The sequence below is a fragment of the Bufo bufo genome, chromosome 4 (genome assembly GCF_905171765.1).
Source record: "Bufo bufo chromosome 4, aBufBuf1.1, whole genome shotgun sequence".
Taxonomy (NCBI): Eukaryota; Metazoa; Chordata; class Amphibia; order Anura; family Bufonidae; genus Bufo; species Bufo bufo.
In genome coordinates this window covers 314305311-314449489 of record NC_053392.1, presented here as the reverse complement: position 1 = coordinate 314449489, position 144179 = coordinate 314305311, and positions in this window count along the sequence as shown.

Here is a 144179-nt window from a genome sequence, read left to right as displayed (position 1 = left end):
GGATGCCGCCACACATCCTTGACACCATCTGAACCGAATAAGTTTATCTTGGTCTCAGTAATCCATGTCCTTAGTCTGCTTGTCTTCAGCAAACTGTTTGCGGGCTTTCTTGTGCATCATGTTTAGAAGAGGCTTCCTTCTGGGACGACAGATGCAGTGTGCGGTGTATGGTCTGGGCACTGACAGGCTGACCCCCACCCTTTTAACTTCTGCAGCAATGCTGGCAGCATTCATATGTCTATTTTGAAAAGAAAATCTCTGAATATAAAGCTAAGCATGTTCACTCAACTTCTTTGGTCGACCATGGCGAGGCCTGTTCTGAGTGGAACCTGTCTTGTTAAACCGCTGTATGGTCTTGGCCACCATACTGTAGCTTAGTTTCAGGGTGTTGGCAATCTTCCTATACCCTAGGCCATCTCTATGTAGAGCAACAAGTAACTTAAAGGGCTTCTGTCACTCCACTAAACTCATTATTTTTTTTTGTCTCCTTAAAATCCTTATGCTGCGATTTCTCAATATATAGGGCTATTACTCAGTTTGGTTCAGTAGTTATATAAAAAAACGGACTTTTATAATATGCTAATTACCTCTCTAGCAGCAGGTAGGTCGGCTACCTGCTGCTAGCAGCCGCATCCTCCATTCATAATGACGCCCCCTCCTCATGTTGATTGACAGGACCAGCCAATGCGCTCGTCCTCTGACTGGCCCTGTCTGCGTTTTAAATCTCGCGCCGGTCTTCAGTTGGCGCAGGCGCACTGAGTGGAGGACGCTCGCTCGGCCGCTCCATCCTTAGTGCGCCTGCGCCGGGTGTACATGTGACGTCATCGGTGCAGGCGCACTGAGGAGGGAGCGGCCGAACTGAAGACCGCCGCGAGATTTAAAACGCAGACAGGGCCAGTCAGAGGACGAGCGCATTGGCTGGTCCTGTCAATCAACATGAGGAGGGGGCGTCATTATGAATGGAGGATGCGGCTGCTAGCAGCAGGTAGCCGCCCTACCTGCTGCTAGAGAGGTAATTTGCATATTATAAAAGTCTGTTTTTTTTATATAACTACTGAACCAAACTGAGTAATAGCGCTAAATATTGAGAAATCGCAGCATAAGGATTTTAAGGAGACAAAAAAAGAAAAATTAGTTTAGTGGAGTGACAGAAGCCCTTTAAGCAGGAAGGAATCATGACTTCAGATGGAAAAAAAGACGAATATTCTAATAATCGAATATATTTCATATAGTGCTATATATTTGTTTTTCGAATATTTGTAATATTCTAAAACAAGAATATATAGCAATATAGCGAATATTCGAAAAAATACGAATGTAGAAAAATTTAGCTAATATAGTGCTATAATATTTTTTTTATTAATAGTTGTAATTTTTTTCTAATCTGAACTTCAGATGAGAAAAAAATGACAACTATCAGACAAAGAAGATTATAGAACTATATTAGCTAAATTGCTCTATATTCGTTTTTTTTTTTAATATTCACTATATTGCTATATATTCTTGTTTTTGAAATATTACGAATATTCTAAAAAACTAATATATTCATTTTCTAATATATTTGTCTTTTTTTTAAAAATCTGTACAGTTGTTCCACTTTGGTATACTCCTCCCCGACAAGCGTCCCCGTCACCATGGGAACGCCTGGGGGTTAGAATATACCATTGGATCTGAGTTTTCACAATCTCATTGATTCCCATTATGAAAATTCCCATCACAAAAATTCTCATTACGACAATTTGTATCAAGAAAATTTGCAATCAACACTACTCCTAATGAATATTCGAATTCGCGAATATTCAACGCATATTCTATGAAATATTCATGAAATATCGCAAATTCGAATATCACCCCTGCCACTCATCACTAGTATTGAGTTCAGATTAATGGAGGGAAAACTTGATTTTCTATTATTTTAGCCCAAGGGTGAAACATAAAATGTTGGGGAAAGAGAGGGGGACAACACCAAAAAAGGAAGAAGGACATAAGTAAAAATAGAAATGGAAAAGATGCCGCTACCAACACCAAGGGCATGTCTACAGTGAAAATATTTAACCTGTCTTCACACATATTGTCAGCCCAAGAGAACAGCCTCCTCCAAAAAGGGTTATCCTTCTGTCCTGAGAATGGAGCGAACCATATTGTGCATGCAATGAGGGAAGCCATGATGTCATGGCACCTAACATTAATGATTGACAGGTATATATATATTACTTACCTGCTCTAGGAATTGGCTAACCCTGATGCTGTGGGTGCTCGTGTTGAATTGAAGGAATTTGATTGGAGATCGCTTCAACAGTCATTCTAAACCTATAAAAGAACAGAAATAACGTTACTGGCGCATTCATGTAAGTATCACTTCAAGATTCCGACCTGCTATCTTCATCGCTATGGTGGATCTTTTAAAACAACTTATTCTCAAGGCGGGGAATCATGGGGGTGAAGCCTGGCTCAGAAAATGCCTGCAAGCTGACCTGGACCAGGAAGAAGTGCATCTCCCATCAATTGATCCTGAATGCTGCGTAGGATCCGGCGCGAGCCCAGAGCAAATCGATCCAGTCTCCGTTACTGGTGCGCGCATGCGCAGTAACTCTGGGACAGTCTCTCCGGTCCGGAAGCGGCAGAGGAAGGATAAGAGGGCATATTCTTCATCTCAATATGCGCCTCCTTCTAGCAACAGGAAGATTATTCACTCCGCATCTGCTTCTATTAGAGGGAGCAGGAATTACCAACGTCGCAACGTCCAGCCAACGGTCGTCCAGGAGCCATCTCCTGCACCAACTGTCGATCGTCCTCCTGCACAATCTTCTTCTGGTGAGTCACCCATAGTGAGAAATTTAAGTGACTGCAACTTGCAGGGCACTTCTAAACAAGACATGTTTTCATTTAACAGTGATTCTTCTCATCCGAAGATTCAACTGTATAATGAATTTTTGCAATATTTATCTAAACATGATGAAACACCTGCTAATGTTTGGTCTGATTCTTCTAATGTCAGTCAAGTTATTTCACATAATATAATGACTGACGCTATTTCAACCAATCCGTTATCTTCTCATATGTTCAATATATATAATATTAACCCAGAGCCGATAGTTATTCCTGAACTTGAACATAGCTCAGGAATAAAAGAAACATCTGGAAGTTCTTGCTTGTCAAGTTTCACCATTAGGGTTTCATTTACCCTTAAGTGTAAAGGAAAAAATTTGGAGAAAGGAATATATTGAATTTTTTTCTTTATTGCCTTCTTCAAGTGAAAACTTAAAAAATGACGCAGCAAAAGACAAAAAATCTGATTTGAATGATAAAAGAAAGTCATATCAAAAGTCTTTTTTAAACTGGCTGCAGGCCTTCTGCATATATGCAGCAGTTTTAGGGGAAAAATATCCTAGCCTTTGTACCGGTCTTTTTTACCACGTTGACTCTATTTTAGAAGCGTACAAGAATTTTGGTGGAATAGACTGGTGTTCATATGACGAATCATTTCAGTTGGGGCAGCAAAGACTTAGGGCTCTGGTTAAAGCTCATGCTTCCTAACAAAAATCATCTTTTTCGTCAATCCAGTAACCAAAATATCAAAAAAGGTATGTGTTTCGCGTTCAACGAGACAATATGTAAATGGCAACACAACTGCAAATACCGACATGAATGTTCTTTCTGTGCCGGTTCACATTCGGCTAATAAATGTTTTAAGAAACAGGGAATTCACTTCCCAAGTACCAGTAAAAAATTTCAACCATTTAAGGCTACTTTCACACTAGCGTTCGGGGCTCCGCTTGTGAGCTCCGTTTGAAGAGTCTCACAAGCGGCCCCGAACGGATCCGTCCAGCCCTAATGCATTCTGAGTGCATGCGGATCCGCTCAGAATGCATCAGTTTGGCACCGTTTGTCCTCCGCTCCGCTCAGCAGGCGGACCCCTGAACGCAGCTTGCAGCGTTCGGGTGTCCACCTGGCCGTGCGGAGGCAAACGGATCCGTCCAGACTTACAATGTAAGTCAATGGGGACGGATCCGTTTGAATTTGACACTATATGGCTCAATCTTCAAACGGATCCGTCCCCCATTGACTTTCAATGTAAAGTCAAAACGGATCCGTTTGCATTATCATGAACAAAAAAAAAAAAAAAATATTTTTTTTTTTTGTTCATGGTAATGCAAACAGATCCGTTCTGAACGTATCTAAACGTTTGCATTATAGGTGCGGATCCGTCTGTGCAGATACCAGACGGATCCGCACCTAACGCAGGTGTGAAAGTAGCCTAAGCAAGGTGACTCCTCTGAATTTGCCAAGACTAATTCAGTGGCTAGGTCACTATCCAAACACTCCGATGGCTAATCTTTTGATTGATAGTTTTTCCAAAGGTTTTTTCATACCTGAGTTTGTTGGTCCTGGTTGTATCATTGTTGAAAATGCTTTATCTGTAAAACAAAACATTGATATTGTTAAGGAACAATTTTTGTCTGAAATATCTGCTGGTAGATTAGCTGGTCCCTTTATTTCCCCTCCTTTTCTGAATTTCCGTACATCTCCTTTGGCACTAGTACCAAAAAAAGAACCAAATTCTTTTCGTTTGATTCACAGTTTATCATACCCTAAATGCAGTTCTTTAAACGACAAAATAGATAAAAATAAAGCGAGTGTGAAATATTCGTCTTTTGACCAAGCCTTGTCATTTCTTCAAAAAGCACATTCTCTTCTTGCCAAAGCTGACATTAAATCCGCATTCAGATTATTACCTATAAACCCCATAGGTTATAATTCCTTAGGTTTTAAATTCCTTGACAGATTCTTTTATGATATGGCCCTTCCCATGGGATTCACTTTATCATTCTTTTATTTTGAGGCATTTTCGACCTTTTTGCACTGGGTAGTTGATATTCATTCAGGTAACGGATTTATTTTGCACTACCTGGATGACTTTTTATTTATAGGTCGTAAAGACTCTGATGATTGTTTGAATCTCTTGAATAAATTCATTTGTATTGCTAATTATTTCAACATTCCTTTAGCCTTAGATAAGACTGTATATCCCACTACTAGTTTGAAGTTTTTGGGCATTTTTATCAACACAGTTACTATGGAATTTAGCATAGCAATGAAAAAATTTCAACAAACAATTCAGCAGTTAAATTTTACATCCAAAAAGGAAAAAATTACCCTTAAGCAACTCAGTCGCTTCTTGGTTCTTTGAATTTCATTTCTCACGTGAAACCCATGGGAAGGGTTTTTTCTAAAAGATTATATGCTGCCACATCAGGTAAGTCTGCGCCTAGCTCTCACATTCGTATCATAAAACAATTAAAGGATGAGATCGCTGTTTGGTTGCAATTTTTTAGCGATTTTAATGGTCATACCATTTGGCAGAAAGAGTTTGTCGGTTCCGACACATTGTCACTGTATACAGATGCTTCTGGTGCCATTGGGTATGTAGCTTATTTCAACAACTTTTGGTCTGCTGAACGATGGCCCTTAATCTGGATCAATAATACAAATTATTCAAAAAATTTAGTCTTTCTGGAAATATTCCCTGTTCTGGTTTCATTGAAGATCTGGTCTAATACATTTCAGAATAAGAGAATACTTTTAAGATCAGACAACATGGGAGTAGTTTTTGCGATAAATTGTTTATCTTCCAAATCCCCATTGGTTTCTTCATTACTTCGCAAGTTAGTATTACAATGCCTAAAATTTAATATTTGGATAAAAGCTAAATTTATCTCAGGGAAAGTTAATTATCTTGCTGATTATCTGTCCAGACAGCGCTTCACAGAGTTTTTCTCGATGGCACCTCGAGCCTCCCGAACGGTAATTCCATGTCCTATTCAACTATGGGAAATAACGGATGACTAATTAACGAACATCTCAAGTTCGGGAGCTAAAAATACATGGGCAACTTATTCTGCCGCATGGCTTGAATGGAAGCTCTATTGTGAATCTCAAAAACTTTCCCCATTCGAATTTAATTCTGAGCATTTCATTTCATTTATAGAGATGTCCCGAATAGTTCGCCGGCGAATAGTTCCCGGCGAACATAGCTTGTTCGCGTTCGGCGCGGGACAGGGTAGCTGCTGTTGATTTAGTAGGGAAATCGATAGCTAGGCTAGTGTACTCAGTGTCCACTGCAGTCCTGAAGGACTCATCTGATCTCTGCTGTAAGGACAGCACCCCAAAAAGCCCTTTTTTAGGGCTAGAACATCAGTCTGCTTTTTTTTTTTCCCCCTGTGTAATCAAATTGCAGTTTCCTGCCAGCGTGTGTGTCAGGCTCACAGCTCTGCAAGTGCATAGTGTCACCAGCGCAACTCATATCTGGTGTCCCATTCGATTACATTTAAAGAAAAACAACAATTTTGACTGAATAAATAACAGTCAGTTACACACACGTGTTTGTGTGTTTAAGGCCCAGTGCAGTGCATAGTGTCACTTCAGCGCCATTCATATCTGGTGTCACATTCGATTCCATTTAAAGAAAAAAACTATTTTGGCTGAATAAATAGCAGTCAGCTACACACGTGTTTGTGTGTTTAAGGCCCAGTGAAGTGCATAGTGTCACCAGCGCAACTCATATCTGGTGTCACATTCGATTACATTTAAAGAAAAACAACAATTTTGACTGAATAAATAACAGTCAGTTACACACGTGTTTGTGTGTTTAAGGCCCAGTGCAGTGCATAGTGGCACTTCAGCGCCATTCATATCTGGTGTCACATTCGATTCCATTTAAAGGACCTTTCACCTTGAAAAACATTGTGAACTAAGTATGCTGCCATGGAGAGCGGCGCCCGGGGATCTCACTGCACTTACTATAATCCCTGGGCGCCGCTCCGTTCTCCCGTTATGCCCTCCGGTATCTTCTCTCAGGACACCCAATCTTCTACAGCTCTTCTACAGCTTCCACTCGGAACCTTGATGCACCATCCTCCTCCAGCTCAGCTTTGGGCACCTCTCAAGTTACCACTCGCCCGCCTGCCGCCACCACCAACACTAGCACCACAGCCGCTTCACTTGTTCTGTCAGAGGAGTTATTTACACATCAGTTGGAAGAAATGAGTGATGCGCAACCATTATTGCCAGAGGATGTAGATAACAGGGATATGTCTCAGTCAGGCAGTATTACACACATGGACGTACGGTGTGATGATGATGATGTTGTTGTACCCGCTGCTGCTTCCTTTGCTGAGTTGTCAGATACAAGGGAAGCGGTTGATGATGACGATGTGTCCGTGGATGTCACGTGGGTGCCCGCTTGAAGAGAAGAAGAACAGGGGGAAAGTTATGATGGGGAGACAGAGAGGAGGAGGAGACGAGTTGGAAGCAGGGGGAGGTCGTCGCAAGGAGCTAGTGGCACAGTCAGACAGCATGCATCGGCACCTGGGGTCAGCCAGACAGCACGCCTATCAACGCATGCTGTTGCCACCACCAGAATGCCGTCATTGCAGAGCTCAGCAGTGTGGCATTTTTTTTGTGTGTCTGCCTCTGACAACAGCGATGCTATTTGCAACCTGTGCCAAAAGAAACTGAGTCGTGGGAAGTCCAACACCCACCTAGGTACAACTGGTTTGTGAAGGCACATGATCGCACATCACAAACGCCTATGGGATCAACACATGAGTACAAGCAGCACACAAACTCAAAGCCGCCATCCTCCTCCTGGTCCAGCATCTTCAGCCACATCAACCACTGCTGAGGCGTTCCAGGGGGACTTAACAGGGATTAAACTTATAAGAATAGAACAACATAACACACCACAACTATCTGGCGGCACATTAGATTGCACGCCAGTGCCCCAAATTTGAAGTAGGAGGACCGACCAAGCATCTTTTTCCATCTCCCCGTTCCTAAAATCGATGCCATATACACGTCCCCTGATAGGGGACGTAACAGGGATTAAACTGATAAGAATAGAACAACATAACACACCACAACTATCTGGCGGCACATTAGATTGCACACACCGTGCCCCAAATTTGAAGTAGGAGGACCGACCAAGCATCTTTTTCCATCTCCCCGTTCCTAAAATCGATGCCATATACACGTCCCCTGATAGGGGACGTAACAGGGATTAAACTGATAGGAATAGTACTACTTAACACACCTTATAATAACGCAGAGAGAGTGTAATGACCGGCGTCACGCAAAGGGAGGGAAATGGGAAGGCCCTGTCCAAGGGAGAGGGAAAGGTGGTGACCCCTGACTCACCTTGCGGCTGGCACCTGACTGCCCTGACGTCCCTAGACGGGTTCCTCACCCATACGCCGATCACGTGCCTAAACCCTGGCATTCCCTAAGATGAGCCCTGTGTAGTGAACAGGGCGGTGGGATCACTAGTCCGCACCACTGACACTAAGAGGAAAACACCAAGGAGAGGACAGACAATACAGACAAAGATATAATCCCAGGTGGGCGACAACAGCAGACCACCAAGGCCCAACAGGGATCCGGAGGGTAACACTCTGGAACAACAACCAGGGATCTCAGCTACTCAGCTCCAGTAGGGCAGTATAGAAGTCCAGGCAGGAAGCTCTATATCTGGCAACCAGAGAAGTGGGAGATGGGAATATAAGGAGGTTGGGATTGCTGGACAAGAAACAGCTGAGGAGGAGAAGCTACGGATCCCTGAGTGAGCCAAAAAGGATTGCAAGGCAAACCCAGAAAGCTACCATTACGAAACAGCACTGTCTTTGTACATCGAACGCGCAGCCAACCGCTGCGACTTCCTGACCCCGGGTATAACGGAGTCAGACGTGGCTCTTGACACCCTCGTGACAGAGAGGCAACGCAGAGAGAGGAGTCTGAAGAAGAGGAGTCAGAGGAGAAAGGTGGCTTTGAGGAGGTGGAAGACCAAACACAGCAGGCGTCCCAGGGGGCTTGTTGTCACCTTTCGGGGACCCTTGGTGTTGTACGTGGCTGGGTGGAGGAAGAGACCTTCAATGACATCAGTGAGGACAAGGAACGGGACATGGCTAGCTTGGTATCCAACCTTGTGCAAATGTTTGCGGTTGTGCAAATGGACTGTTTGCGGTGCGTTAAACGGGGAGTTTGGTCTGTCACTGTGAAGCGGGCGTAACCCTTACACTACCTGATCGATACAACATCATACCTGATGTTTTAAAGCACGTTATTCCAAACAATTTAGGAATGTTAGGTGATTTATGCCCTTTATGGATTAAAACCCGACTCTGCGCCAACTACGTAATTTTCCATGGGAGTTTTGCCATGGATCCCCCTCCGGCATGCCACAGTCCAGGTGTTAGTCCCCTTGAAACAACTTTTCCATCACTATTGTGGCCAGAAAGAGTCCCTGTGGGTTTTAAAATTCGCCTGCCTATCGAAGTCAATGGCGGTTCGCCCGGTTCGCCCGTTCGCGAACATTTGCGAAAATTCGCGTTCGCCGTTAGCGAACGGAAAATTTTATGTTCGCGACATCTCTATTCATTTACTTTACATCTGTGGAAGAAAGGATTACAGGCCGAATCAATATCCCAAAAATTATCTGGTATTTATTTTTTCTTTAAAGTGAGAGGTTTCAACTCCATTTTAGATAATTTTAGACTAAAACAAATTATTAAAGGTATTAAAAGAAAGTCGGTTCCCAACGTAAAAACTAGACCTCTATCTATTGATTTATTGCAAAATGTTGTTGGTCAGTTAGTGGTGGTCTGTTCTTCCAATTATGAAGTACAATTATTTTCAACCGCATGCTCATTAGCATTTTTCGCTGCTTTAAAGATAAGTGAGATTGCTGCCGATAATAGACACTCAAATCCTCCAATTTTGAAGTCTGACATAATAATAGGGAGTGGTTACTTGAATTTACATGTTAAAAAATCCAAGACAGATCAACTTAGTAAGGGTACTTGGCTTTGCATGAATAGTTTTCCTGTATGGTCGATTTGTCCTGTTGTTAATATGATTAAATGGTTGCAGGTAAGAAAACCTGATTCATGTGCTTTATTTAACCACCTCGATGGCTCCCATCTGTCTAAATACCAGTTTAATTATATTCTTCATAAATGTTTGAATGATTTAGGTTATTCAAACTTCAAACTCTCCGCACATTCATTCAGAATAGGTGCAGCGACTTTCGCAGCTCAAATTGGTTTAGACAATACAAATACAGTTGCAAGAAAAAGTATGTGAATCCTTTGGAATGATATGGATTTCTGCACAAATTGGTCATAAAATGTTATCTGATCTTTATCTAAGTCACAACAATAGACAATCACAGTCTGCTTAAACTAATAACACACAAAGAATTAAATGTTACCATGTTTTTATTAAACGCACCATGTAAATATTTACAGTGCAGGTGGAAAAAGTATGTGAACCCCTAGACTAATGACTTCTCCAAGAGCTAAATGGAGTGAGGTGTCAGCCAACTGGAGTCCAATCAATGAGATGAGATTCGAGGTGTTGGTTACAGCTGCTCTGCCCTATAAAAAATACACACCAGTTCTGGGTTTGCTTTTCTCAAGAAGCATTGCCTCATGTGAATGTTGCCTCACACAAAAGAGCTCTCAGAAGACCGATTAAGAATTGTTGACTTGCATAAAGCTGGAAAGGGTTATAAAAGTATCTCCAAAAGCCTTTCTGTTCATCAGTCCACGGTAAGATAAATTGTCTATAAATGGAGAAAGTTTAGCACTGCTACTACTCTCCCTAGGAGTGGCCGTCTTGTAAAGATGACTGCAAGAGCACAACGCAGACTGCTCAATGAGGTGAAGAAGAATCCTAGAGTGTCAGCTAAAGACTTACAAAAGTCTCTGGCATATGCTAACATCCCTGTTAGCGAATCTACGATACGTAAAATACTAAACAAGAATGGATGTCATGGGAGGATACCACAGAGGAAGCCACTGCTGTCCAAAAAAACATTGCTGCACGTTTACAGTTTACACAAGAGCACCTCGATGTTCCACAGCAGTACTGGCAAAATATTCTGTGGACAGATGAAACCAAAGTTGAGTTCTTTGGAAGAAACACACAACACTATGTGTGGATAAAAAGAGGCACAGCACACCAACATCAAAACCTCATCCCAACTGTGAAGTATGGTGGTGGGGCATCATGGTTTGGGGCTGCTTTGCTGCGTTAGGTCCTGGACGGATTGCTTTTATCGAAGGAAAAAAGAATTTACCAAATTTATCAAGACATTTTGCAGGAGAACTTAAGACCATCTGTCCACCAGCTGAAGCTCAACAGAAGATGGATGTTGCAACAGGACAATGACCCAAAGCATAGAAGTAAATCAACAACAGAATGGCTTAAAAAGAAGAAAATACGCCTTCTGGAGTGGCCCAGTCAGAGTCCTGACCTCAACCTGATTGAGATGCTGTGGCATGACCTCGAGAAAGCGATTCACACCAGACATCCTAAGAATATTGCTGAACTGAAACAGTTCTGTAAAGAGGAATGGTCAAGAATTACTCCTGACCGTTGTGCACGTCTGATCTGCAACTACAGGAAATGTTTGGTTGAAGTTATTGCTGCCAAAGGAGGTTCAACTAGTTATTAAATCCAAGGGTTCACATACTTTTTCCACCTGCACTGTGAATGTTTACATGGTGTGTTCAATAAAAACATGGTAACATTTAATTCTTTGTGTGTTATTAGTTTAAGCAGAATGTGATTGTCTATTGTTGTGACTTAGATGAAGATCAGATCACATTTTATGAATAATTTGTGCAGAAATCCCTATCATTCCAAAGGGTTCACATATTTTTTCTTGCAACTGTATCAAACGTATAGGTAGATGGAGGTCCAATTGTTATAACTATTACATTCGGCCTAACCTTCTTATTCATTAATTTCAGGAGCTGCGAAAGTTGTATGGATTATTGGGGACAGCGAATGAATGCTATTTATGATACACCCAATAAATCCATCCAGGAGAACTTACAACTTACCATGTCAATGTCTTCACTTGAAAATCTTATGTCTAGAGAGCTCCGCACATGGTGGGATCTTACTTCCTTGAAAAAATATACGGATAAAGGAATGATCCCAAGAGGGCTCAGACTAAAGAAAAAACCTACCACCATATATTCGGATACCTTTCTGAAAGAGTGGGAAGTCATTTTATCAGAGTGTTCTTTAAAGTTGATGGACTTGATCATCACTCATGAAAGCCAAGCTCTTGTGGAATTCAGGGAAAATATTCAAAAAACGCAAGAAACTTTGTGCGTACATATCAACAATCCTGAATTCACTAACTTGGATAATAAATTAAAAGATGATCTCCTAAAAATGGAAGACGACCTCATAAAATTCAAGCAAAGGAAATACAATCGTGATCTGCTTGATTATGAGTCTAACCAGGTGTATACATGGACAGATTCAAAACAGAATACACCTCGCTCCATTTAAAAAAAGTTGATATAAAAATAAAATAAAAAATTCTCAAAGGGTTTCATTCAGCTCAACGGATCTGGATTCTATTGATTCGGAACAGGATCTTACCTCTTCACTGATGCAGACCTCACAAAGTCAAGAGACTGTTTCACACAAAGCGGTTTCAAAAAACGGAGGCCGGGTCGAAAACATGGAAAACCACCGGTATCCAGTGAGATACAAAAAGGACAGGATGAACTTGAAGTAATCAATTTATCCGCCTCCATATTGTCAGCTAATGATATTAGTATACTCAAGCGAGGCTTAACCTATTCTCCCACTTGTCAATTTAATTTGTATAGGACGCTTCTGGATGTTAACAGGCTGGCCCGCGCCCTCACTCTCCGCCGGCACTTTCAGGTGGATTGTGATGTTGTTTCCACGGCGGGGACAGAGGACGCTGATCACCCTGTTGCATCCACAGGTGACCCTCCTTTTTGTGATGGCGCAAGTCTTAATAGTATAAGATGTATGACCTTTCATGAAATGATGCATGTATGTGAACTTCAGGAATCGAATACAGTCCTGGGTGATCTGGAATTGAATAATAGGTCAATGCATTTTTATACCAAAAACCAGGATTTTTATCCAACTCAATCCAGATCCCCAGCAGTGGATCGATACCAAGAATTGGTGGAACGAGATTTGGTTTTGCTGCATGATCGGATCATTCAGAACTCGGGCGTTTGTAGTAATGTAACTAAAAAAGAAAAAAAGGCACTCCAAGATATGAAATCGAGGGTGGACATTGTTATAAAACAATCTGACAAAGGGGGTGGGGTTGTTGTGTTGGATAGTGGTCTTTATAGGACCCTCATTGAATCCATGCTCAGTGACACCACTGTATATGTCACTCTCCGCGACAACCCCTTCCCTTCTTTTCAGAAAGAATTGAGGGATATCCTGGATCTGGGGACCAGATTAGGTTTCCTAACCGAGAAGGAATCGGAGTATATATACATTATGTCTCCTGTTATTCCAGTATTCCACGCACTCCCTAAAACACACAAAAATGTTTTTCCACCTTCCCTTAGGCCAATTGTAGCGGGCATTGGATCATTTTCCGAACGTATGTCACAATGGGTTGACTCTATACTCCAGCCACTCATACCATTAATACCTGGCTTCCTCAAGGACACTACGTCTGTTTTGCAAACAATTGAAAATATGGAATGGTCCTCGAATTATGTATGGATCACAGCCGACGTACTGTCCTTGTACACAAACATTCCTCATGAACTGACCATAAAATCCCTAACCTGGTTTCTTAAAATATATGGAAACATTACTGCAGGTTTGCAGGAATATGTCTTGATGGTGGTGGACTTCCTCCTCAGGCGCAATTTCTTTATGTTTAACAACAAATTTTATCTCCAGGTATCGGGGGTGTCGATGGGGGCCAAATTCTGTCCCTCCATTGCCAATATTTTCATGGCGTGGTGGGAGAGGTGTTTTCTCCTCATCGACACCCACCCTTTCTGGCACCACATCAGGTGGTATGGCCGTTACATCGATGACCTGATCCTAATCTGGACGGGCGATGTGGTGGCCATACCATCCTTTTGTGGTTACATTAACTCCAACTCAATTTAGTGTCCACCATGACACACGGGAGATTTCTTTTCTGGACTTGCGCCTGGGGGGGTGGATCCCTCCACCAATCGAGTCTCCATCTGCACCTATAGGAAACCCATGGCAGGTAACACCACACTATATGCGACATCTTGTCATCCAAAACATGTTATTGCCAATATACCCAGGGGGGAAATAATACGTGCGAGAAGGAATTGCACGGAATAAAAAAGCTTCTTGGATGAAGCTAGAAATATCTCCCATAGACTGGGTAAAAGAGCATATGGCATAAAACATGTGGAGGATGCTATACAACAGGTCTCAACCATTGAAAGGGGATCCCTCCTTTATTCTAAACAAGAAAAATTACTGCAAAAAAAGGGTTTACCATGTAACACAGGCAAAAGAAACAATAAAAATAAAAATGACAATACCAATGGCAGGAGAAATAATTTTTTTGTGACCCAATACAGTACAGAGTACCCACAAATATGTCACATAATAAAAAAACATTTCCCTGTCCTGGCATATGACAAAGTATGGACTGACATAGTTGCAGATGGGTTTAAATGCGCAGCTAGAAGAGCGCCCACATTTGCAAACTATGTCAGCCCTAGCCTGTACCAGGAAGAGAAAAAATCGCAACCAGTCTGGCTTAGGATCAAGGGAAGTTTCAGGTGTGGACATCACAGGTGTATTTGCTGCACACACATGTTAATATCCAAGACTTTCGTTTCAGCTTCAAACAATAAAGTCTTCCCAGTGAAAACATACCTTAATTGCAATACAACTCATGCGGTTTATCTAATCACATGTAAAAAATGTAACATCAATGCAATTAAATCAAGAATACGAAAACACATCTCTGATGTGCCCCACCATGGCAATCGCAATGTATCTGCAGCTAGTCTGCACTTTGCTGTTTGCCATGGTGGGGACACATCAGACATGGTGGTACAAGGCATAGAAAAAGTTTTTCTGCCTAAACGTGGAGGAGATTATAGAAGAAAATTATTAAATAGAGAGTCTTTCTAGATTTTTTCTTTGAATACACGTCAACCAGACGGTCTTAACAAGCGTCTAGATCTGATCCTGCAGCAATAACCTACATGTCATAACTCTAGTGTAATAATAACTATTTAATGCAATAATGAATACCGATTTTCTCTTTTTTTCGAACACTCCTAGGAGATTTTTCTCCTTATATATAATATGACTTTTATTATACTCCAATATTCTCAGCAAAAAACAATTTGTGTATAGCTAGCATATATACTATGCGTATCCCCTCATCTTTCTTTTTCATATTTGCATAGGTATTTTTTATTATTGTATATATATGGTTTAAATGCTTCTTTTGTGTTTTTTCTTAGATTTTCATGAGAAGAGCTATTTAAAGGTGTGGAACCTTTTCTTGGGGGCGGTTGCAGGCCTGTGAAACAATTAGTGAAGACAGGTGCACCTTCCCCTTTAAAAGATCTAATTTTTTAATGTCTTACTGTGTCATGAGGAAGGGCTGAAATTTGTCTTTGGTAGCCCGAAACGCGTAGACAAGACTACTATTTTTGTAACTGATGGATGGGATTTTACTGCAAGCAAAATAAATATTTTCCTTTATCAAAGTGGAGCTGGATTTCTTCAAACCTTTTTTTCGCATATTCACCCGTTGCCTGGCTCGGGTGATCCGTGCTCGCAGCTGGGGGAGGGGCAGGTGAGAGCTGCTGAACTTTCTTTCTCTTCATTGGGGACGAATTGATTGATTTGGCAAGGAGAAAATCTGCCTGTAGACAATCTACGTTAAACTTAGGTTTCTCCAAAGACTATTCCATAAATTGGAATTCATTTTCAGGCCTTAAAATTTCTAAGTCATTTCCATGTATTCTAAAATGTCTAAACCGGATTTATTTATTTTACACATTGGTACTCATGAATTGGGTAGAATTAAAACACACTTGTTAATTTATGAACTAAAAGAGTTGTTGTCTAAAATACGCTACTTACTGGATAATTCTGTCCTGTATTTTCGGACATCACCCCCAAGTTTTCTTGGTCCAAATCCAAATTATCCTTTTTGGAAACAATCAGGAACAGGATTAATAAAAAGATGGAGCTTTTCATGAAGGAGATGGGACATCATTCTTACAGACATAATGAACTTGAGGGATTTGTTAGAGGACTTTACCATGCAAAGCATGACCAGCTATCGGATATAGGATGTGATATATTCATTTCTGATCTTCAGAACATGATAGATAATGGTAATAAATCAAAGGCTTGCAATGTTTATTGGGCCACTTGGCTTGCGATTTGGCGATGTGGGGGTTAAGTCACTCTTCTGAGTGGACTTCGAGGTTTATTAGTTATTGGTAGAAATGATTTCTATAATTATATTTATTATTAAAATATTGGTGAATTAATCATTAAATAATTCAATTGCTGGTTAAATAATAAGCATCGCGGCCTTTAAATACCCAACCAATACAATTCTACAATGTGTAATGATTTTATTTATCTATCGGGTTGTTTATTGGGGCATATGACATCATGGAGCGAACCATATTGTGCATGCAATGAGGGGAGCCATGATGTCATGGCACCTAACATTAATGATTGACAGGTTTATAAATATATTACTTACCTGCTCTAGGAATGAGTTAACCCTGAGGCTGTGGGTGCTCGTGTTGAATTGAAGGAATTTGATTGGAGATCGCTTCAACAGTCATTCTGAACCTATAAAAGAACAGAAATAACGTTACTGGCGCATTCACGTAAGTATCACTTCAAGATCCCTCCCTCCCTTCCCTCTATATTTTCTTTAGTCGCTTTGCTTATTGACGGGGGTTAAGTCACTCTTCTGAGTGGACTTCGAGGTTTATTAGTTATTGGTAGATTATTTCTATAATTATATTTATTAAAAGATTGGTGGATTAATAATTAAATAATTCAATTGCTGGTTAAGTAATAAGCATCGCGGCCTTTAAATACCCAACCAATAAATAAAGTTATTTTGTTAATTCTACAATGTGTAATGATTTTATTTATCTATCGGGTTGTTTATTGGGGCATATGACATCATAAAGTTGATGCCCTTGAACTATTCTTAGATGTCCAGAAATTCAGACGCAATTTAACAATTAAAGCGACATTTCGAGATAAATAAATAAAAAACTATCCAGATAGGTAGTGACCAAAAAAGTCTAACCATTAAAACCCATGAAAAGGACACTCACACCTTACAAAATAATGCAGCTCAAACAAAAAACTATGAAGAATTCAAACATATAGACGTTCGACTGAAATCAAATTTCTTTCCCGTACAGAGCCAAGGACACCATATCTCCACCTTCTTTGACCTTGTATCCACCGATCTGAAAAAGATCACTGAGAAACCCCAAATTCACTCACAAAAAGGAACCTTACAAAATGGGAAAGAAAAGCGTTAAATACTTTCAAAAATAACAATGAGATTATCATCCGCCCTGAAGACAAGGAGGGGGGGGGGTGGTCATTCAAAACTATGAGGACTATAAAAGGGAAGCCCAGAATATTCTTAGTGATAAGACCTACTATGAACACATCACAGATGACCCATTTCCGGAAATTAAAAAAAAAAACTTTATGAATTGGTAAAAAATGCGTACGAGAAACAGCTAATCATGTACCCCATATTTTTATCATATCCAAAATATATAAAAATACAAAAAATCACCCTGGAAGGCCTATAGTATCCAACACAAAATGCGGTACCAGTAACTTGTCCCAATTTTTAGACATGTTTTTGCAACCTTATGTCAAAAGCCTCTCCAGCTATCTGCATGACTCTAGCCAGCTGATTAGGGAATTAACCACCTCCGTACCGCCTAACGCACGGATGCGTCCGGAAGGTGGTTGATTCATTCCTCCTGGACGCATCCGTGCGTCATCTCGCGAGACGCGAGATTTCGGTCAGAGCCGGCCCGTGCATTTGCATCGCGGGCCGGCAAAAGTTAAAGGAGTATTTCGTCAGCAACCTGCCAGCCAATGATCGTGGCTGGCAGGTTGCTGATTTTTAAAAAATCGAATCACAAGCCATATAACAGATCATATTAGTAAATATGATCTGTTATATGGCTTGTCTGCTCCTCTGCTGGTCCTTTTCGTCGGTTGGATCCAGCAGAGGAGCAGACATCACAGTGAGTAGCACCAACACTACACTTTAGCCCCAGATCACCCCCTGCACCACAATTAACCCTTTGATCACCCCTTTGATCGCCCCTGTCAATCACTAGTGAAAGGAAAAAAGTGATCAGTGTAAACTGTCACTTTTTTTTTTCACTGGTATTGACTGTTAGGTTTTAGGGATAGTTTAGGCCCCTTGGTTAGGTAGTTTAGGGATCAGTTAGCGCCCAGCCCACCGCACCGCAGTCACTTATTCGCTGATTAGCGATCACTGCACATTCACTTTACACGCGCTGCGGCGATAAAAAAATCAGTTTTGATATTTTTTATCAATCGCAGAGGCCTCCGGTATTTTGCTAGCCTCCCATTTGTAAGACAGGCTTGCTTTTTTTCTTGGGTAGTCTCAGGGAATACCCCTAAATTTAGTTGCCCAAATGTCAAACAGGGGGTATTCTTCTGAAGAGGCCTACAGGATTCTGACCCAGTCGGATGAGGAATGGGAACCCTTATCTGATGAATCTAGCGGGTCAGAATATGAACCTGTAGAAAGCAGTGGCTCTCTGACCCAAAGTTCGGACGAGGAGGTGGAGGTCCCTGATAGCACCAGGCGTACCCAGCCCCGTGGCGCTAGACCACAGGTTGCGCAGGATCCGCTTCAAGAGCAGCAGAGGATCACGTGGTGAGGCATACACCAGCAGCGCAGCCCTTCCTGGACCTAGTACCAGCACTGCCGTACAACATGGTGAAGTAGCGAGCACCAGAAGGGCAGTTGAAGCTGGTACGGTGGCACGTGCAGTAGTTACCCCGTCGCAGCCACCGCACAGACAGGCCCGTAGAGCCCCTAGAATCCCTGAGGTGCTGGCAAACCCTAATTGGCAGTCCCCAACTTCAGCCGCACCATTAGTTCCCCCTTTCACCGCCCAGTCTGGAGTTCGGGTTGAGACAGCTCAGATCGGTTCGGCCCTGGGATTTTTTGAGCTGTTCTTGACTGCGGAGCTCTTGGACTTAGTTGTGGCAGAAACAAATCGGTATGCCACACAATTTATAACCGCCAACCCGGGAAGCTTTTATGCCCAGCCTTTCCGGTGGAAACCAGTCCAAGTTTCCGAATTTAAAAATTTTCTGGGCCTTCTCCTCAACATGGGTCTAACTAAAAAGCATGAATTGCGGTCATATTGGTCCACAAACCCAATTCATCACAAGCCCATGTTCTCTGCTGCTATGTCCAGGACACGATTTGAGACCATCCTCCGTTTCCTGCACTTTAGCGACAACACCACCTTCCGTCCCAGAGGCCACCCAGCTTTTGACCGGCTCCACAAAATTAGGCCCCTCATAGACCATTTTAACCAGAAATTTGCAGATTTGTATACCCCAGAGCAAAACATCTGCATAGACGAGTCCCTAATACATTTTACCGGGCGCCTTGGCTTCAAACAATACATCCCAAGCAAGCGTGCCCGGTATGGGGTCAAATTGTATAAGCTCTGTGAAAGGGCCACAGGCTATACCCACAAATTTCGTGTCTATGAGGGAAAAGATCAGACCCTGGAGCCGGTCGGTTGCCCTGACTACCTGGGGAGCAGTGGGAAGACAGTCTGGGATTTGGTGTCACCCTTATTCGGCAAGGGGTACCATCTTTATGTGGACAATTTCTACACAAGTGTGGCCCTCTTTAGGCATTTGTTTCTAGAACAGATTTTCACCTGTGGCACCGCGCGACCTAGTCGCCGCGGCTTCCCCCAACGGCTCGTTACCACCCGTCTTGCAAGGGGGGAGAGGGCTGCCTTGTGTAACGAAGAACTGCTCGCGGTGAAATGGAGAGACAAGCGTGACGTTTACATGCTCTCCTCCATTCACGCAGACACGACAATCCAAATTGAGCGAGCAACCCGTGTTATTGAAAAGCCCCTCTCAGTCCACGACTATAATGCGCTCATGGGAGGGGTGGACTTCAATGACCAGATGTTGTCTCCGTATTTAGTGTCCCGCAGAACCAGACGCTGGTATAAGAAGGTGTCTGTATATTTGATTCAATCGGCTCTGTATAATAGTTTTGTTCTCTACAGTAAGGCTGGGAGAACACGATCCTTCCTCAAATTTCAGGAAGAGATCATCGAGAACCTCCTGTATCCAGAAGGTTCCGTGGCCCCATCCACCAGTGTAGTTAGCCGTCTACACGAGCGACATTTCCCCAATGTCGTTGCCGGTACCTCAACCCAACCGTCACCCCGAAAAAGATGTCGTGTCTGTAGCAGGAGTGGAATAAGGCGTGACACCCGCTATTTCTGTCCTGACTGTCCTGACCACCCTGCTTAGGGGAGTGTTTCCGGAAGTACCACACACAGGTACACCTAGCATAGGGATCACATCTCACCAGGACAGGCACTATTAGGGCCCATTCACTCACAGCTGCTGCAAACGTCTCCTTTCACCTGGGACAAAGTGCATAAAGCACTTCGCCACATCTTTGGGCGATTTGCGCTTTGCACATTGACCCATGGGGAAGGAGAGGTTTGTTCTATAAAGGTAAAAAAAAAAAAAAAAACACCAGTAACCAAAAAGGTTAATGTTCAGTTCAAAAAGTTAAAGTTTATATGTTCTGTTCCAAAGTTAATAAAATTATTGCGTTGCGGCCTGTTTTTTTTTTTTTTACCTTCCAGGTGGACCAACCGATCGACTAGCTGCAGCACTGATGTGCATTCTGACAGAAGCAATGGGCTGCTGTCAGATTACACAAAGTCGGTGTATGCGGCGCTGCAAGACGAGATTTCTCCTCTGCAGTAAAAGATACGTTTGCCAAGGCATATGAGCTGAGGAGGAGGCGGTGTTCCTATGCTTTGGCAAACACTTTGTATATAAAAAATAAAATAAAAATCCCGGCAATAATTTATTCATCCACATCGATTGATGTGAATGGAGAAATCTGGTTTGCCAGGGCATACGAGCTAAGTGGGTATGGATGTTGGGCGGAGCTCCTATGTCCTGGCAGACGCCTTTCCCCTCCTTTTTTTTTTTGGCAGAGATTTTTTATCCACATTGATCGATGCGAATGAAGAAATCTGTGCCGTTCATTTTTTTCTTTCAGCCCAGAGGCTGAACGAAAAAAAAAAATCTCATTACCTGTATGCTCAATATAAGGAGAATAGCAGAAACTCCTAATGCTGGCCATACATGTAATGATTGCGGAGACCCTCAAATGCCAGGGCAGTACAAACACCCCACAACTGACCCCATTTTGGAAAGAAGACACCCCAAGGTATTCGCTGAGGGGCATATTGAGTCCATGAAAGATTTAAATTTTTGTCCCAAGTTAGCGGAAATTGAGACTTTGTGAGAAAAAAAAAAAAAAACAATTTCCGCTAACTTATGCAAAAAAATAAAAAATTCTATGAACTCGCCAGGCCCCTCATTGAATACCTTGGGGTGTCTTCTTTCCAAAATGGGGTCACATGTGGGGTATTTATACTGCCCTGGCTTTTTAGGGGCCGTAAAGCGTGAGAAGAAGTCTGGGATCCAAATGTCTAAAAATGCCCTCCTAAAAGGAATTTGGGCACCTTTGCGCATCTAGGCTGCAAAAAAGTGTCACACATGTGGTATCGCCGTACTCAGGAGAAGTTGGGGAATGTGTTTTGGGGTGTCATTTTACATATACCCATGCTGGGTGAGAGAAATATCTTGGTCAAATGCCAACTTTGTATAAAAAAAATGGGAAAAGTTGTCTTTTGCCGAGATATTTCTTTCACCCAGCATGGGTATATGTAAAATGACACCCCAAAACACATTGCCCAACTTCTCCTGAGTACGGAGATACCACATGTGTGACATTTTTTTGCAGCCTAGGTGGGCAAAGGGGGCCACATTCCAAAGAGCACCTTTCGGATTTCACCGGTCATTTTTTACAGATTTTGATTTCAAACTACTTACCACACATTTGGGCCCCTAGAATGCCAGGGCAGTATAACTACCCCACAAGTGACCCCATTTTGGAAAGAAGACACCCCAAGGTATTCGCTGATGGGCATAGTGAGTTCATGGAAGTTTTTATTTTTTGTCACAAGTTAGTGGAATATGAGACTTTGTAAGAAAAAAATATTAAAAATAGAAATCATCATTTTCCACTAACTTGTGACAAAAAATAAAAAGTTCTATGAACTCACTATGCCCATCAGCGAATACCTTAGGGTGTCTACTTTCCGAAATGGGGTCATTTGTGGGGTGTTTGCACTGTATGGGCATTGTAGAACCTCAGGAATCATGACAGGTGCTCATAAAGTCAGAGCTGCTTCAAAAAGCGGAAATTCACATTTTTGTACCATAGTTTGTAAACGCTATAACTTTTACCCAAAACATTTTTTTTTTACCCAAACATTTTTTTTCTATCAAAGACATGTAGAACAATAAATTTAGAGAAAAATTTATATATGGATATTGTTTTTTTTGCAAAATTTTACTACTGAAAGTGAAAAATGTCATTTTTTTGCAAAGAAATCGTTAAATTTCGATTAATAACAAAAAAAGTAAAAATGTCAGCAGCAATGAAATACCACCAAATGAAAGCTCTATTAGTGAGAAGAAAAGGAAGTAAAATTCATTTGGGTGGTAAGTTGCATGGCCGAGCAATAAACTGTGAAAGTAGTGTAGGTCAGAAGTGTAAAAAGTGGCCTGGTCATTAAGGGTGTTTAAGCTATAGGGGCTGAGGTGGTTAAAAACAATTGACTGGAAAAAGACATACGCCCTTCTAACGATGGATGTCACATCACTCTATTCTAATATCCAACACAGTTTAGGGATAAAGTGTGTAAAAAAAATCCTAGAGAGGGACAACAGCCTAAAACCACCCCAAACAAAATTCCTCCTTGAGGGTCTGCGTCTCGTTCTAGAAAATAACTACTTTACATATAATAACACCACTTACCATCAGCATAGAGGGACCGCTATGGGGACTCGGGTAGCGCTGGCCTTTGCTAATATATTTATGGGGCAATTTGAAGAAAAATTTATCATAAATCACCCCATCTTCTAAGGACGAATCAAATATTACAGAAGATACATTGATGACCTGTTTATGATCTGGGATAGGAGTAAAGAAACTGCAAAAACGTTCTGTGAACTATTAAATGGGACTGATTGTGGTATATCTTTCACCCCAAAATTCAGTAACACTGAAATAGAGTTCCTTGACCTCATCATTTCAGTCTCAGAGAAGCAGCTAACCTCAAAAACATATTTCAAGGCAGTGGACTCGAACAGTTATATCCACTATACCAGCTTTTATCATAGAAAGTGGCTAAAAAACATACCTTACAGTCAATGTAAGAGAATAAGACGCAATTGCACCAAGGATGAAGACTACAAACTACAAACTAAAATCCTGGAAAATAGATTCAAGGAGAAAGGCTATCCTAAACTACTCATTAAAAATGTCATGAAAACAAACAGCCTACAGCCGCAAGAGGAATGCTTGGTCACCATTGCAAACATCCAGAAAACAACAGAAGACTCAGTATAACACATCCAACCCAGATATTCAGAAAAGCCTTGAAAAACATTGGCATAGTCTCCGACTGGACTCATTCCTGACCAAATACCTCCCAGGCATCCCCAAAATTACTTATAGGAGAGCACCAACCATTAAAAACATACTGGCTCCAAGTAGACCAAAACACACATGGAACCTAAAATAAAAAACACACCTAACAACGACACCAAGAAGGGGAGCTACAGTTGTGGGGCAAAGAACTGTCTGTGTTGCAGCATCATCACACACAACAAAACAACTTTTACTTCCAACCACAACAGTACTACATTCCCAATAAAATACCATCTTACATGTCATTCATCCTACGTCATATATCTGATTAAATGTGAATGCGGCCTACAATATGTAGGCCGCACCACACAAGCTCTCCATTGCTGGGTCAATTAACACAGATACAACATCCGTAAACAATATTTAAAGCACGGTGTCTCCAGGCATTGCGCAAACACCCCCGAAAAAGAGAAACACAAGCTCATAATCAGTCCAATCGACTTCATACCCAAAAATCCATGTAATAGGTTTGAGAGCCTAAAGAAAAGAGAAGTCTATTGGATATACCAGCTAGACACGCTCACTCCACATAGTCTTAATGAGGTAACCGAGACCATTCTATAACAACTTCAACAGTACCAGTCCACCAAAGTGACGATCTTGCTTTCCTAATAATTCCCGCCAACAGCGGCAATCTATGAAAATCGGTTATCTACCATTACACTGTTCCCAGATACACTCCCATAACAAATAATTCATTATGATGCTTCGACCCAAACCCAATGCCCTTCTCTAGCAACACCGCATAGGGTGTAACAACCAATAAGACTTCAAGCCAGCGATTGGTAGCAGCACCCCCATAATGTGCACCATAAGTGCTGCTAGTTTAGTGTACATGTTACACATACTTGTTCTATTTTAAACACATAGGCATCCACTAATGTAATTCTACTATTTTATCGGTCTGATTAACATACTAAAATACACTTTCCATAAACCCCCTTCCTCCCCCCACTACATCTCTGTAAGGTTTCTGCCTGCCTAACTAAGCAGGTGTGAACCTCTATATAGATTTTATTCTTGTTGTCATTTTAACTTTTTTATTATTAATTTTTTACTCCTATTTGTCCTCAATCCTATTGCTATTTCTAAACCTATGGTATGTATGCATATATTTATTTACTTTTTTATCTATATATTTTATGTACAAGTCTAAAACTTAGGTGTGTATTTCTCCTTACTGGAGCGAGTGCCCATTGTTGATAAAGCTGTTTTATAAAAAATAAAAAAAACACGCCCCCTTTTTCTCCTGCAGGGCGCCAAAATTGTTTTAAATACAATGCATGTTCTTATCAACACTCTGTAAAGCATACTGTCCTAAGGAAGAGGGCTGTACGCCCTTGAAACGCGTAGACAGCTTTATTATCATTAAATAAAAAGAAAAACATCCAAGCCATCGTGCGGAACGATTTATATGCCTACAGCGCCGGAAAGTGGTCCTATTGTTCTTCAACCTTCAAATATACTACCCCTGAAGCTCGTGGCGACTAGACAGGACGGGACCAGGCAGCAGCAAGGCATCCCCTTTAGCCGGTGAGGGCAAACACCAGCAAGGCTTTTATAGCTGTTGTGACTCCTCACAACAGGATCCGATAAGCGCAATATGCACCATTTCCTATAATTTTTAGTCTAGACGTACTGCACATGAGGCGCTGTTTTTTGTCTTTTTTGGTTTCTGTATATAAAATGACAAATATAGTGAGACAAGTGTAAACCTCGATTTACGGTATATTCACCCTGTGTAACGGTCACGTCCACACACACACAGGGGGAAGGGTAGTGACCACTGCGCTCCACCCTCACCCCTGGCCCTGCCTACTTGCCTCACGAGTCCTGATGACAGGGGACAACTGGACGGCAGTCCCTAACTTAGGATATGTGCAGGGAAGACAGACAAGACAAAATACGGAACATGAACGGACCGGGTCAGAACCAAGAAAGCTACGCAGTACAACGGATTAAGCAAAGAATGGTCAGGAGAAGCCGGGGTCAAATACCAGGAGAGTAGCGAAGTACAAGAGGAGTCCTAAGAGAGTAGTCAGGTGGGAGCCGAGGTCACAATACCAGGATGTATGCGCAGTACAGGAGGAGCAGGCAGAGGATCGTCAGGGAACAGGATCAGGTAAATATTCAGTAGTCCAACAAATAGCCAGGAACCTAGAAATTAACAGGCAACCTGTAGACAGCAGGCTGCCTGTATTTATAGTAGGGAGTGAGGGTCATGTGACGTGGCCAGCGTCACATGACCGACAGACCAACCAGTCGAGCACCGAGTGATCAGCTCGGTGCTCAAGGCAGACTAGGAGCAGGGAGCCACCCAGCTAGTAAAGCCGCCCTGGGAATGAGGTCAAACACAGAACTTCATTCCAAAAGCTAAGCAACAGTTCTGCGGGCAATGGGGGACCGAGTGCACCTTCGGAACCCCGTGACACCCTGCAACTGTACCTTACAGTTGCAAGAAAAAGTATGTGAACCCTTTGGAATGATAGGGATTTCTGCACAAATTGGTCATAAAATGTGATCTGATCTTCATCTAAGTCACAACAATAGACAATCACATTCTGCTTAAACTAATAACACACAAAGAATTAAATGTTACCATGTTTTTATTGAACACACCATGTAAACATTCACAGTGCAGGTGGAAAAAGTATGTGAACCCTTGGATTTAATAACTAGTTGAACCTCCTTTGGCAGCAATAACTTCAACCAAACATTTCCTGTGGTTGCAGATCAGACGTGCACAACGGTCAGGAGTAATTCTTGACCATTCCTCTTTACAGAACTGTTTCAGTTCAGCAATATTCTTAGGATGTCTGGTGTGAATCGCTTTCTTGAGGTCATGCCACAGCATCTCAATCAGGTTGAGGTCAGGACTCTGACTGGGCCACTCCAGAAGACGTATTTTCTTCTTTTTAAGCCATTCTGTTGTTGATTTACTTCTATGCTTTGGGTCATTGTCCTGTTGCAACATCCATCTTCTGTTGAGCTTCAGCTGGTGGACAGATGGTCTTAAGTTCTCCTGCAAAATGTCTTGATAAATTTGGTAAATTCTTTTTTCCTTCGATAAAAGCAATCCGTCCAGGACCTAACGCAGCAAAGCAGCCCCAAACCATGATGCCCCACCACCATACTTCACAGTTGGGATGAGGTTTTGATGTTGGTGTGCTGTGCCTCTTTTTCTCCACACATAGTGTTGTGTGTTTCTTCCAAAGAACTCAACTTTGGTTTCATCTGTCCACAGAATATTTTGCCAGTACTGCTGTGGAACATCCAGGTGCTCTTGTGCAAACTGTAAACGTGCAGCAATGTTTTTTTGGACAGCAGTGGCTTCCTCTGTGGTATCCTCCCATGACATCCATTCTTGTTTAGTATTTTACGTATCGTAGATTCGCTAACAGGGATGTTAGCATATGCCAGAGACTTTTGTAAGTCTTTAGCTGACACTCTAGGATTCTTCTTCACCTCATTGAGCAGTCTGTGCTGTGCTCTTGCAGTCATCTTTACAAGACGGCCACTCCTAGGGAGAGTAGTAGCAGTGCTAAACTTTCTCCATTTATAGACAATTTATCTTACCGTGGACTGATGAACAGAAAGGCTTTTGGAGATACTTTTATAACCCTTTCCAGCTTTATGCAAGTCAACAATTCTTAATCGGTCTTCTGAGAACTCTTTTGTGTGAGGCATCATTCACATGAGGCAATGCTTCTTGTGAAAAGCAAACCCAGAACTGTTTATAGGGCAGGGCAGCTGTAACCAACACCTCGAATATCATCTCATTGATTGGACTCCAGTTGGCTGACACCTCACTCCAATTAGCTCTTGGAGAAGTCATTAGTCTAGGGGTTCACATACTTTTTCCACCTGCACTGTAAATGTCTACATGGTGCGTTTAATAAAAACATGGTAACATTTAATTCTTTGTGTGTTATTAGTTTAAGCAGACTGTGATTGTCTATTGTTGTGACTTCCATATCATTCCAAAGGGTTCACATACTTTTTCTTGCAACTGTATATTGGTCCTTCACTTCCAATGAAAAATAAATAAAAATCAACAAAACTGAGAGAAAGTGTGTATTATAGAAATGTTCGTCACCTAGTGAATAATACTGTCTCATGAAAAGCTTAACTGGGCTGCAGAGGGAGAGTTAAAAGTTCATTATTCCTATATAGAAAAGACAGAGCTATGAGAATAAAGCAACATATTTCCTTCTGGGATTTTCTTATACTGCATAATTTGCATGAAGGGCGCTACATCAAAAGTACTGGGTGCCCTTTTTCAAATATTAATATGAAGTTTGTTTCAACTTCTTCCTTGACTTTGTGCCACCTTGTATCAAAGCGAGTTAAAAGTGGGGCTTGTTAGAAAAAAAATCAGTTTTGCCACTGTTTGAGCACTTAGTTAAAAATGTCAGTGCATTTGATCAATTTAAACTTTTCTCTCCAATCCTGAGAAACATTCACAATCTTTAAAATGAGCACTTTTGACTATACTACCATGACTCATTCCTATTGAGCAATCAAATATTTTATGTACACTAAATTGTCTGAAAAACACAGTCATTTGGAACATTGAACTGAATGTACTACAGGTTATACAATAGTTTAAAATATTGCTTTATATTGTATTTAGATATCATTTAGGTTCCACTGACAGTAGACAACAAATATTACATAGACGTAAAACTTACAGATAGCTCAAAAATAAATGTGAATGGGTTAAGACTTGTACTGGATTCATGAGTTATTCATTGCTAAAATGATAGCGTATAGAATCAGAAAAATCAAACTAGTTGTTCTTTTTATGGGCACAATTACAGTCTTTTTACTCGTCTGTCAATGATATGTGTGCTGATTAAAGTCCCATCGTTTTTTTCTTTGGACTGATTTTGTGAAATGTTTATTCGGTGCAAAGATAAATGTTAAACAAGCTGTTCAAAAACTGGTGTTTTTACTGATGACCTTTACTCTGGATAATAGAAAGAAGAGAGGTTACGGCAGCATCTCCGGTATATCCTTTATTGAAGCCAAGAGTGCGTACAGGTGACAAAAAATACGACGTTTCGGCTACATAGTAGCCTTTATCAAGCATGTGAACAATAATTATAGCAATAAATTTGAAATCACAGCAGATGATCTTCAATTGGAATGCGTTTATTTGCTAAGTACATTAGGTAGACATGTGGCAATTCGTGTTAACGTTTTTGGTGCGTTAGCTTTCGCCAGAAACTATGCCGCATTCGGTAGCCAGGATACAAAGGGTGTTCACACCTAGTAAAGTGGTGCATATAGCACCTTGAAGGAAGAGGTCACACCTCTTCCTTCAAGGTGCTATATGCACCACTTTACTAGGTGTGAACACCCTCTCTATCCTGGCTACTGACTGCGGCATAATGTCTGACGAAGGCCTACGGGCTGAAAACGTTAACACGAATTGCCACATGTCTACCTAATGTACTCAGCAAATAAACGCATTCCAATTGAAGATCATCTGCTGTGATTTCTAATTTACTGTAAACTGGTGTGGGAACCCTCTGCAAAGCAATACCTGCACAGAGTGCGACAAAGCTCTTACAATAATTATAGCAGCCATAAATAGTAAAAATTGACTCCTCCCACCATTTGGTGGGACCAAACAGCGTGAATCCACAACCCACTACTATCATCTGTGTAATTAAGAAGTGTACACAATCTAGTATCTAATAAAACACATCAGTGCATAATTAATCACTGTCTTTCCCTTATATGAGATGGTCGCAATCAGCCAAGCTAAAGTATACCTGGACTCCATGTCAGCGTCTAGTAGGGTGCATTGCGCATGTCGATGACGTCATCGCGCTGCAGACGCAACGCCATGATGAAAGCGCACCCAGCGCCTACTATGTGCCCTCATAGTCAGCGTATCCATGCCGTATCCAGATCCACGGAGGGCACGCAGCATGCGCGTCATCAGATTGAGTCCCCTAAAGGATCGCATGGGGGTCACATGATCGCAATGCAATTATCTATGCCACGATCCATATCATAGATGAATACAAGTGCCCATCTGTATAGAATAATGCAAAAACAGATAAAAAAGGTTATATAGGGATAAATCTAAATATGTATGTATTATTTGGCCATAAACATGCCTGTCTGCCATTATTGTAATAATAAGATCCCATATTGCAAATACTTGCTTAGCATGTTGGTTGCCTATCTTATATAACATACATGTAAAATAAGGGGCAATATGATCCCTGCCGTATAAGTATATAACTATATGGAGCACAGATATATGGCTAGACTTCAGATCATCCAAAAATTGCAATAAAACAGTGTGTGTGACAATAAAAAAATAATATACATATAAAACATGTAAAAATAGCCTATACTGAATTGGAAAAATAAGTTATAGAGTACACTACCTATCAACACTATTCACATTGAATTCAATGTTGAGCCCATGAGGTTGCAATGTTTGTAAAGTGAAAATCCATATTAACTCTTTCTTTCTAAGGGTACCTTCTCTATCATCACACCTTCTCAGAACGTCCAGTGACCACATTCAGCAAAGTGTTTGGCCACTGGTTTATCCATAAATTTTTTACTTATAGTTCTCTTGTGTTTATTGATGCGTTCCCTAATCTCCATGGTGGTTTCACCCACATAGACTAAACTGCAGGGGCATTGGATCATGTAAATGACATATTTAGACCGACACATATAGAATTCCGTGATGTTATACTTTTTTCCACTATATGGGTGGACAAAAGTATTCCCTTTGATCATATTCCCGCAATTGCAGCAGCCTAGGCTGGTCAGAGTTATTTGAGGCCTAGAAAAATGGGAAATTTTCCTTGCCTAGGCTTTACTCTGGATAGGTCTTCAGTATCTGATTGGTGGGGGTCTGACATCCAAGACCCCTGCCGATCTGCTGTTTGAGAAGTAGTGCCTCACAGTTTATCAAGCACATGATGATACATTGTATAGCGGTTGTGCTTAATATCACAGTCCAGCCCCATTCACTTCAATGGGGTTGAGCTGCGCCTAGGCCATGTAACTGATGAATGTAACGTCATATAGCCCAGTAAAAAGGAGAAGGGGGGTCCCAGGTGTCAGACACCCACTGATCACACACTGGTGACCTATCCAGTGGATAGGTCATCAGTAATAAACACTTGGAAAACCCCTTTAAGGTAGAGTATGGCAAACAATATCAATAATCATAATTCAATGCTGGGATCCATCATACAACAGATGCTGTTGCTTACTAACAGACTTATAATAGGGTCCATCCAGGGGCATACATAGCTATTAGAGGTGAGTGAAGTTTTCAAAAATTTGAATCAGAAGCTTCACAGAATTTTCCCCAAAAAATGTATTCGATCAGAATTAATTTATGACGAGGCGCGTAAAAAAATTAGCTATTTCCTGGCTGCAGGGAGCGTGTATATCGGTGTACAACACTGTGCATTACAGAAACACACATAGGTAGTCCGCTGTGTTACTGATACAGTTACTGTGCGTCAGTATGACAGGCCGGTAATAGGTGTCACTCCTAGAATCAGTTCACACTTCACTTATTTGGTCAGTTACTGGTCAAAAACTGACCAAATAACTGAAGTGTGAACTCAGCCTTGCAGGTCAATGTTAGCATCAGGTATAAAGGACTTAACTGTGCAGGGGCCCAAGATTGTACTATAGAGTGAAAGAGGGCACTCCTTTTGCACCGTCAGCTGATTCCATGTAGAACGTGAACACCCCAAAATTAGTAGTATAAGGCCGCACCTTCACCCCAATCACAGAATCAAGGATGAATTGATACACCCCAAAATCTGTAGTATCAGGTCCCAATTTCACCCAATTACAAAATCATGGATTAATGGATTTACTTATGTATAAAAACATGAACACCCCAAAATCTGTAGTATCAGGCCATAATTTCAGCCCAATTACAGAATCAAGGATTAATGGAATTACTTATGCAAAATAACAATGTGAACCCTCCAAAATCTCTTGATTAGACTGCCATTTCATCTCAATTACAGAGTCAAGGATGAACAGAATTACCTAAAACAGTAGTATTAGAACGCTTTTTAACCCCAATTAGTAGAGCAAGGTGTAATAGAATAGCTCCTATTATCCAAGCTTTACACTGTTCAATTGGCCCCTGCACTCTCCCTATACCAGTGGTCAGCAACCCGCGGCTCTGGAGCCGCATGCGGCTCTTTTGAACCTTTGCCGCGGCTCTGGCATGGGCATGAGCAGTGTGTGTGCAGCGGCGGGGCAGGCACTGTGCGGCAGCGGCTGGGCAGGCACTGAGATGAGCGCTTCCATTGTGGAAGCGAAGCGCTCATCTCCATAGTGATCTGTTTGCATCGCCGTCCTCAGGACAGCGATACAAACAGAAGGCTGTGCGGATGAGCAGGGCAGGGAGGTGTGTCCCTTTCCTGTTCCTCTGATAGGCTGCCGGCACTACTAGGCCGGCAGCCTATCAGAGGCCGGCGTAGGCGGCGCGATGACTTCATCGCGCCACCTGAGCCGTACAGCGCTGGAGTCGGGACACAGGCCGGAAGAGGCCTGCATCGCATCACTCCAAAGAGGTAAGTATAAGTGTTAATTATTTATTTTTTTAACTGGCAGTCTGGCACATAATGGTATTATACTGGCACATGATTGGGGGGGGGGGGTCTGGTAGTACTACTGGCACATGATTGGGGGGGGTCTGGTATTACTACTGGCACATGATTGGGGGGGGTCTGGTATTACTACTGGCACATGATTGGGGGGGGGTCTGGTATTACTACTGGCACATGATTGGGGAGGTCTGGTATTACTGGCACATGATTGGAGGGGGGTCTGGTATTACTGGCACATGATTGGAGGGGGGTCTGGTATTACTGGCACATGATTGGGGGTGGTCTGGTAAAGGTAAATTAAATATTTTAATTAGCTATTAATTTGCAAAAATATATTTTACATTGTTAAGTGAAAAAGTCCTTTTTTTCTTCAGATTGACAGCTGACTGCACGATCCTGTATATAGCATTAAGGTAAGAAACAATATATGCAGTGTTATATTTGTTTTAAATGTCGCAATGGTTTTGCGGCTCCCAGTTTTTTTTTCCCTTCGGAAACGGGTCCAAGTGGCTCTTTATGTCTTAAAGGTTGCAGACCCCTGCCCTATACCGTGGATAAAGTCTCCCAATTATATCCCTATAATATCTCGGTGCTGTCCCTGAACTGTTGAAAACTAATATTTTTCAAATAAAGTTAATGCTAATTACATTCCCTAGCACATGTCACATCTGTCCTTATGCTCAGTTCACTGGAAAATGGCAGAAACCTAGAAAGACGAGGCTTTTTATAGGGCTGTGACATCGCAGGGGCTGGCTATCTGCTGATTGGCTGGCTTCACGGCATTATGGGTGGTTTCTCATTCCTGGCTTCTTACTTTCACTTTGAAACATGTGCAGCAGCAAGTTTAGAAAAAAAATCTGATTCGTTAGTACGAATTGGCAGATTCACTTTCAGATTCATGACGAATCAAAATTTTCCTGAAATTCAAACCGAATTCCACTTTGTCAACTTCAATTCGCTCAACACCAAGAGCAATCACGGGACCCCATAACAAAACTCCAAATCCCCCCCCCCCTCCAAATTAAAAGTACAATTATTGCACTAACCTAATCAGAAAGTTATGGGTAAATATTATGTGTATTACGTTTGTTATATCTGCATGCAGCATCTAAATGGTTAAAATGACAGAATTAGCTCCAATCCTGCCAACACTATTAGTGTGTCAGCTGGATGTTATAGCAACTCCTAAGCCTGTGTCATGGTTTGCGCTGTACATGTATGTAGCAGGAATAGGTATTTTTTTTAAATAAAATTTATATATGCGATACTGTGCAAAAAAATGTAGGCAGATATTCATAAAATGTAGGCAGATATTCATAAATACAAGTGTTAATAGTTTATTTTTATCAATTAAGAAAATGCAAAGTGAATGAACAGCCATCCCCCCCTTTCCTTCCCTTTGTCTTCAAATCAGCTTAAATTCTTCTAGGCACACTTGAACAAAGTTCTTTAAAGAAACTCGGCAGGAAGTTTTTTCCAAACACCTTGCAGAACTAACCACAAATCTTCTGTGGATGTAAAGCTTGCATAAATCCTTCTGTCTCTTCATTTAATCCCAGACATACTGGATAATGTTATCAGGACTCTGTGGGGACTATAGCATCACTTCCAGAACTTCTTATTCTTTACAGTGAAGATAGTTCTGAATGACATTAACAGTAGAATATTGGTGGTACGCATTTAGGTCCATCAGTTGCCGTCTTTGTTTGCATCTTTATGACTGGAAGATTAACACTGTAAACAACTTTATTCTTCCCATCAAAAGTGACATAATTTATTTTTTTACAAAAGATGTATACAGGACCTTAAAGAGGACCTTTCATCGGTCCAAACATTGCAAGATAATTATCAGGCTACATAGAGCGGCGCCCAGGGATCTCACTACACTTACACTTATCCCTGGGCGCCGCTCTATGTAGCCTGATAATTATCTTGCAATGTTTGGACCGATGAAAGGTCCTCTTTAAGTGTCCAGTTTGCAGAGGAACTGCTTGTACTTTTGACCCAAGTCCTTCTGTCTTTCGTTTCTGACATTTCCCCCATTGGGACAAAAAAATGGACATCTAGTCTGCCTACCTCTGCCCTATAAGTGGCATCTCTATTCCCAACTGGGTTTTATGCATTGCTCTCAACTAGATTGTTTTGCTCTCTACCATCACCTCCTTGTGATCAGATGATCTAACCTATAATCATTGCCACTTGTATCTAAATATTATAGATCAGGGTACTGCCAGTGCAGTTAGGTTCTAAATATTCCTACATGCTTCTATTTGGCTATTGATATAACTTTTTTCCTCACCTTGCCATTGATCGCTGCTTGCCTGGATCTGCCGACCTAGCCATCTAGGAATATATTTCATCTGCCTCAACCTGTTACAGTGGCTGTGGTCCTGTCTATCTTGAACTTTATGCTCTCGAGCTGTTATTATTATTATTATTATTATTTATTTGAAAGCGCCATTAATTCCATGACCCTTTACATCAGGAGGGGTTACACAAACATAATACAAAATACAATACAATAAACAAGGAACTATTAACAGACTTGTAAAGAGGTGAGAGGACCCTGCTGCAATAGTTTACAATCTACAAGGTAAGGGGTGAGGGTAAATGCTGCTTATCTGGCTGTGTGGTGGCAGCATGTGCAATGGCCAGGTATGGGTTGTTTAAAGTTCTGTATTTGTCGTGACGCCAATTGCAGCATGCACAGGGTACTACCCCAGTGCCCTTCCAAGGTGTTATAATGCACGTCCCAGATTAGGAATACCAGAGTGGTGTAATGGCCTATAATGTCTCTATAGGGTGGTGATAATTGTGTCAACGGTGTCTCCTACCTGTGTACGGCTGGACTCCTGGCTCCTGGCTCACTTGCAAAAAATTTGAGTGTAGTGATAGTAGGAGTAATAGAGGAACTTTGCAGCAGAAATGATGTCCAGACCTTTAGATGAAGTTCAAACGTTTCTTTACTGAAGATAATTTGTATGCAAGCAGTATACAGATTTGGTCTCTGGTCCCAGCAGGTTTTAGCAATGATTGGCAGGAAATGAATGCTTCTGCTTTAAACTTGGAGCTTGCAGGATAAACGTCTGCTTGGTAGCTCTGTAATTGTGACATAAATTAATCTTATGCACTTTTCTATAACTTCTGCATTGTGGGGACAGACTAGCTGAGGAGAAATGGCTTCTCTTAGGTCTCTGGACTTATCTCTCAGATGGTTTCCTAGAACTCTGGAGGTTGTCTGTAATTTTCTGCTTCTTTCATCAAGCTGAAGGCTGAAGGTGCTCAGACTGGGAATATGATCTCAGACCGAGACTTGGTCCTTGCTGTCTTCCCTATACAGGGGGTAACTCAACTCTGGATCTAACAGTTTTTTTTCCCTCCCTTGCTGCCGGAAGATGCAATAGTCCACCTCTCTTCAGCCGGGGGGGCAGAATAGAACAGGATTGTTCCACTCTGAACTGCCATAAAATTAAAACTATCTCTACCAGTGATGCTGCCACCTGCTGGTATACCAGGAAAATTACAGGAACAATAGTATTTAACATGGTTTTAGATGCACATTTGTGAAGACATAATATACAGTCAGGTCCATAAATATTTGGACATCGACACAATTGTAACACGTTTGGCTCTATACACCACCACAATGGATTTGAAATGAAATGAACAAGATGTGCTTTAACTGCAGACTGTCAGCTTTAATTTGAAGGGTATTTACATTCACATCAGGTGAACGGTGTCGGAATTACAACAGCTTGTATATGTGCCTCCCCCTTGTTAAGGAACCAAAAGTAATGGGACAATTGGCTTCTCATCTGTTCCATGGCCAGGTGTGTGTTATTCCCTCATTATCCCAATTACAATGAGCAGATAAAAGGTCCAGAGTTCATTTCAAGTGTGGTATTTGCATTTGGAATCTGTTGCTGTCAACTCGCAAGATGAGATCCAAAGAGCTGTCACTATCAGTGAAGCAAGCCATCATTAGGCTGAAAAAACAAAACAAACCCATCAGAGAGATAGCAAAAACATTAAGAGTGGCCAAAACAACTGTTTGGAACATTCTTAAAAAGAAGGAATGCACCGGTGAGCTCAGCAACACCAAAAGACCCGGAAGACCACGGAAAACAACTGTGGTGGAAAGAATTCTTTCCTTGGTGAAGAAAACACCCTTCACAACAGTTTGCCAGATCAAGAACACTCTCCAGGAGGTAGGTGTATGTGTGTCAAAGTCAACAATCAAGAGAAGACTTCACCAGAGTGAATACACAGGGTTCACCACAAGATGTAAACCATTGGTGAGCCTCAAAAACAGGAAGGCCAGGTTAGAGTTTGCCAAACGACATCTAAAAAAGCCTTCATAGTTCTGGAACAACATCCTATGGACAGATGAGACCAAGATCAACTTGTACCAGAGTGATGGGAACAGAAGAATATGGAGAAAGAAAGGAACTGCTCATGATCCTAAGCATACCACCTCATCAGTGAAGCATGGTGGTGGTAGTGTCATGGCGTGGGCATGTATGGCTGCCAATGGAATTGATTCTCTTGTATTTATTGATGATGTGACTGCTGACAAAAGCAGCAGGATGAATTCTGAAGTGTTTCGGGCAATATTATCTTCTCATAATCAGCCAAATGCTTCAGAACTCAAAGAGCTTCACAGTGCAGATGGACAATGCAGATGGACAATGACCCAAAGCATACTGCAGAAGCAACCAAAGAGTTTTTTTTAAGGGAAAGAAGTGGAATGTTATGCAATGGCCAAGTCAATCTCCTGACCTGAATCCGATTGAGCATGCATTTCACTTGCTGAAGACAAAACTGAAGGGAAAATGCCCCAAGAACAAGCAGGAACTGAAGACATTTGCAGTAGAGGCCTGGCAAAGCATCACCAGGGATGAAACCCAGCGTCTGGTGATGTCTATGCGTTCCAGACTTCAGGCTGTAATTGACTGCAAAGGATTTGCAACCAAGTATTAAAAAGTGAAAGTTTGATTTATGATTATTATTCTGTCCCATTACATTTAGTTCCTTAACAAATGGGAGGCACATATGCAAGCTGTTGTAATTCCTACACCGTTCACCTGATTTGGATGTAAATACCCTCAAATTAATTCTGACAGTCTGCAGTTAAAGCACATCTTGTTCTTTTTATTTCAAATCCATTGTGGTGGTGTATAGAGCCAAAAATGTAAGAATTGTGTCGATGTCCCAATATTTATGGACCTGACTGTAAATTATATCAGATGACAATATAAAAACTCTTAGAAGATAGTAGCGGGGTAGAGGCGTGTAGTAACACAACTCTGGTGTGTTACACATGCTCATTGTAGATGGTAGTCTTTCCTGAAGATGAGGGTTTTCAGGTTACTTTTGAAGGTTTGGATGTTGGGGAGAGTCTGATGTGCTGGGGTGGCGAGTTCCAGAGTATGGGGGTTGCACATGAGTAAGCTTGTATGGGTTCATTGTATATCCAGCTGATTGTATATTGATGTAATAAAGTGCAAACAAAAGGAATTTACTTCATAAACTGAAATAATTTTGGGGGTCCTTTACTAAAGAATAGAGTTTTACATGCCAGTCTTAGAAAAAAAAAAAAAAAACACTGGCAGAAGATCAGAAGAGATGCAATCCTCTTTATAAACTTGTCACATCTTTCTGTTGACTGTGTGCCAGAACTGATATCTACCCCTTCCAGGGGCTGGAGTAGGTTTCTGCTATAATGTGCACCAATTTTCTGGTCCCAGCCATGCCTGCTTCTTCCCACCCATACACCTCCCACATTTTGGACAAGTAGCAAGAGTGTCAGAAAAGCTAAAAAGTTGCAAATTTTGTCACAAACTGTCACTTGCGATGGCAGAAAACTGCCATAGAGCCAGGGGCGTTGCTAGGGTCTCAAAAGATCCGGGGCCCAAGCCCCAATGAATATGGCCCAGTTCTCTAAGTCGCCCCCCCCCTGCCCCCACACACTGCATTTTGCTGTTCTTGCTATACAGCAGCACATACCTCTCACATTTAGGGCCTCCCAGGTGACATCTCCTCGGATATAGATCTTCTCTGTCATCATCTTCTCCATTTGGTCCGTACAACTTCTCTCAGCCGCCTCGTCTCTGCAGAGTGTGACACACAGACATCTTAGCTTTCTCTCTTTTCTATCATCATCCCCCAACCTGGATAGTGATGAGCATCATAGGCAATATTCGAATTCGCGACATTTCGCGAATTTTTGGACGAATATTTGCCATAAATTAGCAAATTCGAGAATTTGTGATCTGCAGTCATTGTTTACTTGATTGCAAAACTCGGCAATGTAATATATTTGCGATAAATTTGCAATAAATTCACGATTAGAATATTCAACACTATTCCGGAATACGAATATATTGCACTATATTCGAAATATTCGTGAATTCTCAAAGTGGCAATATTCGCGATTAAAATTCGCGATTTAATTATTCACGCTCAACTCTAAACCTGGAGTCCCAACAGTGTAATCCTGCTGCTCGCTCTGCTCCCCAATACCCCTCAGATACTATCCTCAAGAAAAATTAGTGCCCCCATAGTAATACTGCCTCCTACAGTGCCCCCAACCGTAATAATGCTCCACAAAGGTGCCCCCATTAGTAGAAGAGCCCTCCAGTATTAATAATACCCTCACAGAGCCCACGGTACAAATAAGGCCTCCTATTGTTCCACCAGTAGTAATAAAGCTCTCTACAGACCCCTCAGTAGTAATAAGGCCCCCATAGTGCTCTTAGTAGAAATAAGGCGGATCTATAAGTCCCTCCTATAGAGCCCCCAGTAGTAATAAGAACGCCTATAATGTCCCCTGGATTTGCAGTGCCCCATGTTGTTATATTCCCACCTCCACCATACTGTTCCATGTAAATAACATCACACCATCTCTCCTGCCCCTCCAAAATACAGTCCTATGTAAATAACATCACTCCCCTCCCTTCACCCCCTCCAACATACAGTCCCATGTAAATAACACTATTTCCCTCCCTCCGTCATATAGTCCCATGTAAATAACATCACACCATCTCTCCAGCCCCCTCCAATATACAGTCCCATGTAAATAACATCCTTCTCTATCTACAGCCCCCTCAAAAATACAGTCCTATGTAAATAATATCACCTCCTCCCCCCAAGTAAATAATATCACCCCCCCAGACGCCACCTTCAACATACAGTCCCACGTAAATAACATCATCCCCTGAACATTCAGTCCCATGTAAATAACATCACTTCCTCCCCAGCCACCTCCAACACACAGTTCCAAGTAAATAACATCCCTCCCTTCAGCCCTAACATACAGTCCCAGTTAAATAACCACAACTCCCGACATTGCTCTGCCTCTCCTTTCACTTACCTCTCCTGATGTAGCAGTCATCATCTCAGCTTCTTCCCCTCTTCACTGCCGCCCTCTGCAGCACTGGTCACATCATGGTGACATCATCGCAGGTCCTTCTCAACCACTGACTGTTTTACTGGTAACATGACCTGTGATGTCACCACAGGTCCTTCAGCTCTTCCACCGCATTAGATTCAATTGTGATGCTGTCCTAGCAGGCAGGCAGGACATTCGGGGCCTGGGACAAAACATCAGGGGCCCTGCCCCCAAATGTTTCAACCTAGCAATGCTCCTGCATAGAAATAAAATATATATGACCCCTTCTGTGTGCCGTAACATGTGAATATCCATATTTGACCATCTAAAATGCTACCTGGTATGAAATAACCTTTACAATGTGAAATCTTTTACTGTATGATCACATGAAAAGACAGAAGGTCATATTTTATATCAACTGGAGAAAATATATAAAAACATATGTAATAAGATTTCTTATGAAAACATAAAAGTTTGTGTTAGTTAAATGCTAGGTTATTTTTAGTTCAATTTGAACCTGAATGTAAATATAAATCTACTCACTATCCTAGACCACTGAGGATGTATATTTAACCACCTGGGGTTTGCGGCAGCTTGTACATCCATATCGGGTCCCTGTGCTGCAGTGACGGGGACCCAATGGTTGCTATGGCAGCCCCGATGTCTTGCACAGGGATTGGGACTGCCAGCTATGGAAGCCCAAGAGATCCAGCCCCAGAGCTGGGTCTTCTAGGCAACTGTAAGCAGGACCGCCATCAGGGGGGTAAAGCCGATACCCCAGTAAGGGGCCTGGACCCCGAGGGGGGGCCCGACCGATCCCGAGCCTTTTTTTTTTTTGTGAGCCAGTCAGTGAGTGATAGGCTGCCTCGCTACAGGTAATCCATATCCTGCAGTAACTTTAAATCAGCGCTCATCTCTTTACTATCTTACACTTAGCTCCGGTAACAGGCAGTGCTGGTGGCGCTCACTCACTGACGTCACGCGCCTGCTCCTTTCACTCGGCGGCGCAGGCGCGTGACGTCAGTGAGTGAGCGCTGCCGCCCGCACTGCCTGTTACTGGAGCTGAATGTAAGGTAGTAAAGAGATGAGCGCTGATTTAAAGTTAAAGTTACTGCAGGATACGGATTACAGTTTATAAATATATACTCCTGTGAGGGGTTCTATGGATGGCGGCACTGTTATAGGGAGGGGTATCTGTGGATTACACTGTTATGGGGTATCTGTGGATGACACTATTATGGGGGATCTGTGGATGGCACTGTTATGGGGGGTATCTGTGGATGACACTTATTGGGGGGATCTGTGGATGACACTGTTATGAAGGGGGATCTGTGGATGACACTGTCATAGGGTGGATCTGTGGATGATACATATAGCATAAGATGCTATATACGGTATGTGTCATCCACAGATCCCCCATAAGTGTCATCCACAGATCCCCCTCCATAACAGTGTCATACACATATCCCCCCATAAGTGTCATCCACAGATCCCCCTCCATGACAGTGTCATCGACAGATCCCCCTCCATAACAGTGTCATCCACTGATCCCCCATAAGTGTCATCCACAGATCCCCCCATAACAGTGCCATCCACAGATCCCCCATAATAGTGTCATCCACAGATCCTCCATAATAGTGTCATCCACAGATCCCCCATAACAGTGTCATCCACAGATCCCCCCATAATTGTCATCCACAGATTCCCCTCCATAACAGTGTCATCCACAGATGCCCCCATAACAGTGCCATCCACAGATCCCCCATAATAGTGTCATCCACAGATCATCCATTACAGTGCCATCCACAAATCCCCCATAACAGTGTCATCCACAGATCCCCCATAATAGTGTCATCCACAGATCCCCCATAACAGTGCCATCCACAGATCCCCCATAATAGTGCCATCCACAGATCCTCCATAACAGTGCCTTCCACAGATCCCCCATGACAGTGTCATCCACAGATCCCCCATAACAGTGTCATCCACAGATCCTGGAGCAGACCTGCTGATAAACACACCTAGGCCACCACCAGTCAAGGAAAAAACTTACAGTTGTCAATAATGTAATGTAGTGTAGGGTGTCATGTAATGTTTTGAGGTCAAAATGGCACAGATGACCACCAAGAATATCTAAAATATCTAAAATTAGCTGGTCAAGTAAAATGTTGCATGAAACAATCATTAAATAAGTGGCCGACAAAAAAGGGTGGGTCAAAGGGCGTGGTCAATGGACTGAGTCAAGGGGAACGGCAAAATTAGCTTTCACCTATGGTGGCAAAAATCCTTGCACCAGTCCTGTTTGCGCTCCGCTGCCTGCCAGTCAATTCTGGTTTGCAGGCGTGCCGGCGGGAAGTGGAAGCCTTAGCCAGGACGAGGAGGAACCAGACCGAGGTGAGACCAAAGACCAGAGTCCACAGACTGGAGCGCAGACTGGGGTGGGTCCTTGGGGGTGGAGGGGGTGCTGGGAGGCGGAGTCAGGACGGATTCTAAAGGGGCAGAGTAGGAGTGGGCCATGGAGGGGGGGGGCTGGCCTTGAGCTGTGTAAGGGGCCCCAAAATTTCTGATGGCAGCCCTGACTGTCAGCATCTTACAGTAAAAGCCACTGACAGTTCAATATAGCACAATACAGATGTATTGTGCTGTATTGAAACAGGGATCAGACCCTGAAATGTTGAAGTCCCATAGTGGGTGAAAAATAAAAAATAATAAAAGTGAAATAAAAGTGTTTTTAACAATAAAACAAATTCAAGTTTCAATAAAAAAAAAAGCCCCTTCCCCATAAAAAGAGACTTTTTAAAAAATTTTAAAACTTGAAAAAATAAAATAAAAAACACACATATTAGGTAGCACCGCCTCCGTAACAACCTGCTCTATAAAAATATCCCATGATTCATCCCGTCCGGTCAACACTGTAAAAAATAAAAACTGTGCTAAAAAAAAGCCATTTTTGTCACCTTTTATCACAAAAAGTGTAATACCAAGCGATTAAAAAGTCATATGTACCCAAAAATAATACCAATCAAATCGTCATCTCATCCCACAAAAAATGAGTCCCTACATAAGACAATCGGCCAAAAAATAAAAAAAGATATGGCTTTCAGAAAATGGAGACATAAAAAGATATATTTTTTTGTTTAAAAAATGCTTTTATTGTTTAACCACTTAAGGACCACAGGTTTATACCCCCCTAAAGACCAGGCCCTTTTTTACAAATCGGCACTCCACAACTTTAGCGGTTTATTGCTCGGTCATGCAACTTACCACCCAAATGAATTTTACCTCCTGTTCTTCTCACTAATAGAGCTTTCATTTGGTGGTATTTCATTGCTGCTGACATTTTTACTTTTTTTGTTATTAATCGAAATTTAACAATTTTTTTGCAAAAAAATGACATTTTTCAATTTCAGTTGCAAAATTTTGCAAAAAAAACAACATCCATATATAAATTTTTCTCTAAATTTATTGTTCTACATGTCTTTGATAAAAAAAAAATGTTTGGGTAGAAAAAAAATGGTTTGGGTAAAAGTTATAGCGTTTACAAACTATGGTACAAAAATGTGAATTTCCGCTTTTTGAAGCAGCTCTGACTTTCTGAGCACCTGTCATGTTTCCTGAGGTTCTACAATGGCCAGACAATACAAACACCCCACAAATGACCCAATTTCGGAAAGTAGACACCCTAAGGTATTCGCTGATGGGCATAGTGAGTTCATAGAACTTTTTATTTTTTGTCACAAGTTAGTGGAAAATGATGATTTTTTTTTTTTTTCTTACAAAGTTTGATATTTCACTAACTTGTGACAAAAAATAAAAACTTCTATGAACTCACTATGCCCATCAGCGAATACCTTGGGGTGTCTTCTTTCCAAAATGGGGTCACTTGTGGGGTAGTTATACTGCCCTGGCATTCTAGGGGCCCAAATGTGTGGTAAGAAGTTTGAAATCAAAATGTGTAAAAAATGACCGGTGAAATCCGAAAGGTGCTCTTTGGAATGTGGGCCCCTTTGCCCACCTAGGCTGCAAAAAAGTGCCACACATGTGGTATCGCCGTACTCAGGAGAAGTTGGGGAATGTGTTTTGGGGTGTCATTTTACATATACCCATGCTGGGTGAGAGAAATATCTTGGTCAAATGCCAACTTTGTATAAAAAAATGGGAAAAGTTGTCTTTTGCCAAGATATTTCTCTCACCCAGCATGGGTATATGTAAAATGACACCCCAAAACACATTTCCCAACTTCTCCTGAGTACGGAGATACCACATGTGTGACACTTTTTTGCAGCCTAGGTGGGCAAAGGGGCCCATATTCCAAAGAGCACCTTTCGGATTTCACCGGTCATTTTTTACACATTTTGATTTCAAACTTCTTACCACACATTTGGGCCCCTAGAATGCCAGGGCAGTATAACTACCCCACAAGTGACCCCATTTTGCAAAGAAGACACCCGCAGGTATTTCGTGATGGGCATAGTGAGTTCATGGAAGTTTTTATTTTTTGTCACAAGTTAGTGGAATATGAGACTTTGTAAGGAAAAAAATAAATAAAAACAAATCATCATTTTCTGCTAACTTGTGACAAAAAATATAAAATTCTAGGAACTCGCCATGCCCCTCACGGAATACCTTGGGGTGTCTTCTTTCCAAAATGGGGTCACTTGTGGGGTAGTTATACTGCCCTGGCATTTTCCAGGGGCCCTAATGTGTGGTAAGTAGGTAAATGACCTGTGAAATCCTAAAGGTGCTCTTTGAAATGTGGGCCCCTTTGCCCACCTAGGCTGCAAAAAAGTGTCACACATGTGGTATCGCCGTATTCAGGAGAAGTTGGGCAATGTGTTTTGGGGTGTCTTTTTACATATACTCATGCTGGGTGAGAGAAATATCTCGGCAAAAGACAACTTTTCCCATTTTTTTATACAAAGTTGGCATTTGACCAAGAAATTTTCTCACCCAGCATGGGTATATGTAAAATGACACCCCAAAACACATTGCCCAACTTCTCCTGAGTACGGCGATACCAGATGTGTGACACTTTTTTGCAGCCTAGATGCGCAAAGGGGCCCACATTCCTTTTATGAGGGCATTTTTAGACATTTGGATCCCAGACTTCTTCTCACGCTTTAGGGCCCCTAAAATGCCAGGGCAGTATAAATACCCCACATGTGACCCCATTTTGGAAAGAAGACACCCCAAGGTATTCAATGAGGGGCATGGCGAGTTCATAGAAATTTTTTTTTTTTGGCACAAGTTAGCGGAAATTGATTTTTTTTTTTTTTTTTTCACAAAGTCTCCCTTTCCGCTAACTTGGGACAAAAATTTCAATCTTTCATGGACTCAATATGCCCCTCACGGGGGGTGTCTTCTTTCCGAAATGGGGTCACATGTGGGGTATTTATACTGCCCTGGCATTCTAGGGGCCCTAAAGCGTGAGAAGAAGTCTGGAATATAAATGTCTAAAAATTTTTACGCATTTGGATTCCGTGAGGGGTATGGTGACTTCATGTGAGATTTTATTTTTTGACACAAGTTAGTGGAATATGAGACTTTGTAAGAAAAAAATAATAATTTCCGCTAACTTGGGCCAAAAAAATGTCTGAATGGAGCCTTACAGAGGGGTGATCAATGACAGGGAGGTGATCAATGACAGGGGGGGTGATCAATGACAGGGGGGTGATCAGGGAGTCTATATGGGGTGATCACCCCCCTGTCATTGATCACCCCCCTATAAGGCTCCATTCAGATGTCCGTATGTGTTTTGCGGATCCGATCCATGTATCCGTGGATCCGTAAAAACCATACGGACATCTGAATGCAGCCTGACAGGGGGGTGATCAATGACAGGGGGGTGATCAGGGAGTCTATATGGGGTGATCACCCCCCTGGAAGGCTCCAGGGAGTCGCCTGTATGTGTTTTGCGGATCCGATCCATCTATCAGTGGATCCGTAAAAATCATGCGGACGTCTGAATGGAGCTTTACAGGGGGGTAATCAATGACAGGGGATAATCAATGACAGGGGGGTGATCAGGGAGTCTATATGGGGTGATCACCACAGTCATTGATCATGCCCCTGTAAGGCTCCATTCAGACGTCCGTATGCGTTTTGCGGATCCGATCCATCTATCAGTGGATCCGTAAAAATCATGTGGACGTCTGAATGGAGCTTTACAGGGGGTTATCAATGACAGGGGGGTAATCAATGACAGGGGGGTAATCAATGACAGGGGGGTGATCAGGGAGTCTATATGGGGTGATCACCACAGTCATTGATCACGCCCCTGTAAGGCTCCATTCAGACGTCCGTATGCATTTTGCGGATCCGATCCATCTATCAGTGGATCCGTAAAAATCATGCGGACGTCTGAATGGAGCTTTACAGGGGGTTATCAATGACAGGGGGGTAATCAATGACAGGGGGGTGATCAGGGAGTCTATATGGGGTGATCACCACAGTCATTAATCACGCCCCTGTAAGGCTCCATTCAGACGTCCGTATGCGTTTTGCGGATCCGATCCATCTATCAGTGGATCCGTAAAAATCATGCCGACGTCTGAATGGAGCTTTACAGGGGGGTGATCAAAGACAGGGGGGTAATCAATGACAGGGGGGTGATCAGGGAGTCTATATGGGGTGATCACCACAGTCATTGATCACGCCCCTGTAAGGCTCCATTCAGACGTCCGTATGCGTTTTGTGTATCCGATCCATCTATCAGTGGATCCGTAAAAATCATGCGGACATCTGAATGGAGCTTTACAGGGGGGTGATCAATGACAGGGGGGTAATCAATGACAGGGGGGTGATCAGGGAGTCTATATGGGGTGATCAGGGGTGATCACGGGCTAATAAGGGGTTAATAAGTGACGGGGGGTGTAGTGTGGTGTAGTGGTGCTTAGTGCTACTTTACTGAGCTACCTGTGTCCTCTGGTGGTCGATCCAAACAAAGGGGACCACGAGAGGACCAGGTAGCAGGTATATTAGACGCGGTTATCAAAACAGCGTCTAATATACCTGTTAGGGGTTAAAAAAATCACATCTCCAGCCTGCCAGCGAACGATCGCCGCTGGCAGGCTGGAGATCCACTCTCTTACCTTCCGTTCCTGTGTGCGCGCGTTCACAGGAAATCTCGGCTCACGCGAGATGACGCCAATCGGCGTTAGCGTAGCCTAAGGGAGCCGCCGCGATGACACCTTTCGGCGTTACAGTTGCGGCAACTGGTTAAAGCCAAAGTATATAAAAAAAATAGACATACTAGTTATCGCCGCATCCATAACAACCTGCTCTATAAAAATATCACATGAGCTGGTGAACACCGTAAAAAATAAATAAATAAAAACCGTGCCAAAAACTAAATTATTTTGTCACCATACATCACAAAAAGTGTAATACCATACGATCAAAAAGTAGTATGTACCCCAAAATAGAACCAATCACACCGTCATCTCATCCCGCAAAAAATGAGATCCTAAGACAACCGCCCAAAAAATAAAAAAGATTTGGCTTTGTGAAAATGGAGACAAATAAGGCTACTTTCACACTAGCGTTCGGGGCTCCGCTTGTGAGTTCCGTTTGAAGGCTCTCACAAGCAGCCCTGAACGGATCCGTCCAGCCCTAATGCATTCTGAGTGGATGCGGATCCGCTCAGAATGCATCAGTTTGGCACAGTTTGTCCTCCGCTCAGCAGGCAGACCCCTGAACGCAGCTTGCAGCGTTCGGGTGTCCGCCTGGCCGTGCGGAGGCAAACGGATTCGTCCAGACTTAAGTCAAAACGGATCCGTTTGCATTATCATGAACAAAAAAAAATATATAATTATTATTATTATTATTTTTTTTTGTTCATGGTAATGCAAACGGATCCGTTCTGAACGGATCTAAGCGTTTGCATTATAGGTGCGGATCCGTCTGTGCAGATACCAGACGGATCCGCACCTAACGCAGGTGTGAAAGTAGCCTAAACATGATTGTTTTTCTTTCAAAAATTGTGCGCTCTGCCGTGTTCCCGTACAGCAGTTTACGACTACATATGGGGTGTTTCTGTAAACTGCAGAATCAGGGTAGTAAATATTGAGTTTTATTTGGCTGTTAACCCTTGATGTTGTTACAGGAAAAAATTTATTGCAATGGAGAATCTGCCAAAAAAGTTAAATTTTAAAATGTCATCTCCTTTTCCTTTAATACTTGTGGAACAACTAAAGGGTTAAAAAAAGTTTGTAAAATCAGTTTTAAATAACTTGAGGGGTGTAGCTTCTACAATGGGGTCATTTATGGGTGTTTTCCACTATGTGAGCCCCACAAAGTGACTTCAGATTTGAAGTGGTCCTTAAAAAAGTGGTTCTTGGAAATTTTCTTAAAAATGTAAAAATTTGCTTCTAAAATTCTAAGCCTTATAAGATCCTAAAAAAATGTAATTACATTTACAAAATGATGCAAACATTTAAGTGGACATATGGGGAATGTAAGGTAATAACTCTCTTATGATGTATCACTATTAGAGTTGAGCGAACACCTGGATGTTCGGGTTCGAGAAGTTCGGCCGAACTTCCCGGAAACGTTCGGGTTCGGGATCCGAACCCGATCCGAACTTCGTCCCGAACCCGAACCCCATTGAAGTCAATGGGGACCCGAACTTTTCGGCACTAAAAAGGCTGTAAAACAGCCCAGGAAAGAGCTAGAGGGCTGCAAAAGGCAGCAACATGTAGGTAAATCCCCTGCAAACAAATGTGGACAGGGAAATGAATTTAAAAAAAATAAATAAAAATAAAAAATGACCTAATATCAATCACGTCAGTAGAGAATCAGTCTCTTCATGCCATAGCAAAGAATCTGGCTTCATGTCAGCACAGAATCAGTCTCTTCATGCCATAGCAGAGAATCTGGCTTCATGTCAGCACAGAATCTGTCTTCATGTCATAGCAGAGAATCAGGCTTCACGTCACCCACCACTGGAACAGGCCACTGTCACACATTTAGGCCCCGGCACCCAGACAGAGGAGAGAGGTCCCGTAACAGAGAATCTGGCCTTATGTCAGCGCAGAATCTGTCTTCATGTCATAGCAGAGAATCAAGCTTCACGTCACCCACCACTGGAACAGGCCACTGTCACACATTTAGGCCCAGGCACCCAGTCAGAGGAGAGAGGTCCCGTAACAGAGAATCTGGCTTGATGTCAGCACAGAATCTGTCTTCATGTCATAGCAGAGAATCAGGCTTCATGTCACCCACCACTGGAACAGGCCACTGTCACACATTTAGGCCCAGGCACCCAGGCAGAGGAGAGAGGTCCCGTAACAGAGAATCTGGCCTTATGTCAGCGCAGAATCTGTCTTCATGTCATAGCAGAGAATCAGGCTTCACTTCACCCACCACTGGAACAGGCCATTGTCACATATTTAGGCCCAGCCACCCAGGCAGAGGAGAGAGGTCGCGTAACAGAGAATCTGGCTTCATGTCAGCACAGAATAAGTCTTCATGTCATAGCAGAGAATCAGGCTTCACGTCACCCACCACTGGAACAGGCCACTGTCACACATTTAGGCCCAGGTACCCAGACAGAGGAGAGAGGTCCCGTAACAGAGAATCTGGCCTGATGTCAGCGCAGAATCTGTCTTCATGTCATAGCAGAGAATCAGGCTTCACGTCAGCCACCACTGGAACAGGCCACTGTCACACATTTAGGCCCAGGCACCCAGGCAGAGGAGAGAGGTCCCGTAACAGAGAATCTGGCCTTATGTCAGCGCAGAATCTGTATTCATGTCATAGCAGAGAATCAGGCTTCACGTCACCCACCACTGGAACAGGCCACTGTCACACATTTAGGCCCCGGCACCCAGACAGAGGAGAGGTTCATTCAACTTTGGGTTGCCCCACAATATAATGGTAAAATGAAATTAAAAATAGTATTGAATGAGGAAGTGCCCTGGAGTAGAATAATATATTGTTAAGGGGAGGTAGTTAATATCTAATCTGCACAAGGGATGGACAGGTCCTGTGGGATCCATGCCTGGTTCATTTTTATGAACGTCAGCTTGTCCACATTGGCTGTAGACAGGCGGCTGCGTTTGTCTGTAATGACGCCCCCTGCCGTGCTGAATACACGTTCAGACAAAACGCTGGCCGCCGGGCAGGCCAGCACCTCCAAGGCATAAAAGGCTAGCTCTGGCCACGTGGACAATTTGGAGACCCAGAAGTTGAATGGGGCCGAACCATCAGTCAGTACGTGGAGGGGTGTGCACAGGTACTGTTCCACCATGTTAGTGAAATGTTGCCTCCTGCTAACACGTTCCGTATCAGGAGGTGGTGACTTCAATGTAAGATTTTCTTTTTGGGATAGATTTCAAGTAGGCCTGAAATACCACAAGCTAGTTATTTTCAGAATGGCAAATTTGGGAATGCTTTTTCAACCCAGAACAAAAAGTCTGCTTTGACGGTCACTACAAATAACTTGACCAGCTAAAACTGTGCAGATTTGGTTGAATAGAGATGTGAGACCTGTTTTTTTTTGCGCTGTGTGACAGTTATAGGTTTAATCACAGAATGACACTTCTATCAGCACGCTAGCGTGTGTCTTAGGTTTTTCTGAATGATACTATCAATAACTTCAATGTAAGATTTTCTTTTTGGGATAGATTTCAAGTAGGCCTGAAATACCACAAACTAGTTATTTTCAGAATGGCAAATTTGGGAATGCTTTTTCAACCCAGAACAAAAAGTCTGCTTTGACGGTCACTACAAATAACTTGACCAGCTAAAACTGTGCAGATTTGGTTGAATAGAGATGTGAGACCTGTTTTTTTTTGCGCTGTGTGACAGTTATAGGTTTAATCACAGAATGACACTTCTATCAGCACGCTAGCGTGTGTCTTAGGTTTTTCTGAATGATACTATCAATAACTTCAATGTAAGATTTTCTTTTTGGGATAGATTTCAAGTAGGCCTGAAATACCACAAACTAGTTATTTTCAGAATGGCAAATTTGGGAATGCTTTTTCAACCCAGAACAAAAAGTCTGCTTTGACAGTCACTACAAATAACTTGACCAGCTAAAACTGTGCAGATTTGGTTGAATAGAGATGTGAGACCTGTTTTTTTTTGCGCTGTGTGACAGTTATAGGTTTAATCACAGAATGACACTTCTATCAGCACGCTAGCGTGTGTCTTAGGTTTTTCTGAATGATACTATCAATAACTTCAATGTAAGATTTTCTTTTTGGGATAGATTTCAAGTAGGCCTGAAATACCACAAACTAGTTATTTTCAGAATGGCAAATTTGGGAATGCTTTTTCAACCCAGAACAAAAAGTCTGCTTTGACGGTCACTACAAATAACTTGACCAGCTAAAACTGTGCAGATTTGGTTGAATAGAAATGTCAGGTCTATTTTTTAGGCGCTGGGTGACAGGCTCAACTTGCCCCTGATGTAATATATGGCCAAAAAATAACCAGACTGTTGATGGTTAAATGCACTTCGGTGACACAGGCTCAGCCTGCAGCTGATGTAGTATATGGCCAAAAAATAATCAGACTGTTGATGGTTAAATGCACTTGGGTGAAACAGGCTCAGCCTGCAGCTGATGTAGTATATGGCCAAAAAATAACCAGACTGTTGATGGTTAAATGCACTTCGGTGACACAGGCTCAGCCTGCAGCTGATGTAGGATATAGCACAAAATAACCACACTATCGATGGTTAAATACACTTGGTGATAGCTCGTGCTGGCGCACCACAAGTCACAAAATGGCCGCCGATCACCCCAGAAAAAAAGTGATCTAAAAACGCTCTGGGCAGCCTCAAAAAAGTGAGCAAGTCAATAATAGCACTTCAATGATCCACAGCTGCAGATCGATCACAGAATGAAGTCTTTTGGAGGAGTTAATCTGCCTAATCTCGCCCTAACGTCGCAGCTGCAACCTCTCCCTATACTGATCATAGCAGAGGGACGTGCGGCGCTACGTGACTCCAGCTTAAATAGAGGCTGGGTCACATGGTGCACTGGCCAATCACAGCCATGCCAATAGTAGGCAAGGCTGTGATGGCCTCTTGGGGCAAGTAGTATGATGCTTGTTGATTGGCTGCTTTGCAGCCTTTCAAAAAGCGCCAAGAAAGCGCCGAACACCGAACCCGAACCCGGACTTTTACGAAAATGTTCGGGTTCGGGTCCGTGTCACGGACACCCCAAAATTCGGTACGAACCCGAACTATACAGTTCGGGTTCGCTCATCCCTAATCACTATCTATTAAAAAAGCATAGAAATTCTCATTTTGAAAATTGCTAATTTTTCCCCATTTTCTATTTAGTTTTGGATTTTTTAATAAATAAAGGTGAATTATATTGACTAAAGTTTTTCACTATCATGAAGTACAATGTGTTGCAAGAAAACAATCTCAGAATGGCCTGGATAAGTAAAAGCATTCCGAAGTTATCACCACATAAAGTGACACATGTCAAGTTTCCAAAAATAGGCAAGGTCCTTAAGGTGTTAATTAATACCTCCACAACTGTACACTACTAGAGATAAAGTATATTCATTCATATATCTAAGCAACAATGTCACCTCTACCCTGCTGGCTATGCTATAAGTCCTAAATCTATTCTATTATTTGACAATTGGTTAGCAATACCATATGACCAATGGATGGCATTACATCAGCACTGTTTGAAAGTATTTTTTAGAATACTATATATTATTGGGTAATAGATGGTGTATCATGTAGGCACTCTATGTATGGAGGAATTGTGCATGCAATATTATATACGTAGACCCTGTATGCTGGTATTATTTAGGCGTTGTATAACAATGTAACTTTGGAACTGAATGATAGCTTTATATGGGCACTATACTGCATGTTTGTAGTATTTTGGTATTGTAAGGTATTGTTATGTGAGAACGATATGGTAACATTTTTAGACGATGTAAGAAGGTGTTATTTAGGAGTTGAATGGCATTTGGTAACTCAATGGGAGTACCATTTATGTGTTGGTAGGAATTATTATATTGGAACGGTGGATAGGGCTGTATTCTATGCTATTTACTATCGTAAGCTCTAAGGGTAGATTTATCATCTCCCTGTGACAATTTTCTAGTGAAAAAAAGTTGCAAACCTTGTGTTTGTGACTTTTCAAAGGCCACTTGAGACAAATTTTTATGAAAGTGGCGTCTTTACACCCTCCTCGCCAATTTCTGAAAACCCTAGTTTTCTTACATAAATGAAGACAGAAATCTGCGGCAGCTTTCTGTTTAAGCACATGGACTGCCAGAGGATGCGTCTAATTAATGACAAGGCCTGCAGGGGATAAACATCGGTCTATGATAACCCCCCCTCCCTAAGTGTCACTATAATATGCATATGGTAAGCTTCATGACTGTTTCAATATCGCTTTACTGATCTTTATGGAAATAAATGAGCACGTTAATTTCTGGCAAATTGCTATAAATGCTATACATAGAGATGGCCTTGAGGTTCGTCAGGCGGTCATTTTGCTGCGAACTTTGCTCATTCACGATTCGCCGAACATGCGAACATATGGCGATGATCTCCAAACTGGAAGTGGTGTCAATTTTGTCCTGGCAGCAAAACAACATCATATCGCGAGACTGTAAATAAACTCTAAAAAGCTACAATACCTATCACAACCACTGGGCGGTGAGTGCTCGACATTTAGCTTATTGCTTAAAGGGGTTCTGCAGTTTGTTTGGCGCGGCTAAGCTCTGCTCACTTGAATGGAGCTTAGCCGCGCCCAGGCAAGTTGATACTAAACAGTGAGAATATAACGAAGATTGAGAATATAGTGCTATATTCGTTATATTCGTCAATTCTAGCAATACAACCATTAGGAACTCAGATCTAAGTTGTAATCGCAATGCGATTAATACAGGTTATATTAATCGCATTGCGAATTCAACTTAGAGCTGGGTTCCTAATGGTTGTATTGCTAGAATATAACGAAGATTGAGAATATAGTGCTATATTCGTTATATTCGTCAATTCTAGCAATACAACCATTAGGAACTCACATCTAAGTTGTAATCGCAATGCGATTAATACAGGTTATATTAATCGCATTGCGAATTCAACTTAGAGCTGGGTTCCTAATGGTTGTATTGCTAGAATATAACGAAGATTGAGAATATAGTGCTATATTCGTTATATTCGTCAATTCTAGCAATACAACCATTAGGAACTCAGATCTAAGTTGTAATCGCAATGCGATTAATACAGGTTATATTAATCGCATTGCGAATTCAACTTAGAGCTGGGTTCCTAATGGTTGTATTGCTAGAATATAACGAAGATTGAGAATTTAGTGCTATATTCGTTATATTCGTCAATTCTAGCAATACAACCATTAGGAACTCAGATCTAGGTTGTAATCGCAATGCGATTAATACAGGTTATATTAATCGCATTGTGAATTCAACTTAGAGCTGGGTTCCTAATGGTTGTATTGCTAGAATATAACGAAGATTGAGAATTTAGTGCTATATTCGTTATATTCGTCAATTCTAGCAATACAACCATTAGGAACTCAGATCTAGGTTGTAATCGCAATGCGATTAATACAGGTTATATTAATCACATTGCGAATTCAACTTAGAGCTGGGTTCCTAATGGTTGTTTTGCTAGAATATAACGAAGATTGAGAATATAGTGCTGTATTCGTTATATTCGTCAATTCTAGCAATACAACCATTAGGAACTCATATCTAAGTTGTAATCGCAATGCGATTAATACAGGTTATATTAATCGCATTGCGAATTCAACTTAGAGCTGGGTTCCTAATGGTTGTATTGCTAGAATATAACGAAGATTGATAATATAGTGCTATATTCATTATATTCGTCAATTCTAGCAATACAACCATTAGGAACTTAGCTCTAAGTTGAATTTGCAATGCGATTAAAGCAGGTTATATTAATCGCATTGCGAATTCAACTTACCACACTCTGCGTCAACTACGTAATTTTTTGCCATGGATCCTCCTCCAGCATGCCACAGGCCAGGTGTTAGTCCCCTTGAAACAACTTTTCCATCACTATTGTGGCCAGAAAGAGTCCCTGTGGGTTTTAAAATTCGCCTATCTATTGAAGTCTATGGCGGTTCGCCCGGTTTGCCCATTCGCGAACATCTGCGGAAATTTGCGTTCGCCGTCTGCGAACGGAAAATTTTATGTTCGCGACATCTCTACTGCCTGCTGAGCTGCGTATCTAATTCTATTCTGTGCGATACTGTCTGCTAAGATGCGTATCTAATCCCATTATGTGTGATACTGTCTGCTGAGCTGTGTATCTAATCCCGTTGTGTGTGATACTTTCTGCTGACCTGTGTATGTAATCCTATCATGTGTGATACTGCCTGCTGAACTGCGTATCTAATCCTATTATATGTGATATAGTGGCTTATTTTACATTCCCAGGTTTGACACTTCTATGTGTGAAGAATAGAGGAGGGGCTGGATTTCACTTAATAAGAGACTAATCACAGAACAGCTGGATACAATGGTGAATAGTCAGAGCAAACAGACAGATAATAAAGAGACAGGGCCTGGAGACTGGAACCTGGACATATGCAGTAAATATGAGGCCTGGACACTTAGCTGATGGGACATTTGTGAGAAGCTATAATGCTAAATGCTAACATACCAGGGCTAAACACCGCCAATTTTCAGCCAAAGTCAGAATTATAAATCCTTCCTTTACTGTATATTTCAAATTCCTTTCCAATCCATTTCTGTAGGCAGGTCTGCTTCAAATCCTCATCCAAAAAACTTTGTGTATTTAGCCTACTGCTTTCACATGACCATATTTTTGGTCTGCATCCGATCCACATTTTTTAAGACCTATTCATTTCAATGGGGGCAAAAAAGATGTGGACAACACTATGTGCTTCCTCCATCTGAATGTCTGTGCTGTGGTTCCCCCAAGAATATACCTGCTTCCACAAAATACTTATTGAGGGGTGCGATATACCTGCTTTTACCAAATATTTATTGAGGCCTGCGATACATCGGCTTCCACAAAATACTGATTGAGTGCTGCAATATACCTACTTCCAATAAATATTGATTGAGGGGTTCTATATACCTATCTTCACAAAATACTGATTGAGGGGTGTGATATACCTGCTTCCACAAAATACTGATTAAGGGGTTTGATATACCTGCTTCCACAAAATACAGATTGAGGGGTTTGATATACCTACTTCCACAAAACACTGATTGAGGGGTACGATATACCTGCTTCCACCAAATATTGATTGAAGCTTGCGATACACCGGCTTCCACAAAATACTGATTGATGGGTGCGATATACCTGCTTCCACCAAATATTAATTATGGGGTTCTATATATCTATCTCCACAAAATACTGATTGAGGGGTGCAATATACCTGCTTCCACAAAATGCTGATTGAGGTGTGCGATATACCTGCTTCCACAAAATACTGATTAAGGGGTTTGATATACCTGCTTCCACAAAATACAGATTAAGGGGTGAGATATACCTGATTCCACAAAATGATAATTAAGGGGTTTGATATACCTACTTCCGCTAAATACTGTTTGAGGGGTGCAATATATCTGCTTCCACCAAATATTGATTCAGGTGTTCTATATACCTTTTTCCATAAAATACTGATTGAGGGGTGGGATATACCTGCTTCTACAAAATACTGATTAAGGGGTTCTATATACCTGCTTCCACAAAATATTGATTGAAGGGTGCGATATACCTGCTTTTACCAAATATTTATTGAGGCCTGCGATACACCAGCTTCCACAAAATACTGATTGAGTGGTGTGATATACCTGCTTCCACCGAATATTGATTCAGGGGTTTGATATACGTGCTTCCACAAAACACTGATTAAGGGGTACGATATACCTGCTTCCACCAAATATTGATTGAGGCTTGCGATACACCGGCTTCCACAAAATACTGATTGATGGGTGCGATATACCTGCTTCCACCAAATATTGATTTAGGGGTTCTATATACTTGTCTCCACAAAATACTGATTGAGGGGTGCGATATACCTGCTTCTACAAAATAATGATTAAGGGGTTATATATACCTGCTTCCACAAAATACGATTGAGGGGTGCGATATACCTGCTTCCATAAAAAACTGATTAAGGGGTTTGATATACCTGCTTCCACAAAATACAGATTGAGGGGTGAGATATACCTGCTACCACCAAATATTGATTCAGATGTTCTATATACCTTTTTCCACAAAATACTGATTGAGGAGTACGATATACCTGCTTCCACAAAATACTGATTAAGGGGTTTGATATACCTGCTTCCACAAAATACAGATTGAGGTGCGATATACCTGCTTCCACAAATACTGCTCTTTTCCAGGGACTTTGGCACAGGGTCATTTTGAAAATGACAGGCAGAGGAAGAGGCAGGCCGTTCCGCATGGTTGGTAGGGGTTGGGCAGGTGCACCATTCTGGAGCCTAAGTGGGAAGTTGCAGAAGGTGCGTGCGATTATCTCAAAGGACGCACCAGATTTGGTTGAGTGGCTCACTTAGCCTTCCGCTTGTGCACCCTCCTCATCCTCTGTATCTGCACCCTCCTCACTCTCTGCTGTGTGCACCCCCAAAGACACCACCACCATAGCCCCTCCACTTGAGTCAGAGGAATTATTTTCCCATCGATTCCCAGACCTTACCGATGCGCAGCCATTCTTGGCATCAGATGAGGAAGAGGAGGTAGCAACGGCCGCCACCCAGCGGTCTGACGATAGTACCCAAATCAGCCCGAGGAGCTGGTCCCCGCTGTTGCTGCCTACCCCGAGATCTCTAATGTCAGTGGTGGGGAAGGTGACAATGATGATGTGTCGATGGATGTCATGTGGGTGCCCACAAGAGAGGAAGAGGAGGGGAGTTGTGACGTTGCCATGCTGAGTGCGGCTGTTGTGCCTGGAAGCCAAGAGCCACACCGGTCCTGTACTGCTTTCAGCTAACCCCGTTGAATTTGACAGTTGCTAAAGTGGAGTGTAACAATGGTGCCAATCTGCTGAGCGTGCTGAAACAGGGCAAAATGACACACGTGCCGTGCATGGCACAAGTCCTGTACTTTGTCGTGAAGCGATTCGTTGCCAAATACCCCGGGGTCCAGGATGTCTTGCGGCAGGCCAGGAAAATCTCTGGCCATTTTAGAAGATCGTACACGGTCATGGCTCAACTTGCTGACGTTCAGAGGCGACACCACCTGCCTGTAAGACGTCTGATTTGTGACAGCCCGACGCGCTGGAACTCCACCATGTATATACTTGATAGGCTGCTATAGCAGCAACGTGCCGTTAACGACTACCTGTATGAACTCTGCAGCAGGACAGGTTCTGGGGAGCTAGGTTTCTTTTCACCGCGCCAGTGGCTGCTCATGCACGAAGCATGCAGACTTCTGCGGCCATTTGATGAGATCACCAAACTGGTCAGTCGCAGCCAGGGTACCATCAGTGACATCGTACCTTACACCTTCTTTCTGGATCGTGTATTGCGTTGTGTCATTGATCAAGCTTTCAAGGAGCAGTAGCTGGAAGATGAGGAAGTTGCAATGCTGACTAAATTCCCATGAGACAAGTCAGCAGGAGTCTGAAGAGGAGTCAGAGGAAGATGGTGGCTGGGGGGAGGAGGAAGAGCAATAAGAGCAGGCTTTGAGGGGGACTTTAAACTTTGCGGGGATCCCTGGTGTTGTCGGTGGCTGGGGGGAGGAGACCGAGGATGACATTCTCCTGGGCGATGAGTAGGAGCCAGGGCGCTCCACTGCTTCCAATTTAGTGCAAATGGGGGCCTTCATGCTTCAGTGTTTGTAGAGGGACCCCCGTATAAAAAAGCATAAAGGGCAAGGACCAGTACTGGGTGGCAAAAACAAAATGGCAGACATGTTACCAGCATCACAGAGGGCTGTTAGAATGCAGCATTTCCAGGCCTTGCTGCGAGAAATGCTGCATTCTGCTGTTGCTGGCGCTTGCAGAGGAATTTCCACCCACAGCAAAATAGGTGCAGGTTCCAATCCTACCGTGCCTGCAAGAAGAGGGCGGTTCGAAGATATGTTGGTCACTTTGGATATGAGATCATTCTTGCAGCCAACCCATCGAGAGCCGCCCTCTGGATCCAGCCTCAGGGAATGCCTAGACTATCAGGTGTCCGACTAGATCGGGTTAACGGCCGATGTGGACGCTCTGAGAAGCAAGGAACCCCTGGACTACTGGGTGTGCAGGCCTACAGTAAAATTTTTAGCCGGTGACCGCCTATTGCACCTCCAGCCACATAATCACTTGTTCTTTTCTGTCCGGTGAATGCCTAATGTTTGGAGCCTGTACTCCACTGGCCTGCAGTAAAATTGTTATCCACTGACCACCTAATATAACTCCAGCCACATAATCACTTGTTCTTTTCTGTCAGGTGAATGCATAATTTTTGGGGCCTGTACTCCACTGGCCTACAGTAAAATTGTTATGCATTGACCGTCTAATATACTTCCAGCCACATAATCACTTTTTCTTTTCTGTCAGGTGAACACATCATTTTTTGGGCCTGTACTCCACTGGCCTACAGTAAAATTGTTATGCACTGACCGCCTAATATAACTCCAGCCACATAATGACTTGTTCTTTTATGTTTAATTTTTTGGGCCCGTACACCTGTGGCATAAAATAACATTTTTTTAGGCTCCAGCAGGGCACATTTTTGAGAGTTTCCCTTTAAGACACATAAAAATGGCCCCTGATTAAAATACATATTTTTTGCGGGTATTTTTGCCATTGATCCCTCTCTGGCATGTCACTGTCCATGTTGTGGGACTATTTGTGCACTTCTAGTATTTGGTGGCTGCAAATATGACCTGAAGGTTTTTCAGGTTCGCCTGCCAATAAAGTGAATGGGGCCCGCCGCGAACTTGCGGTTTGCGAACATTTGATAACAAACGCGCGTCCCGGCCAATGTTCGTCCATCACTGGCTATACATTAAAGTGCTTATTTAACATTGCTCTACAGTATTTAATCTACTTTTGGTTAGGTATCTACTGTTATCGCTGACTCCTTTGCCAGCTCACAAAGTATAGACTTGAAAAGATAGTAAATTTATCTACTAATATATTTAATTAACGTGTAGTTAGCATGAACTTTTTTTATTGCAGCAAAACAGATTTTATTATTTTCATGTCATGTTTTATAACATTAGAAAAGTACTGAGAAATATATTTACAGAAGAGATATATTCCTAACAGCAGGAATTAGATAAAGTGGAGCCTGCATTCTTTGCCATTAAGTTAATTATTACTTTGAAAACTCTTTTCAGTTTTTTTCATAGATTTCATGATTGTTATTTTACGGACCTATAGTGTTTCAGCAATGATATTTTAACTTATATTACTAAACTGAAAGCTGTGAATCCTATGCTGTAAATATGGAAATACAGTATGTTGTCAATATACTGCTTCTTAGAATGACCCACAGAGACAATACTCTGGCGCAATCAGTTATAGAAATGAATTAATTTGGCAGCATTGAAAGGGATTTTTCTTTATGTTTTCAAACAGATGTTGGAGATAAAATACTTGAACTGAGGCCTTTAATCAGTGGTGAAAGGTTTACCAATTAATTTGATTGTTTGTCGGCATTTATCTATAGTACTTTATTTTCATTCTGTATTGTGAATTGCTTAGTCAGTATATACTGTGATATTCTCTGTTAAATGATTGACTGTGTATAATGCTAGGTTATTTTGCATACTTGCAATAAAATGTATCATTAATGTCTTCTGTAACATACTGTATTACTCTACTACATTTACACTATTATTTCTTTTTAAAAAAAAGAAAGTAAACTCCTGATTCATTATTTATGTTTGTCGATAGTGAATGTTATTGGAGTATTCCAGTTTCCAAAAATAAATCTTATTCATTATATATGGTAATAGATATACAATAATAATGGATAATCTAGTTCTCAGAAATATAATGAAGCATCCTTATCAATATATTTACGCATTTTAGATGCCTTTTCTTAATAAAGGCCCATAGCTGGCAGTGGATCCGCAGCAGTTATGAAGAGGCGTAGGCCTATCTATAACTTTGGCTCATCCAGCGTAATTTCTAAATGTAAGACTATTTCTGAGCTGTCTTACATTTAGACCTTTTTCTATGCCCAAACCAGGTGTAGGAAATGATGAATGAGATGGGGCTGCCGGTCCGTCTCCCTCTTCACCCACGCCACGCCCACAATTTCAGACCGTTGTGCCACCACCTGCATCTGAAACATGCCTAATTTAGATGTATTTCAGAATAGTAAATGACCCCCTATACAGTCTTGTGAAAAAATTAGGACACCCTTTGAAAGCATGTGGTTTTTTGTAACATTTTTAATAAATGGTTATTTCATCTCCGTTTCAACAATACAGAGAGATTAAAGTAATCCGACTAAACAAAGAAAACTGAAGAAAAGTCTTTTCAAGATCTTCTGTAAATGTCATTCTACAAAAATGCCTATTCTAACTGAGGAAAAAGATAGGACACCCTTGCCCCTAATAGCGAGTGTTACCTCCTTTGGCTGAAATAACTGCAGTGAGACGGTTCTTGTAGCCATCTACCAGTCTTCGACATCGGTCTGAGGAAATTTTACCCCACTCCTCAATGCAGAACTTTTTCAGCTGTGAGATGTTTGAGGGGTTTCTTGCACGTACAGCCCTTTTCAAGTCACCCCACAGCATCTCAATGGGATTCAAATCTGGACTTTGACTTGGCCATTCCAGGACTCTCCATTTCTTCTTTTTCAGCCAATCTTTGGTTGATTTACTAGTATGTTTTGGGTCATTGTCATGTTGCATGGTCCAGTTCCGCTTCAGCTTTAATTTTCTAACTGATGGTCTCACATGTTCTTCAAGCACCTTCTGATACACAGTAGAATTCATCGTGGATTCTATGATGGTGAGCTGACCAGGTCCTGCTGCAGCAAAGCAGCCCCAAACCATGACACTTCCACCTCCATGCTTCACAGTTGGTATGAGGTTCTTTTCTTGGAATGCTGTGTTTGGTTTACGCCAAACATGTCCTCTGCTGTTGTGTCCAAATAATTCAATTTTGGACTCATCTGTCCAAAGAACATTATTCCAGAAGTCCTGGTCTTTGTCAACTTTATCGCTGGCAAATGTCAGTCTGGCCTCAATGTTTCTCTTGGAAAGCAAAGGTTTCCTCCTTGCACACCTCCCATGCAAGTTAAACTTGTACAGTCTCTTTCTGATTGTAGAGGCATGTACTTCTACATCAACAGTAGCCAGAGCCTGCTGTAGTTCTCGAGATGACACTTTAGGGTTTTTGGATACCTCTTTTAGCATCTTGCGGTCTGCTCTTGGGGTGAACTTGCTGGGGCGACCAGTCCTGGGCATGTTGGCAGTTGTTTGGAAAGCCCTCCACTTGTAGACTATCTTCCGGACAGTGGAATGGCTGATTTCAAAATCTTTTGAGATCTTTTTAAATCCCTTCCCAGACTCATAGGCTGCTACAATCTTTTTTCTGAAGTCCTCTGACAGCTCTTTTGCTCTCACCATGGTGCTCACTCTCACTTCAACAGTCAGGAGCACACCAAACTAAATGTCTGAGGTTTAAATAGGGCAAGCCTCATTCAACATGCAGAGTAACGATCTACTAATTATGTGCACCTGGTGTGATATACCTGTGTGAGATCTGAGCCAATTTAAGAGTGAATACATGTGAGGGTGTCCTATCTTTTTCCTCAGTTAGAATAGGCATTTTTGTAGAATGACATTTACAGAAGATCTTGAAAAGACTTTTCTTCAGTTTTCTTTGTTTAGTTGGATTACTTTAATCTCTCTGTATTGTTGAAACGGAGATGAAATAACCATTTATTAAAAATGTTACAAAAAACCACATGCTTTCAAAGGGTGTCCTAATTTTTTCACATGACTGTATATTTAAAACCCCTGCACTAGTTTTTTGATATATGCGCTATATGTGTTAATGAATACCGAGTGCAGCTCGTTTACTAAGGATTTGACTTAATTTTCTTATGACAGATTCAACAACAGGGTGAAGAATTGATACCCAAGATATATTTAAACACTTCATACCATTTTTATTTAACCACTTCACGACCGCCAATTGAAACGTCCTGGGTGGCCGGGTTTATCTCTGATTGGAGGTTTTGGAACGTCCTTTGAGATGGCAGCTGCATGCTAATCGTGCAGCTGCTGTGTCGGGGGGCCTGTAGTCAGTGACAGAAGGGCAACCCAGAGAGAAGACAGGGACTGTTCCTGTGTATCCCTGCCTTCTATACCACTGTATACTCAGTGCTGAATGATCTGTGTATACAGATCAGGAAGCAATGTGCTTCCCGGGCAGTTGGTCATGCAATCTCTGTGGCTGGGGGAGTGCAGGAGCTTCCGTGTCTTTCACAGACCTCGATCAGCCCTGCACTAAGGATGTACAGCTGTACAGCCTCTTTAGGGGATGTTTTTTTTCCCCTGTAACTGGGGCTACTGTGTCAGCCCCAGTTACAGATGAAATCAATAGTGAAAAAAAAAAAAAAAGTTATATTTTCCCCAGAGGTCTTGTATGACCTTATAGGGGACACAAAGTATAAAATAAAAAATAATAAAAAAATTTATAGAAAAGTTTCACATTTAAAAAAAAAATTTGTTCTATGTTAAAAATAGAACAAAAATAGACATATTTGGTATTGCCGCATCCGTGATGGCCGTCTCTATCACATGGTCTACACCATCAGGTGAACACTGTAAAAAATAAATAAATAAACATTAGCCAAAACAGCTTTTTTTTGTTACCTCACCTCCAAAATTGTAGCAATAAAAACGTCACCTCAAGCTGCAGAAAATTAGCCCCCACACAAGACCATAGCCAGAAAAAAAAAAAAATATGGCTCTAAGAAAATCGCAACACAGAAATATTATATTTTTTCTAAAAATGCTCTTATTGTGTAAAACGTAAAAAATTAATAAATAGACATATTTGGTACTGCCGCATTCGTAACAACTGACTCTGCCAAAATATTACATGATCTACCCTATCAAGTGAATGGCGCAAAAAAACGAATAAAAATAACGGCAAAAGAGCTTTTTATAGTCACCTCACCTCCCAAAAAACATAATATCAATCAAACAAAAAGTCTCATGTAGCCTAAAATGGTAGCAATAAAAACGTCACCTTATCCCTCAAATGTGGGATAATTATGGGATAACTCCTTTAAGCCTCATTCACACAGTCAGTGATTTCCATCAGTGATTGTGAATCAAAACCAGATGCGGCTCTAAACACAGAACAGGTGCAGATCTTTCCCTTATGCATTATGTCTGTGGAGGCTCCAATCCTGGTTTTGGCTCACAATAGCTGATGGAAATCACTTATCAAAACAGTGACGTGAGTATAAAGCTTCATGTAAACGTCCGTGGAACATGGTCAATGAGATACCGGACTGGCATTCTCCTGAGTGCAGGAGCGCACAGCATTATTGGTTGCTATGACGCCGTGCGCTTCGTGCCACCGCTGCTGTACAGTAATACACTCATTTGATCTATATCAGCGGCTGCACGAAGCACATGGCGTCATAGCAACCAAAAAGGATGCCAGTCCGGTATCTCACGGACCGTGTTCCACGGACATCTGCATGAGGCTTAAGGCTTTAATCTGTGACATGACATATTATATTCAGCTTTAATATTGGCAAAGAGAATGTTATAGGAATGTGCTGGTTTTATGGATCTACAGGACATTTCCATATATTTTTGTACTATTTTTTCAGAACAAATGATTGACTGTATAATATATTCACTTCCCTAAATTTACTAATGTGTCTCTCCAGTCAGGCCAACTATCCTACCATAGATTTGATGGTCTCTTTTGTCCTCTAATGAGTCCAACTTTATTTCTGGAGAGCTAGGGGGGTATGGTAGGATGCCTGATACTGTCTGTTCTAGGCTATAAAATTGTGGGAATGCCATTATCATTGCACTAGGGGTGAGTATTTTAATAAAATAATGTACTGGACCTGTACAGTACCTTAAATCCCAGGCTGATATTTGAAAATCTGACATGTGTCACTTTTTGTGGTAATAACTTTGGAAAGCTTTTTCTTATCCAACCCATTCTTAGATTGTTTTCTTATGAGACACTTTGTATTTCATGTTAGTGATAAATTTGAGTCAAAATGTGTTACCTTTATTTATAAAAAAAAATCCCCAAAATCCCCGAAAATTTTGAAAGATTGACTATTTTCTAATTATGAATTTCTCTGCTTTTATGGCAGATAGTGATACCTCACGAAATAGTTATTACTTTGCATTTCCCATATGTCTACTTTATGTTGGCCTCATTTTGTAAAGTATTTTTTTTAGTACGTTAGAAGGCTTAGAATTTTAAAAGCGATTTTTCAAATTTAAACACCAATTCTGTTATAAAGTGATTTTGAGGGGCTCACATATTAGAAACCACCCATAAATGAACCCATTTTAGAAACTACACCCCTCAAGTTATTCAAAACCGATGTTACAAACTTTGTTAACCTTTGAGGTGTTCCACAAGAATTACAGACATATGGAGGTGAAATGTCATAATTTCATTTTTTTGTAGTTGTTAATCAATTTTTTCTTGCAAAACAGCAAGGGTTAACAGCAAAATAAACCTTAATATACATTACTCTGATTGTGCAGTTTACAGAAAATACCCCATATGTGGTGGTAAACTGCTGCCGGGGCACGTGGCAGTCGTCAAAAGGAAAGGAGTGCCATATGGTTTTTGGAGGCAGAATTTGCTAGAATGGTTTTTCTGCACCATTTTGTATTTGAAGAGACCCTGATGTGCCCCTACAGGGGAAACTCTCAAAAAGTGACCGCATTTTGGAAACTACACAATTTTTCATTTTCACAAGGAGTAACAGGAGAAAAAGCACCCATAATTTGTTACAAATTTTCTCCTTAATATGGCAACACCCCATATGTGGTGGTAAACTACTGTGGGTGCACATGGCAGGACTCATTGGTACCATTTTGGGGTATATATGACTTTTTGATCACTCAATATACATTTTGTAAGGTGACTGTTCTGGCATATTTATTTATTTATTTATTTTATTTTATAGTGTTCACCTGACAGAGTATATCATGTGATATTTTTATGGAGCAGGTTGTTATGGACGCGGCGATACCTAATGTGTCTATTATTTTAATTTTGTTACGTTTTACATGGTAAATGCATTTTTGAACAGAATAAAATTTTGTGTTGCCATGTTCTGAGAGCCGTTGCAACTTTTTGATCACTTGATATTACACTTTTTGCAAGGCACAGTGACCAAAAAATGGCTGTTTTGGCACATTTTTTGTTGTTTTTTATGGAATTAACCTGAGGGGGATCATGTGATACCGTCAATACGGACATGGCAATACCTAATATGTCTACTATTCTTTTCCTTAATTATGGGAAAATGGCACTGTTTTTTTTTATTTTACTTAAAATTATTATTTTTTTTTTACATAAACTTTTATTTTTACTTTAATTTCCCAGCCATCGGGTCCCCAATGGTGACAGGGGCCTTTCACAGACATCGCACATGCCTCGGTCAGCACTGATCGCGGCACAGCTAGGACTAATGCGCCGGCATCTGTGTTTTCACTGATGCCGGCGCACACAGCAGGGGCATACCATAGCTGTACAGGACTTGGAATTAAGTTACAGTCCGCAGCGCAATACAGTTACGGCGGCAGTATCCTACGGGTTACAGCTTACCTCCTATTTATGAATATTTGTTTTTGAAAATGCTAAAGTTTGTAGAGTCGTCAAGATAACATCTTCATTTGAGCCTTATACAGTAGACAGCTGTTATAGTAGGTGGCCATACATTTCTCCTACAGTGGCCACTGCTGGACAAATGCGGTATTACAGTAAATGTTGACAATCTAAATAAATGGTTCCCCATGTAGCACATAGATGGCTGGCTCTGTCAAATTGCGATACAATATTTGTTAGGAGCTCTAATAGAATATATGGAAAGGGATATAGTCACAACACATTTTATCCACAACTGTATCACAATAAAGAATATGTAAGTTTGTACTTTGCAACACTAAAGGAAAAAAGCAAGCATGCTTTTATTTTCTCCACTTCTTTATATAGTTCAGGTAATCTGTAGGGTTCTAACCTGCTGCCCCTTACACTTACAGTCAGTGTAATTTAAGTGCAACTTTATTGAAGCTATCGGTTATCTTGAGTTTCCTATGACCTCATGAACTGATCCTTCAGGCAATGCCGGTACCTGTCAATTAGTACATACCTGGTAGTCTTAAGGAATTTTACAACTGTATAGTATTTGACAATATTTAGGAAATATGATGTCTTGTTTTCTAATAACAGATCTGATAAATTTTGCTTGCTGAACTATCCTGCTGTAGACTCCACTACTGAGGTCTACTTTTGTCGACTTTTATTTTTTACAGTTGTAAAATAACCACCAGTAATTCAAACAAAGCCGCAATATGAGTTATTGCTATATTAATGCTACAACAAAGATGATTTTTGGGAATGGAAAAAGAACTTTCTGTGATATGAAGTTCCATTAGTACATCTTACAAAATTACATTGAACTGGGATAAACGTATCATATTTCAACAGTTTATGTGACTGCACAACAGCTTGTACCCTCCAGCAAATCAGTTCAGGTATTTAGGGATTTGTTACTGCCATTGAGGTGAGATCTGCAGGTGTTGATGGACTGTAGGAATTTCAAAATAACAAGTATTGTCACAGCTAGCACTGGAGAAAATAAAGAAATCTTGGTACTTTGCTGTAATATTTTTCTATTATGTTATTTTAAATGTGTTATGCTCCATCCTTCATTGGCTATAAACAGAGTTGTACATTTTTTGTGCCCAATAAATATGCTGCCAGTTATCAGAGAGCACTGAACGCAGTCGTATTATCTTTCTGTAACCTATTTCAATGAACTGAGCTAAAGATTACTAAGAATAATTAGCAGTGTTTCTAATTGAAATAGTGGTAGAAACAGCTATAAAATATAAAAATATGATACTTTGTACCTTAAAGTGGTTTTCCACATCTGGGAGCTTCACCTATTTTTTTTTTAAAAAGGCTCATTTTCTAAACATACCGTAGGTGAATGTCCCAGAAGTCAGCTCCACATTTATCAGATGTTTTCAGCATTTCCTGTGAATAATATTTGAGTTGGGAGTACCCCGTTAATTACTTCCTTGTCACTGTGTCACGGGTTACCGTACGTACTCGCTTTAGTAGCGTTGGCGTACTGACTATGATGATTCCGTGGATGCTGGTTGCCTTGAGCTATGTGTAGTTGCAGCTTCCTGTGTGTGAACTGTGGCTTGTATCTGTCTCCCTGTGTCCATCACTAGGTAGTTCCTTTAACATAGCTGTGCAGGCTGACTGCATAAACTTTTTGTTCTGGCTATGGCGTTTCCCTCTGGCTGGTTGTGTGATGCATGCTGGTTGCAGTTCTGTGTGTGAACGTGGGCCTGTGTTACTAGTACATGACAGTTAGCTAGTGGTTAACTAACAGTCTCCTCGGTAGTCAGGTTCAATACAAGCTACTGTATCCTTAGGCCCGGCATCCTCAAACTGCAGCCCTCCAGCTGTTGCAAAACTACAACTCCAAGTATGCCCGAACAGCCTACAGGTATCAGCCTACAGCAGGGCATTGTGGGAGTTGTAGTTTTACAGCAGCTGGAGGGCCACAGTTTGAGGATGCCTGCCTTAGGCTCTCTAGCATCCTTGACTTAAATAATATAATTACATACAGTACATGCAATTAATGAAATACAATAATTAAATATAAGGCAAAAGATGCATGCCTTGGTGAAACTCAGCCTATCTCAGACGCTGAGGTTAGCTTCACATCAGTGTTTCGTTTTCCATTCTTCTGATCTGTCAGAAGAACAGAAAACTTGGAGGACTTTTGCTACCATCAGAAATAAGGGATCTCAGACGGAAATGGCTAAACCAGATACAAAATGAGAACTATGAATTCTGAAAATAAAGATTCAATTATTTTTTCTGTTCCTCTGACATCGATACGGTGATGTGAACCTAGCCTTATTTAAGCACAAGTTCTCTTCAGGAGATATTATGGAGCCTTTTCATTTAAAAAACTAGGTGCACCAAAACTGCAGTTTAGGCCTCATGCACACGGCCGTTGTTTGGGTCTGCATCCGAGCCGCCATTTTTGCGGCTCGGATGCGGACCCATTCACTTCAATGGGGCCGCAAAAGATGCGGACAGCACTCTGTGTGCTGTCCGCATCCGTTGCTCCGTTCCATGGCCCCGCCAAAAAAATAGAACATGTCCTATTCTTGTCCGTTTTGCGGACAAGAATAGGCATTTCTACAATGGGCACACGGGCGGCTTCCGTTTTTTTGCGGAACCGCAGTTTGCGGACCGCAAATAACAGAACGATCGTGTGAATGAGGCCTAAGGCAACATGCACACGACCGTATGTGTTTTGCGGTCCGCAAATTGCGGATCCGCAAAAAAAAAAAAACTGATGACATCCGTATGCCATTCGTTTTTTTTTTTGCGGATACATTGTAACAATGCCTAAAACGGACAAGAATAGGACATGTTCTATATTTTTTTTCGGGGCTACAGAACGGACATACGGATGCGGATAGCACAGGGTGTGCTGTCCGCATTTTTTGCAGACCCATTGAAATGAATGGGTCCGCATCCTATCCGCAAATAAAACGGAACGGAAACAAACAACGTTCGTGTGCATGTAGCCTAACTCTGGTGGCTCTGACTACTTGCCATCCAAGTGTGAGCATCTGCAAAAAATCCACATTTGTCTACCACTAAGGGTTAAAAAATTTAAATTAAAACTTTCAAAACTTTATTTTAACAATGCATAAAAATATACACAGGCAAAACTGGGTTATAGAAAAAAAAATGCTTGCTTGTTTTGTGCATCCTTAGTTACCGGTATATCATGAGGCTGAAATACAGAATTTGCATTTTATAACCCAGTTTTACTGGTGGATATATGCATCCTAAAAATAAAGCTTTGTGAGTTTAACCCCTGGTGCTGGACAAGACATGATTTTCTGCACTTTAAGGCCTCTTGCATAACACGGATCTGCAAAAAATACGGATGACATCCTTGTGCATTCCGTATTTTGTGGAACGGAACAGCTGGCCCCTAATAGAACAGTACTATCCTTGTCCATAATGTGGAAAATAATAGGACATGTTCTATTTTTTTGCAGAATGGAAATACGGAAATACAGAAACAGAATGCACATGGAGTACCTTTCGTTTATTTTGCGGACACATTGAAATTAATGGTTCCGTATACGAGCCGCAAAAAAAAACGGAACAGAAACGGAATGAAAATATGTTCCTGTGCAAGAGGCCTAAGGGCTCATGCACATGACCGTATGTGTTTTGCAATCCGCAAAACACGGATCTGCAAAAACTATGGATGATGTCCATGTGCATTCCTTATTTTTCTGAATGGTACAGCTGGCCCCTAATAGAACAGTCCTATCCTTATCCGTTTTGCGGACAATATTAGAACATGTTGAATTTTTTGGCGGAATGGACATGTGAACATACGGAAACGAAATGACCATGGGGCTACCTCAGTTTTTTTTCAGACCCATTAAAATGAATGGTTCCACATATGGTCCACAAAAGAACGGAACAGACATGGAAAGAAAACACGTGCATGAGACCTATAGAGCATTTGCTCATGGATGGTGCAGAGCTGTGATCAGATAGGAACTGACTATTTCATACATCACTATGCTACAGTCAGTTTGCGTCAGAGGAGCCGTGGTCGGTCAGGGACATGCGGCCGACACGCGATCTGTGTTTCCCCGACTGAGTGCGGTTGTGTGAATAAATAGATTGCATTCTTCTGTAGTCAGGCTACATTTTATTATTAATCAATGCTGAAATCCAGGTAATTCCTAATGGTCCCTTAATCTTTATTGTATAACTGTCATTCTGCAGTGTATTCCACCGTGACTATAGGGATAAATTCTAATAGCAAAATGGTATTAGTTTAAAAGCAATTCTACACAAATTCTTTACTATAGCGCTAAACTTTTTTCTCTGCAATATTAGCTGTTTGTGCAAATAGTGACAACATTATTTGCACAAAAGGTATCATTTGTCTTTTTTTTCTGTCAATGGTCAACATCTATTTATTTTAGATTTTTATTAACGGAGACTCAAACTGAGCACACATTTCTGGTGCATTCTGTAGTCATATATGACCTACTTTTTGACACAATGTTTATGTTATTTATTAATGCATGCCATATTTGCATTGCCTATTAATGCACAGCTCTAGGCAATGTCCATATCTTAAATGTTCTCTCACATTTCATAGCAGGCAGTTATTCATCCCCAAGCATTTCTCACAGAGAAACAAATACATTATTATTAGTGTTCAGCGAATCAAAGCCAAACAAATTGACTTCAATGCGAATTTCAGGAAAAATTTGATTAGTTGTGAAGCCGAATGTCCTTGCGCTTCGTGCTAACGAAACTATTTTTCCTGTAATGACGGCAAAACCCCCCCCCCAAAACTTACCTCATCCATTTGCTCACGGAGAGGCTGTCACTGCGATCTTGATTGAGATTTAGCGTGGGGTGATGTGTGACATCACCACTAGGGTTGAACGAACCCTTGGAAGTTCAGGTTCGCCGGGTTTGTCCGAACTTCAGGTCAAAGTTTGGGTTCGGGACACGAACTTGACCCGAACTTCACCCCGAATCCAGATCCCATTTAAGTCAATGGGGACCCGAACTTCTATCTTCATTCAGCAGGACCTGCGGTGACGTCACCGCAGGTCCTTTTGCAGGTCCTGAAGAATAGGAAGATACCGGCTGCGTGATCCAGTGGATGAGGTGAGTTTTTTTTTTTTAACCCCTCAATAGACATTTTATTTAGCATTCTGTTTTAAGAATGCTATTATTTTCCATTATAACCATGTTATAACGGAAAATAATAAAATCACCCGAACACCGAACCCGAACTTCAGTGAAAAAGTGCAGTTCGTGTTCGCTCAACTCTAGTCACCACACCAGTGCACGGCCAGTGTGATGACGTGATGATATCATCATGTCACCGCGCAACATTTTTCACAATGTCTTCAATTAAGATGGCCACGGTGGCCTCTCCGCAAGCAAATCGATAAGGTGAGTATGTAGTTTTTTTTTAACCGGATAACTTCCTAAATACATTAATTTTAATCTCAGATACTACAGATGGAAAATCTGCAGCAGGCTTGATGCGATTGCCTCCTCTCCTCAGTTGGAGTACCTGCTCTATAATTTGAAAGTGTAGTTGCGTTATATTGTGTCTGCATTTTTCTAAATTATGAGGAATGGGGAGGAGTATGTTTTTATTGCGAATTGTGAACTTACAGTATGTTTGCAAAATCTGTCCTTCATACGAGTAGATGTTTCTCCTACATATAATAGCTCACATGGGCCTTTCAAAATATAAATCACAAAATTACTGTCACACATGATAAAGCCATGTATGTGGATCTGTGAAGTGTTTCCCCCTTAATTACACTGGAAAAGTGTATGCACCGTAGACAAGGAAAAGATCCCTTTTTAGCTGTTGAAAATACTATTTGTTTCATTTTTTCTGAGCTGTCTTACATTTAGACCTTTTTCTACGCCTAAAACTGGTGTAGAAAATAGTGAATGAGACGGGCTTGTCGGTCTGTCCCCTTCCCCACCTACGCCATGCCCAAAATTTTAGACCTGGCGCGAGTGGGGAAAAGTTATCTTTGCGTCCCAATCTGCACCTGACATATGCCTAATTTAATAAGTGACTCCCAGAGATCATAGGCACATCCTAAAACGTCATCGTAAATGGCGAATTCACAGTTTTTTTTGTCGCTTCTCCTCTCCTCAAACTATTGAATAAAAAGTGATCATTCATACCCAGTCAAAAAATGATATTAATAAAATCTACAGATCGCCTTGCAAAACTTCACACAGCTCTGTAGACATAAAGATAAAAAAGTTATTGGGGTCAGAAAATGCTGATGCACATTTTTTTATTAAAAGATTTTTTTTTTAGGTAATAAAACACAGGAGAAACTAACTAAATGACTATAAGATGACCTAGAGAATGAAAGTAACCAGTCAGTCTTACCATTTAGAAATGCCATAAAAATAAAACTGATTAGTGTTTATTGAGCACCATAGTGCTTGGGTGCTCGGTGGCTCGGGCCGAACACATCGGGATGCTCAGGTGCTCTACCAAGCACCCGAGCACAATCGAAGTCAATGGGAGAACCCGAGCATTAATCCAGGCACCCCCTGCTCTGAAGAGGGGTGGGTACCTGGTTCATAGGAAAAGGTCAGAAATTGATGGAAACACCACTGAAATGGTTTGGGAACAGCATGGGATGTCTGGATGCATCTTGGACTCCCAGGTCGCTGCTGGGAACGATGTTGTCCGAGTAGTACGCCACTTTTACAGACTGAAAATAATACGCACAAAACCTAAGAAAAAAATAGATTTTAGAGGAAAAATTGTTAGGAAACATTCTTTCCTGTATATTTACTTGTATATAAAGTGCAAGTGCTGCCAAAAATTACAATGAAGAGGCACTCCAATACAACCTGTATATCACATAAAGGAGGGCCTCATTCACATTGTGGTACAATTGTTCAGGTAGTGGGACTCCTACACTCATAAAGCCTATGCACTAAGTGAAAGGGCTGCCAAAAATTTGAAGAAACTCCAATACACCCTTTGTTACACATAAAGGAGGGCATCATACACATCCTTGAAAAATTATGATTGATGGCCTGCTGGTGGCCCTCGTAAACATTTGGAGCAAGGGCCTGCTGATCTGACCATCTAAAGCATTATAGGCGAGGGCCTTCTGCAGCTTTGATGACTCTAGATAACTTGGGCCCGATCACAAGTTCCTGTGACAGCGACGATCCATTTAGATGTCTGCCCTATCAACTTTCGATGTTATTTTCAGCACTAACCACGGTGCACATGGGTAATGGGGAATCAGGGTTTGATTCCGGAGAGAGAGTCTGAGAAACAGCTACGGCTACTACTTCCAAGCAAGGCAGCATGCGAGCAAATTACCTATTAGGTATAATTAGGTGAGGGCCTGCTGGTAAGATGACCCTGTAAAAGATTGTAGGTGAGGGCCTGCAGGTGAGCTGACCCTCTAAAACATTATATGCGAGGGCCTGCAGGTGATCTGACCCTCTAAAAAATTACATGCGAGGGCCTGCTGCTGAGCTGACCCTCTAAAACATTATGGTTGAGGGCCTGCTGCTGAGCTGACCATTTAAAAATATATGGGAGAGTGCCTGCTGCTTAGCTGACCATTGAAAACATTTACAGTGTTCAAAGCAGGCAGGGTCGCCTGTATACTTCAGCTAGGAATAATGGAATAGGACTCCGGTTCTATTTTGTTGGTTTTCAGAACTGGGGCCTTGATTAAGAGGGACGGCTGGAGGCATCCGTATTGCACCGCTAGAGCTGAAATTCTTGGACCGGCACAAGACGAACCAAAGCAAAAGCATTTGCCAAGAATGTTTTCATTAATCAAAATTGAAAGTCGGAGGTTCGAAGACGATCAGATACCGTCGTAGTTCCAACCATAAATGATGACGACCGGCGATGTTATTCCCATGACCCGCCGAGCAACTTCCGGGAAATCAAAGTCTTTGGGTTCCGGGGGAGTATGGTTGCAAAGCTGAAACTTAAAGGAATTGACGGAAGGGCACCACCAGGAGTGGAGCCTACACACACCCTATAATCAGAACAAACCCTGATATATGTGAGCACATTATCAATTAACCCCAAATAAAATCTGAGCAGCAAATATATAGTACAAAAGATAACAGATTTTAGTAGACTAATAATTTACAAAATAAAATTGCATATATACTGTATCTTAGCAGCATTACATTCACAGGAAAAATGCCCACAGGACCTCTATGCATAATTCATCAAAGTAGGATGCTCCTGCAGATATAAGGGAATTACATAAATCCCCAAAAACATATAAAGTGCAAAGTGCCACAGTATAGATCAATTAATGCAGGAGACAACTGTATAATCTAGGACTACATTGGTCTGTATACTTTATACAATTGTCTCCTGCATGCATTGATCTATACTGTGGCACTTTGCACTTTATTTATATGTTTTTTGTGATTTATGTCATCCCCTTATATCTGCAGGAGCATCCTACTTTGATGTATTATGTATAGTGGTCCTGTGGGATTTTTCCTGTGAATGTAATGCTGCTAATATATATATATATATATATATATATATATATATAAAAATATATATACAGTCAGGTCCATAAATATTGGGACATCAACACAATTCTAAAATTTTTGGCTCTATACACCACCACAATGGATTTGAAATTAAATGAATGAGATGTGCTTTAACTGCAGACTGTCAGCTTTAATTTGAAGGTATCTACATCCAAATCTGGTGAACGGTGTAGGAATTACAACAGTTTGCATATGTGCCTCACACTTGTTAAGGGACCAAAAGTAATAGGACAGAATAATAATCATAAATCAAACTTTCACTTTTTAATACTTGGTTGCAAATCCTTTGCAGTCAATTACAGCCTGATATCTGGAATGCATAGACATCACCAGATGCTGGGTTTCATCCCTGGTGATGCTCTGCCAGGCCTCTACTGCAACTGTCTTCAGTTCCTGCTTGTTCTTGGGGCATTTTCCCTTCAGTTTTGTCTTCAGCAAGTGAAATGCATGCTCAATCAGTTTCAGGTCATGTGATTGACTTGGCTATTGCATAACATTCCACTTCTTTCCCTTAAAAAAACTCTTTGGTTGCTCTTGCAGTATGCTTTGGGTCATTGTCCATCTGCACTGTGAAGCGCCGTCCAATGAGTTCTGAAGCATTTGGCTGAATATGAGCAGATAATATTGCCTGAAACACTTCAGAATTCATCCTGCTGCTTTTGTCAGCAGTCACATCATCAATAAATACAAGAGAACGAGGGGCGGAGCCTGAACACAGAGTGAGATGGCAGCTCCTCACAGACACAGTGCTACCCTTATCAGAAGCAGCTGAAACAGACCCAAAATGGTAAAAATCTGGAGAGACAAGACCAGAGACCCCCCAGTGCCGCAAGGAGCCGTGAAACAACAAGCAGACATGGATAAATTCCTTCACAAAGCGGCAACACAGAGCCTGAAGCGAGCTTCCAAGATGGCGCAGCTTCCCGCCTCGGACGCAGAGGCTGGCTCAGACGCTGATACGGATGGTCTATCATCCCAGGCGAGTGCCAAGAACCTATTACCAAAGCGTTCTTAAAGAAAACAATCCTGCATGCTTTAAACCCGATGCTGCAAGAACTATCGGAGATTAAGAGAGATTAGGTCACAGGGTTGACCAAGTTGAAAAAGTGGTCTCTGAATCACTCAGTTTTTGTGACACAGCTGGGCACCTGATTAAAGCTCAAGAAACACAACTAAATCGAGCTTTTACAATGATAGAAGATATGGAAAACAGAAGTAGGCGGAAAAACATCCGAATCAAAGGACTTCCAGAGAAAGACAATAGCGACATGCTAGAAAAAGTTGCGCGGCAGATTTTCACAGCGTTGCTGGGACAAGAAAGAGCAGCAAAGATTATAGTGGAACGCATACACAGGGCACTGCGTCCTGCACCCAAAGAAGGAGAGCAAGCAAGAGATGTCATTTGCGGCCTCCTGAGCTTTGTAGACACTGCTGCAATATTGCAGGCAAGTAGGAGCAAGCCTGCGTTGAAGTATGAGGATAATATCTTCCATCTTTATCAGGATGTCTCGCCGAACAAACACTCACCAAGCGGCGCATACTTCGTCCTCTCCTAGAGATTACGAGAGCTCCAAATACCTTACACATGGCTATATCCTTTTGGACTGGCTATCCACAAAGATGGCCGCCGAATCGCTATTCATACACCAGATGACCTGGAGGCAGCATGGGGAAAAATAGGGATCTCACCCATAAATATCCCTTCTTGGATGCCGATCTCAGGTGAGGTTCCTCTTCCTGATCTCCCCCACATGGATCCATGGAAGGAAGTAACGCACCCTAGATCCTCAAAGAATAAAGCGTTCACCTTCAAGAGTCCTGGGAAGACTTCTACATGAACATGCAGATGGATCAAGCTTCCTCACTGGGACTTGGTATTTCCAGTTCTATATCGCAGGACTGTGGTAAACAACGGCATTATAGTTAACAGTTCACAATGATAGCAGATATATGGGGACCGGGATTATACTGCATATATTTTGTATATGTTTACAACAGCTTCAAGCATCACTGTTTTATATGTGTTAGATGACTTGATAGAATATCGATTACGATATCAAACTGGGATATACTCTCTGATTCTCTGAATCATAATGTCTCCCCCCCCCCTCCCTACCTTATTTCTTTCCCACCTAATTTTTCCACTACCCTTTTCCCTCTCACCTCCCCCCCTCCCCCAACCCGCTCCTTTCCCAGTCACCTCCTCCTTCCTTTTTCACTTATTATAGAGAGTCAGGGTAGATTGTGTTTATATGCATAATGGTCCAGCAAACCATGCCACTTACATTGGGCATTCACTGGTATTCACAGGGTTAGGAGAAAGCAATATTAGCAGGGTAAGCAACTGTGTCTCGGCTCAGGATGTACATCTACCCGCAACCCCTGCATTTCCAGGGGGACCAGGAGCACACGTAGCACCAACATGTGTGTACCTGACTGCCTGGGCAACCAGGGATTGTTGGGCCTATAGGCCCCTGGGTTATTGTTTTTATGTGTATGTATATGTTTACTTATTGTATACCTTGTCAGTGACCTTCATGATTAGAGGGGATACCACACTATGTTCTATTGGATGGCGGACATCATAATCTGCACATATAATGTTAAGGGTTTGAATGCCCCTGCAAAACGTAGCCACCTACTGTCTCTACTAAAAAAGGACAAAGTGTCGATATTGATGTTGCAGGAGACGCACTTCAAAACGCACAAAATCCCTAAATTACCTACCACAATATTTAAATCGTGGTTTCACCACACAAATGACACCTCTGCATCTAAAGGGGTCTCTATAGCCTTTCACAAATATATCCCGTTTACACTTACTTCTAGATTTCAAGACCCTGATGGGAGAGCACTTTTCCTAAAAGGCAAGATTGGTACCTCTACCTATACATTTGCAAATCTATATACACCAAACTCCAGACAGATTCAGTGGTTAACAGGAAGACTAGAGGAGTTACAAGTTTTTGCAGAAGGTCCTATTATAATAGGAGGGGATTTCAATCTAGCTCTGAACCCTAGCATGGACTCCTCCTCAAAACGCACAATACAGTCAAAAAACACTCTGAATAGACTGAACAACCGTTTGCGTTTAATGGGTCTTACTGACGCATGGAGGACACTGCACACAAGAGATCTAGACTACACATTCTTCTCCAAACCACACAAAACTCACCAACGCATAGACTACCTTTTTATACATGACAGTATTCTGCCAGTCTTGAAGACAGTTACAATAGGCCCAACCACTATTTCAGATCATGCGCCTGTGCTATTGCGACTAACGGTCAAAGATCTTCCCAAAAGGGACTCATCATGGCGTTTAAATGAAACATTGCTAGATGATAAGGAGGAATTTGAGCACTTGATGAAGCAACTTCAGTTCTTCTTTGATACAAACACGACACCAGGCATGCCAGAACCTATAATATGGGAAATGCATAAGACATATATAAGAGGGTTACTGATAGCTCTTGGTTCACGAGTGAAAAGAAAAAATGAACAATTAATAACAAATCTCCTATGGCAAATAAGAGATATAGAGAAGAAACATGGAAAGACGCCCACATCTAGTTTGTTGGAGGAGTTAACTAAAAGACAGGAACAGCTCAAATTATTACTGAACACAAAAATGGCAAAAAACATGCTATATTATCAACAAAAAATTTATGCCCATGGGGAAAAAGGAGGCAAACTGATGTCAGCATTAATAAAAAAGCGTAAAGAGAAAACTTTCATATCATCAATTAACACCCAATCAGGGAACACGGTTACTCGTACTTCTGATATAGCAGCAGCTTTTAAAGAATACTACTCTTCCTTGTATATCCTAGAGAACCAAAAATCCGCCTCAACACACTCCATTAAGCAAATAAACATATTGGCCTTTCTTGAAGGATTGAATCTCTCTACGGTTTCAGAATCTGACAGGTTAACCCTTACCCATCCGATAACGATTCAGGAAGTAAAAGATATAGTGTCATCATTCCCAATGGGGAAAAGCCCAGGCCCAGATGGGCTTACAGTAAAATATTATAAAAAAATTCCAGGGCATTCTATTGCCGCGCCTCACATTATTATGCAACAGTCATCTCAATGGGGGTCATCTCCCGAAGCAAGAACTGGAAGCGCACATAACAATATTACCTAAAGAGGGGAAGGACCAGAATCTATGCTCTAGCTACAGGCCCATATCATTGTTAAACCTTGATATTAAAATCTGGGCTAAACTATTGCTAGGAGGCTCACGAGTATTTTACCTAAGATAATCAAATCAGATCAAATGGGATTTGTCAAAAATAGAGAAGGGAGACATAATGTCATACGTTTACTCAACTCCATTTTTATGGCAAAAATAAAAAATTATCCCCTTGTGCTGGTAGGCACTGACGCGGAGAAGGCGTTTGACAGGGTCGCCTGGGACTTTATGCGTATCACGCTGATGCAATTTAACATCCCACCTCAATTCGTAGAAGCTATTTTTACATTATATTCCACCCCATCAGCGCGTATTAAAGTAAATGGAACCCTCTCCCAATCATTTACAATAACTAATGGAACGAGGCAAGGATGCCCCCTTTCTCCCTCATTATTTATATTGTCAATAGAAATACTACTCCAAAAACTCAGGCAGCATGATGTTATAAAGGGCTTTTCACACAACTCAGTCCAGCATCTGATATCGGCATTTGCAGATGATCTTTTGCTATTAATCACGAACCCGCTTATTGCTATGCCCAGACTTTTAGACATTTTCCAACAGTATGGCGACATATCGAACTTTAAAGTAAACTATTCTAAATCAGACCTTTTAAATATAACACTATCCCAGTCCCAGGCGGCCCTGTTGAACAAAATCTCCCCATTTTATTGGGCGGAAAATTCCATAAAATATCTGGGGGTACATATACCTACCAGGTTGGAAGATCTCTACTCAGTGAACTATCAACCCCTAATATTAAAGATCTCCAAACAACTTAAGGAATACAACCTTCCATTCATGTCCTGGATGGGACGGAAAAACCTTTTGCAAACATACGTACTCCCTCAAATACTCTACTTCTTGATGATGTTACCTATGCATCTACCTGAGAATTTCTTCACTACCATAAGAAAACACTTTTCTGATTTTGTATGGAAGGGAAGAAAACCTAGGCTAGCATATAAGACACTTACTCGAAAAAAAAACTAGGGGTGGTCTGGGTCTCCCCGATATCAAACAATACTATATAGCACTCCATCTACAAAGGTGGCTGGAAATAATAAGTAATGCTTCACCAGATACAGACCTCAGACAAAAGTCGGATTTGGCTATACTAGGCCCGACTTACTTAAAAATATTATGGCTTCCAGACTGCAAAGATGTTCAAGAACTCTCACAATCACTAGTACAGGGCACAATCCGTGTCTGGAAATCCCTACAACAAACACACGCATTATGGAAGGACACAACACCACTAATGCCAGCGTGCTTAATTCCATATGTAGTGAAAAAAGATGAAACTATTCAGAGGTCCTTATGGTCCCAACTAAAAGACATGAGTGTAGCTACTTGTCTTGCTGATAATAAAGTTCCAGATATTACCTTCCTACGGACGTCACTCCAACCATCAGAAATTAACTTTCTGCACATTGAACACTTTAGGAATATATGCACATTATTTCTGACTCACAACCCAGCTATTAGGCCTTTGGCGTGGTTTGAACAGCTAATTCTCCTTCACAAAAGTAAAAAGAAAAGGCTGTCTACGATATACTTGCACTTATCCTTTGCCAAATCAGTAGACCAACCTCAGTTTTTGCAAGCTTGGGAGAGGGAGTTGGGCATTAATCTATCCGAGGACGACAGCAAGTTTATATTAAAATATTCGCATGCGCTTTTCAACATGTGTGAAGATCCAAGAAAACCATTACAAACTTTTATCCAGATGGTACAAAACTCCTGAATTGCTATATAAAATAGGTCTGTCGTCCTCGGATAGATGTTGGAGATGTCATGTACAGGTTGGGACTTTGAGCCATATTTGGTGGTCGTGCCCGGTGGTGAGCTCCTACTGGACAGAAATTCAAAAACACATAAATGCACTTATGCCATCAATGACTAATTTGATGGCAGGGTTGGTATTACTAGCTCTACCCACACCCACACATTTTAGACCATCAAGAAATTCATTACTAACACACCTAGTGGCAGCAGCTAAGTGTCTTATCCCGCTGCTTTGGCTGCAACCGCAACCACCATAAATACAGCAGTGGTTCCAAAAAGTACATCAGATATGTCGGATGGAGGAGCTGACCAGCTGGCAAGTGAACAACCATGAGTCCTATAGGAAAATTTGGGATCCATGGCTGAAATACACTGGCATACTGCATGTTTGATTGTCTTGGAAAGGTCTCTCTGTTCGATTCAATGTAACCATATCTCTCATTCGGTGTAAACTAGATGCATTAGGCCTCTGTTATATGTCAACTCCTTTTACTTTCGAGGTCACCTTTCATTGATGTCCACATTTGTCAATGGCATAATGTAATAGGCATAGTTTGTAGCTTAAAGAGGGTACAGACAAGGTAGAAGTTTGAATGTTTGTGTATTCTGTTTATTTGTTATACAACATCTTGTAATATAACGGATATGTCAAGATTCACAAAATTTCTTGTACGTCATACATTTGTACTACATGACATATGATACGCTGATATGTTGTATTGTCTGAAATCAATAAAAACATATTTGATAAAAAAAAAAAAATACAAGAGAATCAGTTCCATTGGCAGCCATACATGCCCACGCCATGACACTACCACCACCATGCTTCACTGACGAGGTGGTATGCTTAGGATCATGAGCAGTTCCTTTCCTTCTACATACTCTTCTCTTCCCATCACTCTGGTACAAGTTGATCTTGGTCTCATCTGTCCATAGGATGTTGTTCCAGAACTGTGAAGGCTTTTTTAGATGTTGTTTGGCAAACTCTAATCTGGCCTTCCTGTTTTTGAGGCTCACCAATGGTTTACATCTTGTGGTGAACCCTCTGTATTCACTCTGGTGAAGTCTTCTCTTGATTGTTGACTTTGACACACATACACCTACCTCCTGGAGAGTGTTCTTGATCTGGCCAACTGTTGTGAAGGGTGTTTTCTTCACCAGGAAAATAATTCTTCGGTCAAACACCACAGTTGTTTTCCGTGGTCTTCCGGGTCTTTTGGTGTTGCTGAGATTTTTAAGAATGTTCCAAACAGTTGTTTTGGCCACGCCTAATGATTTTGCTATCTCTCTGATGGGTTTATTTCGTTTTTTCAACCTAATGATGGCTTGCTTCACTGATAGTGACTCTTTGGATCTCATCTTGAGAGTTGACAGCAACAAATTCCAAATGCAAATAGCACACTTGAAATTAACTCTGGACCTTTTATCTGCTCATTGTAATTGGGAATCGGATAATGAGGGAATAACACAGACCTGGCCATGGAACAGCTGAGAAGCCAATTGTCCCATTACTTTTGGTCCCTTAACAAGTGGGAGGCACATATGCAAACTGTTGCAATTCCTTCACCATTCACCTGATTTGGATGTAAATACCCTCAAATTAAAGCTGAAAGTCTGCAGTTAAAGCACATCTTGTTTGTTTAATTTCAAATCCATTGTGGTGGTGTATAGAACCAAAAATGTTAGAATTGTGTCGATGTCCCAATATTTATGGACCTGACTGTATATATATATATATATATATATATATATATATGCAATTTTATTTTTGTAAATTATTAGTCTAATAAAATCTGTTATCTTTTGTACTATAAATTTGCTGCTCTGTTTTTCTTTGGGGTTGATTTAGGAGTGGAGCCTGTGGCCTAATTTGACTCAACACGGGAAACCTCACCCGGCCCTGACACGGAAAGGATTGACAGATTGATTGCTCTTTCTCGATTCTGTGGGTGGTGGTGCATCGAAGTTCTAAGTTGGTGGAGCGATTTGTCTGGTTAATTCCGATAATTAATGAGACTCCTCTGTAATAACTAGTTATGCGACCCCCGGCGGTGAGGATTGTGTTGACCAGACTCTTGGATAGTGAGAATGGACTTGTAGGTGCCGGCCTGCTGGTAAGCTGACCCTCTAAAAAATTATATGCAAGGGCCTGCTGGAGAGCTGACCCTATAAAACATTATATGCGTGGGCCTGCAGGTGAACTGACCCTGTAAAAGATTGTAGGTGAGGGCCTGCTGGTAAGCTGACCCTCTAAAAAATTATATGCAAGGGCCTTTTGCTGAGCTGACCCTCTAAAAGATTGTAGGTGAAGCCCTGCTGGTGAGCTGACCCTGTAAAAAATTATTGTCACGGATGGTGTACAGGAAACAAGACAATGCAATACAATAATGACTCACTGGATCCACAACTAAGGAACAAAAGGGAGACCCCTACATGAGACCTGCCACTCTCCCTAATTGCTCAGCCTATGCGAACACCCCAAAGGTGGATGGGCGCATATCCACGTACCTCGACTATCTAATACCTGAAGACCCTACAATAGTGAGGGGACACGACCACCGGCTCCCTACACTAGACACGGAGGGAGTCAGGGTCACCTGAAAATCCAGCAGACAGAAAATCACAAATAAAGGAACAGCACTTATCTTGCAGAGGACTGGGAAATAGAAACAGCAAGCACACACACTCCAGGAAGTTGTATAAGCCGCAACCTAATGCATCATGGGGAGGAACTTAAAGGGAAGCAATCAGTCCAACTGCATGACAGCTGAGATAGACTAACGAGATGAGGAACTTAACCAAAACAAAGAAACTCAAGGAGGAGGATCTGGAAAGCTCCTGTCAGAGCTTCTCAACTGTCTGGTTGTGACAATTATATGTGAGGGCCTGCTGGTGATCTGACCCTGTAAAAAATTATATGCGAGGGCCTGCTGGTGAGCTGACCCTGTAAAGCATTGTAGGTGAGGGCCTGCTGGTCAGCTGATCCTCTAAAAAATTATATGCAAGGGCCTGCTGGTGACCCTCAAAAACATTTGGAGCAAGGGACTGCTGATCTGACCATATAAAACATTATGGGCGAGGGCCTGCTGCTGCTATGGTGATTCTTGTCGGGGGGTAATAATTCAATTAGGAATTATTAATTATGGTCATAAAAATAATTAACCATAAAAAAATAAAATTTATTAAATTTGTCAGAAATTCTTAAAATCATGACCTGGTGAATTGTAGACAACCTAATTGATACAAATCACATCTGAGTCCGACTATTTCCTCAGATAAATAAGTTCTTTTTGACGTGAGATGACGATAATGATAAAATGTAGTTTTGCATTATACAATAATACACAGGTATTATAAAAATATGAAGATTTATTGGTTACAAGGTTATATACATATATAGGTAAATAAACATAATGATACATGCAAATGAATATATATAGCGTTAATATAAAGCATTACAAGTTTAACAATACATGTGAGTGGAAATAACTTGTCACATATAACCAAGCTATTATTAGGTTAGGATATCGAAGTAGGAACATAAGTTATATACATTACTTCTGTTCAGAGAAAACCTCGTGATATCAAGATGGGCATGTCTAATCCTAGACATCAATATGGAATGCTAAATACATTCCACCCCCCTCTAACCAACTACACATCACATGACTTCAAGATGGGCAAATCCATACAAGGATTTAACTTAGAAGAGACAACTGTATCCTTCCGCCCCATCCTGGACAATTTTCACATATATAACTTTGGTAAGACTATTAAGACAAATAACAGGGATCTAGGATCTTGCTAGACCATATCTTAAATGGGAAGGACTTGAAATTAGTCTTTCCTGTGGGAATCCATCATTTAGCTTTGCGAAGAATGTTCTATCAATATATATATATATATATATATATATATACAGTACAGACCAAAAGTTTGGACACACCTTCTCATTCAAAGAGTTTTCTTTATTTTCATGACTAAGAAAATTGTAGATTCACACTGAAGGCATCAAAACAATGAATTAACACATGTGGAATTATATACATAACAAACAAGTGTGAAACAACTGAAAATATGTCATATTCTAGGTTCTTCAAAGTAGCCACCTTTTGCTTTGATTACTGCTTTGCAGACTCTTGGCATTCTCTTGATGATCTTCAAGAAGTAGTCCCCTGAAAATGGTTTTCACTTCACAGGTGTGCCCTGTCAGGCTTAATAAGTGGGATTTCTTGCCTTATAAATGGGGTTGGGACCATCAGTTGCGTTGAGGAGAAGTCAGGTGGATACACAGCTGATAGTCCTACTGAATAGACTGTTAGAATTTGTATTATGGCAAGAAAAAAGCAGCTAAGTAAAGAAAAACGAGTGGCCATCATTACTTTAAGAAATAAAGGTCAGTCAGTCAGCCGAAAAATTGGGAAAACTTTGAAAGTAAGGGCTATTTGACCATGAAGGAGAGTGATGGGGTGCTGCGCCAGATGAGCTGGCCTCCACAGTCACCGGACCTGAACCCAATCGAGATGGTTTGGGGTGAGCTGGACCGCAGAGTGAAGGCAAAAGGGCCAACAAGTGCTAAGCATCTCTGGGAACTCCTTCAAGACTGTTGGAAGACCATTTCAGGGGACTACCTCTTGAAGCTCATCAAGAGAATGCCAAGAGTGTGCAAAGCAGTAATCAAAGCAAAAGGTGGCTACTTTGAAGAACCTAGAATATGACATATTTTCAGTTGTTTCACACTTGTTTGTTAAGTATATAATTTCACATGTGTTAATTCATAGTTTTGATGCCTTCATAGTCATGAAAATAAAGAAAACTCTTTGAATGAGAAGGTGAGTCCAAACTTTTGGTCTGTACTGTATATAAAAGCAATCATTTAATGCTTTGCTAGATTATGAGTCTTGATTCTTCTGCAGGTAGAATAAAGCCTCACAATATCCTAAGACTACATCTCAATATGGAGATGATCAATTAATTTAATTATTTATTTATTCGCCAATCTAAACAGACCCCTCTAGAGAGCTCAACTTCTCTTCTCTTTCTCCTTTTTCTCCTTTTGTGTATGGTTTATGATCACAAACTTATCAGTTAGAACCACCTTCCTAGTTAGGAACTTTCCAATCATTGTCGGATGGGCGTGACCATTGATAAAAAATGTGACATCATAACCTTACCCAGAATGCACTTTTTCTACTGTTGTAATGTCACCTACTGATACCTAGGTGGCACTGCTGTATAAGCTATTTGCATCATAGTATAAAGGGTTAACTTATGTAAGTCTGAATGACCTTAGAAGCTTTAATTCAAAGCTATAGGTATTAATTCTGACACTTGAAGCAATTAGAGACAGACCTCTAGGCGTCTCTCTGAATGTTTCTCACACTGTTGATTTATGGATCATAAATAACTTGAATGGCCTTGTTTTCTCACAGAGATATCAGTACCTCCTGTCATACCAAAGATGTGAATAATTGTTACAAAACACACATCTTCACAGACACTCTTTTAGAGACAGATATTCTCCTAATGATAAATATATACAATATACTGGATACATGTTGTCTTCGTAACATATAACAATATAATATAAACAAATATATATATATATGTCCTACTGATTGTCTTATGCTAAGGACTAACTAAGGCTCATTAAACGAATACATACATATTATATATTTTGCTTCATTAATAAATGCCTATTTGTATAGGTAATTATCACCAGCTGCATAGAGCTTATCTTTATCTCCCGTCATAAATTTAAAAGTAGACAAGGAGGATTCTTCTCAGACTGGTACATTCATGAGAAGAATAACACTAAAAAGCAGAAACCTTTGTATGACCTTACTTTTGCCTACTCAAGACATACAAAATTGTACATATAGTCGAGCATGGTTCTTAAAGGCAATGCACATCCATCTTGACTAGAATGAATTGGATATCAATGCATTTACCTATGAAAAGGCACAACACTCTAGATAACCTGGGCACGATCGCAAGTCCGCGTGATGGCGACGATCCATTTGGATGTCTGCCCTATCAACTTTTGACCATGGGTAATGGGGAATCAGGGTTTGATTCCGGAGAGGGTGCATGAGAAACAGCTACGGCTACCACTTCCAAGCAAGGCAGCATGCGCACAAATTACCTATTAGGTATAATTAGGTGAGGGCCTACAGATGAGCTGACCCTGTAAAAGATTGTAGGTGAGGGCCTGCTGGTGAGCTGACCCTCTAAAAAATTATATGCGAGGGTCTGCTGGTGAGCTGAACTTGTAAAACATCGTAGGTGAGGGCCTGCTGGTGAGCTGACCCTGTAAAACATTATATGCGAGGGCCTGCTGGATAGCTGACCCTCTAAAAAATTATATGCAAGGGCCTGCTGGTGAGCTGACCCTGTAAAAGATTTTAGGTGAAGGTCTGCTGTGAGATGACCCTGTAAAACATTATATGCGAGGGCCTGCTGGTGATCTGACCCTCTAAAAAATTATATGCGAGGGCCTGCTGGTAAGCTGACCCTGTAAAACATTGTAGGTGAGGGCCTGCTGGTGAGCTGACCCTTTAAAAAATTATATGTGAGGACCTGTTGGTGAGCTAACCCTGTAAAACATTGTAGGTGAGGGCCTGCTGGTGAGCTGACCCTCTAAAAAATTATATACAGTACGAGGGCCTGCAGCTGAGCTGACCCTGTAAAACATTATATGAGAAGGGCATATATGTGAGGGCATAATATGCGAAGAATAAGCATGTTGATATGATGGAAGAGGAGAAGGAGAATTATTCAACCATATACCCTTGTTTCTGGTGGAAGGGGTGCATGGGAATACCGTGTATTCAGTATATTATAAACAACACATTTAAAGTTCCTTTATGTTCATCAGCTTTTCTCTGGTGGAGTCGAGAAGTCATGGTCAATCCAGGCCTTGTTCATTTTTATAAGAGTCTACCTGTCAGCATTTTAAGTTGACAGGCGGATACGCTTATCTGTTATAATGCCACCAGCAGCACTAAATACCCGCTCAGACAAAACACTGGCAGCAGGGCAGGCCAGCACCTCCAAGGTGTAGAGCGCAAGTTCGTGCCATGTGTCTAGCTTGGACACCTAGTAGTTGTAAGGCACTGAGGCATCATTGAGGATTCTGACACGGTCTTCTATGTACTCCTTTACCATTTTCCAAAATGTTTCCCTCCTCGTGACACTAGGCCGCGTATCAGGGTGAGGGTGCTGGCGGGGTGTCATGAAACTGTCCTAGGCTTTAGAGAGTGTTGCCCTGCCTCTGTTGGAACTGCTGTGTGTTCCCCTTATCTCCCCTCCTCGGTTGGCCAAGGAACTACGGACTCTGCCGCCTCGTTGTCAGATGGAAAATTTTCAACAAGGATCTCGGGTATTGCACCGTTTTGCTCGTCCTCTCCACCAGAGGAATGAGGAGGATCACTCTCAATCTCCTCATCCTCTTCCTCCTCTTTTGCCGACCCATGCAGAACAGGTGGAATTAAACTTCCATGGGTACTACCCTCTGTAGCGGAGGCAACCGTCTCCTGCTCCTTCTCCTCCTCCGCTTCATCGTCCAATTTGCGCTGAGAAGACGAACTGAGGGTGGCCTGGCTATCAATCTGTGTAATGTCTTCCCCCATTTCCACCTCTTCCACATGCAAAGTGTTGTCCTTAATTGTGAGCAGCGAGCGTTTGAGTAGACACAGAAGTGGGATGGTTATGCCGATAATAGCCTTATCGCCGCTCATCATCTGTGTTGATTCCTCAAAGTTTATTAAAACCTCACAGAGGTCAGACATCCATGCCCACCGCTCGCTTGTGAATAGCGGAAGCTGACTGGAAAGATGACGACCATGTTGCTCACAAAGCCTGGCCAACATGTGCAACGTCGAATTCCAGGGCGTGCTCACGTCGCACAACAGCCGGTGAGCTGGCAATTTCCAATGCTGCTGCAGCGTTGACAGACCGGCTAAAGCTGTCGATGAATTTCGGAAATGTGCACACACGCGGCGCACCTTCACCAGTAGCTCAGGCAAATTGGAGTAGGTTTTGAGAAACCGCTGAACTACTAAGTTTAAGACGTGGGCTAGCCATGGGATGTTTAAAACCAAGAAAAAGCCTTAATTTACAAAGCTATGAGTCTGGGCAAAGAATTGGAAACCAATATAAACCTACAGTGTTGTTAATCGACAAACAACAACAAAAAATGCCCAAAGTAATAAAAAATATAATTCATTTTATTGTAATAAATATATAACATATCGTGATGTACATATAAAAATAAAGATAACAGGGAAAAGAGCCAGCAGAAAGGCTCCACCAAAAGATGTAAAACATGTCAGGTATACAGATTGTATATACACTCACCTAAAGAATTATTAGGAACACCATACTAATACGGTGTTGGACCCCCTTTTGCCTTCAGAACTGCCTTAATTCTACGTGGCATTGATTCAACAAGGTGCTGATAGCATTCTTTAGAAATGTTGGCCCATATTGATAGGATAGCATCTTGCAGTTGATGGAGATTTGAGGGATGCACATCCAGGGCACGAAGCTCCCATTCCACCACATCCCAAAGATGCTCTATTGGGTTGAGATCTGGTGACTGTAGGGGCCATTTTAGTACAGTGAACTCATTGTCATGTTCAAGAAACCAATTTGAAATGATTCGAGCTTTGTGACATGGTGCATTATCCTGCTGGAAGTAGCCATCAGAGGATGGATACATGTTCTCATTCTGTTTACGCCAAATTCGGACTTATTGTAGTCTCTTTTTCCTATTTGTAGTGGAGATGAGTGGTACCCGGTGGGGTCTTCTGCTGTTGTAGCCCATCCGCCTCAAGGTTGTGCGTGTTGTGGCTTCACAAATGCTTTGCTGCATACCTCGGTTGTAACGAGTGGTTATTTCAGTCAAAGTTGCTCTTCTATCAGCTTGAATCAGTTGGCCCATTCTCCTCTGACCTCTAGCATCCACAAGGCATTTTTGCCCACAGGACTGCATCATACTGGATGTTTTTCCCTTTTCACACCATTCTTTGTAAACCCTAGAAATGGTTGTGCGTGAAAATCCCAGTAACTGAGCAGATTGTGAAATACTCAGACCGGCCCGTCTGGCACCAACAACCATGCCACGCTCAAAATTGCTTAAATCACCTTTCTTTCCCATTCTGACATTCAGTTTGGAGTTCAGGAGATTGTCTTGACCAGGACCACACGCCTAAATGCATTGAAGCAACTGCCATGTGATTGGTTGACTACAGGGAGTGCAGAATTATTAGGCAAGTTGTATTTTTGAGGATTAATTTTATTATTGAACAACAACCATGTTCTCAATGAACCCAAAAAACTCATTAATATCAAAGCTGAATATTTTTGGAAGTAGTTTTTAGTTTGTTTTTAGTTTTAGCTATTTTAGGGGGATATCTGTGTGTGCAGGTGACTATTACTGTGCATAATTATTAGGCAACTTAACAAAAAACAAATATATACCCATTTCAATTATTTTTTTTTACCAGTGAAACCAATATAACATCTCAACATTCACAAATATACATTTCTGACATTCAAAAACAAAACAAAAACAAATCAGTGACCAATATAGCCACCTTTCTTTGCAAGGACACTCAAAAGCCTGCCATCCATGGATTCTGTCAGTGTTTTGATCTGTTCACCATAAACATTGCGTGCAGCAGCAACCACAGCCTCCCAGACACTGTTGAGAGAGGTGTACTGTTTTCCCTCCTTGTAAATCTCACATTTGATGATGGACCACAGGTTCTCAATGGGGTTCAGATCAAGTGAACAAGGAGGCCATGTCATTAGATTTTCTTCTTTTATACCCTTTCTTGCCAGCCACGCTGTGGAGTACTTGGACGCGTGTGATGGAGCATTGTCCTGCATGAAAATCATGTTTTTCTTGAAGGATGCAGACTTCTTCCTGTACCACTGCTTGAAGAAGGTGTCTTCCAGAAACTGGCAGTAGGACTGGGAGTTGAGCTTGACTCCATCCTCAACCCGAAAAGGCCCCACAAGCTCATCTTTGATGATACCAGCCCAAACCAGTACTCCACCTCCACCTTGCTGGCGTCTGAGTCGGACTGGAGCTCTCTGCCCTTTACCAATCCAGCCACGGGCCCATCCATCTGGCCCATCAAGACTCACTCTCATTTCATCAGTCCATAAAACCTTAGAAAAATCAGTCTTGAGATATTTCTTGGCCCAGTATTGACGTTTCAGCTTGTGTGTCTTGTTCAGTGGTGGTCGTCTTTCAGCCTTTCTTACCTTGGCCATGTCTCTGAGTATTGCACACCTTGTGCTTTTGGGCACTCCAGTGATGTTGCAGCTCTGAAATATGGCCAAACTGGTGGCAAGTGGCATCTTGGCAGCTGCACGCTTGACTTTTCTCAGTTCATGGGCAGTTATTTTGCGCTTTGGTTTTTCCACACGCTTCTTGCGACCCTGTTGACTATTTTGAATGAAACGCTTGATTGTTCGATGATCACGCTTCAGAAGCTTTGCAATTTTAAGAGTGCTGCATCCCTCTGCAAGATATCTCACTATTTTAGACTTTTCTGAGCCTGTCAAGTCCTTCTTTTGACCCATTTTGCCAAAGGAAAGGAAGTTGCCTAATAATTATGCACACCTGATATAGGGTGTTGATGTCATTAGACCACACCCCTTCTCATTACAGAGATGCACATCACCTAATATGCTTAATTGGTAGTAGGCTTTCGAGCCTATACAGCTTGGAGTAAGACAACATGCATAAAGAGGATGATGTGGTCAAAATACTCATTTGCCTAATAATTCTGCACGCAGTGTAGATAATTGCATTAATGAGAAATAGAACAGGTGTTCCTAATAATTCTTTAGGTGAGTGTATATATACACTGCTCAAAAAAATAAAGGGAACACTTAAACAACACAATGTAACTCCAAGTTGATCACACTTCTGTGAAATCAAACTCTCCACTTAGGAAGCAACACTGAGTGACAATCAATTTCACATGCTGTTGTGCAAATGGGATAGACAACAGGTGGAAATTATAGGCAATTAGCAAGACACCCCCAATAAAGGAGTGGTTCTGCAGGTGGTGACCACAGACCTCTTCTCAGTTCCTATGCTTCCTGGCTGATGTTTTGGTCACCTTTGAATGCTGGCGGTGCTTTCACTCTAGTGGTTGCATGAGACGGAGTCTACAACCCACACAAGTGGCTCAGGTAGTGCAGCTTATCCAGGATGGCACATCAATGCGAGCTGTGGCAAGAAGGTTTGCTGTGTCTGTCAGCGTAGTGTCCAGAGCATGGAGGCGCTACCAGGAGAGAGGCCAGTACATCAGGAGACGGGGAGGAGGCCATAGGAGGGCAACAACCCAGCAGCAGGACCGCTACCTTCGCCTTTGTGCAAGGAGGAACAGGAGGAGCACTGCCAGAGCCCTGCAAAATGACCTCCAGCAGGCAACAAATGTGCATGTGTCTGCTCAAACGGTCAGAAACAGACTTCATGAGGGTGATATGAGGGCCCGACGTCCACAGGTGGTGGTTGTGCTTACAGCCCAACACCGTGCAGGACGTTTGGCATTTGCCAGAGGCGCCCTGTGCTCTTCACAGATGAAAGCAGGTTCACACTGAGCACATGTGACAGACGTGACAGAGTCTGGAGACGCCGTGGAGAACGTTCTGCTGCCTGCAACATACTCCAGCATGACCGGTTTGGCATTGGGTCAGTAATGGTGTGGGGTGGCATTTCTTTGGAGGGCCGCACAGCCCTCCATGTGCTTGCCAGAGGTAGCCTGACTGCCATTAGGTATCGAGATGAGATCCTCAGACCCCTTGTGAGACCATATGCTGGTGCGGTTGGCCCTGGGTTCCTCCTAATGCAAGACAATGCTAGACCTCATGTGGCTGGAGTGTGTCAGCAGTTCCTGCAAGACGAAGGCATTGATGCTATGGACTGGCCCGCCCATTCCCCAGACCTGAATCCAATTGAGCACATCTGGGACATCATGTCTCGCTCTATCCACCAACGTCACGTTGCACCACAGACTGTCCAGGAGTTGGCAGATGCTTTAGTCCAGGTCTGGGAGGAGATCCCTCAGGAGACCGTCCGCCACCTCATCAGGAGCATGCACAGGCATTGTAGGGAGGTCATACAGGCACGTGGAGGCCACACACACTACTGAGCCTCATTTTGACTTGTTTTAAGGACATTACATCAAAGTTGGATCAGCCTGTAGTGTGTTTTTCCACTTTAATTTTGAGTGTGACTCCAAATCCAGACCTCCATGGGTTAAAAAATTATTTTTGTGTGATTTTGTTGTCAGCACATTCAACTATGTAAAGAACAAAGTATTTCAGGAGAATATTTAATTCATTCAGATCTAGGATGTGTTATTTTTGTGTTCACTTTATTTTTTTGAGCAGTGTATATAAATAATCCAGTCGCTGAAAAACAATGATAATAATACTATAGCTCAGTATAGGACATTAAATCATCACCTAAATACATAACCGTCAGAGTGGACACAGCTCTAGAGTGAGATCTCAATAAGGATAATATAGATGATGGAAACAATAGCCAGAGATAGGGATTCAGCAGAGGATAAATCTAGAGACAAGAGGGAGGATTAGTCCCTCAGAAAGTAACAATGTAAGACCCTACAGGGAGTGCAGAATTATTAGGCAAGTTATATTTTTGAGGATTAATTTTATTATTGAACAACAACCATGTTCTCAATGAACCCAAAAAACTCATTAATATCAAAGCTGAATATTTTTGGAAGTAGTTTTTAGTTTGTTTTTAGTTTTAGCTATTTTAGGGGGATATCTGTGTGTGCAGGTGACTATTACTGTGCATAATTATTAGGCAACTTAACAAAAAACAAATATATACCCATTTCAATTATTTATTTTTACCAGTGAAACCAATATAACATCTCAACATCACAAATATACATTTCTGACATTCAAAAACAAAACAAAAACAAATCAGTGACCAATATAGTCACCTTTCTTTGCAAGGACACTCAAAAGCCTGCCATCCATGGATTCTGTCTGTGTTTTGATCTGTTCACCATCAACATTGCGTGCAGCAGCAACCACAGCCTCCCAGACACTGTTCAGAGAGGTGTACTGTTTTCCCTCCTTGTAAATCTCACATTTGATGATGGACCACAGGTTCTCAATGGGGTTCAGATCAGGTGAACAAGGAGGCCATGTCATTAGATTTTCTTCTTTTATACCCTTTCTTGCCAGCCACGCTGTGGAGTACTTGGACGCGTGTGATGGAACATTGTCCTGCATGAAAATCATGTTTTTCTTGAAGGATGCAGACTTCTTCCTGTACCACTGCTTGAAGAAGGTGTCTTCCAGAAACTGGCAGTAGGACTGGGAGTTGAGATTGACTCCATCCTCAACCCGAAAAGGCCCCACAAGCTCATCTTTGATGATACCAGCCCAAACCAGTACTCCACCTCCACCTTGCTGGCGTCTGAGTCGGACTGGAGCTCTCTGCCCTTTACCAGCTGTGTGAGGGCTTATTTTATGTGGGATGAGTTGCCATTATCACTGGTACTATTTTGTGTTACATTTACACTTTTTGATCACTTTTTATTTAGCTTTTTGGGAAGCAGGATAAAGACAAGGTAGCAATTCTGACATTGATTTTTAGGTTTTGTTATTGCGGCGTACACCGTGCCGGAAAAATTACATAATAACTTTATTTTGCTGGTCAGTATGGATACAGAGATACCAATTTTATATAAGTTTTTTATTCTTGCATTTCTACTTTTACACAAAGCAGTTTTGAAAAAAAATAATGTTTTTGTGTCTTCATTTTCTGAGAAGCATATATTTTAAATTTTTCTAACATTGGTTTTGTGTGGGAACTTGTTTCTGCTTGTTTCTTACAGGATGAGGTGATGCTTTCTTTGGTATCATTTTGGCATACATACAACTTTTAAATTTTTAGATATCATGGTTTTCAAAACAAGGTGACAAATGTGCATTTTGGCATCATTTTTATTTATTTATATTTTTACAGTGTTCACCTGATGGGGTAGGTCATGTCAAATTTTTATAAAGGCATTTGTTGTTTATACCTAATATATCCATTTTTTTTTTTCAAAAAATTATTATTTTTTTGTCCATTAGGAGACTTCAACTTTTCAGAGTATGATCCATTTTACAGTGTAGTACAATAAGTGCTGTATTGTACTGCATTGGAGCTGTCAGTTTTTGGCCTCATGCGCAAACGGCGGGTGGGCAATCCACGGCCGCCAGCCGTGTGCACCCCGGCATCATGGATGCGGACCCATTCACATGAATGGGTCCGCAATTCCGGAGATGCGGAACAGAGTTATGGAACGGAACAATGGAAGCACTACGGAATGCTTCCGTGATGTTTTTTTCCATTGTTCCGCACCGCAGAAAAATTATGACATGTCATATGGTCTCTGAAGCTGGCAGACCCCAAAGCCTTTGTAATTGGGGAGCCGATGGGTTGAGAGAGAGAGCCCCCTACTACTGTTGACCACCTAGATGCAGTGGTCAGCATTAATTGTAGCATCTAAGGGGTTAATCTGCTGGCATCTGAGTTTTCTGCAATGCTGGCCCCTGTCACTAATCAAGCGAGTATACATGTATGGCTCATGTCCGGAACTCCCTTCTGGCTATGCTGTATATGTATGGTAAACGTTTAGAAGGGTTTAACAACACGATAACGCAATCTAGACACAGGCAGTCCTGTAGAAACAGGTGGTAGTAGATGCCTTTAGCTAATATAGTAGACGTAGATATTGTAATAACCACAATAGCAGCTTTTCCATGGATTTGTGTGTTGACCAAGCACATTCATGTCATGTAGCCTGGTTGCTTACTGAATGCCAGTGATCACATGATATGTAGGGTGTCAAATGACTGACAACATGTGTAGACAAGATGCATTATGCAGGACCAATCTGTGGGCTGTACCATTCTACTGTGCAGACAAGGTTCAACTGCACTCGTGTATGGTAAGAAAGCTGGAATACAATGTACTTAAATGTTAACTTTCAGTACAAAATATTTTACTTGATTAGTCTCGGAAGATTCATATAAAAGTCTTCTATTAATTAGTTTGTCAGGTAAGTCTTTGTGTACACTGTAGTGATAACACTACTTTATTAATTTGTTCCCTCCTTGATCATTAAATAGATAGAATCTCTTATAATTGTGGAACTGACATTTCTTATCATTTAATTCCTGTGTTTACATTAATTTATGACAAAAATGCTTCTTACTGTCCTTTCAATAACACAAATGTTTGAACAAGCTCATGAGTTAAGGCGAGGACAGATTAAACTATAAAATAATGGTATCTTATCAGCGAAAGAAAACTGAAGACCTCATTTACAAAAACTGTAAAGCCAAGAAACATCTACTGTATTTGGATCCATGTGCAAATACACCTACCTTTTCTCCATAGCATTTGGATTTACAGAGTAGTAGTATATTATTTCTGGCAATATAAAAGTCTGGTAATACACAGAATAAAGAGAACCCATTAGCAATGTTCAAAATGCTCCTCCTATATTATGGTGCTGAGTAAGGATGTGCGAAGTCGCTTTGGTCCAACTTTGTTTTAATGTTGTACGGAGACCTGTCTCCATACAGCATTAAAATGTATGCTCTCCGGCGAGGCGAAGTCAGGATTTGGGATTTGATTTTTAAACTTGAAAACCATTTTAAAACTTGGTTCCGTAGTCAGTTTCAGTACCGAGGTACCAATCGGTACTTAAGCCAACTTCGAATACCTGTTTTAAAATGTTTTTCAAGTTTAATAAATACTGAACTTATTCACTGAAGTCTTCGGTGATAACTCACTTTGTCTTGTCGGAGAGCATACATTTTAATGCTGTAAGGAGACAGATGTCCGTACAGCATTAAAATGAAGTTTGGAGCAAAGCGACTTTTGATTATGGATCCTAAGCTCATTTTTCTCATTCCTAGTGCTGAGTTTAGCCACCAAGAACAGAATGGCCCGATATAACTTTCCCCTACATATCTTTTCCATGACCCTTTGGATGGTTTCCTACCCCTTGCTTACTAACTATAGATGAGCAAATTGAAGCTGACGAAGTGGAATTCAATCCGAATTTCATGAAAAATTTCATTCGCAATGAATGCGAATTTCCTTGCGCTTTGTGATAACGAATCAAAATTTTCCTAAAATGGTGGCTACACATGTGAGGACTGAGAACATGGGGCAAGGAACTCTGGGAAGGCAGGATCACCCAGATTGACATGCCTGCATGCATCCAATCAGTAGCCAGCCCTGTGATGTCACAGCCCTATAGATACGGCAGCCATTTTAGATTCTGCCATTTTTAAGAGTTCAGAGTGCAGGGACAGATTTGTGAAGGGGCTAGGGACAGCAATTGGAAAAACCTAATTGTGGGAAAAAAAAGTGCAGGGAAAGGATAGAGGGGAATCATTTCACAGCATCTTAGTGCAGGGAGAGATGTCAGAAGGCGCTAGGGACATTGATAGGAAAGCGATTTACTAATGCAGGGAAAGATAATTTGGGGATCCAAATAGCCATTAGACAGCTCTGTCATTCCAGCTATTTGTTATTGGGCTGCAAGTGCTATTTTGAAAAGCCTTTAGTGGCTTATATCTTAGTATCATTAGTATCTTAGATTATTACTACAAGAAAAATATATACGCATTTCGCTTCTGCAGTTATATCTGGTGAAAGTGTATAGGGGCGTATTTCAGTACTTCAAGAAAAATATATTCCCAGTGCATTTCTACAGTTAATTCTGGTAAAAGTGTATAGTGGCCTATTTCAGTCCAACAAGAAAAATATATTCTCAGTTTACTTCTGCAGTTATTTCTGTTGAAAGCACATAGGGGCATATTACAGTAAAAAAAGAAAAATACATACGCACTGCACTGTTGCAGTTATTTCTGGTGAAAGCGTATAGGGGCATATTTCAGTCCAACAAGAAAAATATAGGGGTTTACAGAAGTAGCGGCGGTAGCAGTCCGTCGGTGCGGCGGTTATATGCAATAAAATCTTTATTGAAGTATTTTGGTCGAAAAACAAAATGTATTCAGCGGTCAGTGCTGCGTTTATATGCGGTACAATCTCTATGATGTCTCCATGATAAATCTGCAGCATGGGGGCCCCGTGTGGCTTCTACACACTTTCAAAATCATCCTTCAGCGGAGCGAATAGATGCCGGATGATCGGGACGCTGCATGACCTTTCCAGGAGCTGCTGTCGGGAGCAGCGGTTCATTTCTGAGACGTTCGGGGGAATCCGAACACCCTCTCCATCTCCGTGCTCCGTTATATGTGGTAAAATCTTAATTGATGTATTTCGGTTGCGTTATATGTGGTAAAACCTTTTGGGACCTTTTTCGGTGCAAAACAAATTGTATTCAGCATTCAGTGCTGCAGTTATATGGGGTAAAATCTTTTGTGACATATTTTGGTGAAAAAACAAATCTTATTCAACGTTCAGCACTGTACTTATATGCAGTAAAATCGTTATTGATGTGTTTCGGTGGAAATTTTTTTTATTCAGGGTTCAGCTCTGCAGTTTTATGTGGTTATGTGATGGGGGTCCCGTGTGGCTTCTACACACTTTCAAAATCATCCTTCAGCAGAGCGAAAAATCTTTTTCAGCGTTCAGCGCTGTAGTAATATGTGGTAAAATCTTTATAGAAGTATGGCGGTCGAAAAACAAAATGTATTAAAATCTTTAGTGACGTATCTTGATGAACTTCGTGACTTTTCCGGGCTCAAAGCTATCTTGACGCTTTGTCTTGTCATTGTCTGTAGCTACTAGAGGCCTGTTCATGCCAGGCAGGTTCCCCCAGAAGTATCTTGGTTGATCGACACTGTCATTGTGCCATTCTGTGGCTTTCTCATGCTGCTGCCACCTCCAGACTCTGTCGTTGTGCCACTCGGTGGCCTCCTCATACTGCTGCCAACTCCCTACTCGGTCATTGTGCCACTTGGTGGCCTTCTCCTAATGCTGCTGCCGCCACCTAAAGACTCTGTCATTGTGCCACTCTGTGGCCTCCTCATACTGCTTCGACCTCCAGACCCTGTCATTGGGCCACTCTGTGGTCTCCTCATGCTGCTTTCACCTCACCACTATTTCATAGGTCCAGTCTGTGGACTTCTAATGCTGTTCCCACCCTTCCCCACTTCGTGACTGGTCCACTATTTTGGCTTTCAGCCTCGCTGACATCATCATTTATTTTACACTTCTGATCTGTCAGAAGGAAGGAAAAATGAGACGCACAACGGACCCTGTCTGTGTAGCAGCTTTAAGGCCAGTATGGTGGTCCCATCAGAATTGGCTTATGAATTGGTAGCCAAAAGCAGGAGTGGATAGAAAACACAGAAGACTTGCAAATCTTTGGTTCACATCTTATCCCTGTTTAAGATCCACTCCTGTTTTTTTTGGCATTAGCAATACTGATGGATTACTGACCAAATGCTGACCGAGTGAAGGCAAATGCTCAACAGACAGGATCCATTTTTTGAGGGGTTATTGTAACGGATTAGAGGAAGGGCAAAATAATCAGTTACGTCAAAACAAACTTACAGCTTACACCCTCTCCACTCGGGGGGCTCTACTTGTATAAGCGTTTAATAGAACAGGTTCTGTAGAAATCTATGTGGAATCAGCTGACAACTGTGTAAAAAGAGTGCGCTTCTTCTTGATGCTATCATGTACCTGTAAAGCTGAGTTGATACTTGAGTTATTTGGTCAGTTTTTGGCCCTGTGACTGCCAAAATAAGTGAAGTATGCAGTGATTCTAACCCCTTCCCGACCTATGACGTGCATACTCGTCATGGAGCACTGCTAATTAGCGCTCCATGACGAGTATACACGTCATGGCATTAAACTGTCACCGTGTCTGCAGACATGGTGACAGCGCTGAGACCCCGGCTGTTACACACAGCCAGGCACCTTGGGTCAATGCCGAGGGGGGTCCTGTGACCCCCCTGTATCGGCGATCACTGCAAACTGCAGGTCAATTCAGACCTGCGGTTTGCAGCGCTTTCTGCAGTTTCTGATCGCTGGGATCAGAAACTTTAAAATGCCTAAAATAAAGATTTTTCACCCCCCCTGCACCCCTGAATGATTTTATGCCGGCGGGTGGTGCGTTGCAGGCGGTGTGGGCAGTGCGGGAGGCGGGCGGTGAGGCAGGCGGGATCGCGATTCCCCCGGCGCCTCCTCTTGAATATTCATTGGCGTTCAGTGGGTATACCAGAGTGTCAGCACATTGCTGACACTCTGGTATAAACGGCTGACATCTGTGCTGTGATGTCAGCCGTTTAACCCTTTCCATACCGCGGTCCGTACGGACCGCTCTATGGAAGAGGTTACCAGTCAGGGAGCTCCCTCCCTCTCCCATCGGGGGGCTGCTGTGCCCTTGCAGCCACCCGACAGGAAGGGATCACAGAGGGAGGGGCCCCCCCTCCCTCCCCATCACATGCTGCTCTGTTCTGGCAGACGGGGAAGGTTCCCATGGCAACAGGACGCCTTCTCAGCCATCCTGCTGTCCATGGTGCTGAACAGATCTGTGCTAAAGTCAGAGATCTGTTCAGACAAAGTGTAAGTAAAATACAGTACAGTACACTATATAGTGTACTGTACTGTATTATACAGACAACAGACCCACTGGATCTTCAAGAACCAAGTGGGTCTGGGTAAAAAAAAAGTTAAAAAAAATGTGAAAAAAAGTAAAGATAAAAAAACACATTTATCACTGAATAAAAATTAAAAAAATAAAATTCACTACACATATTAGGTATCGCTGCGGCCGTAACAACCTGATCTATAAAACGGTCATGTTACTTTCCCCGCACAGTGAACACCATAAAAATAAAAAAATAAAAACTATGAGGAAATGATATTATTGTGTAAAACTTAAAAAAATTTAAGAAAGTATACATATTAGGTATCGCCACATCTGTAATGACCTGCTCTATAAAAATATCATATGACATAACCCCTCAGATGAACACTGTCAAAAAAATAAAATAAAAACTGTGCTAAAAAACCATTTGTTTTGCCACCTTACGTCACTAAAAGTGCAACACCAAGCGATCAAAAAAGCCTATGCCCCCACAATGGTTCCAATCTAACCGTCATCTCATCCCGCAAAACATGAGCCCCTACATAAGACAATCGCCCAAAAAATAAAAAAAATATGGCTCTCGGACTATGGAGTTTTTTTTGTTGTTTCAAAAAAGATATTATTGTGTAAAACCTAGATAAATAAAAAAAAGTAGACATATTAGGTATTGTCACGTCCATAAGAACCTGCTCTATAAAAATACCACATGACCTAACCCCTCAGGTGAACACTGTAAAAAAAAAAAAAAAAAAACGCCTCAAAAAAGCAATTTTTTTGTTACCTTACATCACAAAAAGTGTAATAGCAAGCGATCAAAAAGTCATATGCACCCCAAAATAGTACCAATCTAACCGTCATCTCATCCCGCAAAAATGATACCCAACCTGAGACAATCGCCTAAAAACTGAAAAAACTATGGCTCTCAGACTATGGAGACACTAAAACATGATTTTTTTTTGTTTCAAAAATGATATTATTGTGTAAAACCTAAATAAATAAAAAAAAGTATATATTAGGTATCACCGCGTCCGTAAGAAAATGCTCTATAAAAATATCACATGATCTAACCTGTCAGATGAATTTTGTAAATAATAAAAAATAAAAACAGTGCCAAAACAGCTATTTTTGGGCTAATTTTCCATTTTAATCCATTTTTTCCCCGTAACAAAGCAAGGGTTAACAGCCAAACAAAACTCAATATTTATTGCCCTGATTCTGTAGTTTATATAAATGCCCCATATGTGGTCGTAAACTGCTGTATGGCCACACGGCAGGGCGCAGAAGGAAAGGAGCGCCATATGGTTTTTGGTAGACAGTTTTTGCTGGACTGGTTTTTTGACACCATATCCCATTTGAAGCCGCCTCTGATGCACCCCTAGAGTATAAACTCCAAAAAGTGACCCCAATTTGGAAACTACACCCCTTAAGGTATTCAAAACTGATTTTACAAACTTTTTATAACCCTTTAAGTGTTCCACAAGAGTTAATGGCAAATGGAGATGAAATTTCAGAATTTCTATTTTTTGTTACTTTGCCTCACAAAAAGTGTAATATAGAGCAACCAAAAATCATATGTACCCTAAAATAGTACCAGCAAAACTGTCACCTTATCCCGTAGTTTCCAAAATAGGGCCACTTTTTTGGAGTTTCTACTCTAGGGGTGCATCAGGGGGCTTCAAATGGGACATGGTGTCTAAAAACCAATCCAGCAAAATCTGCCTTCCAGAAACCATATGGCGCACCTTTCCTTCTGCGCCCCTGCCGTGTGCCCGTACAGTAGTTTACAACCACATACAGTCAGGTCCATAAATATTGGGACATCAACGCAATTTTAACATTTTTGGCTCTATACACCACCACAATGGATTTGAAATGAAACGAACAAGATGTGCTTTAACTGCAGACTGTCAGCTTTAATTTGAGGGTATTTACATCCAAATCAGGTGAACGGTGTAGGAATTACAACAGTTTGCATATGTGCCTCCCACTTGTTAAGGGACCAAAAGTAATGGGACAGAATAATACTCATAAATCAAACTTTCACTTTTTAATACTTGGTTGCAAATCCTTTGCAGTCAATTACAGCCTGAAATCTGGAACGCATAGACAACACCAGACGCTGGGTTTCATCCCTGGTGATGTTCTGCCAGGCCTCTACTGCAACTGTCTTCAGTTCCTGCTTGTTCTTGGGGCATTTTCCCTTTAGTTTTGTGTTCAGCAAGTGAAATGTATGCTCAATCGGATTCAGGTCAGGTGATTGACTTGGCCATTGCATAAAATTCCACTTATTTCACTTAAAAAACTCTTTGGTTGCTTTTGCAGTCTGCTTTGGGTCATTGTCCATCTGCACTGTGAAGCACCGTCCAATGAGTTCTGAAGCATTTGGCGGAATATGAGCAGATAATATTGCCCGAAACACTTCAGAATTTATCCTGCTGCTTTTGTCAGCAGTCACATCATCAATAAATACAAGAGAACCAGTTCCATTGGCAGCCATACATGCCCACTCCATGACACCACCACCACCATGCTTCACTGATGAGGTGGTATGCTTAGGATCATGAGCAGTTCCTTTCCTTCTCCATACTCTTCTCTTCCCATCACTCTGGTACAAGTTGATCTTGGTCTCATCTGTCAATAAGATGTTCCAGAACTGTGAAGGCTTTTTTAGATGTTGTTTGGCAAACTCTAATCTGGCCTTCCTGTTTTTGAGGCTCACCAATGGTTTACATCTTGTGGTGAACCGTCTGTATTCAGTCTGGTGAAGTCTTCTCTTGATTGTTGACTTTGACACACATACACCTACCTCCTGGAGAGTGTTCTTGATCTGGCCTACTGTTTTCTTCACCAGGGAAAGGATTCTTCGGTCATCCACCACAGTTGTTTTCTGTGGTCTTCCGGGTCTTTTGGTGTTGCTGAGCTCACCGGTACGTTCCTTCCTTTTATGAATGTTCCAAACAGTTGTTTTCGCCACGCCGAATGTTTTTTCTATCTCTCTGATGGGTTTGTTTTGTTTTTTCAGCTTAATGATCGCTTGCTTAACTGATAGTGACAGCTCTTGGGATCTCATCTTGAGAGTTGATAGCAACAGATTCCAAATGCAAGTAGCACACTTGAAATGAACTCTGGACCTTGTATCTGCTCATTGTAATTGGGATAATGAGTTAATAACACACACCTAGCCATGGAACAGCTGAGAAGCCAATTGTCCCATTACTTTTGGTTCCTTAACAAGTGGGAGGCACATATGCAAACTGTTGTAATTCCTACACCGTTCACCTGATTTGGATGTAAATACCCTCAAATTAAAGCTGACAGTCTGCAGTTAAAACACATCTTGTTAGTTTCATTTTACATCCATTGTGGTGGTGTATAGAGCCAAAAATGTTAGAATTGTGTTGATGTCCCAATATTTATGGACCTGACTGTATGGGGTGTTTCTATAAACTACAGAATCAGGGAAATAAATATTGAGTTTTGTAGTAATAGAGTAATGAGCGAGCACTCATACACTTGGCAACCAAATTGACATGTGCAGAAAATATTTATTAAATCCCCATAAAATACAAGTAATAAAATTTATAAGAACAATGTAGCAATAATATACAACATTACAGTCACATATATTGTGGTAGATATGATCAACACTATATTCATATGACTCAATAGTGTCGATAAATTCAATAATATATATCACACCAAGAAACTTCAAGTATATGCCGTTATTTGGGAAAGAGGGGGTATTATCTTCTAGCGCTCTATCCCAATTTGGGAAACTGAATGTCACTGAAAATGCTGTAGGTGTATTCACTGGGAGTGCAATATGTTCATAAAGTGTCCACAGGAATCCTGATAATGTGAAAAGTCTCTTATAGCATATCCTTTTATGGTCGATATGAGCTTTGGATTGAAGAAAACTTTAAATCGATATTTGGCTTACCGTCTAGCGTCTGCTTTCTCCCTATTGCTTCAATGGAGCTTTAAATATTTGCCGGCTTATTCAGTCGCTCCATACAGCAAGCTGGTTTAAATTTCGCGGGAGTTCCAAAGATCGCGGGAGTTGCCACTCTGTTCCGCAATTTCCTTTGGTGCAGCTTTCGACGATAAGAATAGTTAATCCTTTACTGTAGAGATTTTCTTCTGTATGGCCATACAGTATTATCGGAGGCTTTTCAATGCAGGTACATCACTTGTTTCACCATACGCGTTACGGGTAGATTCACTCTCCCTTCCTCAGTGGTCAAGTGTCTGCCTGCTCTGCCTCCATTTTTATCCATTCCTTTGATTGCTTCCCAAATCTCGGACACCTGTTGTTCATGCTACTCCCAGTTTGCAAGGGAATCCTCCCACATAATCAAGGGATAATTCTATACAGCCTTGATTTAAAAAAAAAAAAAATATTTTTTTTTTTTTTTTTTTTATTTTCCTCTTGCAGTTTCCATGCGTTTTTTATGCGTTTTTTTGGGGACACATGCGTTTTTTGGCCCAGATGTCCCAATTGGTGTGATATATCATTATGTGAAATATAAACTTGATATCTGATTGCCAACACTTATAAAATTACTTTTTATAATAAAATATTATTAAACAAATTTTCAAGATTAAAATATCAATATAAGAATATAAAACAATAAATAATAAATGTGAGGAATCTTGAAAGTTTCATAGGAATCCTAGAGTTTGATACAATTATTCGGATTTGATAGAGAAAGAAGGGTGGGTATCTCGGAGCCAAGGACACGTCGCAGCGCCGATAGACGGCCTAGCATGCGACGTGCCGTCGGCCTCGAGACATCCAACCTACATAAATCCAAAAATTTCCAACTCCGAATTAAGGCCTTTCGGTTGTAGAGATCCAAATTCATAAATGCGTCTGGATTCTATCCTAGACATTTGTCTAACAAAATCACCGCCTCTCCAGTGTTTCTCCACCTTCTCCAGTGCCGTAAACACCAGACTTGATGGATCCTGATTATGCATCTCTTTATAATGTTTAGATAGGGAATGTTTATCGTACCCCTTCCTGATGTTGGCAATATGTTCGGCCACTCTTTTTTTGAATGGCCTCTTGGTACGTCCTATATATTGTCTGTTACAGGGGCACTGGAGAAGGTAGATAACTCCACTGGAGTCACATGTAAGACAATCTTCTATCTCCCAATTATAGTTGTTCTGAGTCGAGGGGACATTAGTCGTCAGGCGGGGTTTTTTATTCATTCTACAACCCATACACCTTCCACATTTATAAAAACCCTTCAAACTCAGCCAAGTTCCTGAAAAACTCAACTTATTCTGTTTCCACGGTTTTACGGTAGGGGCCACCTTGATACCTAGATTGGGTGCCCTAGTGAAGGTAATCGTCGGAACAGTCGGGAGTAAGTGTCCTACAATTTTGTCATTCAACACATGGTGCCAATGGGTTTTAATAATTTTCTGAATCTTCCTATAATTCTCATTAAATGGAAGAACAACTCTAATGGCTTCTTTATTTAGTGTTTTATCTTCCTCATTATCCATCTCATTTTTATCTTTATTGTCCTCCTTATTAAAGAACTCTCTTCTATCTAATTTCCTAATTTGGTTGAGTGACTCCTCCACTAAGTTTTCAGGATATTCCTTCTCAATAAATTGTCTTTTCATCTCAATGGCTTCCATCTCAAAAGTATGTCCCTCTGTGCAGTTCCGCTTAATCCTACGGAACTGACCAGAGGGAACATTTGTCAGCCATTTCGGCAGGTGACAGCTAGAAAAATCGATATAACTATTTCTAGCTGTGGATTTACAAAATGTCTCACATATATATTTATTATCAGATTGTGTGATTAATAAATCCAAGAATTCGGTGCTCTCCTTTATGTTTGAGGTAAAGACCAGATTTAAATTATTAATATTGATTGTTTCTAGGAATTTTTCCAATTCTTCTTTACTCTTTTTCCAGATGAAGATCACATCATCTATATAACGGCGCCACAGGGCCAGATCCGTCCCCAGCCTTGGCTTGATGTGGTTATATTCCCACTCGGCCAAGAATAAATTAGCATAGCTGGGGGCGAATCTGGTCTTCATGGCGGTACCCCGCTTCTGCAGGAAGAATTCCCCCTCAAAAAAGAAGTAGTTGTGGCTCAGGATATACTCTATTCCTTTCGTTATAAACTCTTTTTTTATTGCTCCATACGAGCCATCTCTTATTAATTGCATTTTTACAGCATCAATTCCTTGCTGATGTTCAATCACAGTATAAAGTGACTGAACATCAAGTGTACCCATAATCCATCCAGTCTGGACATCTAAGTTTTCCAGAATCTGTATGATTTGGGTCGTATCTTTAATATAGGAATTGGTTTTCTTGACTATTGGCTGTAACTGTACGTCTATATATTTGGACAGGTTGGATGTGATAGATCCAATCCCTGAGACGATAGGGCGTCCTGGGGGATCATTCGGATTTTTGTGCACTTTGGGCAGACAGTAGAAGCATGGTAGCCTCCTCTGTGTGCCCAAAATGAAATCCAGTTCCTGCTGTGATATCGTACCATTATCCAATCCGTCCATACTGTATCTCCTGAGCTCCAACTCAAATCTCTCAAGGGGGTCTCCCCCCAATCTTTGATAGGTCTCCCCATCTGAGAGTTGTCGGAGACATTCCCTATTATAATTAATTGTGTCCATCACCACTACCGCACCTCCCTTATCCGCGGGGCGTATAGTGATGGAGTGTTTTTTTTGTAGTAGTTTCAATGCCTCAAACTCTCCTCTGGTCAGATTGTTTGTGGCTCTTGGTCTAGCCTTTAGTTTGCAAATATCTTCCTCTACACACTTCTGAAAGGCTCCTATTTCTTTGCTAATTTCACTCCTTGGGAACATATTTGATTTATTTTTTAGGAGGTTTTTGTTAGGGTTTTTTGTCTTTTTTACGTTTTTTTCAACTATCACTTTCTCATTCCTCACAATTGGATTTTTGATAAAATATTTTTTGAGGCAGATATTCCTTATTAGTTTTTGTACTCCTATATACGTAGAGAATTTATCCATCTTATTGGTGGGGGCAAACTTCAGACCTTTCTCTAACAGATTATTTTGGGTTTTAGTCAGGGTGGTTGAACTTAAGTTAATTATTGCGCTGAGATCCGTTGCTAGTGATGTCTTTTGTGATATGTGTCTCTTCCTCTTACTTCGTCTTGTCTTTCTGACCCTCCTCTGTGTCTTGAGTGTTGGTATCTTACTTGTTCTATGTGGTTCATCTTTTGGGGTGCATGGTGATCCTGTCTCTGTGATATGTGATGTTGTCCCTTCCCTGTGTTCTGGTATTGATAAGTGCTCTTGGGTCTTAAATTGTAGTGATGTGTCGGTGATTCTAAACTGTGATTGGGAGGTGTCCTTTCTCTGTGCCGTATTCGTGCTCTGTGATGTGCTGGGGTATGATCTAAAAAATGCCGATCAGACAGCTCCTCATATCTGTTAGTCACAGAGATTGAGTAGCTGTCTGATAAGCCCTGCCGATCCCTATCCCCTTCCCTTTTCTTCCCTTTTGGGATCTCATTCTGTGATAAGGGAATTTGTTCCCCAGATCTTTCACCCTGGTGATTTCTCTGTGTATTCTGGTGTTTTTTAGTTTTTTTATTAATGATCTCACTCTCAATTTTATCTAATCCACTACAGAGTCTTTGTTGCCACATTTCAAATTCACTATTTCTAGAGAATTTTTCAAGGTGGTCTTTTAATTTTCCAATTTTTTGATTCAGCACTTCCAATAGTGCTGTTCTCCTTTTTATTATGAGTTGCATGAGTGAAATGGAACAGGAGAATTGTAATCTGTTCCATTCCACCTCAAACTCCTCATCCAGGAGATCTTGTGCTGGGGTTTTATTCAAAATTAACCCCTTAGGAATTTTACCATGCTCTATATACTGCTGTAGGGACCTTATCTCCCAATACTGTCTGAGTTGTTTCTGTAGCAGTCCCTCTAATTCTCTAAAGACATCTGCCATAGCTTTATCGCTACTAAAAACATCATCCTGCATATCATCAAATTTAAAATTTTCTGCTTTCGCCTTTTTGCTTTCAATGTGGTGCCAAATGTCCATAATCTACTGTAAAGGAGCTCACACACAGGGGTGAATAGTGCGTACAAAAAATAGTGGTAGGTTGTGGTGGCTCACTAGCAAGTAGTTAAGGTATGGTGCTGCAAGCTCATATAGAGGGAATCACCCCACCCTCTCTTAAAGGCAAATGTAGTAATAGAGTAATGAGCGAGCACTCATACACTTGGCAACCAAATTGACATGTGCAGAAAATATTTATTAAATCCCCATAAAATACAAGTAATAAAATTTATAAGAACAATGTAGCAATAATATACAACATTACAGTCACATATATTGTGGTAGATATGATCAACACTATATTCATATGACTCAATAGTGTCGATAAATTCAATAATATATATCACACCAAGAAACTTCAAGTATATGCCGTTATTTGGGAAAGAGGGGGTATTATCTTCTAGCGCTCTATCCCAATTTGGGAAACTGAATGTCACTGAAAATGTTGTAGGTGTATTCACTGGGAGTGCAATATGTTCATAAAGTGTCCACAGGAATCCTGATAATGTGAGAAGTCTCTTATAGCATATCCTTTTAAGCTCGATATGAGCTTTGGATTGGAGAAAACTTTAAATCGATGTTTGGCTTACCGTCTAGCGTCTGCTGTCTCCCTATTACTTCAATGGAGCTTTAAATATTTGCCGGCTTATTCAGTCGCTCCATACAGCAAGCTGGTTTAAATTTCGCAGGAGTTCCAAAGATCGCAGGAGTTGCCACTCTGTTCCGCAATTTCCTTTGGTGCAGCTTTCGACGATAAGAATAGTTAATCCTTTACTGTAGAGATTTTCTTCTGTATGGCCATACAGTATTATCGGAGGCTTTTCAATGCAGGTACATCACTTGTTTCACCATACGCGTTACGGGTAGATTCACTCTCCCTTCCTCAGTGGTCAAGTGTCTGCCTGCTCTGCCTCCATTTTTATCCATTCCTTTGATTTGTTTAATAATATTTTATTATAAAAAGTAATTTTATAAGTGTTGGCAATCAGATATCAAGTTTATATTTCACATAATTATATATCACACCAATTGGGACATCTGGGCCAAAAAACGCATGTGTCCCCAAAAAAACGCATAAAAAACGCATGGAAACTGCAAGAGGAAAAGAAAAAAATAAAATAAAATAATATTTTTTTTTTTTTTAAATCAAGGCTGTATAGAATTATCCCTTGATTATGTGGGAGGATTCCCTTGCAAACTGGGAGTAGCATGAACAACAGGTGTCCGAGATTTGGGAAGCAATCAAAGGAATGGATAAAAATGGAGGCAGAGCAGGCAGACACTTGACCACTGAGGAAGGGAGAGTGAATCTACCCGTAACGCGTATGGTGAAACAAGTGATGTACCTGCATTGAAAAGCCTCCGATAATACTGTATGGCCATACAGAAGAAAATCTCTACAGTAAAGGATTAACTATTCTTATCGTCGAAAGCTGCACCAAAGGAAATTGCGGAACAGAGTGGCAACTCCCGTGATCTTTGGAACTCCCGCGAAATTTAAACCAGCTTGCTGTATGGAGCGACTGAATAAGCCGGCAAATATTTAAAGCTCCATTGAAGCAATAGGGAGAAAGCAGACGCTAGACGGTAAGCCAAATATCGATTTAAAGTTTTCTTCAATCCAAAGCTCATATCGACCATAAAAGGATATGCTATAAGAGACTTTTCACATTATCAGGATTCCTGTGGACACTTTATGAACATATTGCACTCCCAGTGAATACACCTACAGCATTTTCAGTGACATTCAGTTTCCCAAATTGGGATAGAGCGCTAGAAGATAATACCCCCTCTTTCCCAAATAACGGCATATACTTGAAGTTTCTTGGTGTGATATATATTATTGAATTTATCGACACTATTGAGTCATATGAATATAGTGTTGATCATATCTACCACAATATATGTGACTGTAATGTTGTATATTATTGCTACATTGTTCTTATAAATTTTATTACTTGTATTTTATGGGGATTTAATAAATATTTTCTGCACATGTCAATTTGGTTGCCAAGTGTATGAGTGCTCGCTCATTACTCTATTACTACATTTGCCTTTAAGAGAGGGTGGGGTGATTCCCTCTATATGAGCTTGCAGCACCATACCTTAACTACTTGCTAGTGAGCCACCACAACCTACCACTAAATATTGAGTTTTGTTTGGCTGTTAACCCTTGTTTTGTTTCCGGAAAAAAATTGATTAAAATGGAAAATTTGCCAAAAAATTGAAATTCTGAAATGTCATCTCTATTTGCCAATAACTCTTGTGGAACACTTAAAGGGATAACAACGTTTGTAAAATCAGTTTTGAATACCTTGAGGGGTGTAGTTTCTTAGATGGGGTCACTTTTATGGAGTTTCTACTCTAGGGGTGCATCAGGGGGGCTTCAAATGGGACATGATGTCCAAAAAAACAGTCTAGCAAAATCTGCCTTCCAAAAACCGTATGGCATTCCTTTCTTTCTGCGCCCTGCCGTGTGCCCGTACAGCAGTTTACGACCACATATGGGTTGTTTCTGTAAACGACAGAATCAGGGCCATAAATAATGAGTTTTGTTTGGCTGTTAACCCTTGCTTTGTAACTGGAAAAAAAAAATTAAATTGGAAAATCTGCCAAAAAAGTGAAATTTTGAAATTGTATCTCTATTTTCCATTAATTCTTGTGGAACACCTAAAGGGTTAACAATGTTTGTAAAATAAGTTTTGAATACCTTGAGGGGTGTAGTTTCTAGAATGGGGTCATTTTTGGGTGGTTTCTATCATGTAAGCTTTACAAAGTTACTTCAGACCTGAACTGGTCCTTAAAAAGTTGGTTTTTGAAAATTTCTGAGAAATTTCAAGATTTACTTCTAAATTTCTAAGCCTTGTAAGGTCCCCCAAAAATAAAATGTCATTCTCAAAATGATCCTAACATGAAGAAGACATATGGGAAATGTAAAGTAATAACTATTTTTGTAGGTATTAATATGTATTATAGAAGTAGAGAAATTGAAACTTGGAAATTTGCAAATTTTTCCAAATTTTGGGCAAATTTGGTATTTTTTTATAAATAAAAATGAATTTATTTGACTCCATTTTACCAGTGTCATGAAGTACAATATGTAACGAAAAAACAAACTCAGAATGGCCTGGATAAGTCAAAGCGTTTTAAAGTTATCACCACATAAAGTGACACTGGTCAGATTTGCAAAAAATGGTGAAGGTGAAAAGGAGCCCGGTCCTTAAGGGGCTAAGAATGACGCCTGTCATGTCCTTGTCATACTGACTCACAGTATTGTTTCACTACCACAGCAGACTCCCTATGTGTGTTACTGCAAGTCACAGTGTTCTACATCACTATAAAGGCTCTCTGCAGCCAGGAAATAGCCGTTTTTTAACACGATTCGCTATGAATAAATTCTGTTCTGTTTTTTTTGTGGACCGTATGCGGAACCATTCACATCAATGGGACTCTAGAAAATACAGAAGTCACTCCATGTACATTCCGTTTCTTTTTCTAGATATTGCCATTGGTATGCATGATGCTAATAACAATACTATTCTACTAATGACTGTATAAATGACAGGCACAATGCTAGTTGTCCTGGGGGGATGTAGGCAAAGTTATAAACTGGTTCATTGTGTTACAGCAGATTCTCTGTTCTTACCACATATGATCACTATTTTTCACTGTGTATCAGTTTGCCGATACCTGGCACCCATACTGATCAGGTGTTTGGGGCAGCTGTTGGTGCTAGAAACATAATGGTGGATAGACCCAGTAGTACAAGCCTATGTCCGCTGTATAGTGGTCACAGTAGTGGTATGGCATACTGTGGCTCAGCTCCCATTCCCTTGAATCAATGAGCTACAGTATTAATCATTGGGACAAGATCAGGTAGACAAGAATAACAATAGGAAACAGATATATTTTCTCTATACATTTAATGTACAAATGGTATAGAATTTACAGAGGTCACCACCACTCCTGACATCTTTTTTTCTTCTGACTATGTGTTGTGTCTTTCTATTATTACTATTAGAATTTTATAGATAAATTGACAACTGGTGTTACTAGTTAGTTGTGTGTCCCTGTACAGTCTGATACTGTCCAACCAGAGCTAGCATTGTTAGATGCAGGTACACACCTTTTTGGCAAGGAGAAGGGAAATGGTTGCAGTCACACATTCAGGTTTTCTGATGCAGTTTTGGAAGCCAAAACCAGGGTTCTATTTTGCAGAGACATGAAGTGGCTGGTACGGGAATTGTTGCCCATACGTACCTATGTGAGCTCCCATGATTCCGACCACCAGAGAGACCAACACTTTTTCCTATAATGTGCAAGCACAGCAACTGCTGCTGGATTACAGGGTGGTCATAACCATGGAAACGAGCAGTGTATAATGTGATTGAAAGAAGCCAGTAAAGGAAGCAATATGGACATTCACAATACATTAGTAAGTGCCTTATATTAACTTTCTCTACATTATAAATTCCATTTGCTGAAGTGACAAAACCCCTTTAATACTTCCTTTTCCTTTATGCGCCACTTCTGAATATTGGCTCCTCAAACTGCATTATACAATTAGGAAAAGGCAAAACATACAGTTTTAAGAAAATTTGTTCCAGAAATGTTATGGCATGGGGAATGCACATAGTTACTTAAAAGACATGTTAGGAGAGGTGACAAATCTTCCTTAATGAGCCTCTGTCAGTATGGTCAACCCTATTAAACCAGGCATAATTCCTGGTAAGGTTGATCATACCTTTCTTTTGTCTTTATGTTAAACAGCTGCAAAGATATATGTGTTTTTATTCATATACAAATGAGCAGGTTGGAGAAGCAGGGAGCAAGGCTGAATCCTAGGAGCACTGCTGTTATAACACCCCTGTGCACTCTCCCCCTCCACTTAATTGACAGGCTAGATGTTAGCATGCTGAGGGCAGAGCTGTGTCCTACCGTATCATATACACTACTTACTAACCCTTACCATTTTGAGAATAGAGTTTTTTTATGATTAGAAAGCTAATACATATTACTGGTTTATTCACAGGCACCATATACGATTATAAAGAAACCAGTAATATGTATTAGCTTTCCATAGAAAACCACTCTCATCAACATGGTAAGGATATAGCATAGAGGTAAGTGGTCAGTCTTGCAAGTAGATGTCCCAGGTTAAAATCCCAGGAGAGGCTTCTAGATTTTCTTTTCCTTCAGTTATTCCCCCCCCCCCCTCATTTAACCCATACTTACTATACCAAGAATCAAGGTTTTCTATACTTAGAAAGCTAATACATATTACTGGTGTGTTTATAATCATACATTGTGCCTGTGAATGAACCAGCAATACAGGTGAAACTCAAAAAATTTAAATATAGTGCAAAAGTTCATTTATTTCAGTAATGCAACTTAAAAGAGTTGCATTAATGCAACTTAAAGTTAAAATATTGTGAAAAGGTTCAATATTCTAGGCTTAAAGTGTCACACTCTAGTCAGCTAATTAATCCATATCCCCTGATCAAAGGGTACCTCAAAATTGAGACTTTGGATTGGTCCAGACCCTACCTCATTATTCCATTTGAACTATTCCCCCCTCATGAAACCGATAAGTGACCAACTGTTGGTATTAAAGAATCCCCCGCTTTCATGGTTTGGTAGGAAAAATATAGTCACTTCACTAGTATTACCTAGACTGACCTACCTACAACAGGTCTTGCCTATTCCAGTCCCCAAAACATACTATGTTAGACTTAAAAGGGAAATTAGCAAGTTTGTTTGGGTTAGGAAGAGGGCTCGACTAGCTTGCTCTGTTCTCTGTAGACCTAAGGCTAAAGGAGGGATTGGACTCCCGGACCCCGAGCTTTATGGGAAAGCTGTGTCACTATCACGGGTAGTAGACTGGCTAACAGGCCCTATAGAAAAGTCCTGGGTCTTCATGGAACAGTGTGACTTTGGCTCGAGTCTTTCTGGCCTTTTGGTGGGAATGGAAAAATTCCCAGCCCAAAATAAATCACTTAACCCAATTGTAAGGTCGACACTGTCGACATGGAATTGGCTCCAAAACTCACAGTACATGATACCCCTCCCGTCACCTTTACTTCAGATAAGAGACGTCATGGCTCATGCTTCTTCTGACTTAAGAGACTGTCTACCTATATCAATTAGGAATTCCACTATTAAAGTTCTTTCCCTATATGGGGAAGAGGGCAAGGTATTAAGCAACAAAGAGATATTACACATTTTCCCAGAATGCAAACCCTTCCCACAACTGCTTTCCTTTCTTCGGTCATTCATTACTAAATGTGGTTTGAAAGCTTACTGGTCGACCATTCTAGACATAGTAAACTAATATCCCAACTATATAAAAAGCTTAACTCACCCACAAATATGGCTAAACCGGCTTTTATAGGGCAATGGGAAAAGGACCTAGATGTTGGTTTCTCTCAGGCAGAGATCTTTCAACTGTTATTAATACCACACAGGTCATCCAGATGTGTCCGTACCCAGGAAAACAGCTATAAAGTCTTAACTCGTTGGTATAGGACTTCAGACATCACTTGTAGATATAGTTTGACTGGGTCGGACACATGTTGGCGATGTGTAGAAAATAGAGGGTCATTCTACCATATCTGGTGGTCTTGCCCACTTATACAGAAATGGTGGACCGAAATCTTTAGATTGGCCAACAAAATTTGTAACCTAGTGGTTCCAATGTCCTCCCAATTGGCACTTCTGGGTTCTTGTCCTTCCTCCCATAGAGGGAAGCCCACTAAACTCTTTTATTGTATGTTAAGTGCAGCACGTATACTTATTCCGAAATTCTGGTTGGCAACTGAGGTCCCTTCCATATCTCAATGGAAAGAGAAAGTAGATCAGATCTACAGATTTGAGGTGATAGCAGCTTGGGAAGACCGAAGGTTCTCATCCTTTAGATCTAGCTGGAGTGCCTGGACCAAATACAGGAACTTCCCCTAGAAACCCTTTAAAAATAGTCCTTTCCTTGACAACCTTTATGTACTAAAACATAGAGCAATTCTATTTCCTCGCTGGGATGCACTGTATGCTTTCTGTGAACGAATGTAATCGACAGTAACGAAAGTAATTAATGTAGGGTTCACTGCCTTCTATTACCACCCACTGTTATGCAATACTATTGTACTTAATCTGTCATTTAACCTGTCATCATTATAACCTGTTATCATTATAACATGTACTTCATTTGTATGTCCTACTTTTTTCAATAAAAAAAAAAAAAAAAAAATGGAGACTTTGGGGTTTCATAAGCTGTAAGCCAGTGTCGTACCCACAATCCATGGGGCTCCGATGCAAAATGTATCCATGGGGCCCCCTGCCCGTCCCCCCAACCTGCTGCTGGCCCCCCCAACCTGCCGCCACCCCACCCAACCTGCCTCCACCCCCCCACTACCTCCCCTACCATTCACCCAACATGCTTCCCAACAGTACCGCTTTGTGCGGGACAGGCCGATTTTGGATGGCAATCTTGCTGTACTGCCATCTGTGGAGGACACTGGTATGGGATATCTGTGGATGACACTGTTATGGGGGATCTGTGGATGACACTGTTATGGGGGATATGTGGATGACACTGTTATGGGGATCTGTGGATGACACTGTTATGGGGGGGATCTGTGGATGACACTGTTATGGGGATCTGTGGATGACACACTGTTATAGGGGATCTGTGGATGTCACTGTTATGGGGGATCTGTGGATGACACTGTTATGGGGGATCTGTGGATGACACTGTTATGGGGGATCTGTGGATGACACTGTTATGGGGGATCTGTGGATGACACTGTTATGGGGGGATCTGTGGATGACACTGTTATGGGGATCTGTGGATGACACACTGTTATAGGGGATCTGTGGATGTCACTGTTATGGGGGATCTGTGGATGACACTGTTATGGGGGATCTGTGGAGGGCACTGTTATGGGGGATCTGTGGAGGGCACTGTTATGGGGGATCTGTGGCGGGCACTTATGGGGTATCTGTGGATGACACTGTTATGGGGATATCTGTGGATGACACATATATAGCATCTTATGCTATATATGTGTCATTCACAGATATCTCCATAACAGTGCCCTCCACAGATCCCCCATAAGTATCCTCCACAGATATCCCCATAAGTGTCCTCCACAGATATCCCCTAGGTGCCCTCCACAGATATCCCATAAGTGCCTTCTAGTAATGTATCAGTAGGGCGGGAGGAGGCGGGGATACTGGCGACGTGGCTGGTGCAGTGCCCGGCGCTGTGCACACACCGGGGGCAGCTCCTACCTTCTGGGAGTTCTGCTGCAGGACATTTTTCTCCACAGTCATGGCCCAGCTCCTCCCCGCGCTTCTTCTGCTGCTGTGATCCAGAGCACGGGGAAGTGGCTGCGGACTGAGCGGCTGTCAGGGCAGCGGGGCGGGCACATTGGCCATGCACTGCGGGGGGTCCACGAGCCGGCAGCTTGAGCTTAACATCTCTCCCTGAGCTCCCTCCATCATGCGCCTCTTGCCCCGCCTGCCTGCATCATTCATAAAGTGGGAGGAGCAGGCAGACGGGGCAGGAGGCACATGACGGAGATGTTTCTGACACTCACTGCACTGACTGCTGGGCGCTGGCATTTTGCCAGCAGCTTGAGCGGCGCAATATGGCTGAGCGGGGCCACAATAATTGCTGCGCGGCCGCCCACCCGCGCAGCTTAGTTAGAGGGAACACTGACTGCAGGGGCCAGGGGGGTCCACAGGCGGCCGGGCCCCCTGGAGTGCCGGGCCCAGTCGCAACAGCGACCCCTGTGACCTCTGTATGTACGTCACTGCTGTAAGGGCCCTTTCACACTTGCGTTCTTTTCTTCCGGCATAGAGTTCCGTCGTCGGGGCTCTATGCCGGAAGAATCCTGATCAGGATTATCCCCATGCATTCTGAATGGAGAGAAATCCGTTCAGGATGCATCAGGATGCCTTCAGTTACGGAACGGAACGTTTTTTGGCCGGAGAAAATACTGCAGCATGCTGCGCTTTTTGCTCCGGCCAAAAATCCTGAACACTTGCCGCAAGGCCGGATCCGGAATTAATGCCCATTGAAAGACATTAATCCGGATCCGGCCTTAAGCTAAACGTCGTTTCGGCGCATTCCCGGATCCGACGTTTAGCTTTTTCTGAATGGTTACCATGGCTGCCAAGACGCTAAAGTCCTGGCAGCCATGGTAAAGTGTAGTGGGGAGCGGGGGAGCAGTATACTTACCATCCGTGCGGCTCCCCGGGCGCTCCAGAGTGACGTCAGGGCGCCCCACGCTCATGGATGACGTGATCGCATGGACACGTCATCCATGCGCATGGGGCGCTCTGACCTCATTCTGGAGCGCCCCGGGAGCCGCACGGACTGTAAGTATACTGCTCCCCCGCTCCCCACTACTACTATGGCAACCAGGACTTTAATAGCGTCCTGGGTACCATAGTAACACTGAACGCATTTTGAAGACGGATCCGTCTTCAAATGCTTTCAGTTCACTTGCGTTTTTCCGGATCCGGAGTGTAATTCCGGCAAATGGAGTACACGCCGGATCCGGACAACGCAAGTGTGAAAGAGCCCTAAGCCATAATTGTCCAAATTATAACGAATAAAGGCTTGAAATATCTCGCTTTGCATGTAATGAGTTTATCTCATATATTAGTTTCACCTTTTAAGTTGCATTACTGAAATAAATGAACTTTGATCAATATTCGAATTTTTCGAGTTTCACATGTTCAGTATGTACTCCTTTGCACATGAATAAAAACACATATCTCTAGAGATGTTTAACATGCGGACAAAAGAAAGACATCATTTTAATCAGCATGATTACCTTACCAGTAGTGATGAGCAGAAGGGGCTATATTCGAATTTGCTATATTTTGCAAAGATTTGAGCAAATATTCATCATATATTTGCAAATCTGCGAAAATCAGCAATGTAATATTTGCGTATTGCGCATGCGCCTTACGGGCGTGGCCTAGTTTAGCAACTGTTCTCAAACTACCTGAAATTTTCGCGACAGTGAATGTATTTGATTACATTTCACAGGCATGTCAGAACAATCGCTTTATATGCATATAAAGTGTTTTAAAATATTTCCAATTGCAAAAATCACCGCTAATGATGCAAATGTATTTTTGCAATACATACAACTTCACATTTTATCAGGTCTTAGTAGATATTACTGATTGGTGCACTAAGTATTGTTGTGACATCACAGCACAATGTCTGTAGCATGTATGTATGGACGGCAGAGAAATTTCTCTCACATGCACATCCATTTTCCTGCCGCACACATATACCTTCCTTAACCACCTCAGCCCCCAGTGCTTAAACACCCTGAAAGACCAGGCCACTTTTTACACTTCTGACCTACACTACTTTCACCGTTTATTGCTCGGTCATGCAACTTACCACCCAAATGAATTTTACCTCCTTTTCTTCTCACTAATAGAGCTTTCATTTGGTGGTATTTCATTGCTGCTGACATTTTTACTTTTTTTGTTATTAATCGAAATTTAACGATTTTTTTGCAAAAAAATGACATTTTTCACTTTCAGTTGTAAAATTTTGCAAAAAAAACGACATCCATATAGAAATTTTGCTCTAAATTTATAGTTCTACATGTCTTTGATAAAAAAAAAATGTTTGGGTAGAAAAAAAATGGTTTGGGTAAAAGTTATAGCGTTTACAAACTATGGTACAAAAATGTGAATTTCCGCTTTTTGAAGCAGCTCTGACTTTCTGAGCACCTGTCATGTTTCCTGAGGTTCTACAATGCCCAGACAGTACAAACACCCCACAAATGACCCCATTTCTGAAAGTACACACCCTAAGGTATTCGCTGATGGGCACAGTGAGTTCATAGAACTTTTTATTTTTTGTCACAAGTTAGCGGAAAATGATGATTTTTTTTTTTTTTTTTTTTTTTTCTTACAAAGTCTCATATTCCACTAACTTGTGACAAAAAATAAAAACTTCCATGAACTCACTATGCCCATCAGCGAATACCTTGGGGTCTCTTCTTTCCAAAATGGGGTCACTTGTGGGGTAGTTATACTGCCCTGGCATTCTAGGGGCCCAAATGTGTGGTAAGGAGTTTGAAATCAAATTCAGTAAAAAATGACGAGTGAAATCCGAAAGGTGCTCTTTGGAATATGGGCCCCTTTGCCCACCTAGGCTGCAAAAAAGTGTCACACATCTGGTATCGCCGTACTCAGGAGAAGTTGAGGAATGTGTTTTGGGGTGTCTTTTTACATATACCCATGCTGGGTGAGATAAATATCTTGGTCAAATGACAACTTTGTATAAAAAAATGGGAAAAGTTGTCTTTTGCCAAGATATTTCTCTCACCCAGCATGGGTATATATAAAATGACACCCCAAAACACATTCCCCACCTTCTCCTGAGTACGGAGATACCAGATGTGTGACACTTTTTTGCAGCCTAGGTGGGCAAAGGGGCCCATATTCCAAAGAGCACCTTTCGGATTTCACTCGTCATTTTTTACTGAATTTGATTTCAAACTCCTTACCACACATTTGGGCCCCTAGAATGCCAGGGCAGTATAACTACCCCACAAGTGACCCTATTTTGGAAAGAAGACACCCCAAGGTATTCCGTGAGGGGCATGGCGAGTTCCTAGAATTTTTTATTTTTTGTCACAAGTTAGTGGAAAATGATGATTTTTTTTTTTATTTTTTTTTTCATACAAAGTCTCATATTCCACTAACTTGTGACAAAAAATAAAAACTTCCATGAACTCACTATGCCCATCAGCGAATACCTTGGGGTCTCTTCTTTCCAAAATGGGGTCACTTGTGGGGTAGTTATACTGCCCTGGCATTCTAGGGGCCCAAATGTGTGGTAAGGAGTTTGAAATCAAATTCTGTAAAAATTGACCTGTGAAATCCGAAAGGTGCTCTTTGGAATATGGGCCCCTTTGCCCACCTAGGCTGCAAAAAAGTGTCACACATCTGGTATCTCTGTATTCAGGAGAAGTTGAGGAATGTGTTTTGGGGTGTCTTTTTACATATACCCATGCTGGGTGAGATAAATATCTTGGTCAAATGCCAACTTTGTATAAAAAAATGGGAAAAGTTGTCGTTTGCCAAGATATTTCTCTCACCCAGCATGGGTATATGTAAAATGACACCCCAAAACACATTCCCCACCTTCTCCTGAGTACGGCAATACCAGATGTGTGACACTTTTTTGCAGCCTAGGTGGGCAAAGGGGCCCATATTCCAAAGAGCACCTTTCGGATTTCACAGGTCAATTTTTACAGAATTTGATTTCAAACTCCTTACCACACATTTGGGCCCCTAGAATGCCAGGGCAGTATAACTACCCCACAAGTGACCCCATTTTGGAAAGAAGACACCCCAAGGTATTCGCTGATGGGCATAGTGAGTTCATGGAAGTTTTTATTTTTTGTCACAAGTTAGTGGAATATGAGACTTTGTATGAAAAAAAAAAAAAAAAAAAAAAATCAGCATTTTCCACTAACTTGTGACAAAAAATAAAAAATTCTAGGAACTCGCCATGCCCCTCACGGAATACCTTGGGGTGTCTTCTTTCTAAAATGGGGTCACTTGTGTGGTAGTTATACTGCCCTGGCATTTTCCAGGGGCCCTAATGTGTGTTAGGTAGGTAAATGACCTGTGAAATCCTAAAGGTGCTCTTTGGAATATGGGCCCCTTTGCCCACCTAGGCTGCAAAAAAGTGTCACACATGTGGTATCGCCGTATTCAGGAGAAGTTGGGGAATGTGTTTTGGGGTGTCATTTTACATATACCCTTGCTGGGTGAGAGAAATATCTTGGCAAAAGACAACTTTTCCCATTTTTTTATACAAAGTTGGCATTTGACCAAGATATTTCTCTCACCCAGCATGGGTATATGTAAAATGACACCCCAAAACACATTCCCCAACTTCTCCTGAGTACGGCGATACCAGATGTGTGACACTTTTTTGCAGCCTAGATGCGCAAAGGTGCCCAAATTCCTTTTAGGAGGGCATTTTTAGACATTTGGATACCAGACTTCTTCTCACGCTTTGGGGCCCCTAGAATGCCAGGGCAGTATAAATACCCCACATGTGACCCCATTTTGGAAAGAAGACACCCCAAGGTATTCAATGAGGGGCATGGCGAGTTCATAGAAATTTTTTTTTTTTGGCACAAGTTAGCGGAAATTGATATTTTTTATTTTTTTCTCACAAAGTCTCCCGTTCCGCTAACTTGGGACAAAAATTTCAATCTTTCATGGACTCAATATGCCCCTCACGGAATACCTGGGGGTGTCTTCTTTCCGAAATGGGGTCACATGTGGGGTATTTATACTGCCCTGGCATTCTAGGGGCCCTAAAGCGTGAGAAGAAGTCTGGAATATACATGTCTAAAAAATTTTACGCATTTGGATTCCGTGAGGGGTATGGTGAGTTCATGTGAGATTTTATTTTTTGACACAAGTTAGTGGAATATGAGACTTTGTAAGAAAAAAATAAATAAATTCCGCTAACTTGGGCCAAAAAAATGTCTGAATGGAGCCTTACAGAGGGTGATCAATGACAGGGGGGTGATCAATGACAGGGGGGGTGATCAATGACAGGGGGGGTGATCAATGACAGGGGGGTGATCAGGGAGTCTATATGGGGTGATAACCACAGTCATTGATCACGCCCGTGTAAGGCTTCATTCAGACGTCCGTATGCGTTTTGCGGATCCGATCCATCTATCAGTGCATCCGTAAAAATCATGCGGACATCTGAATGGAGCTTTACAGGGGGGTAATCAATGACAGGGGGGTGATCAGGGAGTCTATATGGGGTGATCAGGGAGTCTATATGGGGTGATCACCACAGTCATTGATCATGCCCCTGTAAGGCTTCATTCAGACGTCCGGATGCGTTTTGCGGATCCGATCCATCTATCAGTGGATCCGTAAAAATCATGCGGACGTCTGAATGGAGCTTTACAGGGGGGTAATCAATGACAGGGGGGTAATCAATGACAGGGGGGTGATCAGGGAGTCTATATGGGGTGATCACCACAGTCATTGATCATGCCCCTGTAAGGCTTCATTCAGACGTCCGGATGCGTTTTGCGGATCCGATCCATCTATCAGTGCATCCGTAAAAATCATGCGGACATCTGAATGGAGCTTTACAGGGGGGTGATCAATGACAGGGGTGTAATCAATGACAGGGGGGTGATCAGGGAGTCTATATGGGGTGATAACCACAGTCATTGATCACGCCCCTGTAAGGCTTCATTCAGACGTCCGTATGCGTTTTGCGGATCCGATCCATCTATCAGTGCATCCGTAAAAATCATGCGGACATCTGAATGGAGCTTTACAGGGGGGTAATCAATGACAGGGGGGTGATCAGGGAGTCTATATGGGGTGATCACCACAGTCATTGATCATGCCCCTGTAAGGCTTCATTCAGACGTCCGGATGCGTTTTGCGGATCCGATCCATCTATCAGTGGATCCGTAAAAATCATGCGGACGTCTGAATGGAGCTTTACAGGGGGGTGATCAATGACAGGGGTGTAATCAATGACAGGGGGGTGATCAGGGAGTCTATATGGGGTGATAACCACAGTCATTGATCATGCCCCTGTAAGGCTTCATTCAGACGTCCGGATGCGTTTTGCGGATCCGATCCATCTATCAGTGCATCCGTAAAAATCATGCGGACATCTGAATGGAGCTTTACAGGGGGGTGATCAATGACAGGGGTGTAATCAATGACAGGGGGGTGATCAGGGAGTCTATATGGGGTGATAACCACAGTCATTGATCACGCCCCTGTAAGGCTTCATTCAGACGTCCGGATGCGTTTTGCGGATCGGATCCATCTATCAGTGCATCCATAAAAATCATGCGGACATCTGAATGGAGCTTTACAGGGGGGTGATCAGGGAGTCTATATGGGGTGATCACCACAGTCATTGATCATGCCCCTGTAAGGCTTCATTCAGACGTCCGGATGCGTTTTGCGGATCGGATCCATCTATCAGTGCATCCGTAAAAATCATGCGGACATCTGAATGGAGCTTTACAGGGGGGTGATCAGGGAGTCTATATGGGGTGATCACCACAGTCATTGATCATGCCCCTGTAAAGCTTCATTCAGACGTCCGGATGCGTTTTGCGGATCGGATCCATCTATCAGTGCATCCGTAAAAATCATGCGGACATCTGAATGGAGCTTTACAGGGGGGTGATCAGGGAGTCTATATGGGGTGATCACCACAGTCATTGATCATGCCCCTGTAAAGCTTCATTCAGACGTCCGGATGCGTTTTGCGGATCGGATCCATCTATCAGTGCATCCGTAAAAATCATGCGGACATCTGAATGGAGCTTTACAGGGGGGTGATCAGGGAGTCTATATGGGGTGATCACCACAGTCATTGATCATGCCCCTGTAAAGCTTCATTCAGACGTCCGGATGCGTTTTGCGGATCGGATCCATCTATCAGTGGATCCGTAAAAATCATGCGGACGTCTGAATGGAGCTTTACAGGGGGGTAATCAATGACAGGGGTGTAATCAATGACAGGGGGGTGATCAGGGAGTCTATATGGGGTGATAACCACAGTCATTGATCACGCCCCTGTAAGGCTTCATTCAGACGTCCGGATGCGTTTTGCGGATCCGATCCATCTATCAGTGGATCCGTAAAAATCATGCGGACGTCTGAATGGAGCTTTACAGGGGGTTGATCAATGACAGGGGGGTAATCAATGACAGGGGGGTGATCAGGGAGTCTATATGGGGTGATCAGGGGCTAATAAGGGGTTAATAAGTGACGGGGGGGGGGTGTAGTGTAGTGTAGTGGTGCTTGGTGGGACTTTACTGAGCTACCTGTGTCCTCTGGTGGTCGATCCAAACAAAGGGGACCACCAGAGGACCAGGTAGCAGGTATATTAGACGCTGTTATCAAAACAGCGTCTAATATACCTGTTAGGGTTAAAAAAAAACACATCTCCAGCCTGCCAGCGAACGATCGCCGCTGGCAGGCTGGAGATCAACTCTCTTACCTTCCGTTCCTGTGAGCGCGCGCGCCTGTGTGCGCGCGTTCACAGGAAATCTCGCGTCTCGCGAGATGACGCGCCGGCGCGTCCAGGAGGAATGAATCAACCACCTCCAGGACGCGTCTGTGCGTACAGCGGTCCGGAGGTGGTTAAGGAAAGAAGGCAGCAAATGTTGTACACGCTGTTTACAGTGCATTTCTCTCTGAAATTCTGAGGAAAATGGGTCGTTCCAGACATTGTTCAGAAGTACAGCATACCTTGATTAAAAAGTTGATTGGAGAGGGGAAAACATATAAAGAAGTGTAGAAAATTATAGGCTGCTCAGCTAAAATGATCGCAAATGCTTTAAAATGGCAACCAGAACCTGAAAAACGTGGAAGAAAGTGAAAAACTACCATTCGAATGGATAGATGAATAGCCAAAATGGCAAGGACTCAGCCAACAATCAGCTCCAGGAAGATCAAAGAAGGTCTAAAGTTACCTGGGAGTACTGTTACAATTAGAAGACGCCTATGTGAAGCCGAAATATCTGCAAGAAGCCCCCGCAAAGTCCCACTGTTGAAAAAAAGACATGTGCTGAAGAGGTTACAATTTGCCAAAGAGCACATTGACTGGCCTAAAGAGACATTTTGTGGACTGATGAAAGTAAGATTGTTCATTTTGGGTCTAGTGGCCAGAGACAGTTTGTCAGAAGACCCCCAAACACTGAATTCAAGCCACAGTACACTAGGAAGACAGTGAAACATGGCGGCACAAGCATCCGTGGTGGGTCTCACGGGATCACGCGCCGCAGGACGGGATTGCGCGCCTAAGACCCTGAATTTAACGGCAAGTACAGACTGCACAGGAACAGCGACACAAGTACGGGGGAGGGGCAAACTACATAATGGAGGGCAGTCTGGGGGCAAAATTAATTTGTGTGGGGGAAAAATTACTTAGTGGGGTGAAAATTACATTATGGAGGGCAGTGTGGGGGCAACATTACTTAGTGTGGGGCAACATTACTTAGTGGGGGGCAAATTACATAATGGAGAGCAGTGTGGGGAGCAAACAACATCATGTGGGGCAGTGTGGGGGGCAAATTAATGTGAGGCAATGTGGGGGCAAATTACATAATGTGGGGCAGTGTGGGGGGAAAATTACTTAATGTGAGGCAGTGTGGGGGCAAATTACATAATGTGGGGCAGTGTGGAGGGCAAATTGCTTAATTTGGGGCACTGTGGGGGCAAATTACGAAATGTGAGGCAGTGTGGGGGGCAAATTGATTAATGTGGGGCAGTGTGTGGGGCAAATTACATACTGTGGGGCAGTGTGGGGGGCAAATTACTTAATGTGGGACAGTGTAGGGGGCAAATCACATAATGTTGGGCAGTGTGGGAGCAAATTACATAATGTGAGGCAGTGTGGGGGGCAAATTACATAATGTGAGGCACTGTGGGGGGCAAATTACATAATGAGAGGCAGTGTGGGGGCAAATTACATAATGTGGGGTAGTGTGGGGGGCAAATTACATACTGTGGGGCAGTGTGGGGGGCAAAATACCTAATGTGGGACAGTGTAGGGGGCAAATTATATAATGTGGGGCAGTGTGGGGGCAAATTACATAATGTAGGGCAGTGTGGGGTGCAAATTACATAATGTGAGGTAGTGTGGCGGGCAAATTACTTAATGTGGGGCAGTGTGGGGTGCAAATTACTTAATGTGCGGCAGTGTGGGGGGCATATTAATTAATTTGGGGCAGTGTAGGGGGCAGTATTACTAATGAGGGCATTCTAGAAGGGAATTACTATTGGTGAGACTATGAGGAGCACTATTACTATGGGGGCACTATTATTTCTTTAGGATAGTATTTGTGGTATTGGGGCCGGGGCACAGCGAGCAGCAAGATAACACTGTGGAGACTCTAGGTTGGGGGATGATGATAGAAAAGTGAGGAAGCTAAGATGTCTGTGTGTCACACTCTGCAGAGACGAGGCGGCTGAGAGAAGTGTCCGGACCGAATGGAGAAGATGATGATAGAGAAGATCTACATTGGAGGAGATGTCACCTTGAGCCCCTGGATGTGAGAGGTACGTGCTGCTGTAAATGTGCAATGCTGCTATTTTATGTTTTGCATATGAGAAAATGTTTACAATTTAAAATGTTTTAATTAAATGTTCTATTTTACTATTTTTATTATTTGGTTGAAAGGCTGATTGGGGGGGAGGGGGGATTGAAATGGGACTGCTGTAGAATATCTAAAATTAGCTGGTCAAGTAAAATGTTGCATGCAACTATCATTAAATAGGTGGCTGACAAAAAAGGGGCGGATCAAAGGGCGTGGTCAATGGGCGGAGTCAAGGGGTGGCAAAATTAGCTTTTGCCTAGGGTTGCAAAAATCCTTACACCAGCCCTGACAGCAGTTCTCAGAAACAGTGGTTATACAACTAAATATTAGTTAAGTGATTCAAAGGAAAGCAACATCTTTAACCCCTTAGTGACCACCCATACGTGTTTTTACGGCGGTCACTAAGGGGCCTTAGGCTAGGCCGTCGCGTTTTTATGGCGTCCCAGTCTAAGCGCTGCACGGCTCCCCCGTGCAGCGGGGAGCTCGGACCTGGCTCTCACATGAGAGCCGGGGCCCTGCTCTAACAGTCCGGAACGGCAGGAGTGCCGATCCGGGCTGTTTAACCCTTTACATGCCGGGCGCAATGGCGCCCGCTGCATGTAAAGTTGTGACAGAGGGAGCTGACTCCCTCTGTCTCCCATCAGCACCCCGAAAATGCGATTGCGGGGTGCTGATGTGTTGGGAAGCTTACCTTTCTTCCGATCAGGGCCCTGAGCCTGTCTTCAGTTATCTCCAGCAGGCTGTGCCTCTCTGGCGCAGCAGGCTGGTCAATGTTTGAATAGCATTGCTATTGAAATGCAATGCATTATAGAGATAATGCATTACATTTTAAAAGCAATCAAAATACTGTATTTTATAGTCCCCTTGTGGTACTATTAAGAAGTAAAAAAAATAGAAAAAAAATACACATTTATTAAATAAAAAAAATTCCATAAAATAAAAACGTATGCTTTTTTTCCCATAGAAAATACGCTTTTCAATGAAAAAAATTGCAAAAAGAAAATATCCCCCATATGTTTGGTATTGCCGCGTCCGTAACGACCGAATTTAGAATTTATTCTTAGTTTCCACCGAAAAAAAACGTAATAACAAGCGATCAAAAAGCGGCATTTACTCCAAAATCATACCGATGAAAAATACAAGTCGTCTTTTAAAAATCAAGCCCTCACACAATTCCGTATAAAAATTTTTTAAAAAGTTATGGGTCTTGTGAAGTGGCAATGCAAAATAATTTTATTGGTTAATAAAAGGGGTTTTATTGCAAAAAAAGTTGTAAAACGTAAACAAAATTATAAGTATTTAGTATCACTGTAATCGTACTAACCCAGAGAATAAAGATATTATGTTATTTGTACCGAAAAATGAACGCCATAAAATTTATAATGTAAAAACGCAGTGGCAGTATTGCTATTTTTCCCCATCTCCCCCCCAGAAAGAGTTAATAAAAGTTAATCAGAAAGTTATGTGTACCCCAAAATGGCGCCATTAAAAACTACAACTTGTCCCGTAAAAAACAAGCCCTCATAAAACTATATAGACGAAAAAATAAAAAAAGTTATAGCTCTTGGAACGAGACCATGAAAAAAGGAAGAAAAACGCTTGGTCATAAAGGCCCAAACAGGCTTGGTCACTAAGGGGTTAAACATCTTTCAGTTTATATAGTGAATGTTTGAGTTTGTAAAGAAGAATACAAACACTGCTATTTTTTTTAACAGTCTAATATTTACTTTTCTTCAACAACACAAATTTGATATATTTTTCTTCATGTTTTGATTTGGAATAGAATGTGTAGTGTTCCCAATGCATTTGTGTGCATGGAAATACAAGCTATTAGAAGGATTTTGAGCTTTATTCACTTTTTTAAACACACTGCTATTATTTTGAACACAATTGTATATAATGTCCCTAACACCCTGCACCAGTGGCATAACTACAGGGGAAGCGGCTGCTTTGGGGCCCAGGCTGACAAGGGGCCCGCGGCCCGTCAGTAAAGTTTTAACACCGTTTTTCAGGCCAGGCCCCTTCACATACAGTGTGGCGCCGGCGACATTGGGGGCTCGGCCTGTCCATTTATCATCATTCCAAATCCTGCACCCCCGTGCATCTTACTGCCAGTGCCAGACAGGAATCAAGCCGGTATAAGCCGTCACTGGGCAGCGCCCTGTTGTAGTTAGGCACGCCCACCGAGTTGTCCTGACCTGAGGAGGGAGCGTCAGGCAGGAGAAACAGCGTGGCAGCAGCACAGCAGCACACATCAGTGACTGACTCACTGGGCTTTTCAGGTATGTCTCTGCCTGCTGCCTGTGTGCCCTCCTTGCCCTTGTCAGCGCAGCCCTGCCTGGCTCCTGTCTGTGCCGGATACTGACTGATGAAACAGTGTATCTAAGCCCATGGAGTGTGATAGTGACTGATGAAACAGTGTATCTAAGCCCATCATGTATGATACTGACTGCTAAACCTGTGTCTATAGTGTGATACTGACTGGAGAAAATGTGTATCTAAGCCCTTGGAGTGTGATACTGACTGGAGAATCTGTGTATCTTAGCCCATTACCTGTGACACTGACTGGTGAAACAGTGTATCTATTCTAAGCCCATGCAGTGTGGAGAAACAGTGTATCTAAGCCCCATATGTGTGATACCAACTGGTGAAATGGTGTATCTAAGCCCATCATGTGTGAGATTGACTGCTAAACCAGAGTGTATAGTGCGATCCCGACTGAAGAAATCTGTGTATCTAATACTTTGGAGTGTGACACAGACTGCTAAAACTGTGTATCTAAGCCCATCATTTTTGTGATGCTGACTGGTGAAACAGTGTATCTAAGCCAATCTATTGTGATACTGACTGCTGAGCCTGTGTGTCTAAGCCCATCATGTGCAATAATATCTACCAAGCTGATGTAACTAAGCTGAGCTCTACAATGCCCATTATGTAGCATCTCTGTCCCGCCAGGTGTCACTGCCATCTGCTTTTGGTGCCCTAAGATGAAAACTATGGTGACTGTTGCGATCTCCCTCCATCATTGTCCCTCCTAACCCCACCTCCTCAGCACACCCATCATTGTCAACACCCCCTCCAGGCCCGCAATCACTACCCCCTTCCCCCACCATTGACCCCAGGCCTCACTGTAGGTTATGGCATCTGAGGTGCACAATGGCTGCTGCCCAGCCACACACATTGGCACTGACAGCCAGGGCTCCCTGTGGATACTGGACATGCTGGGACTTGTAGTCCCTCATCATGCAGGCAGTTTCCTCATCCTGCACGTGTTCTGCCGTCTGTTTGTGCTAATCCCGGGCACATCTGCTCATCATATAGATAGTTGTGCAACCAGAGGGCGTAGAGAGCAAAGCCGCCCTGCGGCCACCGCCCTCGACACCCCCCATAGTCACAGACTGACCAAGGTAGTGCACCGACTCCTGGGTGCAACTCCCCATAAGTCTATAGATGGCGCTGCATTGATACTATTTGCAATATACTACATGGCACCAATACAGGGCCCCCAGGGGCCACAAGATACAAAGGACTCATAGGATATATTTCCCTTCACAAGCAACTCACTACTAGACCTGTTCTCAGAGCCAAGGCTGCTGTTTATGGTGGCCTGTAGTCAGCGAGAACCTGGGCTGCTGTCTGTGGCGGCCTGTAGTCAGTCAGAGCCCCGGCTGCTGTTTGTGCCGGCCTATAGTCAGTCAGAGCCCCGGCTGCTGTTTGTGTCGGCCTGTAGACTGCGAGAACCTGGGCTGCTGTCTGTGGCGGCCTGTAGTCAGTCAGAGCCCCGGCTGCTGTTTGTGCCGGCCTATAGTCAGTCAGAGCCCCGGCTGCTGTTTGTGCCGGCCTGTAGTCTGCGAGAACCTGGGCTGCTGTCTGTGGCGACCTGTAGTCAGTCAGAGCCCCGGCTGCTGTTTGTGGCGGCCTGTAGTCAGTCAGAACCCCGGCTGCTGCTTGTGGGAATTGCTATTTCTGCAATGTTCTTTCATGTTCAAGTTCCTCTGGTGCCGACCGCTGTATCTCAAGAAGTCACCTAACGATGGGGAACCAGAGGTCGAGGGGAGTAGTAGTTGGGCTACTTATCAGATGCATCCCTGTTGTGGTTTTTAAGAGTTTGTGTTAGAGAACATTTCCTCCTAAAATAAAAAAAACACAGGGATTTTTTTGAGTTTAGAAACCCAGAAAGAGAGCCACTGTTATAAACTGGCCAGGTCCGGTATTGCAGCTTTTTATTGAATGGGCACCAGTCCAGATACAATCCCAGACCTGACCATGGCACCAGTCTCTAAACGTCCTCCTTGAATGAAGCCCAGCTACAATACCAGACCTGGCCTGTGTACATGGGTGGCACTGTTTGTGGACAGAAGCAGCTCTGTTTTCTAATCCTATAGATCAGATTGTCTGTAACTCGTCAGTTCTTAGTTGAATTTGTTTCTGGGAAAGGTGACCTTGCAGTCGTCACCCAGCTTTTCCATGGCAGATAGTTATAGGATGATAATAATGGATGGGCGCTGACATCACAGGCAGGACCGGCGCTACCATAGAGGCAAGGGGGGCAATTGCCCCCGGGCCCCCGACTCCTTAGGGGCCCCCAGCGCCGGCCCGGCCGCAACTACTAATTGAATAATTCTATAGTGAATTTGTGTGCCTGTGTCTGGAGAGACACCGCGCCGCCGCAGTAATGTAATTAATAAATTAAAACTAACTCGGCTGGTCCGGTGTCTGGACTGGAGTCAAATGGAGGGGCCCCCCGCCGGGCGCCGGCGGCCGCTGACTCACCTGACTGTGCCTGCGCTGCCGCTGCTTGTCTCTTTAAGAGATTCGAGACTGGAGCAGCGGCATGCACGACACAGGCAGGCACGTCTAGCGTCTGGCTGACGTACGTTGTCACAGGCTCCGCCCCCCCTCCGCCCTGGATTGAACTTAACCACCTCAGCCCCCAGTGCTTAAACACCCTGAAAGACCAGGCCACTTTTTACACTTCTGACCTACACTACTTTCACTGTTTATTGCTCGGTCATGCACCTTACCACCCAAATGAATTTTACCTCCTTTTCTTCTCACTAATAGAGCTTTCATTTGGTGGTATTTCATTGCTGCTAACATTTTTACTTTTTTTTGTTATTAATCGAAATTTAACGATTTTTTTTTTGCAAAAAATGACATTTTTCACTTTCAGTTGTAAAATTTTGCAAAAAAAAACGAGATCCATATATAAATTTTGCTCTAAATTTATTGTTCTACATGTCTTTGATAAAAAAAAAATGTTTGGGTAAAAAAAAAATGGTTTGGGTAAAAGTTATAGCGTTTACAAACTATGGTACAAAAATGTGAATTTCCGCTTTTTGCAGCAGCTCTGACTTTCTGAGCACCTGTCATGTTTCCTGAGGTTCTACAATGCCCAGACAGTACAAACACCCCACAAATGACCCCATTTCGGAAAGTAGACACCCTAAGGTATTCGCTGATGGGCATAGTGGGTTCATAGAACTTTTTATTTTTTGGCACAAGTTAGCGGAAAATGCTGATTTTATTTTATTTATTTTTTTCTTACAAAGTCTCATATTCCACTAACTTGTGACAAAAAATTCTAGGAACTCGCCATGCCCCTCACGGAATACCTTGGGGTGTCTTCTTTCCAAAATGGGGTCACTTGTGGGGTAGTTATACTGCCCTGGCATTCTAGGGGCCCAAATGTGTGGTAAGGAGTTTGAAATTAAATTCTGTAAAAAATGACCAGTGAAATCCGAAAGGTGCTCTTTGGAATATGGGCCCCTTTGCCCACCTAGGATGCAAAAAAGTGTCACACATGTGGTATCTCCGTATTCAGGAGAAGTTGGGGAATGTGTTTTGGGGTGTAATTTTACATATACCCATGCTGGGTGAGAGAAATATCTTGGTCAAATGCCAACATTGTATAAAAAAATGGTAAAAGTTGTCTTTTGCCAAGATATTTCTCTCACCCAGCATGGGTATATGTAAAATGACACCCCAAAACACATTCCCCAACTTCTCCTGAATACGGAGATACCAGATGTGTGACACTTTTTTGCAGCCTAGGTGGGCAAAGGGGCCCATATTTCAAAGAGCACCTTTCGGATTTCACTGGTCATTTTTTACAGAATTTGATTTCAAACTCCTTACCACACATTTGGGCCCCTAGAATGCCAGGGCAGTATAACTACCCCACAAGTGACCCCATTTTGGAAAGAAGACACCCCAAGGTATTCCGTGAGGGGCATGGCGAGTTCCTAGAATTTTTTATTTTTTGTCACAAGTTAGTGGAATAAGAGACTTTGTAAGAAAAAATAAAAAAAATAAAAAAAATAAAAAATCATCATTTTCCACTAACTTGTGACAAAAAATTAAAAATTCTAGGAACTCGCCATGCCCCTCACGGAATACCTTGGGGTGTCTTCTTTCCAAAATGGGGTCACTTGTGGGGTAGTTATACTGCCCTGGCATTTTCCAGGGGCCCTAATGTGTGGTAAGTAGGTAAATGACCTGTGAAATCCTAAAGGTGCTCTTTGGAATGTGGGCTCCTTTGCCCACCTAGGCTGCAAAAAAGTGTCACACATGTGGTATCGCCGTATTCAGGAGAAGTTGGGGAATGTGTTTTGGGGTGTCATTTTACATATACCCATGCTGGGTGAGAGAAATATCTTGGCAAAAGACAACTTTTCCCATTTTTTTATACAAAGTTGGCATTTGACCAAGATATTTCTCTCACCCAGCATGGGTATATGTAAAATGACACCCCAAAACACATTCCCCAACTTCTCCTGAGTACGGCGATACCAGATGTGTGACACTTTTTTGCAGCCTAGATGCGCAAAGGTGCCCAAATTCCTTTTAGGAGGGCATTTTTAGACATTTGGATACCAGACTTCTTCTCACACTTTGGGGCCCCTAGAATGCCAGGGCAGTATAAATACCCCACATGTGACCCCATTTTGGAAAGAAGACACCCCAAGGTAATCAATGAGGGGCATGGCGAGTTCATAGAAATTTTTTTTTTTTGGCAGAAGTTAGCGGAAATTGATATTTTTTATTTTTTTCTCACAAAGTCTCCCTTTCCGCTAACTTGGGACAAAAATTTCAATCTTTCATGGACTCAATATGCCCCTCACGGAATACCTGGGGGTGTCTTCTTTCCGAAATGGGGTCACATGTGGGGTATTTATACTGCCCTGGCATTCTAGGGGCCCTAAAGCGTGAGAAGAAGTCTGGAATATAAATGTCAAAAAATTTTTACGCATTTGGATTCCGTGAGGGGTATGGTGAGTTCATGAGAGATTTTATTTTTTGACACAAGTTAGTGGAATATGAGACTTTGTAAGAAAAAAAAAAAATAATTCCGCTAACTTGGGCCAAAAAAATGTCTGAATGGAGCCTTACAGAGGGGTGATCAATGACAGGGGGGTGATCAATGACAGGGGGGGTAATCAATGACAGGGGGGTGATCAGAGAGTCTATATGGGGTGATCACCCCCCTGTCATTGATCACCCCCCTGTGAGGCTCCATTCAGATGTCCGTATGTGTTTTGCGGATCCGATCCATGTATCCGTGGATCCGTAAAAATCATACGGACATCTGAATGCAGCCTGACAGGGGGGTGATCAATGACATGGGGGGGATCAGGGAGTCTATATGGGGTGATCACCCCCCCTGGAAGGCTCCAGGGAGACGCCTGTATGTGTTTTGCGGATCCGATCCATCTATCAGTGGATCCGTAAAAATCATGCGGACATCTGAATGGAGCTTTACAGGGGGTTGATCAATGACAGGGGGGTAATCAATGACAGGGGGGTGATCAGGGAGTCTATATGGGGTGATCACCACAGTCGTTGACCACGCCCCTGTAAGGCTCCATTCAGACGTCCGTATGCGTTTTGCGGATCCGATCCATCTATCAGTGGATCCGTAAAAATCATGCGGACATCTGAATGGAGCTTTACAGGGGGTTGATCAATGACAGGGGGGTAATCAATGACAGGGGGGTGATCAGGGAGTCTATATGGGGTGATCACCACAGTCATTGATCACGCCCCTGTAAGGCTCCATTCAGACGTCCGTATGCGTTTTGCGGATCCGATCCATCTATCAGTGGATCCGTTAAAATCATGCGGACATCTGAATGGAGCTTTACAGGGGTGTGATCAATGACGGGGGGTAATCAATGACAGGGGGGTGATCAGGGAGTCTATATGGGGTGATCACCACAGTCATTGATCACGCCCCTGTAAGGCTCCATTCAGACGTCCGTATGCGTTTTGCGGATCCGATCCATCTATCAGTGGATCCGTAAAAATCATGCGGACATCTGAATGGAGCTTTACAGGGGGTTGATCAATGACAGGGGTGTAATCAATGACAGGGGGGTGATCAGGGAGTCTATATGGGGTGATCACCACAGTCATTGATCACGCCCCTGTAAGGCTCCATTCAGACGTCCGTATGCGTTTTGCGGATCCGATCCATCTATCAGTGGATCCGTAAAAATCATGCGGACATCTGAATGGAGCTTTACAGGGGGTTATCAATGACAGGGGGGTGATCAGGGAGTCTATATGGGGTGATCACCTCCGTCATTGATCACTCCCCTGTAAGGCTGCATTCAGACGTCCGTATGTGTTTTGCGGATCCGATCCATCTATCAGTGGATCCGTAAAATTCATACGGACCTCTGAATGGAGCCTTACAGGGGGTTATCAATGACAGGGGGGTGATCAGGGAGTCTATATGGGGTGATCACCTCCGTCATTGATCACTCCCCTGTAAGGCTGCATTCAGACGTCCGTATGTGTTTTGCGGATCCGATCCATCTATCAGTGGATCCGTAAAATTCATACGGACCTCTGAATGCAGCCTTACAGGGGGTTATCAATGACAGGGGGGTGATCAATGACAGGGGGGTGATCAGGGAGTCTATATGGGGTGATCAGGGGTGATCAAGGGTGAATAAGGGGTTAATAAGTGACAGGGGGGCACTACATGACAATGTGTGTGTGTGTATATATACATTACAGACCAAAAGTTTGGACACACCTTCTCAAAGAGTTTTCTTTATTTTCATGACTATGAAAATTGTAGATTCACACTGAAGGCATCAAAACAATTAATTAACACATGTGGAATTATATACATAACAAACAAGTGTGAAACAACTGAAAATATGTCATATTCTAGGTTCTTCAAAGTAGCCACCTTTTGCTTTGATTACTGCTTTGCACACTCTTGGCATTCTCTTGATGAGCTTCAAGAGGTAGTCCCCTGAAATGGTTTTCACTTCACAGGTGTGCCCTGTCAAGTTTAATAAGTGGGATTTCTTGCCTTATAAATGGGGTTGGGACCATCAGTGGTGTTGAGGAGAAGTCAGGTGGATACACAGCTGATAGTCCTACTGAATAGACTGTTAGAATTTGTATTATGGCAAGAAAAAAGCAACTAAGTAAATAAAAACTAGTGGCCATCATTACTTTAAGAAATGAAGGTCAGTCAGTCAGCCGAAAAATTTGAAAACTTTGAAAGTAAGGGCTATTTGACCATGAAGGAGAGTGATGGGGTGCTGCGCCAGATGACCTGGCCTCCACAGTCACCGGATCTGAACCCAATTGAGATAGTTTGGGGTGAGCTGGACCGCAGAGTGAAGGAAAAAGGGCCAACAAGTGCTAAGCATCTCTGGGAACTCCTTCAAGACTGTTGGAAGACCATTTCAGGGGACTACCTCTTGAAGCTCATCAAGAGAATGCCAAGAGTGTGCAAAGCAGTAATCAAAGCAAAAGGTGGCTACTTTGAAGAACCTAGAATATGACATATTTTCAGTTGTTTCACACTTGTTTGTTATGTATAGAATTCCACATGTGTTAATTCATAGTTTTGGTGCTTTCAGTGTGAATCTACAATTTTCATAGTCATGAAAATAAAGAAAACTCTTTGAATGAGAAGGTGTGTCTAAACTTTTGATCTGTACTGTATATATATATTATATAGGAAAAGGACTGGTCTGGTCTAGATCGTGACTAGCCAAAGGAGTGGGGTATACACAGGAGGATGGAGTTGTGAAGTGCGCGGGAGGAGGGGGGCCCAAACAGAAATTTGCTTTGGGGCCCAGTCACTTCTAGCTACGCTCCTGCCCTGCACTTTAACCTATCAGCTACATTATTCACTAACTAAGCTACACTGAGTATCTCCCACTAACTATCTGTATTATATAAAAGGCACAACACTCCTCTCTCTCACACAACTGCAAAAAACAGCAGGAAATGGCTGCTGGGGAGGTTCTTATATAGTAAGGGGTAGGCACCTTTCCTATTGGTTGCTAGGGATGTTGCTAAGTTCTGACAAAGATTTTGCAGCCTTCTCATTGGCCCACAAGCTAGAAGCAGGGAGGGATCATGTGTGCTGTTAAAAAAAAATTTATAGCGCTATATTCTAAATATTTGCGAAATCTCGAAGTGCCGATATTCGCGATAAAAATTTTCAATACGAATATTCACGCTCAACAATACATACCAGGCAGTATGCCTGGCTTAATAATAGGGTTGATCATGCTGACAGAGGCTCTTTAAACATATTGATTCACCAGACATACCACAAATATCAAACCCTTAATTTACATCTGTGCATCTATAAAGAGTCAATGCAATGTACTTGTTGAGGTACACTAGTACTATGGATTATTCATGGAGGACAAATACTAAACTGTGAATGATAGCAATGCTCCTATGTTTATAAATATACCATACAAAGGCCAGAGGCGCAATAATGACACAATATCACAGAGCTATATAACAAATTATTTATTTCCTTGCCAGGAGTGCCCTGAGCTAACAGCGAGTAATGAAGTCATTCAGACAGTTGACAGGTAAACATTTGGGAAGAATGTGAAAAATATATAAAGAGGCTGGATTTCCATATAGAATACATTTGGAAAACTGCTCTGAATATAATTTGGTAATGATATAAAATAAATAGCTTTATATATTACTAGCAATACATTGAAAAAAGACTCAATAGTAAACTAGAAAAAGTACCCGGCACTGCCCAGGGATGAGGTGTTGGTCTGTTTGTGTGTTTATTGGACTCATTGGTGCCCAGGAGGCCAATCCATGCCCTTGTTTTCATTTTTATTTTTTGCTATAGGGAAATTGCTAATAGCCCTATACAATATACCCTGGCAATTACACACTGTTTATTTTATTTTTAACTGTCCTCCATAACAGTAACCTCCAAAGCTCCCTGCCAACTTAACAGTGACCTCCACAGCACCCCAACCCCTTAACAGTGACCTCAATAGTATCCATCCCCTTAACAGCGACCTTCACAACACTATGTTCCATTAATTTGGACCTCTACAGCGCACCACCTCCTTAACAATGACCTCCACAGAACTCCAACCCCTTAACAGTGACCTCAATAGTATCCCTCCCCTTAAAAGTGACCTCCACAGCACCACATCCCCTTAACAATGACCAGCCTAGCACCCCACCCTCTTAACAGTGACCTCCACAGCACCATGTTTGGTCAATGTTTAATCAGTGGTCTCCATGAGTGATTGGTAGCTAAAACCAAGAGCTGGTGAAAATACAGAAGAGGAGGAAATCTTTCCATTATAACTTATCTCTATGTAGCCGCCTATCCTGAATTTTATCTCCCAATCACTAATGGAAATCACACATTAAACACTGACCAAACACTGATGTCTTAAAGTGGAGGATTGAAGGTGTCCATACCTACTCCAGAGTGTGCATTAAACCAGGGCCGATCCTAGGGTCACAGGCGCCTGGGTGCAGAAATATTTCTGGCGCCCCCACATGGGCGTGGTTATCTTACTAACTCCTCCCCTTTACAATGTTTCTATGGCAACAACTTCAGCCCCACGAATCGGCGGCTCAGCTGCTCGGCTTAAAAAAAAAAAAAGTCAAAAAAAAAAAAGTCCCGGCGGCTCGCTCGGCCAGGGCCGGACTGGGGATAAAAACCAGCCCTGGAAAAAGTTGCACACCAGCCCCACAGCATTGCGTCATTATTTACTTGTTTATAATAGGAGAAAGCATTCATTTTAAAACACGTGTGTAAACACGAATATGAACTTTGCCCCACGATAGCTCTTTTGTAGAACCCCCATAAAAACTTACAGTTACTTGACTTGGCCCTTGGGGATCTCGGACGCCACTTCAACACTTTGGCCGGGGGCTCGGCGGAGCTGATGTTGTGCTGTAACCTAATGAGAAAGATTTCATAATAAGGATTTGGAGAAAGGGCAGAGGGATAGCAGAGCAGGGAGAGGCTGGTGCTGCTACTAGGGGGTCATACCATGGGGGAGTAATAAAGCCCACCATAATGCCCCCCCAGTAGTAATAATTCTCCTTATAATATGCAAAACATTTGTAATGCCCCCAGTTGAGCTAATGTTCCCATAATGTGCCAATATAAAATACCCCTTCTCAGTGCCCCCGTAGATGACCCCCATAGTGCCCCCCCCTTCCCCATAGTACCCACCATAATGTGTCCCAGTATAAAATGCCCCTATACAGAGCCCCCATATAAAATATCTTCTTTTTTAGCCTCAGTAGATGCCCCTATAGTGCCCCCCAATAATCTGCAGTAAGATGTGCCCCCATAGATGCCCCCAATCATGTGCCAGTAATAAGAGCCCCCCCACCATCATGTGCCAGTAGCCAGAGCCCCCCCATATCATGTCAGTAGCCAGAGCCCCCCCATATCATGTGTCAGTAGCCAGAGCCCCCCATATCATGTGCCAGTAGCCAGAGTGCCCCCAATCATGTGCCAGAAATAAGAGCCCCCCACCATCATGTGCCAGTAGCCAGAGCCCCCCATATCATATGCCAGTAGCCAGAGCCCCCCCCATATCATGTGCCAGTAGCCTCCCTTATGTGCCAGTAGCCCCCCTATGTGCCAGTAGCCCTCCTTATCATGTGCCAGTAGCCCCCCTTATCATGTGCCAGTAGCCCCCCATATCATGTGCCAGTAGCCAGAGCCCCCCCATATCATGTGCCAGTAGCCAGAGCCCCCCCCCCCCACCATCATGTGCCAGTAGCCAGAGCCCCCCCATATCATGTGTCAGTAGCCAGAGCCCCCCCATATCATGTGTCAGTAGCCAGAGCCCCCCATATCATGTGCCAGTAGCCAGAGTGCCCCCAATCATGTGCCAGTAGCCAGAGCCCCCCCACCATCATGTGCCAGTAGCCAGAGCCCCCCCATATCATGTGCCAGTAGCCAGAGCCCCCCATATCATGTGCCAGTAGCCCCCCTTATGTGCCAGTAGCCCCCCTATGTGCCAGTAGCCCCCCTTATCATGTGCCAGCCCAGCCCAGTAGTCCCCCCTTATGTGCCAGCCCAGTAGCCCCCCTTATGTGCCAGCCCAGTAGCCCCCTTATCATGTGCCAGCCCAGTATTGTACCTATATAAAAAAATTAAAAAAAATAATACACTTATACTTACCTCCAGCAATGCGATGCGATGCAGGCCACCTCTTCCGTCTGTGTCCCTCGCTATACGGCTCAGGCGACGCGATGACGTCATCGCGCCATCACCGGCCTCTGATAGGCTGCCAGCACTAAGCCGGCAGCCTATCAGAGGAACAGGAGGGGACACACCTCTCCCTCCTCTGCCGCAGCACAGACAGGCATCTGTATTGCCGTCCTGAGGACGGCAATACAGATGACTATGGAGATGAGCGCTTCCGCAATGGAGGCGCTCATCTCCTGCTCTGCCCTGCCGCCGGCCGCGGCCGCCCCCACTTGTCACCAGGGCCGCAGCGCTGGGGTGCGGGGCACCCACTGCACCCCGTGTAGGATCGGCCCTGCATTAAACTGTATTTTAGATGCGACAAGTGGTATTGTTCCAAAATAAGGACATTGCATTGGATTGAGGGTGAATTTTATGCACACAGACTTATATGCAACCTTTGTATGCTGTGGGCGTTTTTGAGCGATTGGACTTTATTGTGTGTATATATACGAGAAGTTTTTTTGCGTTTTATCAGACAACAGCTACAAAGATCACCTCTCTTTATAGGACTAACCACATCCATGCACAACCATCACATTCTGTAACAGGGAGCCGGCGACGCACTCACTCCCTGCAGCGCCGCCGGCATCCTATTCCTGAGGAGGAGCGAGGATGCGGCTGGTGTCATCGTCTCCATAGAAACAAGGGGGCAGGGAGGACCTGGCCACGCACGCCTCCTCAGCGTGTCATGTGACAATGGCCACAACACGTGACCCATCAATTAGATCTATTTTAACAGGTAACCTGCTGGCCACAGGTTGCCTGTGATTGGTCTAATTACCTCACTAGCGTTCTCTGCATGTGTGACTTCGTTTGTTTGACTTCAGCTTGTACTTAACCTTGACCTGGTGTTATCCCTTGTACTGGCACGATCTCTTAGCTCCTGACCTCGGCTTGTATTGACTTCGATTTTGTATTACCCTTTGTGCCTGTGTTACCTCCTGGCTCTTGACCTCGGCTTCCAGGTGTTCCTGTTGTGGTACTTTCCCAGCCTGGGAAACTTTGTGCTTCTGTTTGTTCTGTCTTTGTCTTTTGTTTTCTTCCCTCGTTTTTTCCTTCCTTTAGGCCCCTGCACGTACATAAGCTAGGGACTGCCGCCCAGTGGGTGGAGTTTAGGGCTGAACTTATCCCTACCTTTTCAGGACAGAATCAAAAGCCTTACCTAAACCATGGACCCTATGCGAGGCCTTACGGATCAGGTACATAATCTCGCCCAAATGGTGCAGGAAATGTCAGAGAGGCTACAGCAGCAGAAGTTGGTTCAGACCCCACCTATAGCTGCCTCCTCCTTTCAGAATCTTAAACCTCATGTTAAGTTGCCGGATAGTTTTTCTGGGGATCGTAAGCAGTTTCTGTGTAAGCTTTATTTTCGTCTATGCCCATTATTATCTCTTTCAGCAATCTGCCCTCCATGCTGGATGAGACATTGGTTTATATTTTGGCCAAAGCATAGTAAGCCACTCACCGCGTCAAGGTCGTCTCAATTGAGTGGTCCCTAACTCTTGTTCCTACCTGTTCATGGGCCATGACAGCCACATAAAATCCAGGGAATGCAGGTCAGCATGCAAGCCAAGTACACTTTGCTTGTAACCCCGTCCGGTGCCATTACAGCTTTCATCGGATCCAGGGATGCAAGTACCAACATGCATGCTGAACCCACCATATACTTCTCCTGGAGCCAGATGGCTAATGGTAGGTTCTATATAAGCAGACTCAGTTTTATACTGACTTTAAAACCAGCCTCCAGGACAGATTAACTGGTCAGGTGTGCTTGACTCAAAGGAGATCGCCACGCCTCCAATATATGCTACAAAGAAAAAAATATAGGGGGTTGAGTCCGCACAACCTGCCTGCAGGTGCACATCACTATGGCGAAATACATACACAAACGGAAAATGCAAATGTGATCGCACACTACATCCAGCAATCTGCCCTCCATGCTGGATGAGACATTGGTTTATATTTTGGCCAAAGCATAGTAAGCCACTCACCGCGTCAAGGTCGTCTCAATTGAGTGGTCCCTAACTCTTGTTCCTACCTGTTCATGGGCCATGACAGCCACATAAAATCCAGGGAATGCAGGTCAGCATGCAAGCCAAGTACACTTTGCTTGTAACCCCGTCCGGTGCCATTACAGCTTTCATCGGATCCAGGGATGCAAGTACCAACATGCATGCTGAACCCACCATCTACTTCTCCTGGAGCCAGATGGCTAATGGTAGGTTCTATATAAGCAGACTCAGTTTTATACTGACTTTAAAACCAGCCTCCAGGACAGATTAAGGGCAGATTGCTGGATGTAGTGTGCGATCACATTTGCATTTTCCGTTTGTGTATGTATTTCGCCATAGTGATGTGCACCTGCAGGCAGGTTGTGCGGACTCAAACCCTATATTTTTTTCTTTGTAGCATATATTGGAGGGTGGCGATCTCCTTTGAGTCAAGCACACCTGACCAGTTAATCTGTCCTGGAGGCTGGTTTTAAAGTCAGTATAAAACTGAGTCTGCTTATATAAAACCTACCATTAGCCATCTGGCTCCAGGAGAAGTATATTGTGGGTTCAGCATGCATGTTGGTACTTGCATCCCTGGATCCGATGAAAGCTGTAATGGCACCGGACGGGGTTACAAGCAAAGTGTACTTGGCAATGCTGACCTGCATTCCCTGGATTTTATGTGACTGTTATGGCCCATGAACAGGTAGGAACAAGAGTTAAGGACCACTCAATTGAGACGACCTTGACGCGGTGAGTGGCTTACTATGCTTTGGCCAAAATATAAACCAATGTCTCATCCAGCATGGAGGGCAGATTGCTGCATGTAGTGTGCGATCACATTTGCATTTTCCGTTTGTGTATGTATTTCGCCATAGTGATGTGCACCTGCAGGCAGGTTGTGCGGACTCAACCCCCTATATTTTTTTCTTTGTAGCATATATTGGAGGCGTGGCGATCTCCTTTGAGTCAAGCACACCTGACCAGTTAATCTGTCCTGGAGGCTGGTTTTAAAGTCAGTATAAAACTGAGTCTGCTTATATAGAACCTACCATTAGCCATCTGGCTCCAGGAGAAGTATATGGTGGGTTCAGCATGCATGTTGGTACTTGCATCCCTGGATCCGATGAAAGCTGTAATGGCACCGGACGGGGTTACAAGCAAAGTGTACTTGGCTTGCATGCTGACCTGCATTCCCTGGATTTTATGTGGCTGTCATGGCCCATGAACAGGTAGGAACAAGAGTTAGGGACCACTCAATTGAGACGACCTTGACGCGGTGAGTGGCTTACTATGCTTTGGCCAAATATAAACCAATGTCTCATCCAGCATGGAGGGCAGATTGCTGGATGTAGTGTTCGATCACATTTGCATTTTCCGTTTGTGTATGTATTTCGCCATAGTGATGTGCACCTGCAGGCAGGTTGTGCGGACTTAACCCCCTATATTTTTTTCTTTGTAGCATATATTGGAGGCGTGGCGATCTCCTTTGAGTCAAGCACACCTGACCAGTTAATCTGTCCTGGAGGCTGGTTTTAAAGTCAGTATAAAACTGAGTCTGTTTATATAGAACCTACCATTAGCCATCTGGCTCCAGGAGAAGTAGATGGTGGGTTCAGCATGCATGTTGGTACTTGCATCTCTGGATCCGATGAAAGCTGTAATGGCACCGGACGGGGTTACAAGCAAAGTGTACTTG